At 42.1% G+C, this 144,179-nt stretch overlaps 2 non-coding genes and 2 pseudogenes across 2 annotated transcripts; 1 reads left to right on the top strand and 3 right to left on the bottom strand.

Moving 5' to 3' along the window:
• The first annotated feature begins 43,362 nt into the window (after nt 1-43,362).
• LOC100138563 (mitochondrial-processing peptidase subunit beta-like) lies at nt 43,363-114,577 on the top strand (annotated as a pseudogene).
• Nucleotides 81,050-81,121, bottom strand: TRNAY-GUA (transfer RNA tyrosine (anticodon GUA)). Its single transcript has one exon. It is a non-coding gene; the product is annotated as a tRNA-Tyr (tRNA).
• On the bottom strand, nt 105,823-105,914 carry LOC112447176 (uncharacterized; annotated as a pseudogene).
• Nucleotides 114,578-142,018: 27,441 nt separating the features above from the next.
• On the bottom strand, nt 142,019-142,125 carry LOC112447210 (U6 spliceosomal RNA). Its single transcript, XR_003035312.1, has one exon. It is a non-coding gene; the product is annotated as a U6 spliceosomal RNA (small nuclear RNA).
• Between the last annotated feature and the right edge of the window lie 2,054 nt (nt 142,126-144,179).

Here is a 144,179-nt window from a genome sequence, read left to right on the forward strand (position 1 = left end):
GTAGTTTGAGCATTCTTTGGCATTGCCTTTCTTTGGGATTGGAACTGACTTTTTCTGGTCCTGTGGCCACTGCTGAGTTTTCCAAATTTGCTGGCATATTGAGTGCAGCACTTTCACAGCATCATCTTTCAGGATTTGGAATAGCTCAACTGGAATTCCATCACCTCCACTAGCTTTGTTCATAGTGGTGCTTTCTAAGGCCCACTTGACTTCACATTCCAGGATGTCTGGCTCTAGATGAGTGATCACACCATCGTGATTATCTGTGTCATGAAGATCTTTTTTGTACAGTTCTTCTGTGTATTCTTGCCACCTCTTCTTAATGTCGTCTGGTTCTCTTAGATCCATTTCTGTCCTTTATTGTGCCCATCTTTGCATGAAATGTTCCCTTGGTATCTCTAATTTTCTTTAAGAGATCTCTGCTGCTGCTACCGATAAGTCGCTTCAGTCATGTCCCAGCAGGCTCCCTCGTCCCTGGGATTCTCCAGGCAAGAACATTGGAGTGGGTTGCCATTTCCTTCTCCAATGCATGAAAGTGAAAAGTGAAAGTGAAGTCACTCAGTCGTGTCCGACTCTTAGCAACCCCATGGACTGCAGCCTACCAGGCTCCTCTGTCCATGGGATTTTCCAGGCAAGAGTACTGGAGTGGGGTGCCATTGCCTTCTCCCTAAGAGATCTCTAGTCTTCCCCATTCTGTTGTTTTCCTCTATTTCTTTGCACTGGTTGCTGAGGAAGGCTTTCTTATCTCTTCTTGCTATTCTTTGGAACTCTGCATTCAGATGCTTATATCTTTCCTTTTCTCCTTTGCTTTTCACTTCTCTTCTTTTCACAGCTATTTGTAAGGCCTCCCCAGACATACATTTTACTTTTTTGCATTTCTTTCCCATGGGGATGGTCTTGATCCCTGTCTCCTATACAATGTCATGAACCTCTGTCCATAGTTCATCAGGCACTCTATCTATCAGATCTAGTCTCTTAAATCTATTTCTCACTTCCACTGTATAATCATAAGGAATTTGATTTAGGTCATGCCTGAATGGTCTAGTGGTTTTCCCTACTTTCTTCAATTTAAGTCTGAACTTGGCAATAAGGAGTTCATTATCTGAACCACAGTCAGCTCCCAGTCTTGTTTTTGCTGACTGTATAGAGCTTCTCCATGTTCTACTACTTCTATCTACTACTTCTACAGCTTCTCCATCTATCTACTACTATCTCCATCTATCTACTACTTCTACAGCTTCTCCATCTATCTACTAATGTGGGCAGGAATCCCTTAGAAGAAATGGAGTAGCCATCATGGTCAAAAAAAGAGTCTGAAATGCAGTACTTGGATGCAATCTAAAAAATGACAGAATGATCTCTGTTTGTTTCCAAGGCAAACCATTCAGTATCACGGTAATTCAAGCCTATGCCCCAACCAGTAACTCTGAAGAAGCTGAGGTTGAATGGTTCTATGAAGACTTACAAGACCTTTTAGAACTAACATCCAAAAAAGATGTCCTTTTCATTATCAGATCAGATCAGTCGCTCAGTCGTGTCTGACTCTTTGCGACCCCATGAATCGCAGCACACCAGGACTCCCTGTCCATCACCAACTCCCGGAGTTCACTCAGACTCACGTCCATCGAGTCAGTGATGCCATCCAGCCATCTCATCCTCCGTCATCCCCTTCTCCTCCTGCCCCCAATCCCTCCCAGCATCAGAGTCTTTTCTAATGAGTCAACTCTTCGCATGAGGTGGCCAAAGTACTGGAGTTTCAGCTTTAGCATCATTCCTTCCAAAGAAATCCCAGGGCTGATCTCCTTCAGAATGGACTGGTTGGATCTCCTTGCAGTCCAAGGGACTCTCAAGAGTCTTCTCCAACACCACAGTTCAAAAGCATCAATTCTTTGGTGCTCAGCCTTCTTCACAGTCCAACTCTCACATCCATACATGACCACAGGAAAAACCATAGCCTTGACTAGACGGACCTTTGTTGGCAAAGTAATGTCTCTGCTTTTGAATATGCTGTCTAGGTTGGTCATAACTTTCCTTCCAAGGAGTAAGTGTCTTTTAATTTCATGGCTGCAATCACCATCTGCAGTGATTTTGGAGCCCAGAAAAATAAAGTCTGACACTGTTTCCACTGTTGCCCCATCTATTTCCCATGAAGTGATGGAACCGGATGCCATGATCTTCGTTTTCTGAATGTTGAACTTTAGGCCAACTTTTTCACTCTCCACTTTCACTTTCATCAAGAGGCTTTTTAGTTCCTCTTCACTTTCTGCCATAAGGGTGGTGTCATCTGCATATATGAGGTTATTGATATTTCTCCCGGCAATCTTGATTCCAGCTTGTGTTTCTAGGGGACTGGAACGCAAAAGTAGGAAGTCAAGAAACACCTGGGGTAACAGGCAAATTTGGCCTTGGAATACGGAATGAAGCAGGGCAAAGGCTAATAGAGTTTTGCCAAGAGAACGCACTGGTCATAGCAAACACCCTCTTCCGACAACACAAGAGCAGACTCTACGCATGGACATCACCAGATGGTCAACACGGAAATCAGATTGATTATTAGTCATGAAAGTGAAAGTGAAGTAGCTCAGTCGTGTCCAACTCTTTGGCACCCCGTGGACTGTAGCCCACCAGGCTCCTCCGTCCATGGGATTCTCCAGGCAAGGTACTGGAGTAGGTTGCCATTTCCTTCCCCAGGGGAATCTTCCTGACCCAGGGATCGAACCCAGGTCTCCCGCATTGCAGGCAGACGCTTTAATCAGATTGATTATTAGCCATTAGGGAAATGCAAATCAAACCTAAAAAGACATGAAAGTGTGGCATGTGAATTATCTCTCAGTGAGTCAAATTCACTCAGTCATGTCTAACTCTTTGTGACCCCTTGGTTTGTAGCCCACCAGGCACCTCTGTCCATGGAATTCTCCAAGCAAAAACACTGGAATGGTTTGCCATTGTCTTCTCCAGGTAATCTTCCTGACCCAGGGATCGAACCCAGGTCTCCTGCATTGCAGGCAGGTTTTTACTGTCTGAGCCACCAGGGAAGCCTATCTCTCAGTAAAACTTAATTTTTTTTGAAAGGCAGCCTGAAGGGAAGAGGAAATAAGTAATTCAGTAAATATATAGACACATACACAAGTGCATAAATACAATGGACATATATTTAAAACAAAATGTCCAGATTCCCTTTGGGGAATTGCCAGTGATATTAAGTTATTCTGTAACAAACAACATTTAGGTATCAAAATTCTTAACTACTTAAAAGCTTAAAAATGAAAAGCATTCCATCCACTCCAGTTGCCTATTAAATGGGTAATTAATCCCTGTTTTCAGGCCTCATATATTCCTATGGAAATATTCTTCCAGTGCAACACACCTGGCCTCTCCAAACCCCTGTTCCCAATACAGCAGCAACTTAACTGACTGGTGAATTTAAAAATGAAACTGAGCGTGCTCTCCAGTGCAGCTGGGTCTGCCTCCAGAAAGGCATTTTGGAAGCTCCTTGTGGCAGTCTTTGTTCCTGCAAGGGATCAGAACACAACTTAGAATGGAGGGGAAAGGTGTTAGAGATCCACGTGGTGCACACTGTGGTGGTTTTAAAACATATCTGCAAATTCTTTGGCATTTTTCCCATCTGGAGGTAGAGTCTCTATGCACTTCCCTTTTGAACCTAGCTAAGGACTTTGCTTAATCAATAGAATAAGACAAATGTGGTGAAGCCTGACTTCTGAGGGTGTTTAAAGAAAAAATGCTGCATGGCTTCTGTTAGTTTCTCTGGAACAATCATTTTGGGACTCTTTAGTCACCGCAAAAGAAGTTCAGGAGCCCCGAGGTCACCATATGGAGAGAGCATATGCCACGGGAGGGAGAGACAGTGCTCTAGCCACAGCTGTTGGAGGCTTTCCAGCCCAGGTGCTAGACATGGCAGTGAATGTTTCTGCTCCCCACCACCATTTGACCGCAACCACGTGAGGGACCATGTGACACTCACCTCCATGAGACTAGCAAGTTCCCGTTTATTTGTAAGCAAATAAATGATTGGTATCATTTTAAGGCATAATCATTTTATGATTTAGGGTGGCTTATCAGAGGGGAAAAAAATCCAGAACACATAATATTCTCCACCCCAATCTTTACTAATAATGAAGTTTGATCTCCTCTCTTTTTTTCATTTTTGGCCCCACCATGTGGCATGTGGGATCCCAGTTCTGCCACCGGGGATTGAACCATGCCTTCTGCAGTGATAGCATGGAGTCTTAACCACTGGACTGCTAGGGCAGTTCCTGATCTGCTCTTTTTTTTTTTAATTTTATTTTATTTTTAAACTTTACATAATTGTATTAGTTTTGCCAAATATCAAAATGAATCCTCCACAGGTATACATGTGTTCCCCACCCTGAACCCTCCTCCCTCCTCCCTCCTCATACCATCCCTCTGGGTCGTCCCAGTGCACTAGCCCCAAGCGTCCAGTATCGTGCATCGAACCTGGACTGGCATCTCGTTTCATACATGATGTTTTACATGTTTCAATGCCATTCTCCCAAATCTTCCCACCCTCTCCCTCTCCCATAGAGTCCATAAGACTGTTCTCTAACCTCTCTTTCATTTTGTCAATTGGTTCCAAACTCAGGAGGGAAAATTTATTCAATGGCCTCCTAAAACTCCAACGTTATCAACCCAATATAAGAATTTTTCTTGTCCACTAAGTGGACATGGATGGTGTCTCTGCTTGACTTTAGTGGTCAAAAATGTCTCCCCAAGCAGTCAATTAGAGGGGCTTTTTCTTAGAATGTTATTTCTTAAGTTTTTGAAAAGTCTTTAAAATAGCACTGAACAAGTCTGCTCTATCTTGTGCATATACATCTGTCAAACCTTTCACAGCAGACATTTTTCTCAACGCCTTGCCACTTTTCTTCTTATTAGAGGTTCAAATAGTACAGTGGTCCTCAAACTTGCATGTGTGTCAGAATTGTGTGGAGGGCTCACAACACGGGCTCCTGGATTCCCTCCCCAGAATTTCTGATTCAGTAGGCCTGGGAGGGGCAGAAGAATGTTCATATCTAGCAAGTTCCCAAGTGCTGCTAATGCTGTGATCCAGCACAGATACTCTTTGAGAACCACTGAGCTTGAAGAATCAAATGTATAGAATGGTAGAAAGAGTCCTCATGTTGGCTGTGCCATCTTCTAGTAAAATGCAAAGGTCCCTAATGAGACGAAGGTCCCCATGTGAATAAAGAGGCACACATGGAAGATAATCAGTTTGTAACTCCCATTTATCAAGTGACAATGACCAAGACCATTTCATGAAGGTTGGTCATGAAGCAAGTGTTTTCTTTTGTCTCATTAAAATGCATGGTTTGGTCACAAAGACAGTCCCGGGCTACAAGCACTAGACACTGGTTGGATCCCAAATGCTGCCTGTTAATAATGAGTCCATCTATGAGTCTGGGACTCCAAGATGACTAGTAACATGTTTCATAAGAGAATTATTTGAATTAAGATATGTATTTCCTAAATAAATAAATGAATGAATTCTTAAAAACAAAAAGACAAAGTTCCCCAGTAAAAACCAAGACCTCTGCCTATAATACAGTTGTGAGCATCAACAATGATAATGACAAATAAGTGCTTTGTAAATCGTCTGAGGTTATATAGCCAGGAAATGTGGCTTGAAGAGATTTGCCTGTGGATTTCATCTAAGTGTTAATATCTCTTTTCAAAGTGACATGAGAATCAAATGAAATATGACAACTGAAAGCTGCGGCAGAATCCACTAACCCATTTCCTGTTTGTTTCCTTTATAGGTTCCTGTGCTTTCCAGAAGCCCCTAAAACCCGGAAGTAAAAGCAGAGGGGGTAACATGTGCTGAGTGCTTTCATGTGCACACGAAAGAGGCCATATTCCTGGAAGGGGAGAGCTGATGCCAGTCTAGCTGGGGCCATTATTCTGAGTCTCATTTCATCTGCAAAAAGGGACAACGATAGCCTTAATTTATAAGTTGTGAGGACTGAGTTAATATATGTAAAGCTCTTAGAAACAGACTTGGCATGTATTAATTAATTTTGTTATTGTTGTTACTGTCATTTTCTCCCTTTTAAAAATGAGGATTCGGCTCAGAGAGTTTGAGAAATATACCCCAGATCTCCTGGCTGGAACATCTCTGCAATCCTGCCTCTCAATTAAACAGAGGAATTAGGGCAGGAAAGTCGAAATAAAATGTGTACCCATAAATCTGCCATCATCATTTCTGCCTGGAAAATACATTGCTAATGGATCACAGCACAGTGCTCTGCAGAGTCAAGGCTTCAGGACCTTCCTGCCTCCAGTGCTGTGGTTGATGAGGGCTGCCTGGAAGCCCTTGAGATGTACCTGTTTGACCACACCAGGAGGGGGAAAATTGAACCTGGCACACTTTTAGAGCATTATAAAGTGAGAAGACCAAACCCAACAATGGAATCCTGGAATGAAAGGCTTGGGCTGCTTACCAATAGAACACTATCACCACCTTCCCTCTCCTTTTGGGTTATATTTCCCTGACTCGCAGCCTTCCACATCTTGGGGTGAAGTCAAAGAAAAGAGGGCAATGTCTACTGCCATTCTACTTTTGGTCTAGGCCAAGGGTTTCTTCATCTTTTAAAAAATTAACTTTGTATTTCAGAAGATATGCTTCAGTGACTCAATTTTGTCCGAGGCAACTTCACATTAAATGCTTCCTGATCAGCAGCAGGAACTCCATTAAAACCTAATAAAAAGGGAAACATTTTAAGGATCAAAGAAGATGAAACATTACAGAAACGCCACCATCATAGTCAAAAGTCCAGTAATTCTACACCATGAGTCCCTGATTCTTTACAATGGTGCTAGAAAAATTAATTGTTTAATCATGATGAAGACATGGCTATAAGTAATATTAATTGATATTGCCTTGGGCCTAAATTTTATTCTTCTACCACACTGAGAAGGGGATTATTATGTAGAGTAGTGGATAATCTTCAAAGAGATATTTTCTCATTCTCTGCACCCTCTCTCCAGCATGCACTCATGGGCACTTTCTCTCGCTGTTGCTCCCTAGCTGACTTCACGATTTCTTATTCTAGTTAAGAGCTCAGAACAGAATCAAGTTCTCCTTGAAGGTGAACATGTTTAAAGTTATAGCTAACACATATTCAACTCTTAGATGTTTCAAGCACAGTCTTGTTTATTTAATGTGTTCAGTGCATACTGTTCTAAGCATTTCACAAATATTAACTCATTTAACCCTCATAACAATCCTATCAAATTTTACAGAAGAACAAGTCTAACACAGAAAGGTCAAGTAACTTGCCCAAGGTCACACAGCTGGAAAGTGGCACAACAGCTACCTTAGAAGCAGGTGTGATGATTCAGCCTAGGGAATGTGTAATGTTAGGTGTTTATGGTAAAGCTCTGGCTATCTGTTGATGACCTTCACGCTGAGTATGAACCATACTCACTTGCATGCTTGAACTCACTTAATCCTAAATTAACCCTAAAAGGTAGACTCTAATTTCTTTCCACTTTGCAGTTGTTAAGAACCAAGACAAAAATGGCCAAGTAACTTGCCAGGGCCACACAGCTAATACATGGGATTCAAACCCAGGAGGCAGACCCCAGAGCAGGCACCTGTATCCGGCAGGCTGTACAGGAGAGACTTGTAGCTCTATTCGCACTGTGCTTTGTCTCAGACATAAACCTCCTGTTTTCAAATGAAGCCTTCACCATCACCATTGCTGCGGTCTCATTATGTGGTCTGAGTAAACAGTGTCATTCCGCTATCCACACTTTCACCTCCCCAGTACGACACCCAGCTGCTCTTAACACAGATCTAGACACGTGAGTTAGTCTGACTCCCTGTCTGACATCAGGGTGAAGGTCACATGTGAGAGCCAGAATTTAGTCATACTAACCACCAGGCATTCCTCAACCCATATTACCAACCCTGCTCAAATAGAGTCATTAATGCCAAGAAACAGTCAACTCCATGACTTTTAACCTAAAATCTGCATTTCCCCAGCAATTAAATTTTCTTACTTGCACATCAGGAACGGTCACCATGGCAGAGTCTGGACCAAAGAATGAAACCAAATTTAGTTTTAAATAGAAAGGTGGAGGAAAGGATTGTAATACAAAGGGCAGTGGAAACGTTAGGTTCTCAGCCTTTTAATGCATTTAGCATCTGAGGGACATAGACTTTCCCTGAAGATTTTGGAAACCAAAACACCTGGATTCTAGAGGCTCATGCTAGTGGTTATCTTACAGACATTCCTTCTCTCTCCTCTCTCTCTGTCTCTGTGAAGCAGCACATGGCTATTCATTTCCTGATGGAGAGCTCCTGGGACTTGGTAACAAGATGTTTGCGATGGATGCCCTTTATCTTTGGAATCCCTTCCTTCCTGCACTGGCAGAATCCAAATCTCTTGGCTTTCCACATAGCCTGTTCCAAAGGTTGTCTTTTTAATTGAGCTTCTGCTTAAGAATGCTTAAGGCTCTATGTGTTTTCTTGCTACTTACTGACACCACCATGAAATCCTGTCCGACAGTGCTGGGCCCTCATTTCCCCCCACGACTTTAAAGATACAGCTCAGCACTCATTTAACTAATAACTAACCTCCCTCTTTTAATTTTCTATTAAGAGTGTTTTCTTTTCTCAGACCCTAAGAAAAGGCTTTACGGTGATCAGCTTAGGACTCTTGGGAGTTGAACCTATTTTGAGAGGGAAGCACAGAGAGAAGCCTGTAGTAGTGGATTCCAATGGCTAGGCTAAGCTAAACCCCAGCATCAGATGTGAGTTCCAATCTCTGGATCTTCCAGAACAAATGAGAAGGCATAAATTAATTTTGAAAGATTTTTAATGTTAATGACTTTAAAGTTTTAGTAAAGAGCACTATTTTCCCTAACATTATCTTGCACAAAAGTTGAAATACCTTGCTCTTTGTCCAGAGTTGAGTAACCAAACTGACCTGAGATCATTATTTTTTTAGAAAAAAAATCCTATAAACACAAACTTTCCAAAAGCAACATATTCAGTAACTAAAAGTTTATTTTGTCCACTGAAATCCATTTTATTGTGTGTCCCATTGTCCTAGTAAAACTTGAGTGAGGAAATCAAAATGCATGTTAAAACAGGGGTAGATTTTGCGGATCTGGCTGGCTCTCATTAACTCTTGATTTGTATATTTCCACATGTTGGTCGCTGTCTCCAAAACATCCCTCTGTATCTCCAAGGCCAATTCATTACCAGGACTGGGCTTCATGCTCTAACTGGATTGTCATTATCCTACTCTTTTCTGGCACCTGTCAAAACCCTGAGATGGCTTTTTAAGACGCTAAGGTCACTTTTGGCCATCCAGGCAGAGGCAGGAAGGCCTCCTGGTGTTTGCAGATCAGAGTATTCCCTGAATCTTGGCTTCTGGGCTCCTGCTTCCTGCCTGTTTCCCCTTGAAGGAGTCCCACAGGGCCATGGACGGAGGATGCAGTTTCCACAACTCAGGGGCTATCAAGACTCTGGGTCTTGGTTTTTTTGATGACCTCTGGGCCCCTATCTTGCTGACTTCCCCCCCTCTCCCCTCCCTTCCCATTCAGGTGTTTGAAATGACAAGCTGCTATTTATTTTGCTCCATTTCCCACTTTTAACAGAAACCAGTAGCTGAAGATGTGCCAGGTGGTCCTGTTGATAAACAATGAGTTCTAATACAAGATTTCCTCCTGGAACGCCAGCTTTTTTTTTCTGGCAGATGACCGAGGTGGGAGGAAACTTGGCTCTGTCTTCTAGACATTTTTCCTTTGGCAGCTTGTCTCCATTCCCTACAGAGTGACAGAAGAAGGAGAATGGTACGCTGGCTGTGCAGGAGTTCCTGGGGCTATTTCTGGTGGTGGCTAACAGTCTAACCTTACTCAACTTACTAAATTCCTGAGGTCAGGCCACTTCCCAACTGAGCGTCTGGTCTTAAAGTGGCCCCCATTTGACTCTAGGATTCCCTGGTGATATTCCATCTGCCACAGCTGTGAAAAATCCAACCTTTCGATCTCTTGCACCTTCCATCAAAGTATTTCTTTTCTCTGTTCCTGGACACAGTAAGTGCTCAATAGACCTTTTTGAAAGCTCAGTGAACTCTACTCTCTATTTTCCCAGTTTCACAAATATTCCATTATTGCAGAATTAATGCATCAGCCCAGTAACTGACGTCCTACTTTCTAAGTTCCATGAGTGAGAGGGGAGTGTGCTGGAGGCTGAAGGTCTGATGGAGACCAGTTTGGTCACGTGTGGGCCATGTGGCCTTGGCTAGTTTCTGCAGATGCAAGAAGCATTGATCGAGTGACTGTGGATCAAGGATTGTGCAGGACACAAAGATAAAGAAATGAAATGCATTATGCCCACATGCAAGCAGTCTATAGGGGATGGAGGGCATGAAGCATAGCAGTATTGGCATGATGTGATGGAATTATGTGATTCCAGTGGCATGGAGGTGTAATGAAGGGCCAGTCCAGCTGTTTGTGGGATCGGCAGCCAAGAAAGTCTTCCCAGAGGAAATTGCACTTTGGCTAGGTCCAGAATTATGAATCAACCATTCAAGGAAGGGAAAGAGGCATACTTCTGGCATAGAGAACAGAATATACAAATTCAAAAACAGTCAGAGGCACACAGATGGCCAACAGGCACATAAAAATATGCCCAGCATCACTATTTATTAGAGAAATGCAAATCAAAATGATGAGGTATCACCTCACACCAGTCAGAATGGCAGTCATTTAAAAATTGACAAATAACAAATGCTGGAGAGGGTATAGAGAAAAGGGAATCCTCCTCCACTGTTGATGGGAATATAAATTGGTGCAGCCAGTATGGAAAACTGGTATGCAGATTCCTCAAAAACTATAAATATAATTACTATTTGATCCAGCAATACCGCTCCTGGGCAGTATCCAGACAGAACTATTATTTGAAAAGATGCATGTACCTTAATGTTCACAGCAGCACTATTTACAATAGTCAAGACATGGAAGCAACCTAGATGTCTGCTAACAGATGAATGGATATGACAGAAGAGGTGGTATGTATATGCATTGGAATATTACTCAGCCCTTAAAAACAATGAAATAATGCCATTTGCCAGAACATGGATGAACCTACAGATGATCATACTAAGTGAAGTAAATAAGAAAGAGAAAGAAAAATACCATATGATATTGCTAAAATATGAAATACATGAACTTATTCACAAAACAGGAACAGACTCACAGATGTAGAGAACTGATTTGTGGTTACCAAAAGGGAGGGCTGGAGGAGGAATGGATTGGGAGTTTGAGATTAGCAGATGCAAACTGCTATGTGTATGTATAACTGAATCACTTTGCTGTACACCGGGAACTAAGACAACACTGTAAATCAACTATACTTCAATAAAATCCATTAAAAACAAAATGGTCAGAAGTTATCAACGATGGTTCAAAAAAGCTGGGACAAATGTTGTCATGGCAGAATGGTAGACGATGAGGCCAGAAGGTGAGGCAAGGTGATCTGTGTTTGATTTTCACCCAGAAGATGGCGGGGAGCAAATGAGGGTTTAAAAACAGGAGTAGCATATTCAAAAGCAGAGACATTACTTTGCCAACAAAGGTCCATCTAGTCAAGGCTATGGTTTTTCCAGTGGTCATGTATGGATGTGAGAGTTGGACTGTGAAGAAGGCTGAGTGCCGAAGAATTGATGCTTTTGAACTGTGGTGTTGGAGGAGACTCTTGAGAGTCCCTTGGACTGCAAGGAGATCCAAGCAGTCCATTCTAAAGGAGATCAGCCCTGGGATTTCTTTGGAAGGACTGATGCTAAAGCTGAAACTTCAGTACTTGGCCACCTCATGCGAAGAGTTGACTCATTGGAAAAGACTCTGATGCTGGGAGGGATTGGGGGCAGGAGGAGAAGGGGATGACAGAGGATGAGATGGCTGAATGGCATCACTGACTTGATGGACGTGGGTCTGAGTGAACTCCGGGAGTTGGTGATGGACAGGGAGGCCTGGTGTGCTGCGATTCATGGGGTGGCAAAGAGTCGGACACGACTGAGGGACTGAACTGAACTGAACTGAGCCTGATCAGACATGCATTTTTAAGTGCTCACTCTGACTAAGGAAGAGAAAACAGTTGAGGGAGTTAAAATCCATTTAGTGGCATCTTCTGTGCAGAAGCAGCTGGCAGCCTAAGAGGAAGACTGTGGGGGCCAATATAGGACAGAGGGAATGAAGAGAAGGATGTCTATTTGAGAAGTCTTTAGGAGGTATAATTAATAAAACTTAGTGGCAGCTTAGTTGGGTGAGGGCAGAAGAGAGGATAAGGGATCTTGGAAGACTTTCAGGTTTCTTTCTCAGGCAATTGAATATCCAATGATGACATTCGTATAGCATTTCTTTTCTTTTTTTTTTTTTAAATTGGAGGATAATTACTTTACAGTATTGTGATGGTTTCTGCCATATATCATATAGTGTTTCTTAATAGAGGTGCTAGTGGCATCTTGGACAGGAAGATTCTTTATGTGTGGCATTCCCTTGTGCATTTAAAATTGTTAACATCTTTGGCCCAATCCCCTAAGCTCCAGTAGCATTTCCTAGTTATTTTGACATCTAAAAAGTGACTCCCCACATCCCCTTGAGACCCTGAATACAGAAGGAAGAATGAATTGGGGCTAGTGAGGAGGAATGAGACCAGTTGGGGGCACACTCAGTTTGAGGTAATAATTAAAGCTCCCATGTCTTCACCCAATCATCTCCTTGTGACATCACTTAAAGCCACTCCAACTAGAAAGGTACCTTGAATTGAACCAACTCAAGTCTAATGACTCCTCTGTCACACAATATGCCCTGTATCATTTGGTCCCAGCTCAGCGTAGTGCATAAATGTGGTTTCCAATGTTCACACGGGTGGGAAATTTTGTGAGAAGCCCAAGATCTCTGCAGTCAGGTTACAGAACATGGGGTCTGTGCTGTTTATTCTCCCTGTGCCTCTCTGTATCCATTGTCCACATTCCCCGTCTTCCTCTGTGCTCCTGGAGGCTAAGGTCTGCAAATGCCTAAACTCAGAGTCACGTCTGGCTGCAGCTTGGTTTGGCCAATAGGAGGCACCAGTACAGAGACTGGAAGGCAGAAGAGAGGCCAGGGGTGTGTCTTCTCTTGCTCGCCCTCCCCTGCCTGCTCTGATTCTGGCAGCAGTGGCCCCGGTACTGTGGATGTAGCTCCTGTCAGTCCCCTCTCTTCCATGTCTCAGGCTCCAGTACCACTGTCTCCCCTCTTCCTGCTCTCTCATGTTAGCAGACTAGTTCACATCCTTTTTAATTGCAAATCCATAATTAAAACTTGCAGAAGAGACTGACCACCCCCTTCCTCTCCAGCTCCCACATATAGACATTTAAGGTACTTCATTGGCCACCTTTCATCTACACTTACCTCTGGGTCCTTATAGTCTCCTCTTTAAGGGCATCCGCTAGCTGTGTTGAGAGTTTAGCAAAGAGGCCCCTTTGATGGCTATGCGAGACCCCCGCCTTCCAAAAGACAGATGCCCTGATTGGAGTGATGGCTTACCTGCTCTGAACAGTTTGTCTCTCTAAAACATCGCTGGCCCAAATCAAACTATATAAAAACGTATTCCTATAATTCCAGTGCAGAAGACTTAGTGATCCAGGTAGTATTATCTTAACCTTGATGTTTCTAGATAAAAACAGAAAACAGCATGTTGACCATCCTTGAATTACCATATTAAAACCCTTTAAAAAACTTAACAAGATACGTAAAAGTCCCAAAGAAATAACAGGTTTAGAAGACCTCAGAGGTCACCTTAATTTTCTCATGTTTCTGTAATTCCATTTTGTAAAAAAGTAGGGCATTAATTAATCAGTCTGTGGTAATAGGAGTTATCTAGAGCTTGCCACTCAGAGTGACCTATGGACTAGCAAATCAGCATCTCCCAGGAACTTGTCAGAAATGCAGAATCTCCATCCCCACCTCCCAGACCTGCTGGATCCAACCTGCACATTCAACAGGTTCTCAGGTAATCCCTGGAGAAGGAAATGGCAACCCACTCCAGTGTTCTTGCCTGGAGAATCCCAGGGACGGGGGAGCCTGGTGGGCTGCTGTCTATGGGGTCGCACAGAGTCGGACACTACTGAAGCGACTTAGCAGCAGCAGCAGGAGCAGCAGGTAACCTCCGTGTACATTGAAATTGAAGAAGCACTGATCTAAAAGAGTTCTCAAACTATCTGTGCTGAAGAACTAGAGTGTGGTGTTTTTTTTCCCCCTTTAATCTGTTGTGGATTGATGCATTTGAAAATGCAATGAAATTAAATTATAAGAATAATGAAATAAAAAGGCAGAGACATATAAATATAAAATACAAACCCAAACTTTTATTATTAGATTCTAAAGACATGGAATTACTCAGTCAAATTGCTATGAAAGTCTCTAAATGATGCACACTCACTGTTTCTCTGGATTCCACAACATTGACCGACAACAGGTTCATGGATGGTCAGTACGCAGTGGGCCACACTTTAATGAGCCCTGTTCCGGTTTATTGACATTTTTACAGAAGGGAAAACAGAGGCCCAGACAAACAATGTACTCAAGGTGACACAGCTGAATAATGAAAGACACAGTATTGAATTTTACATCTCCAAAACTCTTCCTGATATACCTTATTAACCCTAGTAAAAATTTTAAATACTTATAGAGCACATGATTAAGGTCAGGTATAATGTTTTACAAGGATTGTCTTGCAGTCACTTCACATACTTGTCATTGAGATTCTGTCAGTGGCCTTATTTTATGGTTGAGGAAACTGAAGTTTAGAGAGGTTAATACCTAGTCCAAGTCTCCTTGGGTAAATAAGTGATGAAGCTGGGGTGTGGACTCAAGCTTAACCATTAAGTAAACATGCTTGTACCAGTCAGAGTTCTCCAGAGAAACAGAACCAAATAGGAGGTGTGCATGTGTGTGTGTTTGTGTGTGTGTGTGTGTGTGCGTGTGTGTATGTGTCTTAAGGAGATTTATTATTAGAAAATGACTCACTCAATTATGCAGGTAGGCAAGTCCCCAGGTCTGCAGGGAGTCAAAGGCTGAAGACCTAGAAGAACCATGTTTAATTCCAGTTTGAGTCTGAGAACCAAGAGAGCCAATGGTGTAGTTCCATTCAAAGGCTGGCAGGCTTGAGACCCTGGAAGAGCCAGTGCTTCAGTTTGAGTCCAAAGGCAGGAAAAAAGCTGATGTTCCATCCAAAGACAGGCAGACAAGAACTCTCTCTTACTCACGGAAGAGTCAGCTTTTCTGTTCTATGCAGGCTTTCAGCTGATTGAATGAGGCCCACTCACCTTAGGGAGAGCAATCTGTTTTACTCAGTCTACCAATTCAAACAGTAATCTTATCTAAAAACATCCTCACAGACACACCCAGAATAACGTTTGACCAAATATTTGGGCAACCTGTGACCCAGCCAAGTTGACACATAATATTAACCATCACAGTGTTTAACCACTACCCCACTTTACCTCCTGTCTCTACTCTGTTCATGAATTATTAATTATGGGGACAAAAGCATCAGTTACACAAATCCCACAGACCTGGGGTTGCAGGCAATCTATTTTACATTAAAATAATATGCTGACCCAAATTCCCTTGGGGTATCTGCAATTAAGCCAAGTTTTCTGCCACTTTATAGCAAGGAACATTTTTCCTCCAATATTCAATAACATAACCCTCATTTCCATTGAGATCTCACCAGAAACACCTTTAACATTCATGTCTGTAGTGACATTCTATTCCTGACAATATATGTATTCTCTAAGACAAGAGCTTTCTCTACAGATCTGCTCACTTCTTTCCGAGTCTTCATCAAAACTGATTTAATGTCTACTTCTACCAACAATCTTCTCAAGATAATTTCTATCACATACCTTAAAATTCTTCCAGCTGCTACTGCTATCCAATTTCAAAACATTTCCACATTTTGAGGCATTTATTATAGCAGCATCCTGCTTTCAGTACCAAAGTCTCTATCAGTCATGGTCCTCCTTTTATTTTAAGGAGCTGGCATATCCAAAATTCATGTGGCCAATGGACTGGAAATCCAAGCAGGAGCTCATGTTGCTATCTTGTCTTGAGTCCAAAATTTGTTGGGTAGGCAAGCAGGCTGGAAACTCTTGTAGGAGGTAAAGCTACAGTCTTGAGGCCAAATTTTTTCGTCTCTGGAAACCTCAGTTTTTGCTCTTAAGGCCTTCGACTGATTAGGTGAGGCCCACTGTGTTATCAGGGCTTCCCCTATGGCTCAGCTGGTAATGAATCCACCTGCAGTGCAGGAGACTGGATTCAATCCCTAAGTCAGAAAGATCCCCCAGAGAAGGGACAGTCCACCCATTCTAGTATTCTGGCCTGGAGAATTCCATGGACTGTATAGTTCATGGAGTCGCAAAGAGTTGGACATGACTGAGTGACTCTCACTTTCACTGTGTTATTAAGTGTGATCACCTTTATTTAAAGTCAGTTGGTTATGGATATTAACAATATCTACAAAGTACCTCTATAACAACACCTGATCATTGTATTTATTTTTTTCCAGAGCATTTAACATCCCCTAACACATTAGATACAGGCTCCCCTTGTGGCTCAGTGGTAAAGAATCCCCCTGCAATGCAGGAGACACAGGAGATATGGGTTTGATCTCTGAGTTGGGAAGATCCCCTGGAGAAGGAAATGGCAACTCACTCCAGTATTCCTGCCTGGGAAATCCCATGGACAGAGGAGTCTGGTAGGCTACCATGGCATTGCAAGAATCCGATACAACTGAACGACTAAACAACAAAAACAAACATATTAGATAATTTATTTATTTATTATGTTATTTACTGTATGCCCCTCTCCTTTGAATTTATAAATGTAAGGAATCTTTTCTGTTTTGTTCACTGATGTGGCTTAAATACCTAGAATAGTGTCCGACATTCAATAAATATGAATTGAATGAATGAATCCAGGTTTTGCCACTTAATAAAAAGCAACAACCAATGGATGAATTATTTAACTTCACTGAACAGTTAAAAGCAAGCAAATGAACAAAAATCTGTCTCTTAAGATTGTCATAGGACTAAAGGAAATAATGTTTGTGAAGTGTCTGGAAAACAGAGAGCATTCGGTAAGTGGCATTGTTGACTGTCGTCTCTTCTTGTTGTTCATTCAACAAATAGGGTGTTAGCAAGTAGGGGCTTACAAAGCCCCTACTGTGCATCAAGTACTGGTCACTGAAGATATCACAGAGTGTAAAAGAGTCCCTGACCTCTTGAGACTTACTTTCTAGTGTGAACAAATGTCCTGCCCTAGATAGCTAGCTTCTACAGTGTTATTCTACAAACCTGTGGCTTGTATTCTACTTCTACAAACCCATGGCTCTATTTCATACTCAGGTTCATGGACAAAGTCATGCCTCAAGGACACGATGGGCATCTGTTTCAAAGTTCAGCACTTCTTCACTGTTGGGTGCTTTGCCACACAGATCTTGCTCCTCTGGGCAGTTGGGATGTATACACTTGGGCTTAACAATGACAGATCTACCCTGAAGGGTCAGGGTAGTTAGTATCACATCTGAAGCTTCCTTGAGAGTAGGCTTGTTTCACATATGACTTAAAAAAAAAAACGGATGAAATATCATTAGGGTGGGATGAAAGAGAACTTTCCAGGTAATTCTAGTCTGAATGATGTTGACTTTATTACAATTACTGCTCTAAGGAAGATGATAATTACAATTAACTACAGGCTGAACAGGCTTTTGATGCTTTCTATAACACCCCACCTACTACAAACACAGGGGCAGATGCAGATGTCTGGTTGTGGGGATGTGGGTGAACCCTGAGGACCTACAGAGCATGGTCAGGCATCCCCACAGCAGGGGTTCTCAACCTCAGCTGCACTTTAGAATCATCTAGAGAGCTTTAAAAATTCTGGATGTTCAGGCTGCAAGTAAATCAGAATCTCTGGGAGTGGGATTCAGGCCTCGGTCCTTTTTAAAGCTTCCTGGAACTCTCAGCATGTGGTTGAGATTTAGACCTACACCCTTCAAGGCTCTAGTTCCTGCTACGACTGCTAAAACTTCAAGAGTACCCAAGTCACCCAGGGATTTGCTAATGGCACAGATTCTGGTTCAGTAGCTCTGGCGCTGAGACTCGACATTTCCAAAAAGTTCCCAAGTAGATGCTGAGGCTGCTAGTCAGCATTTATATTTTCAGTAGCAAGACTCTAGTCAGTTCTGATTCAAAGCAGACCCTGGAGGGTAGTTCTGTAACTAACAGAGGAGCTCGTGTTGACTCTGGAGAGAGTGTGGGATGGTTCCAAAAGTTATAAAGAAATCTAAAGGCCTTCTTAAACTACATCTACTGCCCTGAAGTCCGCAAGCTGGCTTAGTGCTGAAGTAGTGCAAAGTAATGATCAAAAATGTGAAACCTGGAGTTAAACCATATGTGAATTCAAACCCTGGTTCCCCCCATCTCCAGCTGTGCGTGTGTGAGCATGCTAGGTTGAGTCAGTCGTGTCTGACTCTTTGTGACCTTATGGGCCATAGCCAGCCAGGCTCCTCTGTCCAGGGAAGAATACTGGAGTGGGTTGCCATTTCCTCCTCCAGGGGATCTTCCTGACCAAGGGATTGAACCTGCATCTCTTATGTCTCCTGCATCGACAGGTGGGTTCTTTACTACTAGTGCCACTTGGGGAGCCCCCTGCAGCTGTGTGCTGTGCTATGCTTAGTCCCTCACTCCTTGAGACCCCATGGACTGTAGCCTTCCAGGCTCCTCTGTCCATGGGGATTCTCCAGGCAAGAATGCTAGAGTGGGTTGCCATGTCCTCCTCTAGGGCATCTTCCGAACTCAGGGATTGAATTGGGGTCTCTTGCATTACAGCTGGAATCTTTACCAGCTGAGCTACAGACTGTAACAAATCACCTAACATTTCCATGCCTCAATTTCTCCATCTGGAAAATGGGCATGTTAGCAACACCTACCTTATATTCTTGTTATGAAGATTAAATGAATTAATACATATAAGACACCAAGAACAGTGCCTGGAAAATAGTAAGTGCTCATTAACTGTTAGGTGTGTACTTATTAGAGTAGAAAGGTATAGGTTTGGGGATCAAGGCAGACATGAGTTCAAGTCCTAGCTTAGCTACGTAACAATTATGTGACACTAAGGAATTTGTCTCCTCTAAGCCTCAATTTTATCATCTGTATGTGACAGTAATGCCTATTCCATAGACTTGTTGAAAAGGTCAAAATGATATGTGTAAAGCACATGGCACATAGTAGGTCTGAATGTTTGTGCCTCTCAAAATTCGTATGTTGAAATCCTAACCTCTGGTGTGATATATCAGGAAGTGGGGTCTTTGGTCAGAAGAGTGGGGCCCTCGTGGATGGGGTTAGTGCTCTTATAAAAGAGATCCCAGAGAGCTCCCTGGCCCCTTCCACTCTGTGAGGACACAGTGAGAAGTTTTTAACCTGGAAGAGGGCCCTCACTCAACCAGGCTGGTGCTCTGATCTTGGACTTCTGGATTCCAGAACTGAAATAAATAAATATCTGCTGCCCATAAGCCCCCTCAGCCTGCAAAATACTGTTATAACAGCTGAGCAGACTCAGACAGTAGGCATCAGTGAGCAGCGGATGATGGGGAGGGCTCAGGCCTGGATATACTTCATGGTGGGGGCTCCTACTGTGTGACTAACTTTTAGGGTGACCACCTCTCAGGGTCTCCATTTCTGCATCAGTAGAATCGAGATGACAGCAGTGCAGCTAGGAGGAGATCTGAGTACATGTGAAAGTGTTTAATCAACTGCAGAATCAAAAACTGCAAATATAAGGTTGTAATGTGGTAATGGCATTTCTCCCCAAACCTCCACCCCAGAGAGAACAGAAAGTGAGACTCGTGCTCCGGCACCCACCAAACACTTTCCCAAAGTACAGCGTTCAGTAAGTGGGAAATTGACACAGGTAACATCTCACTTGCCGCTTAAGCCTGATGACACTGTGAAAGAAATGTCATCACTCAATAAAAACAAAAACCCCTCTTGCCTTGTTTGTGGGGCAGTTTCTCTCTGACAAAGCTTCTCTCCTATGCTTCTCTCCTTCCCTCTGCAGCTTTTGGTGGTACTCTTAGCAAATACCCCTCCAAACACTACCCAAGTCCATTAAAGAGGGAGGAGGTTGTGTGTTTAATGGGTATTGAAAAGCAAATTGGATAATGCATTCTAGAGGGAACCCCCAGAGGGAGCAAGGTGGCACCCAGTGGTGCCAGGCCACTTGTCTCAGCTAATAAAACCTCCCCCAACAGCCACCCCCTGCGCCCAGCTCCTAAGTGCCATCTGGCACCCACATCTTGAGATCTGCCGCTTCTGTTTGTGCTCCAGACAGCTACAGCTCACTTCCATGTGGCAACATAAGTGTATTGACATTTATCATTGGATTCCACTTTCCCGAACAGAGAGAGACAGGCCTGGCAGGCACGGAGGGCATACTTCGCTGCAGGATCGCGCCCAGCTGCTGACACTGGGGATTACTTCCCTATTCTGTCACCCTTTGGCACAGACACCTCTGCGCGGTGCTAATGACAATCACTGGCTTGTGCTTCAGATAAGGAGGAGAGAGGGTGGTTTGCAAATCTCTACACTCCATGCAAGCTTCTCTTTCTAGGACAAAAGGATGCAACTTTTGTAAATGTAATTCATGTTTCAAGAAACGCCACAAACATGTATATATGTGTGTGTGTGTATGTATACATCAATATCCACATGTATACCCATATATGTGTGTGTATCTCTATTTCTATATATCTACATTTCTATATCTATCTCCATATGTTCCTGTTAAAAATACTGTGGCGTTATTTGAGCATGTATCTGTGCATGTGTCAGCGTGTTCTCATACGCATGTCTGTGTGGATAAACAGCATATAAAAATACAGGTTATTTTCCCACAAACTGCATCCTGATACTGCATTAAGCAACAGACTCAGTTTCCATTGCAGTATTAAGACTCAGGTTTTTGTCCCCACTGAAGGGCTAAAAATCTGCTCAAAAAGCCAAAATGTTTTCCCTTTCCATTTAAACTCATTGTATTCCCGTTTGTGAGAGTCTCAAACGAGCTTTTAGCAAAAACAAACAAACAAACAAACAAACAAAGACAACTTGACCCAACTTTTGGAGCCACTGCAAATGCTACGTAAGCCAGAAAGTTCCCCCAAATCACCTCATTTGTTCAGGTGTTAGCCATTGTTCCTAGTCTTTTTTTTTTTCCCCACCACATACCATTGTTTTGAAAGTGAGCCTGTGGTCAGAACAATGCATCTTCTATAACTGGGATTGTCAAAGAATGAACCTCTCACTGTGTTATCAGGGGCTCTCATTTGCTGTGATCTCATAGTCAAATAATAAGCCTTGGGAGTAGCCAGTGAATCACGCTGCCTTGGTGGCAGTGTGATGACGACAGCTACGACATCTGGAATCTACTAGATAGGAGACCAAGGAGGAAACGTCTGTGGGTGAACAGGAGTTTACTACAGAGAAAGGAAAGAAAAAGACCTTATCACTGGGGAGGAATGGACATGGTTTTCTGTAATGCCTACCGTGTCTCAAAGGATTTAGTCATTCAATAAATATTATCCGAGTTGAATTGAAAGATCTCTATCAACCTGAACAAAGGCAAAGATAGAACTCAAATTTTCATTAAGGATGTACACTTGTATACCTGTGGCGGATTCATTTTGATGCATAGCAAAACCAATACAATATTGTAAAGTTAAAAAATAAAATAAATAATAATAAAATAAAAATTTAAAAAAAAGGATGTACACTTGCAAGGAAGGATAATGAGGCAGAATTGTGTCCAAATATGCTTGACTTTGGATTGAACTTCCTGTCCACAGATATGGAGGATGAGCCGGCAAGAGTCTTCTGTGAAACAGGAAGACAAAGGGTCGAAGAAATTAAGAGCTAGAAGGAAGTCAGATGAGGTGCCTTGAGCCCGGGCTGTGAGTAACTCCCAAGAACAAGGCAGATGGCTCCCACTCCAGGGCTTTTTGGCCTCCCTGTGCTGTTATGTGTCCGCGCCTTCTGGGGATTGAAAAATGGTGGCCAAAACCTTCTTGCCAGAGGTCAGACAGTTCCCTTAAGTAAGAGAAAAAGTCAAATGGAAGCAGTCTCATTCTCACCTTGGAAACAGAAATAAAGGGTCAGAAGACATCTCCACAAGTCATTCAAGGCAAAGACTCTTTAGTGCTAATAGTAAGAGACATGATATGGGGAAATGAACATGATCATATCCCACTGGGAGGAGACTACACTGGTAAGATATTTCTGAAGGACAGCATAACAATAGGTATGAAAAGCCTTCAAATTTTGCATATCCTTTGACCCAGCTAGAGTATAATCGACCCAATTGTAGGATTTTATTCATAGGGAATAAACTATCAGGGCTTTGCACAAAGCTATAACTAAAATAGTATTAATTCTGCTGTCGCTTCTAACAGTAAAAAATAGAAACAATTTAAATTTTCTCTTACAGGGATTGGATGAATAATTAGTACATAGACAAACCAAAATCTTAAGCAGTAATTAAGTTGATGTGTAAAAATGTTAATTAGCAGTGAACTGCCCATGCTATGTAATTCAATTTTTTTTAAGTTATAAAACTACAAATATGGTGTGATCCCATTTTCATACAATGCATGAGTAGAAGTACACACACCTAAATATTGAGGGTGGTTATCTCTAGATGGAGGGATAATGTATGACTCTCATTTTCTTTTTTATATTTGTTTCTAATGTCTGAGTTTTTTAATAAACATGTATTATTTTAATTATGTTTAAAATGAGTAAATGGTAAATCATCTGTTTCTGAAAACTTTGTAGCTGATTGCCTTATTCCTTGGGGTAGAGATGGGGGTTGGGGAGGAGGAGAATAAGTAGAGATCAAAATCATCTTTTAAAATTAGTATTATTGTACATTATAATATTATATATAATATCATATTTTATTTTATTGTATATAATATACCACGTATAATAATGACACCCTTTCTCTTATCTAACACAGTATCCTTTATGGCTTTTGTTTTATTTGCTGCACCTTCTCAGCCTCCTTTGCTGGCTCCTTTTCATTCCCCTTGATCAAGATCTTGTACCATTGGGCTATCCCATGACTCGGTTCTTGGGCCCTTCTTTTTTCCCATCCACACTCACTTTGCTGGTGGTCTCATTCAATCTCATAGTTTTAAATATAATCTCTATGCTAATACCTCTCTAATTTATATCTCCATCCCTGGCTTCCCCTGCCTATCCCTTGCCCCAAGAACTCCAGGCTCATAGATCTCCCTCCCTACTCAGCATCTTTACTTGGATGTCTAGCTTAATAAGTCAAAAAAGCAAGTTCCCTCTCTTAGCTACCAAATCTGCTTTTCCTTAGTCATCACATCAAATAATGGCAACTCCATTCTTCCAATGGCTCAGGACAAAAATTCAGTGTCATCCTCAATTCATCTGTTTCTCTTATATTGTGTATTTAATCCATCAAGAGATTCTGTTTACTCTGCCTTCAAAATGTATTCATGTTCTGTCCAGTTCTTATCCTCTGTGTGGCTGTTACCCTGGTAAAAGCCACTATTATCTCTTGCCTGGATCCTGACTAACTGGTTTGCCTTGCCTACTTTTAGTCTGTTCTTAATTTAGCAGCCAGGGCGATCCTGCTAAACATTCATCAAATCGGGTCATGCCTTTATCAAAATCCTCCCACAGTTCCTCATTCCTTTCCGAGAGTGAGCCAAATCCATTACGACAGCTTAAAGGTCCTGCATGATCAGATTGCCTTCTCTAACCTCATTTCTTTCTTTGCTCCCCCTCTGTGGCAGTTTTAAAACCTGCTCTTCAAATTCTTTGACGCTGTTTTTATTTAGAGGCCAGGGAGCTCTGTCTCTTGCTATTGATCTGGCTTCTGTGACTGCTAGGCATAAGGTTACATGCAGCAGCTTCCATTCACTGCCTTTTGAGTGTATTTAATTCAATGGATCCGGCCACCATGGCTGAGGGAGCCTAGGAGACTGTAGAACGTGCCACATGGAGAGAAACTGAAGACTCCAGCCAGTAGCCCCTCCTGAGCTCTCAGCTGACAGCCAGCACCTACTTGCCAGATATGTGAGTGAGCCTTCTTCAAAGTGGATGCCTCAGCCCTTCACTGATTCTCTCCAGCCAACACCACGGGGGAATGGAGACAAGTTGTCCCCACCAAGTCCTGCTCATGTAAACAAAAAGATGATTGTTGTTGTAGCCATTATGTTTCACAGTGGTTTGTTCTACAGCCTTAGAGATTCTCCCACTGCAGCAGCCTCACCCCTCTATGTTTGCCTCTCTATCCTCTTCGCTGCTCCCTGACCACACAGACATGCTTTTCTCATGGCCTTAGTACTTGCTGTTTCCATCTACATCCCCATATTTACACAAAGGCCTCACTCAGTCTTTCCTGGTAGCTCAGCTGGTAAAGAATCCACCTGCAATACAGGATACCCCAGTTCGATTCCTGGGTAGGGAAGATCCCCTGGAGAAGGGAACAATGGCTACCCTTTCCAGCATTTTTGCCTGGAGAATTCCACAGACTGTATAGTCCATGGGATCACAAAGAGTCGGACACAACTGAGCAACCTTTACTTTCACTTGCTCATCTCCTTTAGGTCTGCAATCACTTGCTATCCTTCCAGTAATAATTTCCCTCCCAAACTGGCAAACCAAACATGCTCTCCCTAGTGTCTTCCCTTTTTCCACTTTATTTTTTCCCTTGGTAATCATCACTGTCTAATCACGGCATCCAGTCTCATCACTTCATGGCAAATAGATGGGGGAACAGTGGAAACAGTGGCTGACTTTATTTTTCTGGGCTCCAAAATCACTGCAGATGGTGATTGCAGCCATGAAATTAAAAGACACTTGCTCCTTGGAAGGGAAGTTATGACCAACCTAGACAGTATATTAAAAAGCAGAGACATTACTTTGCCAACAAAAGTCCATCTAGTCAAGTCTATGGTTTTTCTAGTAGTCATGTATGGATGTGAGAGTTGGACTATAAAGAAAGCTGAGTGCCGAAGAATTGATGATTTTGAACTGTGGTGTTGGAGAAGACTCTTGAGGGTTCCTTGGATTTCAGGGAGATCCAACCAGTCCATCCTAGGGGAGATCAGTCCTGGGTGTTCATTGGAGGGACTGATGTTGAAGCTGAAACTCCAGTACTTTGGCCACCTGATGCGGAGAGCTGACTCATTTGAAAAGACCCTGATCCTGGGAAAGATTAAGGGCAGGAGGAGAAGGGGACGACAGAGGATGAGATGGTTGGATGGCATCACCGACACAATGGACATGGGTTTGGGTGGACTCCAGAAGTTGGTGATGGACAGGGAGGCCTGGCGTGCTGCAGTTCATGGGGTTGCAAAGAGTCGGACACGACTGAGCAACTGAACTGAACTGAATGGACTATATGATTTATTCATTTAGATTGTTTGTTGCACGTCATAGCTTTAAATATCATCTCTATACTGATTACTAGAAGGTGAACTCTGTGGAGATAGGAATCTTTGTCTGTTTCATTCCCTATTGATTCCTATGTGCCTCGAACAGTGTCTCCCACGTAGTCACCTCTCAATATTTGTGGTTCTACTGCAGCCATGTACAAGGATCTGTTTCCTCTGAGATTTGACCATCCTTCTCAAGCTCTCTCCTCTCTGGGGCTCTCTGTTTTCCTTCTCCATGCTCTTCCCCTCCTTGCTAGACAAAAGCAGCAGCTCTGCTCAAGTCTCAGACCATCAGAGACACTGGACAAGCTAGTTCCTGCACTAGAAAGACTTTCTCCTTCCTGGGCACCAGGAACCTTCTCTGTATCAGATCCTGTGTTCATTCCACAGTAGGGATTGATTGCAGACTTTATGCTCAGGTTTCCAAGCCTTGCTCTTGATAGCAAAAATCAGTAAAAACTTCAGCTCTGACAATGAATGAGCCAAGAACAGGTGAATTACATGCTCTAAGAATCTATTGTTTTGTAAGAACTACCCCCAATCTTAGAGGTTTAAACCAACAATCACTTGCTTTATTCATGAGTTTGCAGTTTGAACTGGGCTTGGTAAAGACAGTTTCCCTCTGCTCTATGTGCATCCACTGGAGGCAAATCAATTAGGGGCTGGGAGACCTACTTTCAAGTGTGTAATTTTTTTTTAATTTATAATATTATTGGAGTACAATTGCTTTACAACGTGTGTTACTTTCTGCTGCACAACAGAATGAATCAGCTATATGTACGCATACATCTCCTTCCTCTTGAGCCTCCCTTCCTCCTGTCCCACCCATTTAGGTCATCATGTAGCACCGAACCGAGTTCCCCACACTTTATAGCACTTCCCACTAGCCATCTATTTCACACATGATAGTGTATATATGCCAATCCTAATCTCCCAATTCAGCCCACCCCTCCCTCCCTCCCATGTTCACAGGTCCATTCTTTACATCTGAATCTCTATTTCTGTCCTGCAAATAGGTATATTTGTACCATTTTTCTAGATTCCATATATATGCTTTAATATATGATATTTGTTTTTCTCTTTCTGACTTACTTCACTCCTTCTCCAGCTCAGCAAAATCTGGCTTTCAGACTTTATCTATATTTTGCTTTCAAAAAAATTCTAATTTGAAGCTCAGAACACACTCACTTTTCTCAGACTTCACTGGGACATTTTTGTATAGGAAGGAATGCCATTGGCCCAAAGGCAGAGATCCTCAGGGCAACACAGCTAATAATGATTGAAATATGTATCAGTTTAATTTCACAAATAACTAATATATATTGTATTTGATTCATTCATTAATTTACCTAATATTCTGATTATGAGAACAGGAATTGAACTGACAGTTATATGTCCAGGCCTGAGATACAAGTGCTTTAACAAATATTTAGTAAATGAATGAACAATGATAATCATAGTTAACATCTAGTATAATAGTTAAATTAATTATTATTATTATTTCTTTGCTGGCACTAGTCATAGCATTTTACCTGAACAACTCTAGAAGATATTATTTTTTTTCCTATTCGTATTTTACAGATGGGTAACTGAGGCACAGGGAGGTTAAGAACCTGCTGTGAAATGGCAGAGCTGGGATTCACACTCAGGCAATCAGACATTGATACCCGTCTCTAACCCTTACATATGAACAGGGTGCGATGGGGACTATATAGGAGAAGCATCGTAACCCAACTCTCAGGAGCTGAGTAAGGCTTCCCAGGAGGTAATGTCTAAGCAGACTCCTAAAGGACAAATAGAAATAAGAGTCATGCAAAGAGATTGAGAAAGGGCTTTCTTGGCAGGATTTGCAAGATCACCTCGAGAGAGTGCCAGGCATGGTGCTAGGAATACAAGGAGAAATAAAACATTCTTCTTCATGAAACAATGCGTGGTGGGGGACAGCAGATATGTACACAAGACACCGTGAGGAGGTGGAGGAAGCAGGAATTGAACCTGCTTGAGTAACAAGTTAGTGAGGGCTTCCCAGAGGAGGTGGCATTAGAGTTAAATCTTGGAAATTGTGTAAGAGTTTGTTAAACAAACAAAGAGTTGAAGGGTCATTTCCAATAGAAGGAAAGACATGTGCAGTGAAATGTGAAAGAGCTTTTGGAAGTTAAGCAAATATCAAATAGGGTAGGCAGATCATAGCTTTATTTTTTTAATATTTTCAGAAAATTAGTCTGCAGTGTTGCACAGCTTTGCCTCAAGCTTTCTGAGAGCAGCAAGTTCTGTTTGATGTTGAACCTTTGTTCATGTCTCTGAAATACAGACATATGTATCCTTGTTCTCCAGCCAGGGGTCATATAGGCTCATTGTCTTTGTCATTCACAAGATACCCCTTCATATGGGAGGAGATTGCTAATCTAAGTCTCTTGTCTTCCCAGACTGCAGGGATTTCATTCTCTCCTTGGCCACTTCACTCTATAAGCAAGAAGTTCATACTGAACGCCGGCATGTGTGTGCACAGATGGAGCTAGCCACTGCAGGGAATAGAGGAGAAATCCAAAGTGTTTTTCCTGCCATCTTGAAGCTCCTCACTATTAGCCTGTAAGGTCTGCTTTTCCAACTTCAAATCACAGTGCTACCTTCCATTCAACACTCTCCAATGCCCCTGCATAATGTGGGAGTTTAAGGATGAGTTCACTGAAGTCAGGTGGACACGTCATATGACCTTGGGCAAGTTATTAATCTTTTTGAGCTTTGGAGTCCTCATCTATGAAATGTGATAATATTATTAACCTTATGGGGAATTTGTGAGGATTGAAAGAGTTAATGCATGTGTAGAAATTGACACAATTTTGGAAAGAAGTCCCCGAAAAATACCTTAATGTGGTTTAAGGAGAAAGGGGGAATTTGTAGATTCACATGATTGAAAAAGCCAGAGGGTATGCCAATTACAGGAAGAGCTTGATCCAGGGGCTCAAATGTTGTCACCAGAACTTAATTTTTCTCCATGTCTCTGCTCTCATTTCTTGGCTTTGTTCAAGGCTCCACATAGTATTAAGATGGCAGCCAAGAAACATAGACTCCATTTTCCTATGGGCCAGTCCAACATTCAAATCGAGTCCTGAGTCTGACACTTTTGATCTGAACACATTAAGATGTTCATCTTGAACTGATTACCTGGCTAGGGGATGAGAAATCTAATTGTCTTAAGCTTGACTACTACTTTTCACAGAGACTTTGATCTTCATGATATTCACTGTAATGAGTTTCAACGAGGGACAACATGAAAAGTGAAGCTGCCTACTATTGGCTTGTATCAAGGTCCAGCACTAAGAATGTGGACTCTAAGGCAAGACTGCCTGAATTTGACTGTGGCGCTGGCATTTTCTGGAGAAGGCAATGGCAACTCACTCCAGTGCTCTTGCCTGGTGAATCCCATGGACAGAGGAGCCTGATAGGCTGCAGTCCATGGCGTCGCTAGGAGTCAGACACGACTGAGCGACTTCACTTTCACTTTTCATTTTCATGCATTGGAGAAGGAAATGGCAACCCACTCCAGTGTTCTTGCCTGGAGAATCCCAGGGACGGGGGAGCCTGGTGGGCTGCCGTCTATGGGGTCGCACAGAGTCAAACACAACTGAAGCGACTTAGCAGCAGCTGGCATTTTCTAGCTATGTAACTACATGTGAATTATTTAGTCTCTTTCTGCCTGTTTCCCATCTGATAATTAGGCTTATTGATAGTACTTATCTTATAACATTGCTCATAAAGAATGAAAATAGTTAATATTTGTAAAGTGTTTAGAACAGTGCTTTTTAGTGCATTGTAAGTTCTACCACAATTTTTAATTTTTTAAAAATAAGCTTGTAGTTAACTAAGCTCTCAAATCTCTGTCATGTATGTGGCTGCCAACTCAGTCTCCCCCAATCTAAAAGTGTGCAATAAGGCCTTCCCTGGTGGCTCAGACAGTAAAAGTGTGCAATTGATTTCTTTTTTCCAGTCTAAATGCACGACTTTGCATTTAACCCTATTAAATTTCTTCCCGTGGTGCTGGCTCAGCAGCACTTTATTTCCCTCACTTGCTGCATCCACCCATCCACCCGTCTCTGGGTGCAAGTGCTGATAATGAGAGAGGCGGAAAAGAGAAGGGAAAGCAGTGCCCTGCAGACTAAGCATGCAGCCTGCAATCATCAAGTCCTGCCTGCAACTTAACACTGGAGCCCAACCTAATGTAAGTGGTTCTAATCATTTTAAAATTAGACATAGAGTTAAAAGTTGACAAGCACATAAACTTAATAGCTGATCTCCAGGCAACATTACTATCAAACTGCATTCAAAATAAGTCCAGGAGGTTGTTATCCAAAGCACCTCAGTAAAATGAAACGAGCAGGACAATGGTTGTGACAATTGCAAAATTGCTGAGACCACAGGTGGAATTAAATGTCTGTCCTGTAAATTGAATAGAGACAATTCAGGGAAGCAAGCCATCAAAGATACATCACTTGAATCCTGTTTGGCTACTCTGACATTGAAGAAGGTAAGAAAAAGAATCAACTGGGGGAACCCTAAGATGTGGAACTACAAAAATAAACTTGTCATCCCTGACATCTGTGTTTATAAACGCATTATGTTAAAAGACACAGAGTTCCCTATGGCTTGCAATACCAAGATGGCATCTTGGCTGTTTAAGTTTTTCCCATAGCCCAGTCGTAGGGGCTTTTCTTGCTATCTCTTTGCTTCCAGCTTTTGTTTCAGTCTCTCCATAAAAGTTTGCAAAGAGTTAGTTGGACAGTTTCAAAAACACAGTTTATAACCAACCTGCTTCAAAAAGTGAACCTATACTAATTGTTCTTTAATGAAGAAGTAGTTGGCCCACCACACCACCACTACCCCGCCCTTCCAATCCCAGATGGAGATTTTCTTTATCAATAATCCCAGGGCAGGTTTGAATCAAAGAGGTGACACACGCAGGAGCCAGATGTTTGGAGGGTAAGAAGGGGAGGTAGGTTCACACAATTGTTCTGCCTTCTTGATTTCCGCTGAGGTTCTTTCCTGTGGGCCGTAAGACACAGCAACAGGCTCCGGGCGCATGCGCGGACAGCCCCGCAAGGGTTGCAGTGGGAGTCTGCTCACAGGCTGCCTTCCTGTTCCGGTGCAGCTGGTGTTTGCAGAAGAACGCGATCTGAAGGTTGATTTATTTACCCTGTCCCCCCTCCTTTTTTTTTTTTTTTAATGAATGGACGTAGATGTCTGTTTGTTGAAACAATTAATAAACTCTAGTGTTGTGATTAAAATTTAACAGAAACACATCCTTGGCTGGCAGGTGGAACTCTCTGCACTGACTCTTGCAATGTTCATAATGTAACTCAGAGTGAGATTAGAGGATTTTTGTTGTTGTTGTTCTGTTTTAAAGAAAACAGCTGATCACTTTCTCTTGTGCAAAGCAATAGGCTCTGGTTCCTGCCCCTTCATTTTGTCTTTTTTGTCCGTGGAGACTCCGAAGATGTTGATGGGGGTGTGTGGGGGGGGGGGGGGCGCCTCATCTATGGAGGGAAGGAAATGTGCCTGAAGGTCCGCCTCCTCTTGTGCCAGCTCCTCCTCCCAAGTCTGTTCAAAATCAAAGGTATAGAGTCCTGAGAGACGCAGTCTGATTGCCGTGAAACGAGGAGCTAGGCCAGAGGAAGTAAACTTTTCTCCTTTAAGAAATTTAATCTTTATTTTGAGGGGTAGTTAGAACATGCACACCCATTGATAAAGCTTTAAAGGAGTAGTCAGTGAAAAATAATTAATTTTTTCTTGCACCCTTCCCCCTGCCTTGCCCCAGCTTCCACCCCAGTCCCAGCCATCAGTTCCCTTACCAGAGGTAATCTTTATTAACAGTTTCTAGAGCATTCTTCCAGAGACATCCTATATAGATACAAGCATTCATATATGGATATGCGTCTTAAATACAACAAATAATAACGTTCAATACACATTGTTCTACATCTTGCTTTTTTTCATTTAACAATACATCAAAGGTTTTGTTTTTGTTTGCTTCCCCAAAGTGCTATCGAAGAGAGAAGTCATCCTTCGGTTCAATGATCTGATTCAGGTTCTGGCTCACTATACTGACAACAAAGATACCAAATTAAACTCTACCTCAATCTCAGGTCATGTCAGTCTAGAGAAACAGGGATCTGCTATTTCTGCTAAATATGACTTCAAATAACAAGAAGTTTGGCATGGATAGAAAAGAAGGGGAAGGATGGATTCTGTTTAATATTAATAGGATGCCGTGTGGGACTGACAGTTGAGCAGAAGGACCCTTTGAACTCAGTCCTGCGAAACAAAAACCCATTAGTGCCTCTCCCTGCGTTTGTAAGTAGGACTCAGACTTACTGGTCATAGTTGTGTCATTTTTGCTAGTTAAGGAACTCTAGGGGCAAGATAACATCAGTATTCTGGATACAATACAGTTGACCCGTGAACAGTATGGGGGCTATGGGTACCAACCTCCTATGCAGCTGAAAATCCACGTGCAGGTTTTGACTTACCCAAGGTAACTAGTAATAGCCTACTGTTAACCAGAAGACTTACTGGTAATATAAACAGTCCATTAACACGTATTTTGTATATGTACTGTATAACCTTGCAAGACAACTTCACCCAGTGACTCAGTGGTAAAGAATCCACCTGGATGCAAGAGACTTGCAGAAGACACAGCTTCGATCCCTGGGTCAGGAAGATCCCCTGGAAGAGGAAATGGCAACCCTCTCCAGTACTCCTGCTTGAGAAATCCCATGGACAGAAGAGCCTGGCAGATTGCAGTCCACGGGGTCAAAAAGAGTGGGACTCAACTAAAGCAACAACAACAACAAAAATGTATTATATACAGTGTATTCTTACAATAAAGTAAGTTAGAGAAAAGATGCTATAAAGAGAAACTTAAAACATATTTACAGTACTGTTTTTATCAATAGTGTACATTTATGTCATCTGTTTACAAGATGAATTGTCTGTCAATATCTGCATCAATATTGTCTTATACAAAACACTGTAGATGTTATGTATGCATATTACTAATGCTAGACACCAATGAAAAGATAATGTGAAAAAATTCAGATTTATTTACTGGTATAATGAGTCATGTATTGATAACAAAGAAGAAGCAATATGATTGCTTTATGGTAGTGTGGTGTAATCGATACAATAGCTTCACAGTAGCCTAGCCTGTACACTAATGAATTTATTGTAATAAAAATTTTATGGCATTCAGTATTACAGTGTTGAAAACTGTGACTTTTTTGAAAAACCACTGACTTGTGACGATAGAATGATATGCAGTTTCTCTAATTACAAGAGAGTTGCACTGTACATATGTACATTATATATATGACATGTATGTCATATATGCAATTCTTTGAAAGCAAAGTTATAAAACAGTAAGAAAACTAACACATTAATTTTACATTAAATACCACTCACCTTTTACCTATGTAAGATTAGACTAGTGTATTTTATGCATTCATGACATACCTAACTTTTTCTTAATCATTTCAATATTTCTAGGGTATATGGTTCATCTATGAGTCTTTTCAAATTGTCACAAATCTCCAAAATTTTTTCTAATATATTAATTTAAATAAATCCATGTATAAGTTGACCTGCACAGCTCAAACCAGTGTTGTTTAAGGGTCAGTTGTACAAGGGAGGTGGAGATGGAAACATGTCAGGCTTTGGACTGGAACAGACCTGAATGTTAATACTGGTGGTTATAACAGTTTTTAACTTAAATAAGTTATTGGACCTCTCAGGACCTTCATTTTCCTTTATGTAAAATAGAAACACATATCTTAAAGAGTGGTTGTGAGACGTTGTTAAAAAAAGTCAGGGTCTGTAGGCATCTGCTGTCGCTGTGATAATGCCGCATAACAAACAATCCCAGATTTTCCACGACTTACAGCGATGGTCATCCATTTCACACACATGGTTCTCTTCCGGTGATTTGGCTGTCGTCAGCGGTACTTGCCTGAACTTGGCTGGACTCAGCTCTGGGTCAAGTTCAGGTTGGCTCAATATGTCTTGGTTTCAGGTCAAAAAGCAACAATTACTGGGGGATATGTTCCTCTCATGGTGGAAGAAGGAGCCTCAAGAAAGCTGGCAGAAACTCACCAGTCCTCTTTCAGGCTCAGCTTGTAACTGGCACATTCTTACTTCTGCCCATGTTATATTGGTCAAAACATAATATGACTGAAGCCAAAGTCAATGGAGTAGGAAGAATACAGTACCCATAGTGAACCTCAGGGAAGGAAGAATTGCAGACAAAATGTATAGGCACACAGTGAAAGTGTTAGTCACTCAGTGGTGTCTGACTCTGTGACCCCATGAACTGTAGCCCACCAGGTTCCTCTGTCCAGGGAATTCTCCAGGCAAGAATACTGGAGTGGGGTGCCATTTCCCACTCCAGGGGATCTTCCCAACCCAGGTCTCCCACACTGTAGGCAGATTCTTTACCATCTGAGCCACTCCAGGGAAGTTATTGTTCTTCTTATTATATATTATATTATCATAATATAACTATTATATCAATTTATTAGCACACTGAGGAAGCAAATCTAGATAAAAAGGCAGATGTTAAATTTCACTATCAACATTAGCATATTACTGTCATATGTTATATAATAACATATTTGTTATTATTATATACCTTTCACATACAGAAGGCATAAGACACTGCACTAAATTTATAATACTTCTAAAAAACACCCTAAAAAGCAATGTTTTGAAAACATTTAATGTTTTTCAACTTTAAAAAGGCAATCTGTTTGTTATCATCTCATCGATATACCTAATCAGCACTGAAAACATTTAATATTTTTAAACTTTAACAAGGCAATCAGTTTGTTATCTTGTCATCTATATACCTAATCAGCACTGGTGTAGAATCTGAAAAAGACTGTTCCCTCTAAGCAGGTGCCACCCCAGGGCTAATAGCATGGCAGTTCAGTTCAGTTGCTCAGTTGTATGCAACCCCATGAATTACAGCACACCATGCCTCCCTGTCCATCACCAACTCCCAGAGTTCACTCAGACTCACGTTCATCGAGTCAGTGATGCCATCCAGCCATCTCATCCTCTGTCGTCCCCTTCTGCTCCTGCCCCCAATCCCTCCCACCATCAGAGTCTTTTCCAACTCTTCGCATGAGGTGGCCAAAGTACTGGAGTTTCAGCTTTAGCATCATTCCTTCCAAAGAACACCCAGGACTGATCTCCTTTAGAATGGACTGGTTGGATCTCCTTGCAGTCCAAGGGACTCTCAAGAGTCTTCTCCAACACCACAGTTCAGAAGCATCAATTCTTCAGCATTCAGCTTTCCTCACAGTCCAACTCTCACATCCATACATGAGCACTGGAAAAACCATAGCCGTGACTAGACGAACCTTTGTTGGCAAAGTAATGTCTCTGCTTTTCAATATGCTATCTAGGTTGGTCATAACTTTCCTTCCAGGAGTAAGCGTCTTTTAATATCATGGCTGCAATCATTATCTGCAGTGATTTTGGAGCCCCAAAATATAAAGTCTGACACTGTTTCCACTATTTCCCATCTATTTCCCATGAAGTGATGGGACCGGATGCCATGATCTTCGTTTTCTGAATGTTGAGCTTTAAGCCAACTTTTTCACTCTCCTCTTTCACTTTCATCAAGAGGCTCTTTAGTTCCTCTTGACTTTCTGCCATAAGAGTGGTGTCATCTGCATATCTGAGGTTATTGATATTTCTCCCAACAATCTTGATTCCAGCTTGTGCTTCTTCTAGCCCAGCATTTCTCATGATGTACTCTGCATAGAAGTTAAATAAGCAGGGTGACAATATACAGCCTTGATGTACTCCTTTTCCTATTTGGAACCAGTCTGTTGTTCCATGTCCAGTTCTAACTGGTGCTTCCTGACCTGCATATAGGTTTCTCAAGAGGCCAGTCAGGTGGTCTGGTATTCCCATCTCTTTCAGAATTTTCCGCAGTTTATTGTGATCCACACAGTCAAAGGCTTTGGCATAGTCAAGAAAGCAGAAATAGATGTTTTTCTGGAACTCTCTTGCTTTTTCCATGATCCACCAGATGTTGGCAATTTGATCTCTGATTCCTCTGCCTTTTCTAAAACCAGCTTGAACATCTGGAAGTTCACGGTTCATGTATTGCTGAAGCCTGGCTTGGAGAATTTTGAGCATTACTTTACTAGCATGTGAGATGAGTGCAATTGTGTGGTAGTTTGAGCATTCTTTAGCATTGCCTTTCTTTGGGATTGGAATGAAAACTGACCTTTTCCAGTCCTGTGGCCACTGCTGAGTTTTCCAAATTTGCTGGCATATTGAGTGCAGCACTTTCACAGCATCATTGTTCAGGATTTGAAATAGCTCCACTGGAATTCCATCACCTCCACTAGCTTTGTTCATAGTGATGCTTCCTAAGGCCCACTTGACTTCACATTCCAGGATGTCTGGCTCTAGGTCAGTGATCACACCATCGTGATTATCTTGGTCATGAAGATCTTTTTTGTGCAGTTCTTCTGTGTATTCTTGCCACCTCTTCTTAATATCTTCTGCTTCTGTTAGGTCCATATCATTTCTGTCCTTTTTTGAGCCCATCTTTGTATGAAATGTTGCCTTGGTATCTCTGATTTTCTTGAAGAGATCTCTAGTCTTTCCCATTCTGTTGTTTTCCTCTATTTCTTTGCATTGATCACTGAGGAAGGCTTTCTTATCTCTTCTTGCTATTCTTTGGAACTCTGCATTCAGATGCTTATATCTTTCCTTTTCTCCTTTGCTTTTCACTTCTCTTCTTTTCACAGCTATTTGTAAGGCCTCCCCAGACAACCATTTTGGTTTTTTGCATTTCTTTTCCACGGGGATGGTCTTGATCCCTGTCTCCTGTAGAATGTCACGAACCTCTGTCCATAGTCCATCAGGCACTCTATCTATCAGATCTAGTCCCTTAAATCTATTTCTCACTTCCACTCTGTAATCATAAGGGATTTGATTTACATCATACTTGAATGGTCTAGTGGTTTTCCTTATTTTCTTCAATTTAAGTCTCAATTTGGCAATAAGGAGTTTATGATCTGAGCCACAGTCAGCTCCCGGTCTTGTTTTTGCTGACTGTATAGAGCTTCTCCATCTTTGGCTGCAAAGAATATAATCAATCTGATTTCGGTGTTGATCATCTGGTGATGTCCATGTGTAGAGCCTTCTCTTGTGTTGTAGGAAGAGGGTGTTTGCTATGACCAGTGCGTTCTCTTGGCAAAACTCTATTAGCCTTTGCCCTGCTTCATTCCGTATTCCAAGGCCAAATTTGCCTGTTACTCCAGGTGTTTCTTGACAACCTACTTTTGCATTCCAGTCCCTATAATGAAAAGAACATCTTTTTGGGGTGTTAGTTCTAAAAGGTCTTGTAGGTCTTCATAGAACCATTCAACTTCAGCTTCTTCAGTGTTACTGGTTGGGGCATAGACTTGGATTATTGTGATATTGAATGGTTTGCCTTGGAAACGAACAGAGATCATTCAGTCGTTTTTGAGATTGCATCCAAGTACTGCATTTTGGACTCTTTTGTTGACCATGATGGCTACTCCACTTCTCTAAGGGATTCCTGCCCGCAGTAGTAGATATAATGGTCATCTGAGTTAAATTCACCCAATCCAGTCCATTTTAGTTCGTTGATTCCTAGAATGTCGACGTTCACTCTTGCCATCTCCTGTTTGACCACTTTCAATTTGCCTTGATTCATGGACCTAACATTCCAGGTTCGTATGCGATATTCCTCTTTACAGCAGAAGACCTTGCTTCTATCACCAGTCACATCCACAACTGGGTATTGTTTTGCTGTGGCTCCATTCCTTCATTCTTTCTGGAGTTATTTCTCCACTGAATTCCAGTAGCATATTTGGCACCTACTGACCTGGGGAGTTCCTATTTCAGTGTCCTATCATTTTGCCTTTTCATACTGTTCATGGGCTTCTCAAGGCAAGAATACTGAAGTGGTTTGCCATTCCCTTCTCCAGTGGACCACATTCTGTCAGACCTCTCCACCATGACCTGCCCGTCTTGGGTGGCCCCACATGGCATGGCTTAGTTTCATTGAGTTAGATCAGGCTGTGGTCCATGTGATTAGATTGACTAGTTTTCTGTGATTATAGTTTCAGTGTGTCTGCCCTCTGATGCCCTCTCGCAACACTTACCATCTTACTTGGGTTTCTCTTACATGGCAAGTGCCTAACAAAAATAACTCCTTGCCTGAAGCAGACGTGGCTCTGCTGGAAAACATAGGAGTTGGCACCTTGGTGAGCTGACCAAGCACTGAACAGGAGCTGCCCCCTCAGCAGCATGCTGTGCAGTGCACGACCTGTGTGCCATATACAGTGATGCTGCTCCCGAGAGGGGAAGGCGGCCCAGGAGTCTCATCCCGCATGGGTTCTGGCTCATTGCCACCAATGCCAGAAGCAGTTTCCTTGGAGCTTTGATTCACAGCCTACTTTCCACGTTCCAAAGTATGGACTGGAAAGTTGGAGCTTTGAGAACACCATGACATTCATTTCCCAGAACTCCTGAAACTTTTCATGTCTGAACCCACACCCAGGTGATGTGGGAACTTGCAGGCAGCTCTAAGTCCTGGGAGCTAGGATCACAGAGAAACGCACAGACTTACACGACTTAATTTCTTTCATCCTGACTGACAGGATAAGGACAGAAGGAAGAGGAGAGAAATCTAAAGGAGCTTTACTGGCGCTGACATTCTAAGCTTGCCAGAGATAAGCAGCTAGTGGGGAGTAGGGGGGTGGGGTAGGAGGCTGCAGACATGGTGGGGCTGGGGGGAGAGCTTGAGAGGGGCACCCAGGGTCAGGTGGGCGGGGGAGACCCTTATTCTACACAGTACAACCAATGTGAGGAGAAAAGATGTGGAATTCAGTCCTAAATTGCTTATTTGGAAAATAATTAGTAAGTGGTTAGTGGACAGTGGTTCCACTGAATGGAATATTAATTTTCCCCAAAGTTATTTAGAACCTAGTCATGGAGAGGAGAGGAAGAAGGTGGGAGGGGAGAAACAGAGACAGAGAGAGGAGAGATAGAGACAGAGGGAGAAGACACAGGGAGAGAGACAGAGAGAAGGGATAGGAATGGAAGCGAGAGAAGACAGAAACCAAGGGCTTTGCCCACCGTCCCGCCCCCACCCCAGAACCTGTGTGCAGCTCAGGGTCTGGCACAATAATAATGAAGGTGTGAGAGTGAGAAGAGGTGAGGTGACATCGGTCTCTATGATGCTACTGAAAGCATTGCCCAGAGATCAGACTGGAACATCTAAACTTCCCACTGACTTGTTGGCTCTCTTGTTTGGAGAACTTCCATATATGCTCTTTAGCATAACTCGTCCATCCTTGCCCTACTTCCTTCATTGTCCTTCTAGACTTTGCTCTTCCTTCCACTTCCCCTCCTGCAGACAGAACAAAGGAAAGCATCTCTGGCTCCCTGCCTTGAAGACGGTCTCTTTGGTTTTCCTGTTTCCTCTCTTGTGAGAGGCTGTCAGGCACTTCCTCTGAGGTTTATCTGCAGTCTGATCTGTCAGTCTTTGAGATGGTCTCTCTCTTGGTCTCTCCCTGCAGCGACACCACGAGGCCCCCCTCAGTAAGGTCTGAGGAGCAGCCGCTCACCTGGCGATCTTAGCTGCCGGGCTATTCTCTCCTGCGCTGTGGAGACTGAAGCTCCTGAAGAAGGAAGGGGGTAGAAGGATGCTGCCTGGTGAATGCTGCTTGGATACCAGCAAGAATTGAAGCTTGGCTTCTTTTCACCCTTTAAAATGTGGATGGGCTCACGTCTTACCTGCCTGCTATGCTCAGGAATGACTCTCACCACTGGACAGCCCCGTCTTTTACCTGAACCCGTTCCAGATCCATCCAGAGCCCAGCTGCCGGCACAGGGATTCAGCATTCCGAGCATGGCATGTTTATTTCGAAACAGTCATGAGGCTTGATTTGATGTAGTGAAAGAAATTAGTGCTTGCTGAATACAGCTCAATTATTACTGCATTAATTCATACAGATTAGCAGCTGACATTGGCTGGGAGGCAAGAATTCGGACATTTCAGTAAGTTTGGCTGAAGAGAGCTGCCTCTCCACGGCTGCTGAACACCCCTCCTTAGCCCCAACGTGCAGATGATGACTCCGTGTCTAGAATGACTTTCACATCCGGGGTGCATGATGTCATTTTAATGTTAGCTGGAAACGGGCAAATTAAAACATGGTTGAGAGATGCCCCAAAATCAGTCATCAAACTGACACCCTTAGAGACCTGCTTTCTCCCAAGCCTATCATCAAATGACTCTTCAAAGTTGGAAGAAACTGGAACATGCTACCAAGGAGATGTAGCAAGATTCCTTCCTGTGCATCATCAACCTTGGTATGTGAATCTGTACCTTGTGTAAGCAGTTAGGTGTCTCAGCTGCAGGTAACAACGGCGAACACATAAAGGATGATTTGCTTGCTGTATACTCCTCTCCAAAATAATATGTTGAAACCAGGACTCCTAATACCTCAGAATGTGGCTTTATTTGGAGATAGGACCTTTATAGATGTGATTAAATTAAAAGGGATCCTGGGGACTTCCCTGGTGGTCCAGTGGTTAAAACTTCACCTTCTAATGCATGGGGTTGGTTCGATCCCTGGTCAGGGATCTGAGGTCCCATATGCCTCGTGGCCAAAAAGCCAAAACAGTAAACAAGAGCAATATTTTTACAAATTCAATACTTGAAAAATGGTCCACATCAAAGAAAAAAAGAATCTTAGAAAAAAACAAAGGAATCCCTCCGAATGGGCCCTTGTGTTAATTCAGCATTCTCCAGGGAAACAGAACCAATAGGATACACAGAGAGAGAAAGAGAGAGAGAGAGAGATTCATTACAGGAAATTGGCTTGCGTGGTTATTTTGTTGTTGTTCAGTCACTAAGTCCTGTCTGACTCTTTGAGACCCCATAGACTGCAGCACACCAGGCTTCCCTGTCCTTCACTATCTCCCAGAGTTTGCTCAAACTCATGTCCATTGAGTCAATGATGTCATCCAACAATCTCATCCTCTGTAGCCCCCTTATCCTCCTGCCTTCAATCTTTCCCAGCATCAAGGTCTTCTCCAATGAGTTGACTTTTCTCATCAGGTGGTCAAAGTACTGGAGCTTCAGTATCAGTCCTTCTAATGAATATTCAGGGTTGATTTCCTTTAGGATGGACTGGTTGGAACTCCTTGCAGTCCAAGGGACTCTCAAGAGTCTTTTCCAGCACCACAGTGCGATGCATGGTTATGCAAGCTGGCAAGTCCCATGATCAGCAAGACTGTGTCAGCAGGCTGAAGGCACTGGAGAGCAGATGGTTTAGTTTCCACCTGATCTGATGACCTGGGAACTGGGAGAGCTGAAGGGGTTGCTGCTGCTGCTGCTAAGTCGCTTTAGTCGTGTCCGACTCTGTACGACCCCATAGACGGCAGCCCACTAGGCTCCCCCGTCCCTGGGATTCTCCAGGCAAGAACACTGGAGTGGGTTGCCGTTTCCTTCTCCAATGCATGAAAGTGAAAAGCGAAAGTGAAGTCGCTCAGTCAGGTCCGACTCAGCGACCCCATGGACTGCAGCCTACCAGGCTCCTCCATCCATGGGATTTTTCAGGCAAGAGTACTGGAGTGGGGTGCCATTGCCTTCTCCGAGCTGAAGGGGTAAGTGCATCCAATTGCTGGCAGGCTTGAGGCTCAGGAAGAGCTGATGTTTTGGTTAGGAAAAAAGTGAGCCCTAGTTCAAAGAAGGCATAGACAGGAGAAATTCTTTCTTACTCGGGGAAAGGTCAGCCGTTTGGGGTTCTGTGTTTATTCCTGCTGGTCAAGTTCCCAAACAAACTCAATTTCATGTTGTACTTACTACCTCAAAGCCCTCTCACCATTCATTCATTCATGTATGCACAAAAGATTATTCTAAATACTTGGCATGTGTTGTCTCATTTAACCATTGGATTTGGGAGGGGGGGCACCCAGGAAGCCCTTGTTTTTATATAACAACAATCCCATTAAGTGAATTTTCCCCCAATTATAGACAAAAAAGCTGATGCTCAGAGCCTCAAGTGAGCAGTGCACTTTGCACTAATACTCCCCTCTTCCTGCAATCCTCTTCCTCCTTCCTTGGATCTTGGTTCAAATGTCACCTCCTCCAAGAAGCCTCCCTTGACCATTCGTTCTTAAAGAGCTAGCACTCTGAATCACTCTTGCACTTCATTCCATTTTTTCACAGCCCCTATCACTCTTTGAAATTATATTTTTAATTTATGTGTCTCAAGTTTATTGTCTGTCTTCCTCCATTAGAATGAGTAAGTTCTGTGAGGTTGAGAAAGGTCACCTCCTCTAAGTTGGGCCAGTCTGAATCTTTGGCTCTTAAAAGGATTCTTGGTGCATAGTAAGCCATCAATTAGTGTTCTTTGGATGAAATCATGGATACACCCAGAGTCACACAGCTGGTAAGTCACAGAGTTGAGATTTCAACCTAGACATGCCTTTCTCTAAAATCTAGGATTTATGCCTTTTCTAGACTTCACACTATCCATCTTGCTTGAAACTTTGTTATTTACTTTTCTGTCTCTCCTTCACGGTTTCTGAGAGTAATGCGACCACATCCTCTCATAGCTCCTATTAGGACATGGCCTCGCTCTCCAGACACTCCGCCCGTTTGCTGAGATGACTACATTTCCATGACAACATCAGAGGAGGAAGAAGGGCTCAGAGGCCCTGTGTGCTTTTCCTCCCCTTAGCATCACAGAATAAGAAGAGGTCCTCCTCAGCTCGCTTCAGGCCAGAAGTGTCATCTGCAGCCTTGGGAGGAGTCACAGCCCCGGTGCTGACAGCCTCCCCCGGGTGACACGCATGCAGGGCAGAGGCTTCAGCCCAGGCCCCATTTCAGGAGTAAGCACTGGCCAAGTTGCTTAGAAGATGTTAGACCTTCTGGCAAGGAAACTTGCTTGGCCCCTGTTCTCAGGGGCAGGATTCTTCTTGGCCAGTGACAGCCTGGGTGATTCAGAGGGTAGCCAGCCATCTTCTTACTCCTGGAGTGAACACAGTGCAGGAAAAGCCTTCCCACCCGAGCCTGCCTTGGTTTTTTCCATTTTCCCCTGAGCAGGAAAAAAAAAAAAGAACAATGGAAACTCCCCATTTGTGCCGGTGGAGAGAGAGAGCTATGAATGAAACCCTTCTTTAGTGCTCACAAATCATTCACTCTGCCGTCATCAGAAAACCCAGAGGAGTAAAGAAGGCAGACTCGGCTCCTGTGGCCACCCTGAAGCCAAGGGGCCTCCGGAGCAACAGAGAGGATGTGCTCGCCTCTTCTTCCATGGAACCAGCCCCAGCCATGAAAGCCAAGCAGCCTCTGCTCCACTACGCACGCTGTTTTGCACAGGGATTTGGAAGCAGTACTCCACTTTCCTGGACTGATAGAGCAGGCAGCTGCCTGACATGTATGGTTTGACAGCAGCTAGACATGACTTCCTTCCTCAAAATAGCTCCCTATGCCTGAATTTCCCCCATTAACATAATACCCTTGAGTCTCACAGAATTGTCCTTTAAGAGAACCGTGACAACAATGCAAACTCCCCTAGAAGGCCAATTGTCCACTCGACAGGGGTCAGCAAACTTTTTCTGAAAATGACCAGATGGTAGATATTTTAGGTTATGTGGACCACATGGTCTCCACTGCAACTGCAATATTAACTTCTGCAGAGGTAGTCCCATAGCAGCCCCAGATGGCATGTGAGTGAATGGGCATGGCTGTGTTCCAAGAAACTCCACCAAGCCTGTGGCAGGCTGGACTGGGCCCATTGCACATGACCCATCAGCCCTGCGCAAGGCTGTAAGTCAGTGACCTTACCATCTCTCTACCCCCAGAGCCTCTCACATGAGGCATGCAGAATGAAGAGATGCTGCAATGCTGTTTGTTGAAGTAGTTACCAGCTAACAACAGTCCAAGGGAGGCTGTTTGATAGCCAGCATTTCCAGAAGGAGCCTTGATATAGCAGGGAATATTCAGAGGGCTGAGAATTGAGGAGGGTAGGGCTCTAAAATGAAATTTGCCAACTTAGCAATTTTAACTAAACAGATCTGTTGGTTATAGTCATAAATCTCCAGATTCCATACCTGGATGAGAGCATCACGGATCATGGTCCCCATCTGGGGACGAGCAGAAAGGAAAGATTGGGAGCAAAGGAATCAAATAAGAAACCCTGGGCACAGTCACTCTTTCCAACTTTGGCATTTTTGTTATATTCCTGCCTCAGGAATGATGTTTGCTTTTGTCATTCCAGACAATGAGCCAGAGTCCTGTTGTTCTGGCTTAGGTGAACCATAAAGCCCTTTGGAAACAGCTTAGTTCTTCTGTAAGCCAGGACTGCAAGGCAGCGTGCCACTGTCCTTCTTTCCTCCCTCTCTGCAGTTGCATCACTGTGGCAGTCACAGCACCCAAGATCAGTCTATTGACCTCTTTCAAGATGGCAGAAGTGATGACTGTGAAGGTGAGAAATGATTTCAGTAAAGGATAATTGCTGTCGTTTTCACTTGGCTGCTTTTTGGACTACCATATCGGTTTGGTAGAGCACAGAGCACTAAAGCCTGAGTTGTGTGTGCTCATTGCAGTTCCAGACTTTCAGGGACCTTGTGTCTGTCAGGATAGGTAAGGTTTGGCCGCAGTAACTTCAAAATTTCAGTTTCTTCACACAACCCACGTTTATTTCTCATGTTACATGTCCAACGTGGTTGTCAGGCAGGCTCTCATTAGTCGTTCAAGGACCCAGATACTCTTGGCTTCACCATCACATGTGTCTTCTTGATCATCTCATCAGGGGAAAGGGCATGGCATATTATGCCCCAGATTCTAAAGCCTCTGCCCAGAAGTGTCATAATCTGTCACATTTCATTGACTGAACAAGTCACATGCTACATGGAACTTCTAAGAGGGGGGTTAAGTGCAATCCTACCATATGCCTGGAAGGATGACACAGTAGTGAGTTAGCCTAATGACTACCAGAGGACCTGAATAAAGGGTTGAGGCATCAGCTTGCATGAGGAATCAAATATCCTCAGGGAAAGACACTTAGCTAGAAGCTGAGTACTGGTTCAGCTTCGGGAACAGGAGTTAATATGAATATTCCAGAGGCAGCACAGGAGAACAACGCTCATTAAGGAAAGGCAATTGCTGAAGGCCAAGTTGAAGTTGAAGCCTGAGGACTGAAGCAGGTATTAAAGAGAACTGAGGCTCCACAGTGGGAGAATCGTCAGACTGCCTTCTTCCAGGAAGAAGCAGCCTTTAAAAGAAAAAAAGGCTGAGATAAATGCAATGTGGATATCACTAGATTCAGTATAAAACCAAGGGTTAAGCACAGCAGTAGCTCTGAGAGTGGGTAAAACTACTGACGTGGAAAAGAGTTGACATATTCTGATGCAGAAGGAAATGGAGCGGTGAGGAAGATGCTGGTATGTCTGCCCCATCCTGGTTTCCAAGTGAAGCCCTCCAGGCACTACAGTAGCCCTAGGGCCCAAGGTAAAACGAACCAGGCCTGGGAGCCAGGCTAGCACAGTTGCGTAGATCGAGCACTGCACGTCTTGAGCTGCTGCCAGCCACACTGTGATTTATGTGAATGCAGTGCCCAGGAGCTGACAGTGAGCAAAGTGAAGAATCCTGAGTGATAGCCCTGTCTCCACACCCTATAAAAGGCAAGATTTAGACCCCCGCTCTTCACTTCCCACAGCTCCTGCCCGCTTCAGCGTCATTTCCTGTTTCTGGCCTTGCCCTCACCCTTTGACTCTGACAGCAGAGCTAGCTGTTCTGGTTTCAATGGTCAGGGTTTACCAGTGCTTCCCTTACTTGTTCCCCAGAAGTGAGGTCACAGAGGGTGAATTCAAGGTCATGCAAAGTATGTCAGCCTAGAGCGAAGTAGAGGAAGTCCGCTGTTTGCAAGCATGTGGACATCCCCAAATCAGGAGAGGCAAGGATGAGCCTGGAATTCCCATGAGCAGAGGACGCAAGGAATTAGGTTTTTTGTTTCTGTTATTGTCAGTCTCCTGGTTCACTGAGGATGGTGTGCAAGATAACAGAGGTATCTTCAGTGCCTACACAGTGCTCAGTATAAAGCAGGTCCTCATTAAATGTTGGTGGGAAAAAAATCATGAATACATATATTTAAAGAAAATTCAACCTTCTTCTTTCCATAGTCATAAGAATGAAGGGAATTTGACCACAAAACAAGCTACTGAAATGTGAAAAAGTCAACCAACTAAAGTAGAAGGAGAGAAGGTGGGTTTTTTTTTTTCTCCTGTAGGAAAGCAAGGTACCATCTAGAACCGAATTGATGCTTGGGGATGGTGTCTTCTAGATAAACACTCACTTGTGAATTGGTCCTTACAATTTCAGTCCTAAGATGTTCAGGGGTGGAGTGAGTTTCAGTTCTTTAAATGCTTGTAAAAACACCAAGCAGGGTTAGTGTCTGGTATTAGCACAAAACATTGAAGGTATTATCACCTTGAAAACTAGCACCAAACATCAACAGTGTTGCCATAACAATATTGAACAAATAGAAAATTGCTTTAGTCCTTGGTCATTTTGAGGGAAAGCAATGTATTTACATACTTCTCCTTAGAGAAGCACAAATATAGGTGACAATTGAACGTGCATGGGTGTGGAATAACCATTTTTCATGAAATCATGATGCTCAGCAAAATAAATACTGAGACTGAAGCCAAGTCAATCTTAGGCAAACATTTGCCTCTGAATGCACGTGTGACCTCCCCTCCCATTGTCCTTCCCCATTTTACTTTCTGACACAGACATGTGTCTCTGTCAAGTTTTCTGGTGAAAACTTGACTCACATCAATAACGGTGAAAACTCAGCTCAGCATCAACAAGGCTCTGGCTTCATAAATATCTGTCCTCAAATAAACAGAAAATCTCATTTAGAAACAAAAAAAGAAAGTAGGGAAGATGGTAAAGGACAGGACAGAGGGTGAAATCTGACTTGATTTATTGGACGCTATTATCCAACAGCTTATTCTCTGCCAACATGTGTACTGGCCATCAAAAAACCCATGCTTAACGAAGATTTTCATCAACGCATTTGCTTAATGCCTTATTTACATGCATAGAATTCCACATAGCATTGCTTCTGACCAAGGGACTCAGGTCTTAGAGAAAAAGATGTTGCATGGGGTTCACACCATGAAATTCCCTGGGCTCACCACATATCAGGGGCTTCCCTTGTGGCTCAAGTGGTAAAGAATCTGCCTGCAATGCGGGAGACCTAGGTTCAATCCCTGGGTTGAGAAGATCCCCTGGAGAAGGGAAAGGCTACTCACTCCAGTATTCTGGCCTAGAGAATTTCAGGGATTATATAGTCCATGGGGTCACAAAGAGTCAGACACGACTCGACATTCACCATGTACCCCATCACCCAGGAGCAGCTGGCCTTGTAGAAGGCAGAATGGGCTGTGGAAGACTCAGTTACAGCCCAATTTGGGAGAATCACCTGAAGGTCAGAGTTCTAATTAATAGGATGCCACATATGCTTTGCGGAGAAGGCAATGGCAACCCACTCCAGTACTCTTGCCTGGAAAATCCCATGGATGGAGGAGCCTGGTAGGCTGCAGTCCATGGGGTCGCTGAAGGTGGGACAAGACTGAGCGACTTCACTTTCACTTTTCACTTTCATGCATTGGAGAAGGAAATGGCAACCCACTCCAGTGTTCTTGCCTGGAGAATCCCAGGGATGGGGAACCTGGTGGGCTGCCGTCTATGGGGTCGTACAGAGTCGGACACGACTGAAGTGACTTAGCTGCAGCAGCACATATGCTTTGAATCAGTTGCCAATACATTTCTCCCAAAGCCATAGGTCCAGGATCAAGGGTAAAAGTGGGAGTGGCTTTTCTCACTATGTCACCGAATATCCAGTCACAGCATATTTGCTTTCCGTGCCTGCAACTCTGGGCTCTTCTGTCTCTGAGGTCCAATTTCATACGGAGAAAAGCTTCCATCAGGTGACATGGAACTGCTGCACTGATGTGAAAGCCATGACTGCCAACTGGTGCTCCCCTTCCTGCTGAACTTGCTAGGGGAGAAGGGGTTTCTGTACTGGTGGATCCTCATTATGTACTGAGGGACATCAGTTTCCTATTATACAAGACCGTTCTCTAGAACTAAGGGATTCTCCAGGGTATTACATAGTACATCAGCTAGAATCTGATTTTGGAAGTGGCTGTTTTATGTACGTGCATGCTAAGTAGCTTCAGTTGTGTCTGACTCTTTGCAACCCTATGGACTGTAGCCCACCAGGCTCCTCTGTCCATGGGATTCTTTAGGTCAGAATACTGGAGTGAGTTGCCATTTCCTTCTCCAGGGGATCTTCCTGACCCAGGGATCCAATCTGCATCTCTTATGTTTCCTACAGTGTCAGACAAGTCCTTTCCTTCTAGCGCCACCTGGGAAGTCCCTATTACATAGTTCATGCTAAGTTGCTTTAGTCGTGTCCAACTCTTTGCAACACTATGGACTGTAGCCTACCAGGTTCCTCTGTCCATGGGATTCTCCAGGCAAGAATACTAGAGTGGGTTGCCATTCCCTTCTCCAGGGGCTTCCCAACCCAGGGATCAAACCTGGGTGTCTTACATCTCCTGCATTGGCAGGCAGGTTCTTTACCACTAGTGACACTTGGGAAAACCCATTACATAGTACACCCATGTCCATACTAAAAGGTAATGAACATGATATCATCTACAGCCAAACCAAGAAGCTATCATTTTTGTATGGAACTTTAAACATGTAGGAAAAGTGTGTACCTTAGCTGAATAGCCAAGGGAGTGATCCACGCTCCAAAACTACCTTTCTATGTCCCTTGGACTGCAAGGAGATCCAACCAGTCCATTCTGAAGGAGATCAGCCCTGGGATTTCTTTGGAAGGAATGATGCTAAAGCTGAAACTCCAGTACTTTGGCTACCTCATGCGAAGAGTTGACTCATTGGAAAAGACTCTGATGCTGGGAGAGATTGGGGGCAGGAGGAGAAGGGGATGACAGAGGATGAGATGGCTGGATGGCATCACTGACTTGATGGACGTGAGTCTGGGTGAACTCCGGGAGTTGGTGATGGACAGGGAGGCCTGGTGTGCTGCGATTCATGGGGTGTCAAAGAGTCGGACACGACTGAGTCACTGAACTGAACTGAACTGAACTGATGTTCTGCTCAGTGATGTGAGGACTGACCCCTCTCTTTGAACAGTTGGCTCCTGGTTGTGCTCTGCCTGTAGGGGGCACTAGCGAGATACCAAAAGGCTGGAATTGGGGTAGGGTGGAGACCTGCTGCTCTTAGGAACTTTGCCTCACAGGGACCCTTCACCTTGGCATTGACGAGGTCCATCCAGTGTCAGAGTTGCTTAAAGCAGCTTCCTTTCACCCTCTTAGGAGTACAGGCATAACCAAGTCCCTTCCCTGGAGCATCTAGGTTTTGATAATCCCACTTCCTCCTCTGTTTCCTCAACCCCAAGAGCAGTTGCTACTCTCACCGGTAATGATGTTGATTACCTCGGTTGTCCCCTTTTTGCTCCCTCAGCCCTCTCACACCTGTGTGATCAATTCTCCATCTTCAATTCTTTCTGTTGAAATTTCAAATGTGGTTTTTGTTTTCCTGCATAGACCCTGACTGATATCCAGCCTTAGAATGACGTTCAAGATTAGGCGGCATTTCAGTTATTATCCATTTTTTCAGAAAGATTCATTGGAACACTCAATCACAAAAAAGGGGGGGGGTTAAGTAATTTAATATGGAATTAGTATTTTTCAAGACTACTATCCAAATAGGAATGGGGAGATTCCTGTGAATTCCTGCTGGAAAACAAATTCATTTTATTAAAAGGTTTTCCTCTTTGTGTTTGGAGATTAAAGAAATGATAGAATTTATAATTCCATTAAACAAACAATTTCACTTATTTTTGATAAATTGCACTACGTGTGGTTTAATTACTGTGTCCAGAATAGCATTTCACATCTGTGGCCCCAAAAGCTGTTATTGCTGTGGACCTGCGGGACAAAGAAATAGAGCCCTCCTGTGGCCAATTTAAGTACTACAACCCCTTGCAGTTCAACGTTGATAGTATTAACATCTTGATCTTTCGTATTAACATTTCTGATCTTTGAACAGAAAAATATCATACAAATCCTGCCCTGCATTTCTAAGAAACAGAATAGAAGCTTACTATGCATAGAAATAATACCTGTGTTTCTTGGCACTACACAAATATAAAACATAAACTGTGTAATCAAGGCCATATTAAATGCCCAATTTTTGAAGGCGTAAGTAGAGGGAGTGAGAACAGGTCTGGGAACAAAAGAGCTACTTAGACCCTGTACGTGGCAGAGGTCTTAACACAAACACAGTGATTTACTTCGAAATTGGTTATACACACAAGTAAGTCTCCTGGGCACCACAGAGAAGAAAACTCAATAAATGCTGCAAGAGTTTTTGATGTGCAGATGCAATGAAATATGTACATTATTATCTTTTGTGGCAGAGACAAGGGAGCCCAGTGAAGAGGAGTGGTAGAGACCTCTCAGGGCAAGCCGGAGAGAGATGGAACATGGAAGGGGGGAGCATTTATGCTTTGCAGTTGGATGGCACTGGGTTTTAATGGCATTTTAGCACATCTCTTGCCTGGAAAATCCCATGGATGGAGGAGCCTGGTGGGCTGCAGCCCATGGTGTCGCAAAGAGTTGGACACAACTGAGTGACTTCACTTTCACTTTTCACTTTCATGCGTTGAAGGAAATGGCCACCCACTCCAGTGTTCTTGCCTGGAGAATCCCAGGGACAGGGGAGCCTGGTGGGCTGCCGTCTATGGGGTCGCACAGAGTCGGACACGACTGACGCGACTTAGCAGCAGCAGCAGCAGCAGCTGTGTGACTTAGGGCAAGTTGTCCAACCTCTCTGATTCTCAGTTTCCCATCTGTAAAGTGGATGTAACAATATCTGCTTCAAGACAATGTATAGTGTCATGGGGCAGGGAATATGTTTCTGAGCCAAGCTCCCAGGCTTGAAATCCTGACCCTGCCACTTATAGTGTGACTTTAGGCAAGTTATTTAACCTCTCTGTGCCTAATCTATAAAACAGGACGAAGTAGTACTGACCTTGCAGGGTTTTTTGAAGATTAAATGACTCAATATACACAAAACACTTAGATCAGGCATCGTGGATGAATTTTCCAGTGTTACTACTATTTAAAGTACCTTAGGATGCCTTCCACATGTTAAAAAGTAAGTGTTAGCCTTATTATTTGCTGTAAGTCATCATGGACAATTTACTTGTTATCTATTCCTTATCTGCTTCTTTCTCTATTAAGTAGAGTCAAGTGAAATTGCCATTTTTATAGGTGAAGAATACTTGAATGCAATATTTTCTTGGTTTGATGGAATACAGACCAGCGCTTATCACCAGGTCACACTCAGGGTTATTGGCAAGAGCTTAAGATGAAGGAATAAAGTAGGGCTTTCTGTCCACATTTATGCCACTGAGCCCAGAAGCCCCTTCCCTGCCTGTGATGACAAATCCCTTGAGCAGAATTAGTGGGGCTTTGTCCCCCCGCCCCCCCCAGTTCCTCTGCTAGTGCAGGAAAGGAGGAGAAGGAAGTGATGATTGGGGTATCTGTACCAATCTTACAGTCTGGCAAGGAAAACAGAATCCACCCCAGGTAGTTTTTATAGAGGGTACTTAATATGGAGAACTAGTTACAAAGGTGTCAGAAAAGTTTAAAAGCCACATAGGAGACATTGAAGCAACCCAGAGATGAGCAACAGTGGGGAGTAGCTACCACTTTGACTGCTGGAGGGGAAAAGGGCAAAGGGGGCATCAGAGCCAGAGCAGGGCCCCTGGCAAGAGAGGGAGCCATGAAGAGCTGCCCGGCCACTCCTAGAGCTGCCCCCACAAGCAGAGAGGGGGAGGGAGGTCTCTCTTCCTTCTGCTCCCTGGTCTCTGGCCAGTGCCTCCCTTGGGCTGAGCTCGTCCTTCTCTGTTGGCAATGGGGCATGGGGTTTGCAGGCATTAGCTCCTTGAATACAGAGAAGAGCAGGGTAAAAGAGAAATGGACTTGCCAGCAAAGAGGCAAATGCCTGTCTGGAGAAGCAGAAGTTGAAAGGAAGAAGGGGAAAGACTGGAAGGTGGCGGCAGCAGAACATAAAGTCCAGCCTCCTGTTTCTGGCGCTTCAGCATCTTCTCAATCCAGTGGAGGTAGAATCCAGACACTTTGCTACTTTAGCCAGGCCCTTTCAAATAAAAACTGCAGGAACCACCAGAATCCGTCTCAGGTGACTTGATAAGATGGGGAGGGGTACAGGCAACTGGGCAGGAGCCTTCTGGTTGACTTATGACCTCCAGGCAGAGAGGTTTAAAGACCTGCACTGCATATTCTTGGCCTCCACCCTTTTCTCCTGATGCCAAGTCCAGCGGCCAGGGAAACAGACTTCAGGAGGAGAAGCCTCACCTTGGAAGTTGTCTCCTCTAAAAGTACAGAAATCAGACAACAGGATGCGATGTGGGTAGCCTGGATTGAATACTAGAACAGAAAGGGGCACTCATGGAGAAACTGGGTAAAGTCTTTATTTAGTCAATAGGATTGTTAATTTCTTAGTTTTGACAAATGTACTATGAGTGGGCTTCCCAGGGGCGCTAGAAATAAAGAACCCGCCTGCTAATGCAGGAGACATAAGAGACATGGATTCCATCCCTGGGCCAGGAAGAGCCCCTGGAGGAGGACATGGCAACCCACTCCAGTATTCTTGCCTGGAGAATCCCATGGACAGAGGAGCCTGGCAGGATACAATCATAGGGTCGCAAAGAGTCGGACCTGGCTGAAGCCACTTAGCACACATGTACATGCTATGAATATGTTAGATATTAACACATTATGGACTGGGCAGGGTCGGGGGGAGGGGTTAGCAGAAACTAATACCTGCGTCTGGCAATTTGTTATGTAAGTAAACGTTGAAGTGTCCCCAGTCGGTAATGTTCTGGAAACAAAAGATGTATTTATAATATGTAACGTTGGGTACTATTTTCTCTTCTGTAGATCTAAATTTATTTTAAAAGAAAGCCCACAAGATTTCTGTGACCTCCTCCAGAAAGGCTTCTTCCTTTAGCTTCAGTGGGCAGCTTCAGCTGACACAGCACCACTGAAGCACCACCAAGGAGAAGATGCTTCCCCCACAAACCCACAAAACACCAGTAAACACATTCAGGAGAGTGTCAGGAAGCTCATATCCAGAAAGACTTCTGCAGGATTTTTCATACTAGTAAAAAGCATGAATGCATAACAGTATCCTAAGTACAAGGAGCACGGTTAACTCGTGTTGTGACCACAGCCACGCTGTCATTCTCATTGATGGGGTTTGTGTTATACCCCCTTTGGTTAAGCCAATGAACTGGGTGATGTTCAAACTTAATGGACAAAGTTCATGCTCCAAGTGTGTGTTAGTCAGTGGTGTTCAACTCTTTGCAACCCCGTGGACTGTAGCCTGCCAGACTCTTCTGTCCATGGGACTCTCCAGGCAAGAATACTGGAGTGAGTTGCCATTCCCTTCTCCATTCATGCTCTAAAGAAGTTCTTAACCCAAGTCCAGTCATGGTACTGGGTTATCTACAAATGAATTGACCTTGTATAGACACATTCATCTTTTAAAGTCACTTGAATAACTTTTAGAAAAAGCAGAGCATAGCTATACACACATACATACACACATGACCAGTTTAGGAAGCAATCTGACTCAGTAGCACAGAAGTGTGAATTGATTTTTTTTTTTCCAGCTTTTTTCCCATTGTCTTCTATCAAAGTCCCCATTTTCCCACTGGGTGGTGGCTCCCTTTAAGGCATCTCAGTCCAATCCTATAACTTTTAATTCACTTTTGGTAATTATAACAGTCTCATTCTAGTTACCAAGACTTAGTTCTGTTCATTTTAAATTTTCAATGTTGTATATTTAATTCAAAGTGGCCCCTCCCAACATAGGTGGCTGCGGCTAGTTCTGATGGGGTCTTTCCCCCTCTGTCCTCTTTCTGATAGTTACTCCTCTGACATTGATCTGAGGGTGGGGACTGGGGAAAGTCTCCCTTTGGGACTGGTTATGATAAAATATATTTAGCCTCTTTCCTGTAAACTCCTGGCCACTAATCTATCTTGTAAACTGTATACTCCATTGTGGTTGCAGATGGAAACTCTAACAGTATCTAATAAAGAGACACTTGATTCCATTGACTTCTGATCCATGAGTACTAGCCCCAAATCTGCATCCCCCTGATAGAATGTACTTCTTTGGTCATCCCTCTGGCACTTCCTGGCAAGCCTGGGGCCCTGGATCTGATACACAGTCTGCAGCCCTAATCCACAGGCTCAGTACATCTTCTGGGCCCCTCAGAGACCAGCCAGGAGTGGTCTTTGGTCCTTCGTCTCTGTGTGGCTGTGCTCTGCTCAGGTCAGGTGTACTAGGTCAGGAAGCTTTGGCACTGCTAACCAGGACAGTGAAGGTCACCGCTTCTTACAGAACTCACAATTCTGTAATTAATTTGGGGGGTTTCTATCTCTGATCTTTGCAGACAAGATCCAGCCATGCTCATCCTCATCCCCCTGCCCCCCAGAAGAAGGCAGAGATGAGGAAATGGCCTCTCTGTCTTGTGTACCACCTCGACCTCCAGCTTCCATCTCGCAACAGTATAGGACCTAACTCTGATTAGCACTGCTTGCCCCTGGAACTACAGACTGTAATACCAAGAATGATCTCTTATTGGTGCACTGGGACGACCCAGAGGGAGGGTATGGGGAGGGAGGAGGGAGGAGGGCTCACGATGGGGAACACAGGTATACCTGTAGCGGATTCATTTCGATATTTGGCAAAACTAATACAATATTGTAAAGTTTAAAAATCAAAAAAAACAAAACAAAAAACTTGGCCCTAGAAAATTTGGAGGTTTCTCACACCGTGAGACCATCTTCCCTGTGTGTAAGGTCCAGAGCAGAACAAGAGCTCAGTTACAACCTCCCCGCAGACCCCTGGGCACATACACATAAATACATTCCTACTGGAAGCAGCTGCCCAGTCCAGAGGACTCACCTCTACGGCTCCAAGGACGTATCCTTTGAGATGCACAGTGGATGCTATAGATCTGTCCCACCTTGACATTCCTTTGAACTTTGTGAATTATTTTTTACTCTTTTAACACAGTACTGGCAGGGGACTTGAGAGGCAAAAATTATCAGGGACTGTTTCAAAGCTCCATCCATACAAAATCTGGAGGATGGGGGAGGTGCCTCCCCGTGGACCACTCTTCGAGGGAGAGCTGTCCATATCAAAGGAGCAAGTACTTGGCCAAACTTACCTCAAACCACAACTTCACACTGGCTGGCTGGAGTGTCCCCACAGGACTTACTTCCCTCCTGTCTCTATTCAAAGGCCACTTGTACTGATGATTTAACAATGAATATCTCCCTGCTGCGTGCTTCTGAGCTTAGACGGTGTTGAAAGGGCATCGCTGCCCACTTCTTTCCCTTTGTATTGCTCTTCCGAGGGATGTAACCAGGATGGAGAAACGGGAGTCAAGAGGTAGAAGGGTTCTCTCTAAGTAAATGTTTACAGCACTGCCTACATTTTGCTTTTAGAAGCATCGGCTGATGGCCTACTAAATGCCAAGTGTAAAGTAGGTACTGAGAGATGAAGATGAGGGAGGCATGGTCCCTGAGTTCCCAGTGCTCAGAGGCTGGCAGGGGAGACAGCCAACTGTAAGTGCGAGGGTGACGTGTCTCCAGGGTCAAGGGGAGGGATTCATCTGTTCTGGGTGCCAAGGTAAGGTTACAGAGACGGAGTGACCCAGGAGCTGGGTCTAGAAGGGTAAGAAGCTGAGGGTGGAGGTGGAGGGAGGCAGCAGCTAAACAAGGTCAGAGCTTGTGGCCTGCCTAGTGCTGGGCCTCTCAGCGGTGCCAGAGCCCCGAGTGCAGGCTTTGAGGGTGGTTTCCCTGGTAACCACACGGCAGTAGATCCTGAAGGATACCCCTGCTGCCTTGCGTCCAGGAGTGTGATAAAAACAGAATTGCCCGCAGCAAGTCTTTGGTGGTAGTATTTTCACTAAGCACTTTCTCATATGCCATGGAGTCCGCTAAGCAGGCTACATGCTGCAAACCTCACTGAATCTTTACAACCACCCTGCGAGCTGGTATGATGCGCCTATACCCTATTTTGCAGAGGAGGAGATAGGTTTAGCAGTATCAATAATTCTTTTGAAAAAGCACATAGCAAATAAGCAACAGAGCCAGGTTTTGAGCTCGGGTGACTATGACTCCAAATCTCCTATTCTTAACCCCCTCTCCTTCCTAAGAGGAACTTAGGAATCTCCTTCCTAAGATTCAGAATGTTCACAATGGAGTCCCTCCATGTGCTGGGTTCAGGGTATTTAATACAGACCATGAGAGCCAGGGCTTGCCCTCGAGGAGTGTGCACCCTATGGAATGAAAAACAGGTGAGCAGCCAATCGCAGCCCACAGTGGCAAGAGCTACGATATGTACCTACAGCCTTAAAAAGTAAAAAGATGGGGCAGCCACCCAGCAGAGAGCTCCAGTGATGAGTCCATGTGTGTGATTTATCTCAGTTTTAGAGTCCAAATGGTACTTTAGTGTCTCCAGTTCCGTTCAGTTGCTCAGTCGTGTCTGACCCTTTGCAACCCCATGGACTGCAGCACCCAGGGATCGAACCCAAGTCTCTTTCATTGTAGGCATATTCTTTACCAGCTGAGCCACAAGGAAAGCCCTTAGTGACTCCAGGACTCCGACTAATCAGGATCAGGTAATTTTACCCAATATTACACGAGGGATTAATCACCTTAGGCTTGGATAAGGAGTGTCTCTCCTAAGAAATAGGAAGATTAAAGTTTTTAATTTGGGAGAATAACAGGAACTTATCACACATTGGCAAGAGGTCTCCAGGAAGGAGATGTGGATTCCCTTAAGGGAGAGCTCCCACTTTGCCAGGCTCCCCCATTTCTATTCCTCTTGTAGTTTGCTACTCTGGTCCCTGCTGTAAATGACTTTTAAAAGACAGTCAGGGCTAATGTTCATTGCAGCACTGTTTATAATAGCCAGGACATGGAAGCAACCTAGATGTCCATCAGCAGATGAATGGATAAGAAAGCTGTGGTACATATACACAATGGAGTATTACTCAGCCATTAAAAAGAATACATTTGAATCAGTTCTAATGAGGTGGATGAAACTGGAGCCTATTATACAGAGTGAAGTAAGCCAGAAAGAAAAACACCAATACAGTATGCTAACGCATATATATGGAATTTAGAAAGATGGTAACGATAACCCTGTATGCGAGACAGCAAAAGAGACACAGATGTATAGAACAGTCTTTTGGACTCTGTGGGAGAGGGAGAGGGTTGGATGATTTGGGAGAATGGCATTGAAACACGTATAATATCATATATGAAATGAATTGCCGGTCCAGGTTCAATGCGGGATACAGGATGCTTGGGGCTGGTGCACTGGGATGACCCAGAGGCATGGTATGAGGAGGGAGGTGGGAGGGGGGTTCAGGATGGGGAGCACGTGTATACCTGTGGTGGATTCATGTTGATGTATGGCAAAACCAATACAGTATTGTAAAGTAATTAGCATCTAATTAAAATAAATAAATTTATATTTAAAAAATAAAGACAGTGAGGGCTGATTAAGACTGTAGTATAAGAGAAAAACAGTTATGTTCCACCTTGTAAAGTTAACTAGACAGAGCAGGGAATCTGATATTGAAAGGCAGATGTAGCCTGTCATCAGAGCTTCATTCACCTTTAAATTCAAGATTTTGCCCTCAAATCAGGATTTTTATTATCTTGTCAAGATCTTACCTAGAGCTGTTAGTTTTGTTTGGTTCAGCTATTTTAGGATAGAATGCTTTACTGAGCTTTATTGAGTGCAGAAGAAAGGTGAGAGTTACAAGAAAAAAAGCCTCACTCTTGAATCTTAGAAAACCTCATTCATTCAACAGATTCAGAATGTTCATAATGGAGTCCCTCCATGTGCTGGGTTCAGGGTATACAATAGAGACCATGAGACCCAGTGCTTGCCCTCGAGGAGTGTGCACCCTATGGAATGAAAAACAGTTGAGCAGCCAATCGCAGCCCACAGTGACAAGAGCTATGATATGTACATATAGTCTTAAAAAGTAAAAAGATGGGGCAGCCACCCAGCAGAGAATGAAGTTGAAGAAAAGTCATAGAAGGCTGCTTGGAAGTGGTGAAATCTGAGTCTTGAAAGATCAATCTTCAGGAGCATTTAACTCATGTTTTAAAGTCAAATCCTCACTTAAAACCAATAAACCAAATCATGAGGTCGTGCACTCACTGGACAATAAAAACGTATGCAATATTGACAGCCCACCATCCGTATTGTGGGAAAATTCACTTCCAAAGCAAAGATGAAAAGGAACAATCAATACAGCAGAACACACAATAAAATCTACCCTCATTCTAGCTGATGAACAAAGCTTAAAATTAGTGATCTTTTCTAGGACAGCAGTAATTTCAAAGTTAGACGCTAGGTGGTGATCTTAGCACAGTTTGCTGTCCTTGACATTGCCTGGAGAGAGCCAGTTAGGGAAGGTTCACCCTTTCTAGGAAAAACAAAACTCTGAATACAGCCATCATGAAAGTGAGTTGATTGAAGGGGATAATAGCTTTCATGGTATCTTTTCCCTATAACAAACAATATATATCTTCGGTTTACAGCAAATGTTTTCTTGTAGACAGTCACATCTACAGTGATGAGGACCAGTGGAAGGACACTCTCCCAGGTCCCTTCAGCCCAGTTGTTTTATAAAGGTAGCGATGCCTTTGGACAATGGAGTCGGGAGTTCATATTCAAGAGTCTCCCCAAGCAACCTTAACCTTGCACTCAACTTCATAGTCTCTAAGGAGAGGCTTGCAACCTGGAAGAAGTTGTTAAAAAAAGTCAACACCCAAATCACTAGATCTGAGCCTTGGTACAGAATGCCTGCCTCCCTCTCTGTTAATAGAAGAATGCTATACTAGAGGATTAGAGGTACTATGGAAAGCACGTTAAGCTCCTTGAATTAAAGGAATTATGAGAATACCAGATGTTAGCAATAAGTCTCAAAGATGACAAAGATAAGGGGAAACCTTAACTCTTAGAGCCATAAAATAGCAAGAAGTTGATACCACAGGCAAAAAAGAAAAATGAAGGAAATAGTTACAACTGAAAGTATTTTAGGTAAACAGGTAAATTATGGGGGAGAGGAATGTAGATTTCATTTATTATATGCAAAAGGAGTGGAAAAAATTTTTGAGATTGAACACCAGAAGTCAGCAAGACACTAGGCAGAGAATAAAAAAGGAAAAAAATGATTTATTGTTGATAATATTGTAAGCAAGCAGGTTATTTATATCTGGTTTCCAAGCGCTGACCTAAGAACTTGACCCATGCTAAGGGTTCACTGGTCTATGAGGAAAAGAGGAAAGAAGGACACTGTAAAAATATTTCAAGAAGTTAAACATGTTAAATTCTTTAAAATTTGCTTTTATCCTTAGATTAGATTTCTACCCTTCTAAAATTGAAGAAAAGCCTTCCTTCTGTGAAGTGGTCACCATAGAGCTGTTTGTGGGTCATTTTGCTGTTTTGTTGTGAGTCCTGACACCTCCAATCCGTGGCACCATTGTGTGGGTCCTGAAATGTGTTTTTTGGAGACTGACGCTGGTGTAAGGAATCCAGAAGTCTGAAAACTACAGAATCAACAACCCATTTAAGAGAGCAATAGTCAGCCAGGTGTTAATCACTTACTCATTCAACAAGTTTTTGCTGAACCCCTCCCGTGGGCCAGGCCCTCGTGTTGGGTCATGGGTGGTGATCCATGAGCCAGACGAGACCCCATCCATCTCTGACACCCATCGTGCAGGGGTGGGTGAGGCGTGAAGAGTCTGGTGGGAGGTGTCATATTTAGGATGGTGGCCTTTTAGTCAAGTAGTTGCACAGGGAAGAATTTTTAACATCTTACATAAAATTGAGCACTGTATTTCATTAAAGCTAGCTGGGAGTATTTCTTTCCTGTAACAGTAGGGTAAGTGAATGTTACTAGGGAGTTACTTAAGAAGTATCTCCATCTCCACTCTGAGAGTTGCCATGCTCTCTCTCCAATTCTGCCTGCTCCCTATGCAGAGTATGCCGTAAAGGAATCCGACTGAAGACAGAGGCCCAGAGGTTCTCAAACTGAGTATCCATATCTATCCTGAAAAGGTAGACTAGGTAGGTATGGGCATGGACAAGATATTTCTCACCATGTCATGGCAAAAAGCAAAGTCTGTTTAAGGGATCCACGGTTACTCCCTTTCTGATATGTACAGGCGTCCCTTAAGGGCATTTTGAGACTCTTGGGAACATTGACTTATATTTGGAATTGATCCCAGCTACAGTCTGGGTCTCCAGTCCTCAATGGTCAAGTCAGCAGGAGAATTTTCGATGGAGGAGATTGAAAGCGCCTGATAGTGAGTACGCTGGTTTCCATGGTGACATGCTGAGTACTTACTGCTCCTTAAAGACCAGCAACATGAATAATTTAAATTATTTATTAAGGACTGCCTAGCCTAGAATATAGGGATCTGGGTTAAGAAAAAATTTAAAGCCTCTGCTTCTAGAACAAAAGTGATAAATAAAGATACCTAAAAGGAGGCTTAAAAGTAGTATTTAGAAGTGGTTTCCTTTATAGAAAAGTCAAAACATACAGAGATTGGCTATAAACATTTACATATCAGAGAATTGTTTCAATGCATTACCTTAAGCTTTACAAGGTTTTCAGGCCCTTTAGGGAAACGTTTCAGTTCAGGTACAACCTTACAAATTATTTTACTACCGCTTAGTTCCCTTAACTATGCACCTGTGGGTCTTACTTTACATTTTTAGTTCACTTGGAATTATTATATCTGCAGTATACCCCTCAGCCCAAATATATCTGGCCAGTTTGGGCCCCTTCAAACCAGTGTGGCTGCCAGCACCATGGGTGGTGGATGGTGAGTGCCCTCTCCATTGCACGGCATCTGCAGACTTGGTCCAGAGGTGTCTTTCCTGTATTTCTCGACACTCTGGCTTGATCTCATAGGTTCACTTTGCACATATCTTTATTCCCAACTGTGAAGAAACCACGATGCTTCAGGCACATGACTAGGTAAACAGAATTCCCACCCTGCTCATCCACCTCTGGCCACCTGGTCTCTGCACTGCTCTTCTGGCTGGGCTTTTCCATGGATAGAAGAAATGTGTGCTCAGTCATGTCTGACTCTCAGCGGCCCCATGAACTGTAGCCCGCCAGGCTCCTCTGTCCATGGAATTTTCCAAGTAAGAATACTGGAATGGGTTGCCATTCCCTTCTCCAGGGGCTCTTCCTGACCCGAGGACTGAACCCACATCTATTGCATCTCATGCATTGGCAAGCAGATTTTTACCATCTGCATCACCTGGGAAGCCCATGGATAGATCTCCCGCAAATACCCCTCTTTCAATGATCTCTCCAACAGGCAATTTTCTTGAGGCCAGCCTTGTATGATAAGGCCTTGGATCACCCTCTTTGAGGACCACCCTTGAGACAGCCTCACCAGACACCAACTGGCTCAGCAGGAGGGCCTGGATCAGAGTCACCTTCCCCTTTCATTGCTTCCTGACTCCCTCCCTCCCTCCCTTCTTTTGTAAATTCCACATTAGATCTCAAATCCAAATCCTCAGCTCATGATGTCTCATCACCATCTATCTATGCAAGGCTTGTTTCCATACCTTTCTGGTATGTACAAAATTATGTATTTCCTGTGGAAAAAAAAATACTGTTGTCTCCTATGCAGGTATTTTCAATGTACACAAAGTTGTGTACACAAATTCAACGTACATGCATATTTGTGTATTCAACGTACACAAATCGTATTGCACTGTACACCTCAGTCTGTTTCTCGCTTTTTCTCTCAGCATTCTGATTCAAAGTTCTCTTTATGTTGCTAATCATATATAAAGCCTTGGCTAACCGCTGCTTACTCCCTAGAGAATATCCACTACAAGGGCTTCTCCATTCTCTTAGTGAGGGACCCCAGATGGCCTCTACCTGAAGGTGAGAAACAGCGAACATCTTCATATACATCCCCTTAAGGACCTTTGTCAGCAGGATGACAGGCTTTCCCAGCAGGATGGCTCAGTCATCAGATATACTAGCCTTAACTTGACCAAACAGAGCAGGCGGCTAGCCGACCTGACCATGCCAGTCTACAGGGCCACCAGCAGGGAATAAAGATCTTTACATCCCCACCTCTCCACAACACTCAGTGTGAGATCATGCGGGATCTGATTTGAGTAAAGTGAGAGATTTTGTTTTAATTTCCATTTTTTTGGAAACCTCAGTGACTCTACCACCTCATCACAGACTGGATATCATTTTATGCTTTTTCTTCTTTATATAGCAAGTGTTTTTTCCCTTTGATTGAGTTTTTTTTTTAATCTTCATTTATTTATTTTGGCTATTCTTGGGTCTTAGTTGCAGCTCTCAAGATCTTCATTGCAATATGTGGACTTCTTAGTTGCAATATACAGGATCTAGCTTCCCAACCAGGGATCCAATGTGGGTCCCTTGCATTGGGAGCACTAAGTCTTACCCACTGGACTATCAGTAAAGTCCCTGACTGAATTTCTATTAGAATTAACAAATTCCCTACCTGTTCTCCATCTCTTACCTTGGTCCATGGTTATTTTCATTGAACAGAAAAACTTATTCTTGGGGCAGTCAAATCCATCCATGGTTTGGTTTGTACTCATAGCTTGTATTTTGGGGATTTTGTTTAAGAATTTTATTCCCATTTCAGAGTCACAAAAATGTTCTCTGATGTATCTTCTATTAACTTTCTGTTTTGCCCTTCTTATATTTAGGTGTTAAACTAGCTAGAGTCCATACATGTATATGGTGTTAGACAGGAATGCAGCTCTGTCTCAGAGCCTCAAGTTGTGTTTCATTGGTCTATTTGTACTTTTATCAGATGTTTGCTGTTTTTATAACTATGACTTTGTGGTAAAGCGATCCTTCATTTCCCCACACTTTGCTCTTCTTTTTCAAAGTTGACTTGGTTACTCACGAATCCTTAAACTTCCTTATCAAATTTACATTGAATTATTGGATTTCTAAAAGGAAAATCTAGCTGGGATTTCATTGGGATCTCATTGAATTTATAGTTTTCTTTGCTGAGAATTGACATCTTTATTATAATAAGTTATCCCACTCAAGGGTATGGAACAACTATTCATTTACTCTTGTCATATTTATATATCTTAATAGAGTTTCATATTTTTTCCACTGAGACTCTAAGTATATGTTTCTGCATCAAATTGTTTCAGTAACTATTGCTTAATAGTATTTCCAAATTTCTAGTAAGTCTAGTTTCCTCTTGTTATCTTATTTTTTTCTCTTAAGAATGTTCCAAGCTAGTCCTTTTTTTTTTTTTAACTTATGTATTTAACACTCTCACTTCACTTTGGGGCTTCCCTGTTGGCTCAAACAATAAAGAATCTGCCTGCAATGCAGGATACCCAGATTCAATCCCTGGGTCAGGAAGATCCCCTGGAGAAGGGAATGGCAACGCATTCCAGTATTCTTGCCTGGAGAATCCCTTGAACAGAGGAACCTGGCAGAATACAGTCCATGGGACTGCAAAGAGTCGGACACAACTGAGCGACTAACACTTTCACTGTACACATTTATTTTTACAGCTTGATGAATATTCTGTAAGATGTATATTACATACTCGTATACCAGAGAGATCACTAAATGTTCTTTGATAAACTAATCCCTAGGTATTTTACCATTTTTGTTTTTGTTTTAAAGTGTATCCTAGTTTCTAAAATATTTTTAATAAATAGTTGCTACTGCTGTAGAGAAATGCTACTGATTTTTTTAAGTTGTATCTGACAACCGTCTTGAAATTTTATTCATTCTAATAGATGGTTGATTATTCTAATAGTTTTCTATTAATATATAGATGATCTTGTCTATAGCAAATGACAATTATTTTGTTTCCCTCCAAATCCTTTGGCCTTTGATTCGATTTCTTTCCTTACAGTGCACTGCCCAGGACCTCCAATATTAAGTTAAGCAATAATAGTGAGACTGAGCATCCTGTGTTGTTCCTTGTCTTAGAAGGAATTCCTCTAGAATTTCTCTATCAAGCATAGTGTTTTCTGTAGATACTTAGCATATGACCTTTATAAAATCAAGATATTTCCTTCCAGATCTGATTTTCTAAGAATTTTTATTTTTAAGCATACATAATTATTAAATTTTACTGGCTTCTGCTGCAATAATTGTATAGGTTTTCTCCTATAGTCTATTGATGTGGTAAGTTACACTGATTGATTTTTCTGATTTTGAATCATCCTTGCTTTCCTGGAGACAAAACTTTCTTAATAGTGTCTTATCATTGTCATAATATAGATGATGATAACATAGTTATATTGGCCTCACTAATATTTTTAAAGATTTTTTTCAAAGAAGCTTTGGGTTCACAGCAAAACTGAGCAGAAAATACAGAATGTTTTCCACATACTCTCACCTCCACACATGCATAGCCTCCCCCACCATCAACATCGCCGACCAGAGTGGGACATTTGCTGATGTACCACACTAATGAACATAAACTGACAGATCTTAATCACTCAAGGTTCATCATTTACATTCTGGTTCAACCTTGGCATTGTACATTCTATGGATTTGGAGAAATGTATAATGATATGTATCTGTCATTATAGTATCATACGGAGAATATTTATTGTCCTAAAAATCTTCAGTGCTCTGCCTGTTTATCTCCCTTACCCCACTATAGCCTCTGGCAACCACTGATCCTTTTACTGTCTCACAGTTTTGCCTTTTCTGGAAATGTTGTAGAGTCAGGATCATATAGTACGGAAACTTCTCAGACTGGCATCTTTTAGTTAGCGATACACATTTAACAGAGAGATGGAGCCAAAGCAAAAACAGCACCCAGTTGTGGATGCGACCGGTGATGGAAGTAAAGTCCAATGCTGTAAAGAGCAATATTGCATAGGAACCTGGAATGTTAGGTCCATGAACCAAGGTAAATTGGAAGTGGTTGAACGGGAGATGGCAAGAGTGAACATTGACATTTTAGGAATCAGTGAACTAAAATGGACTGGATGGGTGAATTTAACTTGGACAGCCATTATATCTACTACTATGGACAAGAAATGGAGTAGCCCTCATATTCAACAAAAGAGTCCAAAATGCAGTATTTGGGTGCATCTCAAAAACAACAGAATTATTTCTGTTTGTATCAAAGGCAAACCATTCAATATCAAATCCAATATGCCCCAACCAGTAATGCTGAAGAAGCTGAAGTTGAACGGTTCTATGAAGATCTATAAGAACTTCCAGAACTAACACTCAAAAAAGATGTCATTTTCATTATAGGGGACTGGAATGCAAAAGTATGAAGTCAAGATATACCTGGAATAAAAGGCAAATTTGGCCTTAGAGTACATAAGGAAGCAGGTCAAAGGCTAAGAGAGTTTTGCCAAGAGATCGCACTGGTCATAGCAAACACCCTATTCCAACAACACAAGAGAAGACTCCTCACATGGACATCACTAGATGGTCAATACTGAAATCAGATTGATTATGTTTGCAGCCAAAGATGGACAAGTTCTGTGCAGTCAGCAAAAACAAGACTGGAAGCTGACTGTAGCTCAGATTATGAACTCCTTATTGCCAAATTCAGACTTAAAGAAAGTAGGGAAAACCACTAGACCATTCAGGTATGACATAAATCAAATCCCTTATGATTATACAGTGGAAGTGAGAAATATATTCAAGGGAATAGATCTTACAGACAAAGTGCCTGAAGAACTATGGATGGAGGTTTGTGACACTGTACAGGAGGCAGGGATCAAGAAATCCCTAAGAAAAAGAAATGCAAATATGCAAAATGTATGTGTGAGGAGGCCTTACAAATAGCTGAGAAAAGAAGAGAAGCTAAAGGCAAAGGAAGAAAGGAGAGATATACCCATTTGAATGCAGAGTTCCAAAGAATAGCAACGAGAGATAGGAAAGCCTCCCTCAGTGATCAGTGCAAAGAAATAGAGGAAAACAATAGAATGGGAAAGACTAGAGATCTCTTCAAGAAAATTAGAGATACCAAGGGAACATTTCATACAAAGATGGGCACAATAAAGGACAGAAATTGTACAAACCTAACAGAAGCAGAATATATTAAGAAGAGGTGGCAAGAATACACAGAAGAACTATACAAAAAAATCTTGATGACCCAGATAGTCATGATGGTGTGATCACTCACCTAGAGACAGACATCCTGGAATGCAAAGTCAAGTGGGCCTTAGGAAGCATCACTACCAACAAAACTAGTGGAGGCGATGGAATTCCAGCTGAGCTATTCCAAATCCTGAAAGATGATGCTGTGAAAGTGCTGCACTCAATATGCCAGCAAATTTGGAAAACTCAGCAGTGGCCACAGGACTGGAAAAGGTCAGTTCTCATTCCAATCCCAAAGAAAGGCAATGCCAAAGAATGTTCAAACTACCTCACAATTGCACTCATCTCACACACTAGCAAAATAATGCTCAAAATCCTCCAAGCCAGGCTTTATCAGTACATTAACTGTGAACTTCCAGATGTTCAAGCTGGATTTTGAAAAGTCAGAGGAACCAGAGATCAAATTGCCAACATCTGTTGGCTCATCAAAAAAGCAAGAGAGTTCCCGAAGAACATCTACTTTCGCTTTATTGACTATGCCAAAGCCTTTGACTGTGTGGATCACAGCAAACTGTGGAAAGTTCTGGAAGAAATGGGAATACCAGACCACTTGACCTGCCTCCTGAGAAATATGTATGCAGGTCAAGAAGCAACAGTTAGAATTGGACATAGAACAATAGACTGGTTCCAAATCGGGAAAGGAATGTGTCAAGGCTGTATATTGTCACCCTGCTTATTTAACTTATATGCAGAGTACATCATGTGAAATGCCGGGCTGGAGGAAGCACAAGCTGGAATCAAGACTGCCAGGAGAAATATCAATAACCTCAGATATGCAGATGACACCACCCTTCTGGCAGAAAGGGAAGAACTAAAGAGCCTCTTGATGAAAGTGAAAGAGGAGAGTGAAAAAGCTGGCTTAAAACTCAACGTTTAGAAAACGAAGATCATGGCATCTGGTCCCATCACTTTATGGCAAATAGATGGGGAAATAATGGAAACAGTGACAGACTTTATTTTGGGTGGCTCCAAAATCACTGCAGATGGTGACTGCAGCCATGAAATTAAAAGATGCTTGCTCCTTGGAAGAAAAGCTATGACCAACCTAGAAAGCATGGTAAAAAGCAGAGACATCACTTTACTGACAAAGGTCTGTATAGTCAAAGCTATGGTTTTTCCAGTAGTCATGTACAGATGTGAGAGTTGAACCATAAAGAAGCACACAGAGGTCTGTGTTTTTTAGCTTCTCTAGGACTTCACTTTCACTTTTCACTTTCATGCATTGGAGAAGGAAATGGCAACCCACTCCTGTGTTCTTGCCTGGAGAATCCCAGGGACAGGGGAGCCTGGTGGGCTGCCGTCAATGGGGTCACACAGAGTTGGACACGACTGAAGCGACTTAGCAGCAGCAGCAGCAGCAGTACTGAAGTACTAGAGTGCTGAAGTGCTGAAGAATTGATGCTTTTGAACTGTGGTTCTGGAGAGTCCCTTGGACAGTAAGGAGATCAAATCAGTCTATCCTAAACGAAATCAACCATGAATATTCATTGGAAGGACTGATGCTGAAGCTAAAATTCCAATACTTTGGCCACCTTATACAAAGAACTGACTCATTTGAAAAGATCCCAATGCTGGGAAAGATTGAGGGCAGGAGGAGGAGAAGGGGATGACAGAGGATGAGATGGCTGGATGGCACACCAACTCAATGGACATGAGTCTGAGTTGGCTCTGGGAGTTGGTGATGGACAGGGAAGCCTGGTGTGCTGCAGTCCATGGGGTCACAAAGAGTCAGACATGACTGAGTGACTGAACTGACTGACACATTTACCACATGCCTCCATGTCTTTTCATGGCTCAATAGTTTCTTTCTTAGTGTTAAATAATATTCCATTTTCTGGATGTATCAAAGTTTATTTATTCATTTATATTTTGAAGGACATTTTGGCTATTTCTAAGTTTTGACCATTGTGAATGAAGTTGCTAAAAAAAGTCTTTGTGCAGATCTTCATGTTAACATAAGTTTTCAACTCCTTTTGGTGAATATCCAAAAGTACAAACTTTTGGGTAAGAGTATATTTAGTTTGTAAGAAAGCACGAAGCTATTTTCTACGGTGGCCGTAGTATTTCACATGTTCACCAGCTACAAATGAGAGCTCCTATTGCTACACATATTCACCAGTATTTGATGTTGTCCGTGTCCTAGACTTTGGCCATTCTAATAGGAACATAGTGAAAATATCTTTTTTAACAAAGGAAATAACACTATAACATTACTCACCTACTGAAAATGTTCTACTGTTTTCCAATCACAATTACATCCCAGCTCCTTATCACAGTCTGTTAGGAAAGTGACTATATAATTTATCTATTGAAACTAGGCACTTTTGAGGCTCTACGTGTAACAATGCCACGATAACCTCATATCTAACCCTTTCTCTGATCCCTCAGCTCCAGCTACATTGGCCATGTTGCTGTTTTCAATAGTTCCCACATTAAGGCTTTTGTACCAGCAAAAAGTCAATAAGGATGCATGAAATGTTTATGTGGCCAACATTATATCTGGGGATTTGGTGAACAAAACAAAGTTTCTATTTTCATTGAGTTCACATTCTAGAAGGTCCTTCCATCTAAAAGACTCTTTCCCTAGATTCCCACATGGTTTGCCCACTCGTATCACTCAGGCTTTTGCTCAAATGTCCTTGAAAAGGTCTCCCCTGGATAGCCCATCTACAATAGACTGCTCCTACCACCCTGTCAATTGCCATTCTCTGCTCCTAACATTATTTTTCATCAGTACTTGAAATTTTACTAGTCATTTGTTTGTCTTCTTATAGTCTCCCTTAGAATAAAAGGCCAGGGTTTCTGGCCTCAGTCACTGCTGTATCCCTAATCCTGGAACACTACCTGAATCATCAATCAATTATTATCTATTTACTAAATAAATAATGAACAGTTCGCTGTGGACATTTAGTATAGATAAACCTTTCCCTTTGGGAAGATTTAATTATGTTTTTCAAGAATGTTTAATAACACTGAATTTCTGAGAGATGTCTGAAGAGAGGATCCCTATCACAACCATTTCTCTTAAAAAAAAAACAAACACTTTCTCATGTCTCCTGTCTCTGCAATAAACACTGGACTACAAGGAGACTCCACCAATATTACTGAGCTCTCTTAGTATCACGAAGACCCAGACTAAGAGCACATGCATGAAAGAGTTCATGAGTCCTTCTTCTGAGGTTTCCCATGGCAGATTCATCCACCAGTTTCCCTTTCGAAAACGCTGCACTTTTGAAACTGCACATCAAGCATACTTCAGCAACTTCGATGCTGAAGTCTGTGCTGCAAAGGCTTATCAGGGGTGTTTCCCCCTGTGGCGCAAGTTCAGCTGGCTGGAGTTTTTTCAGGTTCTTGCCTATGTGCTTCCAAAAGTTCTCTGTAGATAAGCATGTGAGTGAGAATGAGCTGTAATTATAAATTAATGAAAACAATTTTCTGTCGAACTTATGGATATTGTTCTCATGAAGATTGTCTGGCTAATCAAATGTTTTTCCTTCATTCTGCCAAGTTCCTCAGAAATTTAATTAAAAGTGGCTTTGACTGTGTGTATCCAAGGGAAACCAATTCCTGGTTTTAACGAAGGAAGAAATGAATACTTAAAGCAGGCTGCTATTATGGAGCAGGAGAGCACAAGTAGGGTTTTGAACTGGCTTGCATGCCAAACAGAGCTGATGACTTAAAGAATTTGTAGAGAGAGATATTTCTTTGGAGAAGAGAATATCATGGAAACATTTCATTCAGTGTGACTTTCTAAGAGGCACGTGTCATGTACTTCTTGGAAAGTAATTCCTTTCAACCTTACAGTCATTCTGCTTTAAACATACAGTTATCTCAGTTTCAGTTATAATGCTTCTTGAATTTTGTATGTTTCAATCCAGTATTACCTGATTCCCTGTGCTGTCCCTCGTCTATTTTCCTAGACTGCAGTCTTATCTCTGTAGTTAGAATGCAGCTGGTGTTCAAATTCGACTTGAACAGGTGAAATTTTTCAATTAGCTGCATGAAACTGGCCAAGACACTGAATCTCCCTGTGGCTCAGTTTGTTTCACCATAAATGGAGCTAGCATTACCTTCTTGTTGGGTTGCTGTGAAGAATAGATGTGATCCTATGTGGGAATATTTGTGAACTACAATCTGGTGTGAACCAAGCCAGGACCAAGGTGAAGCAACTGAGGGGAAAACTGAGGGGGAACTCCCCAAAACTCAGCAATCAAAATAAATATTTAAATACTGCATTTTTTAAAAAGTCAGATTTACTACCAAAAAAACTCCATGAGGAGCAAAATATCAAAAACATTGACCCTCAGTGTGAAAATGTGAGCACTGTAATCACCTGCGTGGTAGAGGTATAAAGGAAAGATATGGATCAAAGACTCGATTAACAGTCTTTGCCATGTCACACTTTTTTTAAGATTGTCCTTTGCTTTCAGCAACTGGTTTCAGAGCTGGGCTGCTTGTGCCTTCTCACTGTCGGGTCAGCTGGAAGCTATTCTCAACATGCTATTTGCTTGAACTCTTGATTTCTTTTTCTTGCAGGTAACAGGGTTGCCTGACGTCTCTTTCCTTCTTCAAGTTCCTCTGTTGTCCTGCGAGTGGTGCTCTGGTTCTTTGAAAAAGTCTTTTAGTTTAAGATTTGCTGTTCTTTAATCACAGCATCACCAACTCGATGGACATGAGATTGAGCAAGCTCAGGAGGTTGGTGATGGACAGGGAAGCCTTGCATGCTGCAGTCCATGGGGTTGCAAAGAGTTGGACAAGACTGAGCAACTGAACTGAAACCTTGGTTTACTTCCTTAGACTCCTGAGTCAAAGACTGGCTTTTTCTGGGCTCTCGAGGTGATGTAATGATGTCAAAAGAAACACTTGCTTTACAGTACACTCTCAGGTGAGTTTTCACACAGATTTGCATTCAGTGGTCCAGCCAGGTGCCAAGTCTGGGCATACAACCCTCAGATTTTGTGGAAACACTAAGACAACTCATGTTTAAATATGGACAACATGAAACAAGTTTAGAAGTTCAGCACATGTCCCTGACACACAGAACTTTCTCCAATTCTCTCTTTCTATGCAAGCATGGAGTATTCATTGATCTATTGTTATCATCATCAGGTCCCTATTTCCACCCCCAAATTCTTATTTATTTCTTATGTACCATGTCCTAGCTGCTGTGCATACATGATCTCATCCAGTTCTTACAACATCCTTTGGGGATAAGAATTGTCAACTCATTTCTGGATGGGGAAGCACAGTTGTAGGCTAATACAGCTAGTAATAACAGGTTCATGCATTTATTCAACAAATATTTACAAAGTTCTTACCATGACTGAGGCTCTGTGTGACTATCCTTGGAGGCTAAGACAGACTGCAGCTGAGTTAAGCAGGAAGGGGTTTATATAAAGATATTGAGTAGCTCACAGAATCCTGGAGACACATGGCTATGCCAACAGGGACAAACCCTAAAGTCATTTCACAGACCCAATCTGTTAAGGAAATTGTCACCATTGACTGCACCATCATGGGCACTGGAAAATGCCAGCAGCACATCACCACTGCTGGGCTTCAGCCTCCACCAGAGAGCATCGTTGATATCCTTGCTGCTCTGCATCATTAGCTTTTCATTTGGAAAAACACAGTCACATGTCCAAACCCTAACAGTGAAGATGCCTGGGAACATGAATGCCTAGGAACTTCTGTTGTGGGATGTGGGTTGAGTCTTTAACAAACACTCAATTCCCAAAACATGGAAAGGGATTTCAGAGGCTGGTACAGCCAAAATTATGACAAGTGATCACTACATGGAGTCCTTGCCCAGCAGGCATTTGCACACACATGGGTGAGAGGATACACACAAGTGACTGTGGTGTGTAAGATGTGCCACCAAAGTGACGAGGACAAGGACTGCGCCTTGGAGGGAGATGGAGGAATCCAATTCTGGCTAGAGATGACAGGATCACACTTCTGCTGGGTCTTTTTTGAAAAATTTTTATTGAAACATAGCTGATTAAAATGTTGTGTCAGTTTCAGGTAGAAGCAAAATGAGTCATGTATACTCTTTGCTGTGCTTAGTTGCTCAGTCGTGTCCGACTCTTTGTGACCTCTTGGACTGTAGCCTGCCAAGCTCCTCCATCCATGGAATTCTCCAGACCAGAATACTGGAGTGGGTTGCCATGCCCTCCTCCAGGGGATCTTCCCAACCCAGGGGTCAAACCCAAGTCTCCCGCATTGCAGGCAGATTCTTTACCATCTGAGCCACCAGGGAAGCCCAAGAATCCTGGAGTGGGTAGCCTATCTCTTCTCCAGAGGAACTTCCTGACTCAGAAATCAAACCAGGGTCTCCTGCATTGCAGGTGGATTCTTTACCAGCCGAGCTAGCCAGGAAGCCCATATTTATACATATACATATATAAATATTCTATACATTTTTAGTTTCTTTTCAATTATAGATTACAAGATATAGAGTATAGTTCCCTGAGTTATACAGTAGGTTCTCATTGGTTTTCTACTTCATGTATAGCAATATGTATATTTTAATCCTGAACTTTTCGCATTTATCCCTTTCCCCCCTTCCCCTTTGGTAACCATGAGTTTGTGTTCTATGTCTGTGAGTCTATTTCTGTTTTGTAAATAAGTTCTTTTGCATTTTCTGGATCTTAAAGAGTGGTAGAATTTGGAGAGATAACAACGGTGACAGGGTCAAATAGGAAAAACCATTAAAGAATGAGACACCCAGGCAAACAGGTCCAAAGTGTGTTGGCAGTGAGGAGTCCTCATATCGTGCTGAGTAGCAGAAGAGAACAGAAGGTTTACTGCAGAGATGTGGACATGAGATTATAAATCCTGCTCAAGGCGATGGCTATGGTGAAGGGAAATAAAAAATAATTCAAAAGTGAAAAATGAACTCAGGATGCTTCTTGTGAAATAAGCATCAACTGAGCTTACTTCTCTTTTTAGCATTTGTCCTGGTTGTAATTCATTATTTGTGTCTATGATGATTTGAGGAACATCTGTCTCCTCTGTTGGATGGGAGCCTTCATGAGGGAGAGACCTTGTCTGCTCTTTCTCCCCGTCTTATACTCAGGGCCTTGCCCAGTGCCAGTTGCACAGGAGGAGCTCAGGAGATATTTTCTGAGAGGAAGACAGGTTATAAGCAGATTGATACATAATTAGATGGAGAATAGGAAATAGAGATGTCAAAGATGATTCTGAGGTTTTGGTCATAGCAAAGTCTCATAGACATGTTGAATTTGAGGTTCAAAAGGGATATCTGCAGGGAATATTTTCAACTGATTTTTGGAGATGAGGGAAAAGTGATTCGTAACCTACCAGACTTAGGCAGGTAAGTCTGTTTTGTACACTGTACATACATATAATATGTTCAGCGGCTAACACAGCACAAGCATGCGCTGCAGTGATGAAATTCCATGTGCACTGGCTTTGGGACAAAAAATGATGTTTAAGTCCATTATTTCACACCATCTGTGCCCCTGTTCCTGGCTCAGATGGTAAAGAATCCGCCTGCAAAGCAGGAGACCCAGGTTGGATCCCTGGATCAGGAAGATCCCCTGGAGATGGGAATGGCAACCCATTCCAGTATTCTTGCCTGGAGAATTCCATGGACAAGTGATCACTACATGGCATCCTTGCCCTGCCAGAGAAATCTGTCAGGCTACAGTCCATGGGGTCGCAAAGAGTCAGACATGACTGAGCAACCAAGCAAGCATGCACATGCCCCTGTTCCTACGTTCCCCGGACTGATAGAGAGTCAGGACAGCACTGTGTGGTCTGAGCGGAGAGGCGTATCTCCCCTGATGAGCTTCATCCAGCTGCCCGCCCTCCCACATTTGGAGTGTGACACGGAATAAGAGCGGACATCTGGTCCAGGTTAGGAGAAGAGCCTACGTCAAAGACACAGCGCTCAAGCCCCACCAGGATATGTGTGAGAGTGCTCCTCCGACTTATGCCATAACTCATATCAAGAGTGGATGAATTTTTCTTAGTGAGTCTCTCAGTGTGGATGTCTTGTTTTTCAGTCTTGCTCCTCTGGGGTCAAGTGACCCAAGCAGGGTTTGGTGGCTAATAGGAGGGCAGGATTTAAAGAATTACACAAATACTGGAGGCTTTCCACCTAGCTCCCTGGGTAACAGCAGTGAGGTGATGGGAAATATTTTACAAATTAAGTTGCTTTAGCCAGAAAAGGGAGCAGAACTATTGCTTCCTCACGATTAACTTTCTCTTCCAACACTAAGAAAAGTGAATGTTGTATGTCTTCTGTGTCTTCCTGAGCTCAGTTAGAGATAGCAACTGAATCTGGATTGCAAGGATCTCAGAAGAAACCAAATTATCCAGGCTAGCAAAGCGGGGACATGTATGAAGAAGGGAAAACCAGGGAGTAGACATTTGTGGCTTTGTGCTTCCCAGCAACCTTGATTTGGGTAGCAGAACCCACACCTCACCTGAGAGACAATGACCCCACTCCGGCCCCAGTCTGGCCTGCAGAGACTATTGCACCCTTGGGCAGAGAGGTTAGTTTAGGGATTGACACATTCCTTACCAAGTCAGTCAGGAAAAATCCTGGGGGTGTAAATACAGTCATTCGTGAGTAGTTTCAGATACATATGGATCCAGCCTCTTTACACAATTATATCAAAAGGGGATGGGAATTTTCTTTGGAAAATGAATCTACCTAACAGCTTGTTGTTTACACTTTATGATACTCTTAAACACAAGTATCATGCATTGAATATTTGTGCTTCACACATGAAATCTTTAAACACATTTATTGAAATGATTCATCTTTAGCTTTGTCAAGGCAGGGGCAATGGGCCCCCGAAAATGGATTGGATGTGATGAAAAACTGCTGCTCAGAGAAACTCTGCATCCTACCGAAGATTTCACTTCATAGGTATATCCTGAAATATATAACTTTATGGAAGTGCTGAAGCCTTCCATGAGACAAATCCTTCAAAATTAAAAGCAAAAAGCTTTGCTTCCTGAGGAAAGGGTATTTTTTTTCCCCTAGTGGATAAAAGCATCTGTGTAAATGACCACAGTTCTTCCCAGGTGGTGCTAGTGGTAAATAACCTGCCTTCTAACACAGGGGAGACACAGGTTCGATCCCTGGGTCAGGAAGATCCCCTGGAGAAGAGCATGGCAACCCACTCCAATATTCTTGCCTGGGGAATTCCACAGGCAGAGGAGTCTGGTAGGCTACAGTCGATAGGGTGGCAGAGTCAACATAACTGAAGTGACTCAGCATGCACACCAATGACCACATTTCTTTCTTTGCTTTGGCCGTCAGGGAGCTCTGAAGCAAATTTACTGCTCAATTATTGAACTTGATAAGATTTTTTGAGTTCCCTCATCTTCACTCTGCATTTGTTATAATTTACATTTCTCTGGCCCTGTTACTCAATTTTAGGCCTATATTTTATTATATATATTCTCCCCTATATTATTTGTTGAATAAGGTACAAGATAAGCCAGTTCTGGCTCAAATAATACAATAGTTTTTTCAAAGCCTATGGATGTCTGAGACAACAGAAGTGAGTGTCTAGAACAAGGGACTATTAGCTTGACTCTTACAAGGTGGAATGCTTTGTTTCCCTAAAACGTAACTCCAGATCTGGAGATGGTACTGGTGGTGAGTGTTCTTTGTTGGGCTTCTGCTCTGATCAGTAATGAATTACTTAACTTTGACAGGTTCTCTTTTCTAATAGTGCATTAGCATTGCTCACTGCAAAATTCCATTTGGATTCGTGGGTGAATGTTTGAAATCATTCTGAATACAAAAAATTCAGAGTTGTTTCTTAGTTGCAATGTCTTTGTGAAAGGTGAGTGCACTTAACACCTTTCTGTTCTATAAAAACATTTCCCTTAAGAGTCTGCCGAAGTCACAGGAAAAATAGGTAGAGCTGTGCTACCAGCAAAAAGGAGCCCAAACTGGACATCTGAATATGACTTGGAGACACCAAACGAGGGACATAGAAAGAGGGGGTGGGCATAACCTAGGACTTGCAAGGGGCACGGGACCATCAAGATTTCCAGGAGAAATTACGGAAACATCTGCAAGGTCAGGGCAGGAAGTCCAGGGCTGCTACTCAGAGAGGGAAGTGCCTTCCCTGAGACTGTTTGAGCAGAGCTGAAATAACCAGGCCAGAGGGGTTGATGGAAGCCCCGGGAGTAAACTCCAAGAATGACCAACAGTCCATCAACTCAAATTCAAGTGCTTCAGACACAAAGGGAGGACCGTTTGGGACATTTGACCATTTGGGACATTTAGGACCCAGTGAACTGCGTTAGTCTGGCACACACGTAGCTCAACGTTAATTGCGTTACAATAAAGAATCTGTGTTCTGAGACTTCCCTGCTGATCCAGTGGATAAGACTCTGCACTTCCGCTGCAGGGGGCCAGGGTTTGACCCCTGGTCAGGGAAGTTCCACATGCTGCATAGTGTGGCAAAGAGAAAAGAATCTGTGTTCAGAAAAGTTTCTTGATTGCCTTTGCCTCTGTTCCGATCATGGCACTGTGAAGGGCTAATGAAAGAATAAAGCAAACAGAGTTGATTGCAGAGTTATAATCAAAGAGTTGGGAAACTTTGCAATTTTGGTGCTTGGAAAATACAAAGTCTACAAGACCTCAGCTGAATAACAGATAATTGGCCAGGAAAATGCATCCAAGAGGGGCTTGGAGTGTTTTGGGTATGAAAAGAATGTCTCCCTCTTGCTCCAGGGGGGTGTGGTGAGGTAGGACGGGAGTGGGGGTTGGAATACTGGGGACTCACTTCAAGTCCTGCCAATTTGGCAAGAAACCGCCTGCTTCACTGGGTTGGCTCAGCCACCCATTATTTCACACCATCCCCCCAAGGGAGATCACTTTCAGCCTGACCCTTAAGCATCTCCAACCTTTGTGACCCTCACTCTCTACATCAGTCCAGCATTGTTCAGCCTGACAGATGACCCGGCCTCCTCCTGGTTTTCTTTAAATAATAGGAGAACATTTGCTCTCTGGAAATACCAGGTTGCATCCAAATTTAAAAAAGAAAAATAGGAGAGGAAAGCATTCAAACAAAACTCTTGGAATGGGGCTCCTGCGGTAACATACCGAATAAAGGAAAACAGGAAAGCAATTGCAATATTAAAAATAGATGACTTCCTGCATGTAAATTCTTCGCTGACCTTGTTGATTGGAGTGTGGTCACTGTTTGCTGGCCTGCCATCTCTTGACTCCATGAGAATTCGTATCAACAGACATTTCTCAGGGTTCAGTAACACCTGCCCCCGTTTTAAAAACATTGGTTTGTACATCTGCCTGTGGGCATCAAACCTTTTCCCCTGATGTTCAGTGCCTATCAGAGACTGATTTCTTATCTTTTGTCTCATTCTTACATGTCAAAGGAGAACTGATGAATATGAGGTACCTCAGAGGACCCTGGAGGGGAGATGTTACTTGTGCATAACCTCATGCACTTTGATGACATCAGTGTCCACTGCCAACAAAGCATGAAAGTAATGGCCATAAAGCACAAAACCATGTGCCTGAATAAATAAATAAATAAATAAATAAATTAGTGTATTCTAAGACAGATGTGTAGAAAAAGGGAAAAGGAAAGTAGGGTAAGAAGGATGAAGCAGGTGGGTGGTGTTAAATAAGACAGAGAGGACCTCAGTAAGAAGATAATAGATAAGCGGAGACTCCATGGGAGGTAGGTGTCTTGAGGAAGCATCCAAGCTGACAAGCAGCCAAAGCAAAGGTAGGATCATTATGCTTGGTGAACAGTAAGATTCGTTTCCCTCTCTTCCAATTCCAGGGAGGCCCCAGACAAGACAGTTACTGTCCGTAGGCAGCAGAGGGAATGGCTTTGAAGCTGCGGGAGCAGTGATGAAAATGGTTTCATCACAAGCAGTTCTGTGGAATTGGGGTGTGCAGGGGTGAAAAGGCAAGGTCGGAGGTTTAAAAAGGGAGCACGTTCCAAGGTTCCACTCCCTGAGTGGAGAATCAGGGCTGGAATCTCAAGGGCACACCCAAAACAAGTCAGCAGGAGACAGGAGCGTCGTTGTGCTGATTCCCCACACAGTTACAAGCGTGGCCTGGTAGGTGCCTTCTGAAACACTTGTGGAATTTGGCCCTGGATCACAGAATTTTAGGATTGTTCCTCCCCAGCTGTGTTTGTCCCCTAATCCCCTTCTTTGTGTTGCCTTAGTCACTGGGGTTCTCTTAACCATTTTCTGTTTAGGGCCACTCTTGAAATTAGATCTCACCAAGGGATGATCCATACCCTAGGACTGCCCTCTCCTCTCTTACAGTAATCAGAAAGCCTGGGGAGTAGGGATTCACACACACAGTTAAAGAGGCATGGGAGTGGCCAGGGCCTGAGAACTCAGGTATTTTTTTTTTTAAATAAAAAGCCTTGATTTTTCTCTCATAGCCATTAGAGTTCTAGGATGAAGGGGGAAGAAAGAGATGGAGCTAGAAGCTTGTGTATTTAAAACCTTCCTAGTTTCGCAAGGTTCTTGGGAGAAAGTCCACACCCCTCAACAGCCTTTATGCTTCTAGAGTCTATCTCTCAAAGTCCTCCTTCTTGCCAGCTGAACACCCGGGCACTTCTCTGAGGGGCCCCGCTTCCTACTGCCTTCAGGTGTATGTACCTGCTGTCCTGGAATTTTCTTTCAGCCCCACCTTAGCCTGGCTAAAGCCCATTCATCCTTCAAGTCCCAGCTAATCTGTCCTTGCCCAAGGAAAGATCTCCTAACCCCCTAACTGGATTGGGCCACTGCCCTTTGAGAACTTGGCATGGTTCATAGTAAGTGCTCAGTAAATATTTACGCTTTATAAATGTAGTTGATGAATGAATGAATGAGCACATGAACAGAAAAATAAGTTAAAGTCAATGGATATTTTCTTTAAAAACTGAGAACTAGGTGGACAAAAGTCCCGGCCACAAAGGAAAGAGAAGAGAATAAAAGAAAATAAATTCTTTAAGGTCTGAAGTGCTTTTGCTTAAGGCAATTTTCAGGCCAGGTCAACCAGGTCAGTCGCCAGAAAAAGCAATGGGGATTCGTTCTAGGACATTCATCTTCAGGCTTAGTGTTGAAAGTAACATTGTTCGCCTTGTTCACTGAGACTGAAAATGAGCTGAACCGCCCCAGGCAGAGGGGGCAGAAGGGCACAGCCAGGAAAGCTAAGCACGTCCAGTGTTGAGGGGTGAAGAAATGACATTACAAGAACATAATTTTAATTCTTGCCCTGTTTTGATCCAGTGTGGATGACCTTGGGCAAGTCACTTAACTTTTGGAATTACACTCTGATTGTCCAAAAAAGAATAAATACACTTGGGGACATTGGGAGAAAAAAAGAGATATTAGCCAAGTGTGTGTATGACCACAATAGTGGTGTTATTAATGATCACCGATGCTATCCCCAGCTGTTCTCCAGTATGATTTTATTAGTCCCACTGCTGTTTCCTGATTCGCTTCCATTCAGGAAGCTTTGAAATAATGGTTAGCAGAGGGGCACGTTGCAAAAATAAAAATTCTCACTCTTTTAACTTTTCCATCCACTTTAATCCCAATGCCCATCCTTCCTCTCTCCCCAGCTTCAGCTGGAGTCCTGCCATTCCTGTGATCAATCACGCTTGGGGGAGAATCTTACTCATGTGGTGGGGAGCCGGGGGTTGGGGGGGGGGCGCGTTAGGACGGTCGGGGCGGAGGGAGTTCTGGTCCAGCATGACTGTTGAGTGTGATGTCCTTTTGTGGTGCCCTCGAAAACAGAAGTGAGGAAACAGGCCGTCATTTATCATGTGGCTTTGTAATACATGCTGATAATGCAAAACAGCCAGGCCGCTCCTGAGGTCGGTCCAACCAAGTACCAAGAGTCAGCTGAGGGGGGCCAAGTCGGAAAGGGAGGTTCCCGGTGGGACGTGCCCTTTGGCCAGGGATCTCCCTGCAGTCACAGCTTCCCACTTGCTGCTGGAGACTGCCATTTGTCCTCTGGAGAGACCACAGCCACCTGCCTTCTGTACACTGCCAGTGTGGGGCGTCTTGGGGAAGCTGAAAACTTCCCCATTTCAGCCGCTCACAGCCCCGTCCTCCCCAAGCCTGGAATGCTATTGGATGCAGGTGCTAGACAGTGGGGCTTTTGGTGTGGCAGTGGTTGCTGGCCCTTGAACCAATCACTGTAGCCGAGGAGAAGCAGCATTCTGATTGGCTAAGCCTAGGTCACCTGCCCACTCTTGGGTGTGAGGCAACCTCAGTTATACCCACACCACAGTGAACCTTGTTTCCAGGATGAATGACAAAGGAAGTGTGATGGAATCACTGGGATTACTTCTCCGATTTCTCCGAATTTCCTCTAACCTCTCAACCCAGCACACCAGTTAGCACCATGCCTTTGCCCAAAGGAGGCTTCCATCAATATGTCTTCTGGCAAAAAAAAAAAAAAAAATCCACTTGAATCCACAAATGAACACATGATAAAAGCCACGCAAACGCAAAAGACCATGGAAGCACTTTTTAAAAAGGGACCTTTTCCCCACCAGGTACCCACCTAAGAAAACACCAAGCCAAGAGAATGACATTACTAAAACAGAATAGTCAGTTCCAGCCTCTCCAAGCCCTCAGCCACACTCTGCTTTGGACCTTTGCTGCTCTTCTCAGTGTCACAAAGGCTCCACGTAGCTAAGTCAGGGCCTCCTTTCTCAGGCCTCATCTGATTTTCCCCATCAGCAGCAATTGACTCAGTTGATAACATTCTTCTCCTTGAAACCCTTTCTTGCTCTGGTTTCTAAGACATCACACTCACTGTTCTCTTCCCACCTTACAAGCCTTCCTTCTTGGATTCTTTTGCTGGTTCTCCCTGCCCTCCCACCCTCCCTGCTTCTGAATGTTCAGTGCCCAGGGATCAGTGCTTGGAGCTCTTCTTTCCCCCTAAGTAAATAAGTAAGTAAGTGTTAGTCGCTTAGTCGTGCACGACTCTTTGCGACCCCATGGACTGCAGCCCACCAGGCTCTTCTGTCCATGAGATTTTCCAGGCAAGGATACTGTAATGGGTTGCCATTTCCTTCTCCATGGTATCTTCCCAATCCAGGGATCGAACCCGGGTCTCCTGCACTACAGGCAGATGCTTTACCGACTAAGCTACAAGGGAAGCCCTGTTTCCCCTTGGATGATCTCATCTAATTTATGGCTTTAATACCATCCATGTGCTATGATCCAGTGTGTGTGTGTCTAGGCTAAACCCCTTTCCTGTGCCCCAGATCTTATATCTGTCTTCATTCACAGCTGATATTTTTACTTGGATGTTTACTAGAACTCACCAGCCTATCCCATCTATGACTAAGCCCTTGATAGCTCACCTTTCACTGCTATCAAAAAGAAAACAGTTCCTCCCATAATCTAGTCACTCAGGCATATCCACCATGCTGTTCCTGACTCTTCTCTTTCTCTTCCTCCATATTTTTCCAAAAGATAATTCTATATGCTCCACCTTAAAATATATTCAAAACTGAATACCCTCTCTCCTGCTGCCACCCTATTCCTAACAGGTCTTCCTGCTTCTGCTGTTGTCTCCAATCTCAAGTTCATCCTCATGGCTTATTCTCAACACATGAGCCACACCGATTCCACTGAAATTTTAACAGATCTTGTCAATCCTCTGCTCATAGAATACAGTGGGCTCAGAGTAAAAGCTAAATCCTTGTTGTGACCTATGTGGGCCATGTGATCTATTTCTCACTTACCTCACACACTTTGTGTGAGTGCTAAGTCACTCAGTCATGTCCAACTCTTTGTGACCCAATGGACTGTAGCCTGCCAGGCTTCTCTGTCCATGGGATTCTCTAGGCAAGGATACTAGAGTGGCTTGCCATGCCCTCCTCCAGGGGATTTCTCGACCCAGGGATTGAATCTGCATCTCTTATGTCTCCTGCATTGGGTGGGCGGATTCTTTACCATTAGTGCCACTTGGGAAGGCCACCTCACTCACTTTCAGTTCAGTTCAGTCCAGTCGCTTAGTTGTGTCCAATTCTTTGTGACCCCATGGACTGCAGCACGCCAGGCCTCCCTGTCCATCACCAACTCCCGGAGTTTACTCAAACTCATGCCCATTGAGTCGGTGATGCCATCCAACCATCTCATTCTCTGTCATCCCCTTCTCCCACCTTCATTCTTTCCCAGTATCAGGGTCTTTTCAAATGAGTCAGTTCTTCACATCAGGTGGCCAAAGTTTTGGAGTTTCAGCTTCAACATCAGTCCTTCCAGTGAATATTCAGGACTGATTTCCTTTAGGATGGACTGGTTGGATCTCCTTGCAGTCCAAGGCACTCTCAAGAGTCTTCCCCCAACACCACAGTGTTGAAGTGTTATCGCTCACTTTACCTCCTGTTAATCACATCCTTTCTCCTTCCACTTCTTTTCTCATATATTCCAGGCATGCCTCCACCCCAGGGCCTTTGAACTTGCTCTTTCCTCCCCCACAGAAGCACTTCCTCCAAATATCCACATGGTTTCATCCTCAACTCCCTCAAATATTTACTCAAGTCACCTTCTTAGACAAGTTTTCCTTGGAAATTCTGTCCAAAATTCAGTACTCTAATTTTTCCTGTCTCCCTCTCCTTTTTATTTTTATCCTTTCCTTTTATCATTAGCTAACATTCATATATATTATATATATACATATAGCATATGTTGGAGAAGGCAATGGCAGCCCACTCCAGTACTCTTGCCTGGAAAATCCCATGGCTGGAGGAGCCTGGTAGGCTGCAGTCCATGGGGTCACTAAGAGTCGGACATGACTGAGCGACTTCACTTTCACTTTTCTCTTTCATGCATTGGAGAAGGAAATGGCAACTCACTCCAGTGTTCTTGCCTGGAGAATCCCAGGGACGGTAGCCTGGTGGGCTTCTGTCTGTGGGCTTCTGTCTATGGGATCGCACAGAGTCGGACACGACTGAAGTGACTTAGCAGCAACAGCAGCATATGTTATATATATAACATTTACTATAGTCAATAGACGGAGAAGGCAATGGCACCCACTCCAGTACTCCTGCCTGGAAAATCCCATGGATAGAGAAGCCTGGAAGGCTGCAGTCCATGGGGTCACTGAGGGTCAGACACGACTGAACGACTTGACTTTCAATTTTCACTTTCATGCATTGGAGAAGGAAACAGCAACCCACTCCAGTGTTCTTGCCTGAAGAATCCCAGGGACGGGGGAGCCTGGTGGGCAGCCATCTATGGGGTCACACAGAGTTGGACACGACTGAAGTGACTTAGCATAGCATAGCATAGCATAGTCAATAGAATGGACTTTCCCGTAAGGTCTGTTGAATGGGGATTCTTAGTAAGAATTCTTACTAAGATTCTTTTAAATCTGTGCCATTGTCCAGAAACTTAGTGCACAAATGTGCACATTTATGTGATTCATTCTTTTTCAAAAATTGAGCTATAATTGATATATAATATTAGTTTTAAGTATACAAAACATAATGAGTTGATATTTGTACACACTGCAAAATGATCAACACTATAAATCTAGTTAACATCCATCACCTTACATTGTTAAAAATAATTTTTTTCTTGCAATGAGAACTTTTAAAATCTGTCTTTTAAAAGTTTCAGATATGCAATATATTCAAAATATTCACACATTTTCTTTACTTATTTCATCCTGTGCATTATATTTTCTCCTTCTAGATTGTTAGCTCTGTGAGGATAAGACTATTTTTCTTTTAATCATTAATATCTTCTTGGGACCTGAAATAGTGTCTTTACATACAAAAGGAAAGTAAACAAAAGAGCATAATTGTATAACTGAAATCTGAGACCCTTGAAAGTCAAGCTCTATATTTGAGCTTAACTTCTAACTAAATTCAGTCATTAGGCAAGATAGGATTCCAAGTCTTGAGGTCCATTTTTGGTCTACAGGAAGCCAGGAAGATTTTCTACTTATGTGGTTTACTAGCCTTAAAGTTTCCAATAGCTTCTCATTGTCTTCAGGGATCAAGTTCATTCCACCATCATCTGTACCTTTTCAAGTTTATCTCCTATGTCAGCACATTTGTTTTCCCAGCCAAACTAGTCTGTCCACTATTTTCCCAAACTGCCTTGAGTTTATTTTCTTCCATATTCTTTCTCTTTCCTTTCTGTTATCCGAAACATCCTTCACATCTCCTCTACTCATCTATGCAAACCCACCTCACTCTTCATGATCCCTTTCTTTCCCCACCTGATGAAATCCAATGGGTCTTTCAGCTCACATTATGCCTCCTTTAGAAGGTCTTCCCTGAACTTTCCAGATGGAATGAAACGCTCCCTATCTAGTAAGTTTATAGTACCTTTCCCCAACATTATTCAGCTCTTTGTACAGTGCCAACATGGAGTAGTAAAGTGAGGATCCACAGCACAGAGTCTAGAGCTTAAGTGTATTGATTCAAATACTATAATTCAAATACTATGATTAAATATGCTATAAACAATTTCACTGATTTTTTTCTGCAAACCCAGTGTATAACCATAATGCCAGTGTGACACTGAGTTGAATTCAACACCTATTTATTGAATGAATGCACAGTGAGAAACAGAAAGATGAATTCAAGGTCCTTCCCTGAACCACTATCTACAGAACCACTGTCTGTTCAGGAAGATCAATGTATACACAGCTAACTTCCCATTATTTACTATATCCTACATACAATATGGAGAAGGCAATGGCACCCCACTCCGGTACTCTTGCCTGGAAAATCCCATGGATGGAGGAGCCTGGAAGGCCGCAGTCCATGGGGTCGCTGAGGGTCAGACACGACTGAGCGACTTCACTTTCACTTTTCATTTTCATGCATTGGAGAAGGAAATGGCAACCCACCCAGTGTTCTTGCCTGGAGAATCCCAGGGACGGGGGAGCCTGGTGGGCTGCCGTCTGTGGGGTCACACAGAGTGGGACATGACTGAAGCGACTTAGCAGCAGCAGCAGCACATACAATATGGTTCTTTTATTTCTTTCTTAAAGTTTCAGCTTTCCTCAGTCTCTCACTCATACCTACTTTATAATTTTGAATCCAGGATAAATTCATAGTTGAACCAGTTTATTGTTTCTTTTTTATAATTTCAAATATTTATTTCTTTAAAATGGAGAGAATTAAGAATATTTGAGAAGTAATTTAAAGATATAATCCTTTAGAAATCTTGCAATATTTCCACAACTAGAACAATCTTTTTAAAGCCTTATTTCACTGATTTAACTTCCAAACTTCATTTAATATTTAATGATTACATAATGTACTAACAAGGCACTTTGCATATTAGATATATTAAAAAAACTAATGACTCTTGGTAGTGTTGATGGTTAGAAGAAAATTTTCAAAGGTATATTTTTTGTTTCAATGTGGGAACATGTAAGTTGTAATCTATTAGTGTCTGCTTAATGAAATTGTTTTTGAAACCCTGCCTGTTAACCTTTAACCTTGAAGCTCGTGCATAGTTTCCTTATTCATTAAATGACTAACTCACCGACCAGAAATATTTATGAGCTCTTGGCTCAGCCTGAACCTTTCTGGCCTAGACTAGAGACTGAGGAAGTTTCCAGAATGATCTCTGCAGCCTTCTCCTGAGACATATCTCTGGCTGCCCCATTTATTGTCCCTTTCCTAGTCATACCACATGCCAAGCTCCCACCTCAATCTGCTCCCTTTTCCAGTAGGCACATTTGTATCTGGTATTATTGTGGTGGCTTTTTTACTTTGCAGTTACTTTTATAGATGTTTAATCAGGTGCGCCAGTGAAAAGATGCAAAGTGAAGAGTAGGCGTTTCTAAATATTTCTTCAGAAAGCAAATTCAGCAATATTCCATCTCGTGTCTTGTTTTCCCCCAGAGGCAGCAGCGGAGACACTGATTCCTTGAAGGTGAAGCCTGGAGCCACAGCTTAACACCCATGAAATTGTTTTTCATGCCTATTATTGTTCTCACCCTCCACTCTGGATAAACAGGCTCAGAAGTGGTGTATATGTCAAGTTGTTTTCCTTCTGAAAGATGATCCTTAAAGTCACTTCAGAAAACAGAAGGATAATTCTAGAGATAAAAAAGGAAACCACGATTATATTTAAAACCTCTCAGTAAGCTAAAATGCTATTCACAGAACTGTAAAATAATCTTCCATAGTTCCTAACTTTCAAGTAATTTAGAACAACAGGACTCAAGTAATTTAGAACAACAGGACTTATAAGAAAAGATGCCTTATGAGAGTAATATCTTGGGTTATTTTCTTGAAGGTAGTTGAGAGGAAAAAACTACTGCATAGGCTGATATGGGCCTACTTCAGGCTATAAAACAGTGAGCATCTAACTCTTGAAAGGAGTAAAGAATTAACAAACAGTGGCATGGGGGAGAACAGCTGTGGTAGTGGCTCATTTTCTTGAAAAAACCAAAAAGGCTGGTCAAGAGAGAATGGTCTTTCAAGATTGCTTTGGAAATCCTCTAACACAGAAGCTTCACCTTGAAGATACCTCTGCAATCCAAGGTCAGGGACGGTGGGTCAGCTTTTCCAAATGTACTCAATGCCCCAGGTCCCAGGCTAACAATGACAAAGGGAAGGAGATGCTTAGTTTAAGAATCTAGAATAAAACATGCTAAAATTCATCTCAGGAAGTTTGGAAGATTACTTTTCCCATGGTGGCCATACCCAAGCCAGGATCACAAGTATGTTTATGGACAGAGCCCAGTCTTGTATCAGGTCCAAGTATCCCCTACTTTTCAAGAGTTCACTTTACTCCACCTGGCTGTTATGAAAGATTTACATCGGTACCTGTTTTATCTAACCAAAAGAAATCTGAAGAGGTTTTTGCTATCACACAAAAAGACAAAAAATGAAAATAGCATTTACTGTTGGCCTTACAGCAACCGTTACGGAGGAAGTATGCACCTGAGCAGAGGGAGGGGTACCACCAAACTCCATCCTGGCAACTACACTCAGCATCAGCCTCCACACCCTTGAAGTGTGTCTGTGAGCGTCTGTGCTTCATCTTCATTTATTTTGTGCTTCTGTTAGCAAGACATGCCCTCAGGTAATTGCTTCTTCACTTTAGGCCATTTCAGCTTAGGAAAGGTTTCATAGGAACCTCTAATTTCAGATAGCAGAGGGATATTTGAATATTTCAATAAAATGGCTGGACCATTTAGACAACTTGAGGAATCCACATGATTCCCCAGGCGAAGGACTACGGTCTATGAAGTAAAGACACATGTAGGGCCACAAAAGAGACACAGATGTAAAGAACAGACATTTGGACTCTGTGGGAGAAGGCGAGGGTGGGATGATTTGAGAGAATAGCATTGAAACATGTATCTTACCATATATAAAATAGATGACCAGTGCAAGTTTGATGCATGAAGCAGGACATCCAAAACCAGGGCTCTGGGACAACGCAGAGGGATATGGTGGGGAGGGAGGTTGGAGAGGGCTTCAGGATGGTGGGAGGGTGGACACATGTATACCCATGGCTGATTCATGTCAATGTATGGCAAAAAAATCACAATATTATAAAGCAATTATCCTCCAATTAAAATAAATTGATTTGTTTAAAAAAATCAAGGACTGTAGTGGGTAAATAAAATAGCAATTTGTGATCACAAACCTCAAGGAGATAAATGAGGCAGTTGAGGCCTTCATGGGCAGACAGAGAAGCAGAAGCAGCAGTCTCTCCATTCATGGGGTTCAAACAAAGAAAACTGTGTTAGACAAGATTGAACTATAAGAGAATTCGGCTGCAGTTTCCGCGGGCCACATAAATAGGAGGAGGTGGGGAGTATTTTTGTTGAAGAATGGTTTTCTGGAACTTCATCAAAGTGAAAGAAGACCCTATCTAGTTAGTCAGAACCTATCAGAGACACACCTTGAAAGCTTAAAACCAACATGCAGTAAAATGAGGGTCAGGTTCTCAGACCTCAATGAAAGGTATTGGTACAAAGGTGCTCTTTACTGAAAAAAAGTCTTTGGCTGAGATGCTGACATTAAAGCATAAAAGCACTACTCATCAATTAAAACAAAGATAGGGAAAACTAGCTGTGTCAAATGTCTTTGTATTACCTTATTTTACCTCAAGAGTATGTGAAGTTATAAGAAAAGAGAGGCTCAGTGAAGCAAAGCAGTTTTACCAATGTATTCTAGCTAGTAAGTTACTACCCAAAATTTAAATCTAGAATTGAAAGTTTCTAGAGTCCCTGCTACTTCCATAAGCTGCTGCCTCCATATGCGGCCCTGGGCTCTGCGAGAATGAAAGAAGTAAAAGGCCAATAATGCTTTGAAGAGGAAAGTCGGAGGCTTTTCTGTTACTGAATAATAAGGTAACCCCTGAGGGATGAATGGATAAAGCATTCTGCATACAGGGGCTAATGAGAGAAAGTTAATATGTCAGCTTTTGCTGGCTCCAAAGTCCCCATCGACTGAACATCAGGATCCTACTTCCTCTTCACTTGAGATTCTTCCCCCTTTAGAATCTCTAGGAAACCCCGGAGTGTTTTGGGAACAGCAGACTAAAGCTACCCTTCAGTAACACTGCTGTTCTTTCTCGGATCCCTGTTGCTTATTCACGTCCCTCGGGGTTTTACCTGCAGCACTGCCATCTCTCAGACATCTCCCCGAAGTTAATGGTCGCCTGACACTGCTTCTCTCCTCGTCTCTACTCTAGTTACCCATAAACCCAAACGCCCGAGTTCTGGGCCTATATATCCAAATGCCTGAGTTCTGGGCCTATATACTCAAATGCCTGAAATCTGGGCCTATGTATCCAAATGCCCGAGTTCTGGGCCTATATACTCAAATGCCTGAGTTCTGGGCCTATATACCCAAATGCCCGAGTTCTGGGTCCGTATATCTAAATGCCTTTCAGACATCTCAACAGAATATTCCCAAGATATCTCAAACACAACACATGCAAAATAAGTTGCCTTCTTCTCCAAAAGTCTTTTCCTCTTGTCAGTTGAATTTTTACGAATAAAGGACGCCAGGACCCACAGTGATAGTGATTCAAGTCAGAAAACTGGCATCATCCTACCTGTTTTCTTCAAGCAGACACCAAGTCCCTCATTTTTACCTTCCTGACAACAGTTCATATTTCCTCTCCATTCTCCGAAGGGTGGGGGGGTAAACCAAATGCTCTTGGGCTACACCCACTTTTCTATTCACACCTTTGCAAGCCTCATCTTCTTTATTTCCTTCCTTGTTTCCTACCAGGATCACCCTTCTTAAATGCATATGGTATCAAGTTACCACATCCCTACAATGCAAAGACCTAAGTTTGATGCTAAAGTCCCTTCATGATTTGCTGCCTACTTATTCAACCAAATCTGGCCCATTTACATGTTCTTAAATCTATGACTCCCAAACAGCATGGGAAGACTATACCGGGGCTCAGGATGTAGATTGTGAATAGTAGAGTTCTACTTACTAAGAATAAGAAAGTTAGATTATGCATACTTGATATGTCGAAGAAGAAACAAAGGGTGGCTTGCTATTTGAAATAAGCAACACTGTGGAGGACAAAAAATACTGAACTTGAGCCACTCCCTTTCTATGTTTTTAGAGGTTGTTTTTGGAGTATAGTTGATTTACGATGTTGTGTTAGTTTTAGTTGTATAGCAAAGTGAATCAGTTATACATATACATATATTCACTCTTTTTAAAGATTCTTTTCCCATATACAGCTACTCTTTTAATCAAAGCTGTTCTTCTGGTGTTCCATCCTCCAACTAATTAAAGAGCAATCAAAGCAAATAGGTTTGGAATTAAAATAACTTCATTGAGAATGTATAGCCTGAGTATAATTTGAGTAAGAAAGATGACTGAATGAATGCCAGTTGAGGCTGAAAACAAGACTGATGGTTTAAGAAAGAACCATTGGAGACTTAGAAAAAGATGAAAATTATTAACACTGAAAGATAAAAACAGCCTATTGCAGAGTCTGGGAGAAATTTTTCCTAACTGTAAGGCAAATGGAAGTGTACTGAGAAAACACAATGAGAGCCTGGTCATGCTTTCCCTCATGAAACAGAGCAGCCCTAGCAACCTGAGAAGAGTCCTAAGACACACAGAGTTCTTTCTCTTGCTTAAAGACACGCAGTCTGTCTAAGCAGAACTTCACATGTGGGTTGCTGTCTTTTGAGATAGAGAACTCTTTCTTACCTTGCTCTATTCCCAAGTTTCTGGCCCTACTTGTAGACTATTAACTTCCTTAAGACAAGATGGTGTGTGCGTGTGTGTGTGTGTATGTGTGTGGTAAATGCTTCCATATGAGGCTGGTTCATCATACGTAGAATAGCGAATAGAGTGGTAAAGATGTAAGTGAAAAACAAAATGGTCCATGCTAAGAAAGAATTCTGGTTCTTTTAAAAAGAAGAAGAAGAGGGGAGAAAGGAAAACATTTTTATAGCACTTGCTATTCTAGGCATTAATCCAAGTGCTTTTTATGTATTACTTGATGTTTAAAACAATCCTGTATTCGTATAAACTGTGCTGTGGTAAAATGAAACAGATAATCCCCAAATCTTCATAGTTAGCATAACCTACGTTTATTTGTTGTTTATGCAAAGTTGGTTTTGAGTAAATAGGGATTGTCCTCCACTTGGTAGCTCAAAGATTCCTACTCCTTCTATCTTGTGATACTACGTAAGGGTGCCCTGGTAGAGGAAGAGGGGATGCAAAGGCAAACCAGCTCCTACCTGCCCCAGCCTGGCAGTGACTCATGACACTTCCACTCCCAAGCCATTGGCCAGAATTGGTCCCATGGCCTCAATCACAGCAAAGACACCTGGGAAATGTCAAGGAGCTCCTGGATATCCTAGTGAGCACTAGCTGTCTTGTTCACAACACTTGTGAGAAAGGTAATAGCATAATCCCTGTGATGAGAAATTGAAACAAAGAAAAAATAATTTACCCAAATCCACATTGTTAGTAAGTGATAGACTTGCGATTTTAACCAGACAATCTGATTCCAGAATTTGTGCTTTTAAAGATTATATTATGTAGTTGATCCTTGAACAACATGGCTTTGAATTGCATGGGTCCATTTATATATGCAGATTTTTTTTCCAGTAAAAATGTGCCTCAGTATTACATGATTCATGGTTACTGAGGGCTGACTGTAAAGGGACATGTGGATTTTCGACTGCACAGGGTTGGACACCCCAACCCTTGCATTGTTTAAGGGACAACTGTATTGCCTTTCAAAAGTAATAGAGGTGCCAGTGATTTTATTAATGATTTGTAACAGAGAAAACTGGGGATGGAGACAGAAAATTCTCTCTTGGAACCCCAGAGCCAGGTTACACTAGCCCCAGCTGGATACAGAGGATTAGGAAATGAATGTGCAATCACTGTTCTGTAAACCTGAGAAGGACCCAACCAGAAGGCTAGTGATCAACAAGGACAACTGAGAGAAATCTCTGTATCCCACTTAGTGACACACACCTAGTCCAGATACATCTCTCTCTAACTGAGCAGCATGGAAAATATCAACTCAAGACTTACAGGAAAAGTATTGAAAATCCAAGATAAAGGGAATAGGAGATTGACAATACGGGAGTCTATTCTCTAGAGCAAGGTGGCAAAACGTTTTTGTAAAGATCCAGATGGTGAAGTTTTTTAGGTGTTATAGATCATACTGTTTCTGTCACAATTACGTAACTTGACAGAAGGGCACAAAGCAGGCGTGGTGTTCATCACTCAGTTATGCCTGATTCTTTGAGACCCCGTGGGCCCCACCAGGCTCCTCTGTCCATGGAATTCTCCAGGCAAGAATACTGAAGTGGGTTGCCATGCCCTCCTCCAGGGGATCTTCCAGGCCCGTGGATGGACCCAGGTCTCCTGCATTGCAGGCAGATTCTTTACCATCTGAGCCACCAGGGAAGCCCAAATCTTCCATAGGCAATACATAAATACAAAGCAATCAATAGAGAAATACAAAGCAGCATAGGCAGCACATAAATAAAGAGGTATGGCTGTGTCCTGATAAAACTCTGTTTACCAAAACAGATGACTAGATTGGTCCATGGACTATAGTTTGCCGACCCAACACTTGCTCTAAAAATGAGGAAATTACCAAATAGAACAGATCATTACACATCTGAAAAATAATTGGGTAGGAATCCAAAATCTATAAATCCAAACGGTGATGGAATCGTTTATCAACAAACAAGTGACAAATATTTTTAACAAGCTATTGTTAAAAGAGATTCAGTTTATATAATTCTGATAAAAGTCCGAATAGGTATAATTTAACTCAAAATTAATTTGTGGTAGAAAGTTATATAGTGTCCGACAGTGGACAGTAGCCCACCAGTCTCCTCTGTCCATGGAATTCTCCAGGCAAGAATACTGGAGTAGGTAGCCATTCCCTTCTCCAGGGGATCTTCCCAACCCAGGGATCAAACCCAGGTCTCCTGCATTACAGGTGGATTCTTTACCGTCTGAGCCACCAGGGAAGCCCATGTGTACTGTACATATATATAATATATACATGCCTGTTATGTTAAGTGAAGTAAGTCAGACGGAGGATGACAAATATTGTTTGATATTGCTTATATATGGAATTTAAAAAGTCAAATAGATTAGAATAGTGACTGCCAGGGGTGATGGTTAGGTTAAATGGGGAAATTTTGGTTAAAGGATATAAACTTTTTTTATACAATGAAAAAGTTCTGGGGATGTAATGTACAGCATGACTACAATTAACAACCCTATGTTACATACTTGAAGTTGCTAAGACAGTAGAGCTTAGATATAGTCACCACAAAAAATGATAGTTTTGTGAGATAGATGTGCTAATAATTTCACTGTGACATTCGTTTCACAATATATGTGTATCAAATCATTACATTGTACACCTTAAACTAACAGTATTATGTGTCAGTAATACCTCAATTAAGTTGGAAAAATATATACATTCATACATATGAGCCAATTTTATAAACATTTATTTAAAACTTCATAAGATAATGAGATGGCTGGATGGCATCACTGACTCGATGGACGTGAGTCTGGGTGAACTCCGGGAGTTGGTGATGGACAGGGAGGCCTGGCATGCTGCGATTCATGGGGTCGCAAAGAGTCGGACACGACTGAGCGACTGATCTGATCTGATCTGAAGATAAAAACAGGATAAATACATAAAATGTCAATAGTGAGTTCAGATGTAAGAATATAGGAGGCTGCGTCTTTTTTTGTATTATTTGGGGTTTTCTACATAAATATTTCATAATCAGAAAATTTTTTTTTAAAATACAAAATACAGGGGCTTTTGAATCAGAACTGACATGGATTCTCTACTACTCACTAGCTGGTGATCTTGGACATATCATATCTTTGATCCCCAATATTCTTATTTGCAAAAAGTGAATATGATCACATTTACTTCACATGATTTCTTGAAGGATTAAATGAGTGTGTGTGTGTGTGTGTGTGTGTGTGTGTGTGTGTGCACAGAGAAAGAGAGAGAAAGGAGGGAAGCTGACTACTGTGGCAAAGAGATTTCTGTGAATAGTGGGTAATGAACACTTTTCCTAGTCAGGGTTCAGTAGAATGTAAAACAGTTTCTGTCAGGAGTTGAGACAGAACTGGAATGCAGAAAGAAAGGACTATGCTTTCTTTTCTGAACTTGGAGCTGAAAGAACAAGCTTCTCTTAGAGGGAAGCCGGCAAAGAGGTCCCAGGGATTAGGAAGAGGGCCAAAGTGGGCTGGACACAACAGGAAGCTCGGACAGCAAGCATGTCCCTGCCCGATGCATGGATGCAGCTTGACGGGAAGGTGGTGGCTCCATTCCTGACCTTACCCCTGATAATCTGCTCCTTAAAAACTCCACAAGCTGCAGAACTCTAGGACAAAGCCCAGGATTTCAGTAGAATCACTTTGGGAGGAGATGGAGAAGACTGGGAGAAGGAAACAAAGAAGATCAAAGAGAAGCTGGGAAGAAGGGATTTGTCTCTCACAGCAGTGTCCTTGGAGCAGAGGACCCTCCACACGGCTCAGGAATCTCCCGTAGATGACTGAGTCCCATACAAGACACCGCAGAGGCACCAACAGCAGTTAGGCAAATGGTTCCTCAAATATGCCTGCACCTCCAAGTGCCACACGAGTTGTATCTTCATACCAGGAGCACTTTCCAAATGCTCCATCTCTCGTCTCCTTTGAACATTCCTGCCCTACCCTACATCCCACTAAGCGCACAGGGGCAGGTCCACGCACGTGCACACACGTCTGTCTTTTGGCTGACTCCCTATTTACATCTCTATTTCTCAGCATTGGCATCCCTATCCCTGATGTCCAGGAGGGTTAGCTGTGGCTTCTAGAACCCTATGCTGAAACCAGCATGGCGCTCACTGCTCTACAGTGGCATTGCCTTGCTTTTCTCACCCACTGGACTGCAGTACACAAACTGAGGACAGAGAACATGGTTCCCTAGGCTCCCACCTGGCACACTAATGTAGTTGGACTCCTCTTCCAGTCACTTCAGCACAGCTCCTTCACCACCATACCCAACATAACTCCCCTAGGTGCTTTAAGACCTAATGCCCAGCATGCAAAGTGGTCTCAGAAATCCTAGACTGGGAAGCAAAGAGGAGCTGCAGGCAGTAGACATAATGAGGAATGATGGGCCCAGGCTATGGTAACAGAGAGCCTGCAAAACTGCTGTATAATTTCAATCTACCCCACTTTCCGCAGTCCTCCCCATTATTCCACATTTCCTGCAATGTTATTTCCCAAAGCCTGGGCAGAGATGAGTGTATAAAATCTGTTTACCAACTTGGACACTTTTGCTCTTCATACCATCTTGAGTGTAAATCTGTAGCTTCCCTCTTCTTGGCAATAAGTTGGCAACCCATTCTTGTCAAAACTATGGAGATCATGCCCTTATTAGTAAGGAAATCAGAACAACTTCTGTTTATTGAGTGCTTACTCTAAGTCATGTCCTATGCTAAATTTTACATACATTATTTCACTTATTCCTCACAAAAAATATTTGAGATGAACATTATTGTCCCAATTTTGTGGATAAAGAAATTCTAATGGAGTTTGAGTAACATGCCTAAGGTTACACATTTACAAAGTATTCCAGTCAGAATGTGAAACAAGCCTTTCTGGCCTGTCCAAAGTGTACTGCCAAGAATTACAGATATAAGGGACTCACTAGAGATCACTCAACAAAAGTTCAGTTAGAAAAGACCCCAATATCAAATTAAATGCCGAACTCTGATGGTAAGTGACTTATCTAAAAGACCAAGGGTCAGTTTGAACTACTGATAAGTAGGCAGCATTTAAGAGACTTCGATTACAGAGGTAGCAATCACAGACCTCAGAAGTATGTTGGAAGATGACCCCAATTAACACCACTGGGCATACTCGGTTTAGATGTAATATCATGTAACTGGTACAACATCCTTAAAGTTCCAGGTTCTGTTTTCCAGGGTCATTGATGACAGTTTTGTTTTCAGAATAAACAGGTAGAGTGGGATAAAGATTCCCAGTGGATAGTTAGTCTTTAGCAGTGTCTATGACCCACATTTTAAGCCCTAGAAATAAACACGGAACACTTGCCAAAAGCCTGTCCATCATGTCATTTTAGACAAAGATAAACCCAATTAAGTGTAACCAACAATGTGAAGAAAGTTGTTGAGTATAGGAGAATTCCTCATCCTAAAAAAAAAAAAAAAAGCAGCAAGACAAATTTACTTTTCTAGGGGGGTTAAGAATACCTGAAGGTAATGGGATTAACTCTGACATCTGTGCTTAGATTTGAACTCTTGGTGGAAGAAAAGCTTATAGCTTAATTTTGCAAGACCCAGCAAGGAAGCTTTGTTGGCCAGTAGGGAAATGGAATCTAAAAAAATTGGATTAGCGCTCCTGATATAAAGACTTATGTGATCAAGAGGAGCATGCAATTATAAGCAGTTGTACTAGACAAGTCTTTTCCTGTGTGATGCTTCAATTTTAGAAAAGACCACAAGCTGGGTAACCAAACCATGACTGATCTATCCCATCCAGCAAGTGAGCCGGTCCTGTACTGAGACAACTTTGCACCTGGTAACTAGAAAGACTAAATCCTTCTTAAAGACAACCGTTTTGAGTTCTAATGTTCCTCTTTTTAGAAAAAGGAAAAAGTCAGCTCCTGGAAAAAGAAGGACTGCTCCTTCACTTGAAGTTCCTACCTCTACTTCACTACCCATTTTCGTCAGGAACCATCTTCCATTTTCCATCCCAAACTACACATGAGCCAGTCTCCAGGGTGACACCCTTCCCAATGGTCTCATAACTCCAGTCATATAACTCATGATCCAGTCATTTCTGAGCCTTCTTATATGAGAATGTGAAATGTAAACTCTTTGTCTTATTTTTGTAGGTCAGTGTCTAGCATAGTGTCATATACATGGCAAGTTCTCAAGAAAAGTTTCTTTAAATCATCTTTTCCCCAATAAAATGTTTTTAAAAAAGAAAGAAGGATTTCTTGAATGAATCCACAAATGAGTAAAAAAAAGTAAGTAAATGGTTAACCCTCAGGTCCTCTGAAGGCCTGTTCTGGGGAGATGTGCCTGGGTGATCTTTCAGAACATTTTCACTCATTCTGTATCCTTCAGATGAATTGCTTAACGTTGTTGAGGTTCAATCTTCTTACTTATAAAATGAAAGCAAGGCTACTAATTTCATTAGGTTATTGTGAAGCTCAAAATAAGTAATTCATGCTTGGTGCCTATCCATAACCCAGACACTGTCCCTCCTTACTTTACGTTCAGTGTATCTTCTACTGAAAGAAGTTATCTAGTGTTGCACTGGGGCAGCAGTCATGCTGTAATGGGGTAAAATGGTAACTTGGCCCTAATAGCTCAAGTGTTTGAGTCTGATGTGTTTAGAGGATTTTTATCTGGTGGTGGGGGTAGGGGAATGATGAGGACTATATTAGTTTCTCGATATAGCTTTCCTTACAACAGAAACCTTGTAAATTAGAGTACCTGGGGCTTCCCTGGTGGCTCAGAGGGTAGAGCGTTTGCCTGCAATGCGGGAGACCCGGGTTTGACCCCTGGGTCGGGAAGAGCCCCTAGAGAAGGAAATGGCAACCCATTCCAGTATCCTTGCCTGGAGAATCCCAGGGACGGAGGAGCCTGGTAGACTACAGTCCACAGGTCACAAAGAGTCGGACACGACTGAGCAACTTCACTAAGAATAGTGCTCAAATTTCTACTTCCCAAAACATTAAAGAATAAATATCACAAGGGATCTCCTTGGCTCACAACATCTAAAATGCATGGATAAAAGATGTAAAAATGGTTATCTGAGCTGTCAGGAAAATGATGGAAATCATCAGAGGTTAAAAATGCAAGAAAGCACAAATCTTTGGAGGTAACCAACCATCCTGAAGCAATGGGTCCCTGTGATCATTAACTTATCACTGGTGGCCTAGAGTCTTTATTTTAATTGACATCAAGCAGGGTTGGGAATACAATGCCTAGAAATTGAACCAGATGAAGATAGAAGAAGATCCATCTTAAGTAGTTTAGGACACAGAAGTTGACATTTTTTTTTCCCAAGGTATTTTATTTTATTTTTTTAATTTTATTTTATTTTTAAACTTTACAATATTGTATTAGTTTTGCCAAATATCAAAATGAATCTGCCACAGGTATACATGTGCTCCCCATCCTGAACCCTCCTCCCTCCTCCCTCCCCATACCATCCCTCTGTGTCGTCCCAGTACACCAGCCCCAAGCATCCAGTATCATGCATCGAACCTGGACTGGCGACTCGTTTCATACATGATATTATACATGTTTCAATGCTATTCTCCCAAATCTTCCCACCCTCTCCCTCTCCAGCAGAGTCCATAAGACTGTTCTATGTATCAGTGTCTCTTTTGCTGTCTCGTATACAGGGTTATTGTTACCATCTTTCTAAATTCCATATATATGCATTAGTATACTGTATTGGTGTTTTTCTTTCTGGCTTACTTCACTCTGTATAATAGGATCCAGTTTCATCCACCTCATTAGAACTGCTTTAAATGTATTCTTTTTAATGGCTGAGTAATACTCCATTGTGTATATGTACCATAGCTTTCTTATCCATTCATCTGCTGATGGGCATCTAGGTTGCTTCCATGTCCTGGCTATTATAAACAGTGCTGCGATGAACATTGGGGTACATGTGTCTCTTTCCCTTCTGGTTTCCTCAGTGTGTGTGCCCAGCAGTGGGATTGCTGGATCATAAGGCAGTTCTATTTCCAGGTTTTTAAGGAATCTCCACACTGTTCTCCATAGTGGCTGTACTAGTTTGCATTCCCACCAACAGTGTAAGAGGGTTCCCTTTTCTCCACACCCTCTCCAGCATTTATTGCTTGTAGACTTTTGGATCGCAGCCATTCTGACTGGTGTGAAATGGTACCTCATAGTGGTTTTGATTTGCATTTCTCTGATAATGAGAGATGTTGAGCATCTTTTCATGTGTTTGTTAGCCATCTGTATGTCTTCTTTGGAGAAATGTCTATTTAGTTCTTTGGCCCATTTTTTGATTGGTTCATTTATTTTTCTGGAGTTGAGCTGTAGGAGTTGCTTGTATATTTTTGAGATTAGAAGTTGACATTTTTAATGCAAATGTAAACCAAAGGAAGAAAACCTAACCACAAAAGAAAACAATAAAGAAATGTTCTTATCTCAAGCTCATCACTGGATAGAGTCTATCTTGAAAATTGCTGTTCACAAGTGGTCTTCATGATGGTTTAGAGCCAGAAACTAGAATTGTGATCCCACAATATTCAGCTTTGGAATTTAACTTAAAGTGATTCAAGATTCATAACAAGTTCCTGGATAAATATTCTTAAATCAAGACCTCAAATAGTTTCCTCAAGTAATTACAAACTAACTGAAATATAAAAATTATAAAAACACAAGAGGGATAAATTTTTTAAGTAAAAAAAAAACTGCAAGAGGAAACAAGTCTTTGGAACGAGAATGAGTAACAAGAACAAGATCAATAACAAATGGCAAGATTATAGCTACAAGACTAGATGATATTGGAATTCTAAATTAAGAAATATAAAATATGTAGACTTATTCTCTTAATAAAGAAATGAGAATATTTGAAGTATAACAAGATATCAGAAATTACAGAATTTGACCAAGTGGATCTTACAAAAGAATCAAATAAAACTCCTGGGTAAAAAGAAACACACATAGTAAATGAAACTAGAAAAACTAAGTAGATGTACACCATTAGATACAATGGAAAAGAGTATTAATGAACTGGAAGAGAGAACTGAAGAGCTACTCAGTATTCAGCAGAGAGGAAAAGAGATTGAAAAAATAAAACAGAAGTTAAAAGACATTGAGAAGAGATGGTAGCAGTGGATGTCTAAGTCATGCTGATGCCCATGGTGTGGTAGTGGTGGTGGGGTTTCATTGAGAGGGTCCTGATCAGATGGGCCAGTGGGTTGTCGTTATAACTCAGAGACAACAGATTGAGAAATATACAAACCACTGTACAAGTTGCTCTGAATGTTCCTGAAACATAAGTAACATGTTTGGAAAATGAACTCAGAGTGGTCTCTGGAAACTCTGGATTGTCATATGCACCATTCGTCTCTGGATTAATGTTGGAATTTGATATGAAAATAAGAATAATGGAACAGCTCATTCTCTGGAACATTCAAACTTCAAGGTCACCAAAAAGAAAATGAAAAAAAAGCTGCTCATTTCAAAGCCTATACCTCCAGAAAGCAGATGATATATTATGCCAAAGACCTCTCTAAAGATTTGTCAAGATCCATAGAAATTCTTGCTGATGTAGCACAAAACAGTACATTGGGGAAGCAGAGACCGAATATGAGCACAGAGTAATCCTTGGAGAGATGCATGAAGTGATATGCAATTTACAAAGAGTTGTTTTTTATTATCTTCATGCCACAGCATATCAAAATTCTGCACTTGGATGGATATTTGGGGACCAACTGAAAATATCAAATCTGTAAATTATTAAGACCTTGTGTATACAAACACTGGAGAAGGCAATGGCACCCCACTCCAGTACTCTTGCCTGGAAAATCCCATAGACGGAGGAGCCTGGTAGGCTGCGGTCCATGGGGTCGCTAAGAGTCAGACACGACTGAGTATACAAACGCACATTATAAGGGTACAAGAATAGTTCTCACTATGACTGGAGGAATCTCCTATGATGGAAAGCTTAAGTTAGCAAAGTTTCATTTTGGTGACTTTTTGTGCCCACACAAAGGAAAAAGAACAGCTCTGCCTCCCTGTTAATTCATAGGAAATGAGATTTGTTTGATGGACGACAAGTTGCCTTTGATACACCTTGCAAGAGATGTTGAAGTTGTTGGTTACAAACATCAAAGGTACAATCTCTCTTACAGTTGCAAACATACTCATGGGCAACTCGGATTGTCATTTCAGAGGGTTGAATTTATCTAGTATGCCAGCCCATCTCATCTGTCATGACAACCTCTGCCATAGCTTCTAGTCTTTCCACGCTTCTCACACAGATACAGGGTCGTGGGGAATCTGTATGAATTGTCAATCTGACGTTGTTGCAGACATGCTACATGTCATTCAAACAGAATAGATGTGACTCTGTATAAGTCTCACTGAAAGTAAAGTTGCACAAAAAATTCTTCTAAAACACATTTTTTGTAGCTCTATGGTTCAACTCCACGAAGATACCGGTAGGCAAATATTATATTATAAAAGAATTCCCAGTATCCCTGAGCTTGGAAGCAGGAACTGATGCTGCAGATATTGAGACAATTCAAAAAACCCCTAATTTTATAGGGGTTCAGTTACTGCTGCTATTGGTTCTGTTGAGTAAGATTTTAACTGGATTAGTAGTACCATGTTAATTTTGTGATTAAAATGCTCTCAGTCAAAATATTTTGAACACACTTATTAATAAAACTAATAGCTAAAAGTTCAAAGCAAATAAAGAAGGTGTGATACATATATAGGCTTATGAAATACTACTCAGCTGTAAAAAAAAATTTTTTTTGCCATTTTCAACAACATGGATGGACTTGGAACACACATTACACCAATGCCAGTCTCCTAGTTTTGACCTTATTCCATAGTTGCTGCTGCTGCTGCTGCTAAGTCGCTTCAGTCGTGTCCGACTCTGTATGACCCCATAGATGGAAGCCCACTAGGCTCCCCCGTCCCTGGGATTCTCCAGGCAAGAACACTGGAGTGGGTTGCCATTTCCTTCTCCAATATTCCATAGTTATGTAAGATGTAATCATTGTGGGAACCTGAGTGAAGTGTACATAGAACCTCTCTACTATTTTTTGCAACTACCTATGAGTTTATAATTTTTCAAAATAACAACCTATTTTTTAGCCAAGCCCTTATTTTGCCAAGTTTTTGGCAGCAAGGATGAACAAAACAGGGCTTTATACCATACTTCCCTGCAGTAACTTTATAATCCTTTTGGGCGAATAGGTAAGATGAAAATATATTAAAGATAGAAATAACAGGAAAATGGTTGTAGTCATATGAGTAATGCTAGGGTCACAAAGTCCAACAATTTCAAGACTTCAGTACTGAGTCTTTGAAATAACAATCCAAAGTGCCAACTGTTGAGAAATTAGCCTTGTTTCGGTGTCAAATTCATGCCGTTAAGGTGGACAGTACAGTAGGGTATATCCAATATTAGACCAAAAGGGCTTACCCCAGAACAGCCTTCAGTTTTCTGTTTGGAAAATCATCTAAAATAGATCTTGCCACATACATCATTCATGTGCTAAGTGGCACGCCTTTTCCATAACTGATCACCACTTGCCCACCCAGGCCACATGCCAACCTGAGTAATAGGGTGGAACCCTGGGCACAGGTCCTGGTTACTAGGCCAGCTGCCCATGTTCTGGGAGGACCTCCAGGGGCACAAAGATTATGCGGACCCTCCCTGACATAGAGCAATCCATCACTTCTTGAGTGACCCTTCTCCTCTTGTATTAGTGAGACCCACCTTACCAAGGTCTGCTTTCCTTGGCACTGAGCCATTAGAGATTGTTGTTCTTTATTCACCCATTTCTTTTCTTAAGAAATGGAAAGCAATTTGTTATGTAATATTCTGTGCCTACAATGGGATATGTATTATATATAAAGCCACTGGCCAACAGAGGATTCCTAACATGAATGATATAATTGACTCTGGCTGTGTCCTTGTCCCAAATTTTTCCCACCTTCCTGCCTGTCCCACAGACATAACCAGTTTCCTGAATTTTGTGTTTATCATCTCTTGCCTTTTAAAAATAGTAGACTACAAGGTAGGTATCCCCAAACAATCGTGCTTGCCTCTCTTTGTGTTTTGCTATGAATAATGTAGATTGTGCTCCTTTCTATTGATAGTATTATACATATACACAAGAGTTTCCACACTTAGGCCATAGAAATGTAATCTGTACTTATTTTAGATAGTGTCAAGTTGTTTTCCTAAGAAATTGTACTATTTTATAGCTCAACAGTAGTAAATAAGATTCAATTTTTCCACACCCTCACCAACACTTTGTATTACCAGATTTTATCATTTTTTGGTTAATCTAGTGGGTGTGAAATGATATCTCATTATGATTTTAATTTGCATTTCTCTGATTACTCATTTCTTTTTTGCTCACCTAGTGGATGAACCCAGGTGGCAATAGTGGTAAAAACCTATGTGCTAATATAGGAGACACAAGGGAGACGGGTTCAATCCCTAGATCAGGAAGATCCCCTGGAGAAGGAAATGGCAACCCACTCCAGTGTTCTTGCCTGGAGAATCTCATGGACAGAGGAGCCTGGCTGGCTACAGTCCATAGGGTCACACAGAGTCGGACATAACTGAACGATTTAGCATGCACGCATGTACAGTGGATGTAAAATGATATCTCATTATGATTTTAATTTGCATTTCCCTGATTACTAAGGAAGTTAAGAATCTTTTGGAAATTCCCTGGTGGCTTAATGATTAGGATTCTGCATTTGTACTGCTGAGGGCCCAGGTCCCATCCCTGGTCAGAGAAATAAGATTCCCACAAGCCTCGAGGTGCAACCAAAAACAAAAACAAAAACATAGGATCTTTTAATATCTTGAACAGTTATCATCTATATTTCTTTTTGTGAATTACTTTATCAAGTCTTTTTGGATTTCAATAGGTTGCAGCCATTCTTTATATACTCTTCATCCTAGTTCTTTGTCAGATATGATTTCAGGATTTTCTTCCAAGTTTGTGGCTTATCTTTTTACTCTCTTTATGATATTTTCAGCAAGCAGAAGTTATTAATTTTAGTGAAGTGAGATTGAATCATTTTTTTCCTTTTTGGTTTGTGCTCTTTGTGTCTTTCAATTCCATAGAGAAAGAGGAATTCACTGTGAAAGGGAAAACTTTAAATCTTTTAGAAGAAAATACAGGAGAACACTTTTATAACCTTTGGGTACAGAAGGATTTCTTAAACGAGACCCCAAAACTGTTAATCATAAACCACTGCTATGTTAACAAACATTTTTAGAGATTGTTAGGATAAGTCAGGAGGATAAGTTGAGCTCTAGCTGCTGTCGTTTTAATCATTTTCCCTGGAGGAATACATTGCTCTGAGCTGCCACTGAAGGGGCAGTTTCAGAACAATAGGCTGTCAGCCCAGCCAGGGCCACTGCCTCTGTCCTAATTCCCATCCTTCTGCCCCCACGGCCACCACCTTCCCAGAAGGGAGGCACAAGGACCCACAGCAGTTTCTTCACCTTTAATTCTTCTTTGTTACCAGTGCTGATGGGGGTCTGTTTCCGCTAATCTTAACTGTGGCAAAATGCTCCAGGATGTCTATTCTTCTGGTTACATATGGAATTTCCTGGATTTCAGTTGATTGCTTGGGATGGGGGCTGATTAGATGCAGCTATTTCCAGGCATCCTTGCCTTTTCTTTCCTGAAAAACCATTGTGTTAGCAACATATTTTTAGGTGGGGCTACATTATTCACATACATTTTCTTTTCTTTTTCATCATACAATTTCAAACTAAATCCCCTCCCCCAACACACACACACAAAATGCCAGCATCGAGTGTTACTTTCAACAGTTCTGTTCTTTGTAATACTATTTGGGTAATCCTTATAATATTTTTAACATTTTATCATTTTAAAGCCCATTTTTTTTCCCTCTCCAATCTCATGAGCTTCCCTCCCCTTCCCACTCCTTTCTCATATGCCTATTTATGGATCATTATCCCCTTTTCCATCAACATCGTCTCAGCTTAGTCCTTGGAGGGGACTCGGTTGATGTGAGGCTCTCTCATGATGAATAGGATTTTTTTCACCCTTTGTAAAGTGCTGGCTTCCACTAAGGGCAGCTAATTTCTTTGTAGCTACTCGGAGTAAGTAGGTTAGGTTACCAGTACTGCTGCTTATCTCATTCTAAAGTCAATGATCCAATTCACATGATCACCACCTATAAATGTGGGGAAACTATTACACAGAAGCCCTAGTAATTGATTAGTAGGTATTTCCTGAAATGAATTATTTACGAGACAATGCTTTGATTCCCAGAGTATTTCTGAGGCAATTAAGACCTCGTCAGTTGCTTATTTTTTGACTGTTGGATGATGGTCATTTTTTTCTTGGTGTAATATGTGAAATGGAGACTCATTTTCTCAGTGTTCCAGCCGCTGGCTCTTTCTCATTTCTTTGTCCTGTGTTTCTGTCTGAAATCTTCTCAGGTACATGCTTGTGAAACTGTTGATCTTGAGTTTCCATCTGTCTTGGTTTGGATTGCACTGAAACGTCATGGGTTGTTTTGATCATTGAAGAAAATTGTAGTCAAGATCTGCATCCTTCTTTCTGCCTTGCCTTCTCAGGTTCAGCCAGTCATGTCAGAGGGAAAGTGAAGGGGATTTGTGGTCTCTGCTCCTGAGACCTGGATACTCTTGGGGTATGCCCACAGAGAATGGCTGCTCTGCATCTTGCAAGGCTGCTTGAGGCTGGAATTCTTGATTTTCTATGCCTACAGTATTTATGACTTTGTATGCCCCAGGCACTAAATTGCAGACTGTGCCTTAAAATCTGTGGGACAGGAAGTCAGATAATAATTTCTGTCTTACACCAAGCACTTTCTGTGAACAAGGTTTTCATGCTGTGAGCTTGACTTACAGCGTCTTATTTAATCTTAGAAACACTGTGTGTCCTAGATGTGATCATCCATATAAGAAACCCAAGGCTGGGAGAGGTTGGGTGTATTTTCCAGGTCATTCAACTAAAGAGTGAAGAAATTCAATTCAAACATAGATTTACCTAACTTCATAAGGTGCGTTTAACCACTACCCTGTCCTGCCTCCCTCTTAGAGAAAATAAATGATAGGCCAGAAATACATGAAGTGGCGTGAAAGTCGCTCAGTCGTGTCTGACTCTTTGTGACCCATGGACTGTACAGTCTATGGAATTCTCCAGGCCAGAATACTGGAGTGGGTAGCCTTTCCTTTCTACAAGGGATCTTCCCAACCCAGGGATCGAACCCAGGTTTTCTGCATTGCAGGCTGAATCTTTTACCAGCTGGGCCACAAGCGAAGCCCAAGAATACTGGAGTGGGTAGCCTATCCCTTCTCCAGTGGATCTTCCCAACCCAGGAACCAAACCAGGGTCTTCTGCATTGCAGGCGGATTCTTTGCCAACTGAGCTAATACATGAAATAATACCAGAAATACATGGTACTAACTAAAAGGAAGTTACAGAAAGGTGAATTCATGGTAAACTGGAGTAGTTAAGGGTTATAGAGCAGAAGGAAGGGGTCCATAGAGAGCCTCTGACCCCATGTTTCTCAAACTCTTCTAAGTTGTTAAAAAAAAGTAACATTTAAAAAACATGGAATGTTTTGTGAGTTTCTACAGGGGCCATGCTAATTTTCTTTGATTCTTTCCAATTTTAGTCTATGTACTACCAGTGAGTACTCTTAAGTTTTTAACTTACAACCCACAACATGACATGTATTTTACATTCAGTTCAGTTCAGTCGCTCAGTCACGTCTGACTCTTGGTGATCCCATGCACTGCAGCACGCGAGGCTTCCCTGTCCATCACCAACTCCTGGGGCTTACTCAAACTCATGTGCATAGAGTCGGTGATGCCATCCAGCCATCTCATCCTCTGTCATTCCCTTCTCTTCCTGCCTTCAATTTTCCCAGCATCAGGGTCTTTCAGATCAGATCAGATCAGATCAGTCACTCAGTCGTGTCCGACTCTTTGCGACCCCATGAATCGCAGCACGCCAGGCCTCCCTGTCCATCACCAACTCCCGGAGTTCACCCAGACTCACATCCATCGAGTCAGTGATGCCATCCAGCCATCTCATCCTCTGTCATCCCCTTCTCCTCCTGCCCCCAGTCCCTCCCAGCATCAGAGTCTTTTCCAATGAGTCAACTCTGTGCATGAGGTAGCCAAAGTACTGGAGTTTTCAGCTTTAGCATCATTCCTTCCAAAGAAATCCCAGGGCTGATCTCCTTCAGAATGGACTGGTTGGATCTCCTTGCAGTCCAAGGGACTCTCAAGAGTCTTCTCCAACACCACAGTTCAAAAGCATCAATTCTTGGGCGCTCAGCCTTCTTCACAGTCCAACTCTCACATCACATCAGGGTCTTTGTGACCCAGTAGATGCATATATTTATAACTGAGACAAAATTTTACTTCAATATTGGCCCCAATTCTATGCAGTGTACCCCACTTTTCTTTGTTTTACATCTTTTTAAGAATTTTAAAAATGTGGACCATTTTAAAAATCTTCATTGGATTTGTTACAATATTGCTTCTATTTTATGTTTTTAATTTTTTGGCCCCAAGGTATGTGGGATCTTAGTTCCTTGACCAGAGATGGAACCCACATCCCATGCGTTGAAAGGCAAAGTCTCAACTACTGGACCTTCAGGGAAGTCCCTATATCATTCTTGAAAAATAATTCTGGTCCTAAATAGATTCTGTGACCTACAAATCCTGATCTAAAAACTTCAACAGATGGGAGACATCAAAGCCTGGATATGCATTGAGTCCTCAGCATAGAGTCTTGCAAATATTAAAGCCAAATATCTTTATTTCTTTGTATGACCCAGCACACTCATGTAGCACCTCAGTGGCAGACCTGGGATAGAAGCCAGATTTCCTGATTCCCAGTCCAGGCTTTTTGAGTCAAAGAAAGCTTGTCAAAAGGGAGAGACTCTCCCGTGGCAGAGTTTCTTCACAGGCACAGGGAGAAGTGGGAGGAAACGGCAGTAGTGGGACACTGACACAGCCCCCACAACGGCCCTAGTCCAAGGTAACAGAGTGTTCAAACAGAATTAATTCCAGAGCCCATGCTCCTTCTGTGGTTTTCTCTCTTGTTTGCTCAGTAAAATAACCTGGGAGCCCTTCAGCAATACCAATGCCCAGGTGATACTCGGATCAATTAAATGCAATTATTTAGGGACAGAGATTGCCTTAAACCTTCCCCAGGTGATTTTACTAGATAGCTACCACCTCAGTGCAGTGTAGAAGGTATCCTTTAAAACCCTTCCTGTTTATCCTTCAAGCCTCAACACAAATGCCCCTCTCCAGGCCCACAGAGTCCTGACTCAAATTCACAATCAAAGTGACTGCCTTTCCTTAACTGTATTCATCCAGCTCTCACAGATCCTTTCATCCAGTTTGTCTCCCCTGCAACATGGTGCCCGGATTGGGTCCCAAGCTTATGCCTGACTCATCTTTGTATCTAAGTGTATAATAAAAATTTACAGAATGCCCTTTGCTCAGAAGGCTTTTCTTCCCCAAACCATCCACATCTCAGAAATTTACTCTGATCCAGCTCCAACTCCTACTGAGGGTGATGAACAGTCTCCCCAGGATCCGTTCTACCAAGGACAAAAAGGGCACTCTTGTGAGGAACGGCAAAATCCTGACCAGTGAAAACAACAGTCGTCAAATGCAGTGAGACTGAGGCATCCCTCCCCGAATGGCCGAGCTTCCTCTCCCACACATTCCCCGCCAGTCATCTCCTCCAGGTTTTCAGATTTCTGACAAGGCAGTGTGGTCCAGTGGCAAGAACCCTGGACAGGAAGTGGGGAAGAACGGCCTTCCTGTCCTGATCATGACCGTTAGTGTATCCTGCTGTAGGGCCTCACTTTTCCGTTTTATTAGCTAGGAATGACAGCGTTCCAAACTCAATTGTCACCCTGTGCCCCTTTCCCCTTGGGGATTATATAAGAACGCTTATATATGAAAACAAGCTTTGTTCAGGTCCTTGAGCTTTTCTGAGGACTGTGTTGTATAAATATGAGATACCTTTTGTTATTGTTTGTAGCCCAGGGGATTTGCGGAAAGAAGTTGAGAGCCAGCGATGCTCATTTTTATAGGCAGAAAATAGCTGCTGGAAAAACAATCTGGGGGCAGAGCACAGTGTTCTTATCGAGCAGACAGAATTATCTTTCCCAGGCAGCCACGAACACAAAACACCTGGTGTACACGTTTCCTGCCCCTTCACATATTTTAAAGAAAGAGACCTTTACCCTGATCTGTCAAGCAGTGATCTTCATGAACTTCTGTCCACAGACCTCGACAGCTATCTTGGCCTGCCGCTGTGGAGTTAAATGGTAAACATAGCTGATCATCACTCGTAGGGCATCTTCTCCACATGTCACTCAGATCTTATCAGGTCCACACATGCATTTCTTCTTCCTAAAAATACAGGCCTTGGATGGGCTAAGAGTCAGGGGCATCCTGACATATCCACCAAACACCGAGTTGGGTGCTGTTGAGAAGATGGGAAACTTGAAGACTTGATCCTGACCCAGCCATAGATTAAAATCTTTGGAGAGAAAACAAAATAAATCCACTAAAAACATTTAGAGAACTGTACAAATCTATTTATAAGATTCACTCCCTACATTAAAGACTCAGGTGTTTAAAGACAGTAGAAATCAGTGTGGGAAAGCTCCATGGAGGATGGGGATGCAGTATACACAGAAGGTGCTTGATGGTATCAGTTAAGTGAATGAAGGAAAATGGAAACGGGATTTGAAGGACAAAAAGCATTTGAAATGATTCGAATGTTGTAGCGTTTAATATTGTCCTGGAGGTCTCTGAAATGGTAGTGCTGTGTACTAAGTCACTTCAGTAGTGTCTGACTCTTTGCAAGCCAATGGACTGTAACCTGCCAGACTCCTCTGTCCATGGGATTCTCCAGGCAAGAATACTGGAATGGGTTACCATGCTCTCCTCCAGGGGATCTTCCTGACCCAGGGATCTAACCTGCGTCTCTTACATTTCCTACAATGGCAGGCAGGTTCTTTACCACAAGCATCACCTGGGAAGTCCTTGAAATGATGGAGGAAGGAGGAAATAGCTGTGTTGGGAAAGCCAGAGCTTAAGGATTGACTTTGGAGGGAAGCAGGCTGACCTGGGTATGCCACTCACCAACTGTGTGATTCTGAGCAAGTCAGCAAGACTTCCTGATTCTCAGCAAGTCTTAGAGCACTCTAAGCTCTACTTCCCTGGTCCATTATAAGTCAGCACTCACAATACCTCAATCATAATTTTGGAGAAGAATTAAATAGATTAGTGAAGGCAAAGTTCTTAACCCAATGCCAGCCATATAGTAACTATTCAGTGTTTATATATTATTATTGTTTCTATTAGTACTAGCAAAAATATAAACCAAGGCAGGAATTGCTCAGTCTGAAAATAGGTTTTCTCCATAATAAAATAATTAAAATACTTGATATTAAGTCATATTTATGTATAATAAATTTGAGCAGCCAGAACCTGCCCATTGCATCATTGTGAGGGAAAGAAAATGTCTATTTATACCTCTCTCAAGCTCTGATTTCCTGCTTCTTTCCCCATCCCTACTACCCCTGTATCCCCATGGTCCCACTGAGCACCCAAAATCTCTCCTCTTTGCCCTCTCGTCCCCCCAGTCCCCACCTTCTTCCCCAACCTGGTGAGAGACTGGTGAGTCCTAAGGATGGATCTACAACTGTAACCTTTCAGGCAATGATGACAGACTAAGGGGTCTGGGGACCAAGATTCTCTTAAATACTTTTTGATCCTATCAAGTCATATATGGACAGCTAATCACCTCGAACACAAGAAGCTCTGAGCAGGAGAATTTCAAGTTCCTTTATAGATCAAATTTTCAAGAGTGAAAACTTAAGAATTCTTTCAGGCAGAGACATAGATTCGACCACCAGTGTCATAGCTAAGCCATGACATCACAGATCATTAGGGCGTTGGTAGCTGCACACAGGGGCCTGCTGCAGGCCTCTGCTGGTCAAGCTGTGATCTCTCACACCTCTCCCTGCCCAGTGGTTGACAGTCGTGCTCCTACTGGAATGGTCTTGGCCTCACTCCTAGGTTCACAGGTCCGTCTTGACTTCAAATTATTCCGTCGATGAGTCATGTCCAGCTCTTTGTGACCCTATGGGCTGCAGCATGCCAGGTTTCCCTGTCCTTCACTATCTCCCGGAGCTTGCTCAAACTCACGTCCACTGTGTTGGTGATGCCATTCAACCATCTCATCCCAAACTTCTTAGCCTATCAGATAATGGTCTTTACATTCATCCCTTCCTTATTCTCCACCTTCTCCTTAACTCCTGCCATGATAAACTTCTCCCCAGTGCCCTGAAATACCACATCCTTTAGGTCATTGTTCTTTGATCTGAACACCTTCCCTAACCTTCACCTGGTCAACCCTTGCTCACTCTACCAGAAGCAGCTTCAGTATCATTTCCAAAGTAAAAACTATCATCTCTTCTCCAGCCTTTGGACACTACAATTCTTTGTTCTGGGTTGTTTAGACTCCAGAAGTTTGGTATATAGTAATATGTTCAAGAACTATTTCTTGAATGAGTTCAGACTTCAATAATAGCATTTGTTATGATGTGTGGTAATTGTCCTACTTAACTTGGTTTATTCATCAGGCCATGAGTTTCTCAAAAGGATGAGGTGAAGGGAAATTGTGTCCTTTATATTTGTATTCTAGGATTCTAGGACGTGACTCATAAGGCTTTAAGTTGAATTCTGACAAATTAAAATTTTCTAATATTTTTTTAATTTTATTTTATTTTTTAACTTTACAGTATTTTATTGGTTTTGCCATATATCAACATGAATCTGCCACAGGTATACACGTGTTCTAATATGTTTTTTGCAAAACTAATATTTTTTTATTATTGTGAATTCTTTCTTTCATGATTAGCTTGCCCTTCTCTGTTAAATGTTGAGTTGAGGAAAAGGATAGGGAGATGTCTCCAAAATACAGCTCAGAATATGAACAGCAGGAAAGCAGGTGAAACTGTCTTAGGTTAGAGTCTCTGAAATTGAAGGCTGAGTCTCGTGCAAGTGCTCTCAGGGACACTTTGGAGGCAAAGTTAAGTGAGACGTGGCTTCTGCTGTGGTCCAGCCTTAGCCCAATGCCATGGGAAGCTCTGGGACAAGGGACAAGGATGGCCTCACAGAATTATCCCACCCAGAGGCAAAGGAGCTGGGATTTTATACCCTTGAATTTGTAGTTGGCTGCAACCACCCCTGGACACCTCCCAGGCATTTCTGGGTAGAGGAGCTCCTGTGGACAAAGAGCGAGTCTTCAGGGAAGGATCAAGCTGCAAGCCATTGGTCACCAGCTCACAGCAGCAAAGTGACAAGAGAGCTGGCCTGGGAAAGGACCTGGAAAGCACAACGAAAGCTTCTACCATACCCCTAAAACAAAAGATGATGAAAGGATTTACCCCTAGAAAGGATTATGCAAACCTTTATTTAAAGCCTATCTCCTCTTATTTCATTAACAAGTCTATCTGGACCAGTTGCTCACTTCTTAATAGATGAGAAATTGCAAGAGAGTAGGGAGTGCAGAGACTCTTAAAGGTAAGTGCACTTGTAGAACACAAAAAGAAGCAGGAATTCCAAACAGCCTAGCAGTCTGGAACTTTGTAGTATAGAGCCCTAGAGGGTTATAAATTCAAGTCTAAAAATATGGAGATTTACAGCGATACCCTAAGTCAATGAGAAAGGTTAGCAAACTGCATTTTGCATCCTATGTTTAAAAACACAGGATGTGGAGAAGGAAATGGCAACCCACTCCAGTATTCTTGCCTGGAGAACCCCAGGGACAGAGGAGCCTAGTGGGCTGCTGTCTATGGGGTCGCACAGAGTCAGACACGACTGAAACAACTTAGCAGCAGCAGCAGCCTGGACCCAGGTGATCTGTTGGATTGATGCCTTTTTGTTTTTATTTCTGCTGTCAAAACCAAGCAACACCAAATTAATGACAAAAACGGAAGAATGAAAGGTGATTCAACTCTTCTTGATTTTTTTTTCCTCCACTCGCCAAGAGAAAATGATGGTTAGAGAATTTTAATCTTACTTGACACCTTGCCTGGGTGTTAGTTATTCTTTTTTTTTTTAATATAAATTTATTTATTTTAATTGGAGGCTAATTACTTTACAATGTTATATTGGTTTTGCCATATATTGACATGAATCCACCACAGGTGTACATGTGTTCCCCGTCCTGAACCCGTTAGTTATTCTTAAATGCTCACTCTCCATGAGGAAGCCCCTAGGCCTTCCTCATCTTAGAAGGTAGCTCCAGCTGCCAGCCGAGTGCAAGGAAGCTGGTACAGCCATGACCTTCCTCCTCTGTGCACCCCCCAGCCAAGACTGTTTCTGCAGTGCTTTCAGCTGGGGTGGGAGCCCGCTGCTCCCCGCACGCTTGCCTCCCCACTCTCCCCACATCTCCAAGTGCTCTTGCCACCTATGGCTGATATGTCACAGAAGAAAGCGATGCACTGACTGGGACACAACTGGAAAACATGTGACAAAGAAAGCAGAAAGGACTTGGACTACATGAGGTCAGAATTTTACACCTGTTTGTACAACTTAGGTCTTGGTGGGAAAAGCAGAAAATTAAAAAAAAAATGCTTCAAGAAGCTTAAAATAAATAAATAAAAACACAGGATGATGTGCCAAGTAGCTTTAAAATATTTTGTTCAAAATTTGGAAGCTTATAGAATACAAATAATTACATAGTCATTTTATTTTTGCGGATTATCTCCTTTGCTGCCAGTCCTTCAATAAGTGAGGTGTCACTGAACTACGCCTCGGAAAAAATCTGACCTCCAGGAGCCTGTTGAAACTCCTTGGAAAGTAGCATAACTTCAGACTTGTTTGAACGTTCTGATGGTTCTGATGCCACCTGGCACATGTGATTACATAATCAGAGCTGATAGAAACCTCCAATCACCACATACACACAATCTGGCATAGAGCGAGTTCTAGCTTGGCATCAGACATGTGGGGTTCAAGTTCCTCCACTGTCATTACATCTGTGTAATCCTAAACAAGTCATTTGTCTTCTCTGAATCTCAGTGTCTTTGTCTGTAAAGGGGGCATAATCATATTTATCATATTAAGACTTGTTATGTCACATATTACACCAGTGTATTATATGTACTATGTTACTATATTTATTATATTAACAATATTTTTTCATCATGTCTCAGCAGCCTGCTATGCAACACAAATGAGATAATGAGAAATTGTTCATAAGAGGTGTGAAATAATTAAAATGAAAGAGTATTTGGAAAAGTAAACACTTTCATTCCTTTATTCTTTCTGATGCAATTTTTGACAGTTTACATAAACCTATAAAACTGATGCAGTAGACATGAATGCCATCTCCCATAGATTTACTCTGCCCAAGTGCTCTACCGCCTGTCTTCCTAGGCTGCCCTCCTGGTGGCCAGCCTGTCCCCACATTTCTTGCTCTGGTTTCAGAATGAATGCCTTTGGAGAATGGGCTTTCTCAGGAAGAACATTGCACAATCAGAAAAGGCTGATCTGCCAAGTCTGTAACATTTTTTTTCCTGGAGCCTTTTCAGGAATGTGTCACAGGAGGTGGGGGAGATGGGCCATGGAACAGAGAGTACTAGGCACCAGCCACCAGGTAATAAAATGTCCGAGCATTCCTTTTCAGAATCTAATGAAGACATCAATCTTCATTAAGTCAAAGGGTCTGGGGTCCACAGCAGTGAGATTCACTAAAGCTGCTTCAAAAAGCAGGAGGAACAATGACCAAAATGCAGGCCAGAAAGCAGGAGGCAGTGAATTCTAGAACTCGATGATGTCTTTTTTCAACAAGGGTTGAATTTGCCAATAGCTATAGCAATTTTCACTAAATATGAGCTTAGTGTTGTGCCGGAGTTGGCTTGCCCCAAGAGAGCCAGTTTCTCAAGGTTCTTCCCAACCCCATGCTCAGTGATATCATATCGGTAGCTTGTCACTGACCAAGGTGGCAGTATTTACACCATGGAAACCAGCAGGTGCCATCAATAGGGTCCCTCACACCCCACCCAGAGAGCCAGCCTACCAGTACATCACTGCTTAAGTTTGTCTCCAAATGTCAACAAGATGTGTGGAATCCTGAAATAGCTTTCAGAAGAGCAGTGCTGTTCTTGAATTTCCGTGTGAACCACTGAGGGGAAAAGGTCTGTGTATATAAATATCAGAATTTTTTTGCTTTCGGATTCCGAATCACCTTCCTCATATAACCTCTCTTTTCCTTCAGGCTGAACATGGAGAATGGCTACTACTGAACTGAGAAAAACCTGAGTCACTGCAACATCCTTGGCATTGTCCATTTGATTGTTTTTTCCCACAAGTGTTTCCCAGGCTTTAGCTTCTGCTAGTACAGAGGACCCCCTACGGACAGCAATTATCCCATGGGGAGTACACTCTCATTACCGGATCCTGCAGAAAAAGGAGGGGCAAGATGCTGCTCTCTGCTTGGAGGAAGTTTGTGAAACAGATTGGATCCAACTGAAAGTGTCCAACCCTAGTGGTGTGCTGTGCTTAGTCGCTCAGTCGTGTCTGACTCCTTATGACTCCATGAACCGTAGCCCATCAGGTTCCTCTGTCCATGGCAGTTCTCTGGGCAAGAATACTGGAATGGGTTGCCATGCCTCCTCCAGGGGATCTTCCCAACCCAGGGATTAAACCCAGGTCTCCCAAATTGCAGGCAGATTCTTTACCATCTGAGCCACCAGGGAAGTCCTAGAATACTGGAGTGGGTAGCCTATACCTTCTCCAGGGGAATTTCCCAACCCAGGAATCAACCGGGGTCTCCTGCATTGCAGGCGGATTCTTTACCAGCTAGGCTACCAGTGAAGCCTGGCCAACCTTAGTTGGAGAACATAATTTTCTTTTTCTTTTCTTTTTTTTTGGTCACATGACCTGGCTTGTAGAATCTTAGTTCCCAAACCAGAAATTGAACCTGTGCCCTCAGCAGTGAAAATGCAGAGCCCTAACCACTGGACCATAGGGAATTCTCCCTTCTTTCTTTCCATACCAAACGGTAGGACTAATGGAGAATTAAGGGGAATAAAAATACAAACATGCACAATATCCACTTCCACAGACCTGTCTCTCTGACATCTTTGTGGCTGTAGCTGGTGATCTGCATCACTGTTCCTCATAACTTACCTAGAGGTTGAAAGGAAAAGGGGTGGGGAAAAATGAGCATTTCTAGAGCACTAACTGGCTATCAGGTACTACAGTGTCTTAACCTAGTTGCCACAGCAACTGTGCAAGAAAGGTACTATTACTTCCATTTTTTCAGAGAAGGAAAGATAAGAATTACCTAATGTTATCAAGGCACAGAAGCAGGAATTTGAATATTGGTCTCTGACTTCAGATTTTGGGCTCTTTTCACCATTTCTACTACTTTATTGACCCATGGGAAAAACAAAGCCCAACTGCGGAGCTAGTTCTGGAGACTTGGTGCGGGCTGTCTGCCTCCCCGGGGCTGGCCTTCCACAAGGATACACGCTGAATTGCCCAGTGGGAGAAAGCCAGCAGCCTTTCAGGTACAGGGAGTGCAGTTTCTCATTGCAGCTGCAGTTTTGAGACAAACCCCAAGTCTTTGCTGTCATGTTCACTAAAGATGTAAAGCAGGACAAGAGCATGGGAATCAAAGACAATCCTGGGCAAAGTTTTGAAGAATTTTTTGTTTTCAAGCTGTTCTGTCCTATAGCCTAAGTAGCCAACTCCTCCCAATTTAGCCTCAAATTATCACCTATGTTCTTCAAAGAAAGAAAGAGAAGAATGTTCTTTCCAGTAATTTTACACTAGGAGAAATACATGATGGTCTTACCTACAGACTTCACATCAGCAATTGTTCATCATTTCGTGTCATATCCTAGGCTAAGGAATGTGACACACTCCCTTTGGTTTCCTGGGATACACCCTAACAAAGGACTTGTCTTTCCAGGTTTCAGTGATAAAGATGTTATGGATATTCATAACTTAAATTCATAGAGTATGCCAACTCACAACTCAGTGAAGTTAGTAGGTTTTTTTTTAGATTTTAGTTGAAGTGGTGAAGAGATATTGTATTGATTTATGCTTGCTACATCTTTACACATTCAAAGATAATCATTTATGCTTCCTCTAAATCTTCTTTTTGCCTGGGCAATGACTTCTTTAATAGACTTTTTATATTTTTTATTATGTAAATAATAGATATTCAAAGGTCAAATAATAAAAATTCTAATGTAAAATGATATAAAATAAGGTGTTGGTTTAATTATTAAAGTGAACACTTTAACAAGAAATTATACCTTGGGAATTTAATCTTGGCACCCCAATTATTAATATAAAATTTTATATACAATTTTATATAAAGTATTTAAAAATTTTTTATTGTGATATCCTAAAGTCTGGACTTCCCTGGTGACTCAAATGGTAAAAAATCTGCCTACAATGCAGGAGATGTGGGTTCAATCCCTGGGTCGGGAAGAGTCCCTGGAGAAGGAAACGGTTACCCACTCCAATATTCCTGACTGGAAAATTCTGAGGACAGAGAAGCCTGGTGGGCTACAGTTTATGGGGTCACAAGGAGTCAGACACGGCTGAGCAACTAACAATTTTTCACAAAGTCTAGCAAGAAAAGAAAGAGAGAGAGAGAGAATGTGTACATGTATTATGTTATGAATATGCTGTTGAGGAGAAGGAAATGGCAACCCACTCCAGTATTCTTGCCCGGAGAATCCCGTGGACAGAGGAGCCTGGTGGGCTGCTGTCCAAAGGATCGGACACAGTTAGACACGACTGAAGCGACTTAGCATGCATGCATGCACTGGAGAAGGAAATGGCAACCCACTCCAGTATTCTTGCCTGGAGAATCTCAGGGACAGAGGAGCCTGGTGGGCTGCCATCTATGGGGTCACACAGAGTCGGACACAACTGAAATGACTTAGCAGCAGCAGCACGCTCAGTTGAAAGTGTCTTTATGATCTGCAGATGGAAATGTATGCAGTGGATATTCAGGTTTGGAACTTAGGAAGTTTTGGGCTATAAGTATAGTTTTGAAATTTATCAGTATATAGATTGCAATTCAGAGAAGGCAATGGCACCCCACTCCAGTACTCCTGCCTGGAAAATCCCACGGAAAGAGGAGCCTGGTAGGCTGCAGTCCATGGAATCGCTGAGAGTCGGACACGACTGAGCGACTTCACTTTAACTTTTCACTTTCATGCATTGGAGAAGGAAATGGCAACTCACTCCAGTGTTCTTGCCTGGAGAATCCCAGGGACGGGGGAGCCTGGTGGGCTGCCGTCTATGGGGTCACACAGAGTCAGACACGACTGAAGTGACTTAGCAGCAGCAGATAGCAATTGGAGCCATAAGAATGGAAAAGATCATCCAGTAAAAGTACATAGAGTAAGAAGAGGATAAAGTCTAGAACTGAACCCAGAAAATCCTCTACATTTGAAACCTACATTCAGATGTCTAAAGCCATCCAAATACTTCCACCATCTCCAGGCTGACTCCAATGGGATTCTGTCTTCTTTTACCTGTCAGGTAAATTTTAAACCAGAAAAGAAGCTTCACTGACATTTCAGATCATGTTGGATTTTTTTCCACACCAATTTGAAAGCTGCATTGTGGGAGAATTGACATTTTAAGAAATGGCACGGGAGAACTCACATTTGAAGTCAGGATGTAGGAGCAGTCAACAGATACAAACCCAAAGATGACTCAGTTATTAGAATTATCATAGCAGGACTTTTAATCAACTATTGTAATATGTTAAATAAATTGTATTAAAATATGGATATAATAGGTAAAGAGATGAAGTATTTTAGGAGAACAATTTAAACAATAAAAAATTGAAAATATAAAACTGAAAAATATAGTATCTATGACACTGGTGCTTAAGAATAGCATTTAAATACTGTGGAGGAAAGGATCAGTGAATGGGAAGAAAGCACAATAGCAATTACTGAAATAGGAGGAAAGAGAGAAAAAGATAGAAAAATGAATAGATTATCAATAAGCATGGAATAAAATCAAGTTTCTAATGTACATGCAACCTTTTTAAACAGTCACTCCCCATTCTTTCCTCTCCTCACCCCCTGGAAACTGTGCCTTCTTTATTTTTTATTTTGTTATTTTTTGGCCACACTAAATGGCATGTGGAACTTCCCTAACCAGGGATTGAACCTGAGTCCTCTGCAGTGGAAGCATGGAGTCTTAACCACTGGACCAGCAGGGAAGTCCATATCCATGTAATTTGAGTATGAGGGGGAGACAAATAAGCAGGCAGAAAAAATACTTTAAGAAATAATAACTGAAACTCTCCAAATCTGATGGAAACATGAACCCATGAATCCAAGATATTCAACAAGCCCCATGCAAGATAAATATAGAGAAAACTCCTCCTAAATATATGATGCCCAAACTGGTGAAACATAAACAGAAAGAGAACATTTTAAAAGCAACCAGAAAAATAAGATATACATACCAGGAACAATGATATGAATGATAGCTGATTTCTCATCAGAAACTATACAAGACAAAAAACATCTTAGAAGACAATGCAATATCATCTTAAAAGGAAATAAAACTGTCACCATTGAATTCTATATCCAACTAAAAGATTCTTCAAAAACGAAGGTAAAGTAGGGACATTTTCAGATGAAAGAGGGCGGACAGAATTTGTTGCAAGTAAATTTATACTATTCAATACATTATATGCTAAAGAAAAAAATCTCAGACTAAAAAGAAATTTATCAGATAGCAACTTGGATATACAGAAAGTAAAAAATGATGAGGAAAGGTAATGAGCTCCCAGTTTCCTGTCCAACATGTAAGAAACTTTAAGAAGTCACTACTCTGTCCTAACAGTGAAAAGCTGAACAAACTGGAAAATCAACAATTCTCAGACTTCTCTGTCGGAGAAATGAGGTCAGAGGTCAAACTGTTGCCCTTCAAATTGAAGAAACAAGTGAATACAGAGAGCCACAACTTATTGCAGCAGAAACTTACAAGTAGACACTTCTGTGGGAACCACTGCCTGGGCAGAAAAACCTCAACTGTAATTGACAAATTGCTGCAGGCTGAGTGTGGACAACTCCAAGAATTCTCAATGAATGGTAAAATTTGAAACTAAAAATGCCTACAAGGCAAGAAAGGCATCTATTTGGTTTTTAAGACAAAATAACTCAAAGAAGCACAGAAAGCCAGTTATTGAAAAAATCCCCCAACAAATTTTAACCACAGTCCCTGTCTTCAGCTTGGACTAGAAAACAGTAAACTACAGACAAAGCAAAACCTGCTCTTTTGAAGAAATCTTATTTAAAGAACAGAAAAGAGGAAAATAAAATAGTCTTTGAAATGTGGCAGCTGGTTTTTAGAGAGCCCTGGAAGCTTGCCTTAATCATTCTGGTGAAATGGAATACATGTGGTCATTGGAAGATGGCCGTATTGTTTCTTGTCAGTAATGATCTTCATATGAAGGGAGGATGCTGGCCTGGGCACCATTTGATGTCACTTAGGCAATCTGAGATATCAAGGTCAAGGAGCCTCAAGTCTTCCATTCCATATCTTCACTGAATCTCCCCCATATAAGTTTCTTGTTACTGGATGATGAGTGAATGATGGACTCATCATGGACTGATGGACCCAGCATGGTTGGGCAGCTCTCACAAAATATTCCTGTTTCTGAAATCCTGCACAAACATAAACATGTTGACTGAGCCAGCTGCTGTTATGCTTCCATCAGGTGATCAAGACCATCTCAGAAGATTCTTTTGAAAGTGGTGCCCATTTTCTTCAAATACCTGATTATTTACTTATCACCCTCCAAGATTAAATGTTTGTAAATCTAACAAAATATATACAAGATCTACATAAGGAAAACTACAAAAGTCTGATTAAATCAAAGAACTGAATAAATGGAGAGATATTCTGTATTCATTAATAGGAAAACAGCATTATCAAGATGTCAATTCTTCCCAGCTTGATCTACAGACTCAGTGCAATCCCAATCAAAATCCTAGCACATTACTTAATAGATATCGGCAGACAAACTGATTCTAAAGTTTACATAGAGAGGTAGAAGAACTAGAATAGCCAATACAATACTAAAAGAGAAGAAAAAAGTTGGAGGATTGATACTACACAGCTTTAAGACTTACAACAGTAATCTTGTGTAATGTTGACAAAAGAAAATACATAAAAGGATTCAACTGAGAGCCTAGAAATAGCTTTCCACAGATATAGTCAACTGTTCTTTAACAGAGGAGAAAAAGCCATCAGTACAGTCAGTTCAGTTAAGTCGCTCAGTCATGTCCGACTCTTTGCAACCCCATGAATCGCAGCACGCCAGGCCTCCCTGTCCATCACCAACTCCCAGAGTTCACTCAAACTCACATCGATAGAGTCAGTGATGTGATCCAGCCATCTCATCCTCTGTCATCCCCTTCTCCTCCTGCCCCTGATCCCTCCCAGCATCAGGGACTTCTCCAATGAGTCAACACTTCCCATGAGGTGGCCAAAGTATTGGAGTTTCAGCTTCAGTATCAGTCCTTCCAATGAACACCCAGGACTGATCTCCTTTAGGATGGACTGGTTGGATCTCCTTGCAGTCCAAGGGACTCTCAAGAGTCTTCTCCAGCACCACAGTTCAAAAGCATCAATTCTTCGGCGTTCAGCTTTCTTCACAGTCCAACTCTCACATCCATACATGACTACTGGAAAAACCATAGCCTTGACTAGACAGACCTTTGTTGGCAAAGTAATGTCTCTGCTTTTGAATACGCTATCTAAGTTGATCATAACTTTCCTTCCAAGGAGTAACCATCTTTTAATTTCATGGCTGCAATCACCATCTGCAGTGATTTTGGAGCCCCAAAAAGATAGTGTGACACTGCTTCCACTGTTTCGCCTTCTATTTCCCATGAAGTGATGGGACAAGATGCCATGATCTTACTTTTCTGAATGTTGAGCTTTAAGCTGACTTTTTCACTCTCCACTTTCACTTTCATCAAGAGGCTTTTGAGTTCCTCTTCACTTTCTGCCATAAGGGTGGTGTCATCTGCATATCTGAGGTTATTGATATTTCTCCTGGCAATCTTGATGCCAGCTTGTGCTTCCTCCAGCCCAGCATTTCTCATGATGTGCTTGGCATATAAGTTAAATAAGCAGGGTGACAATATACAGCCTTGACGTACTCCTTTTCCTATTTGGAACCAGTCTGTTGTTCCATGTCCAGTTCTAACTGTTGCTTCCTGACCTGCATATAGGTTTCTCAAGAGGCAGGTCAGGTGGTCTGGTATTCCCATCTCTTTCAGAATTTTCCACAGTTGATTGTGATCCACACAGTCAAAGGCTTTGGCATAGTCAATAAAGCAGAAATAGATGTTTTTCTGGAACTCTCTTGCTTTTTCTATGATCCAGCAGATGTTGGCAATGTGATCTCTGGTTCCTCTGCCTTTTCTAAAACCAGCTTGAACATCAGGAAGTTCACAGTTCACATATAGCTGAAGCCCGGCTTGGAGAACTTTGAGCATTACTAGTGTGTGAGATGAGTGCAATTGTGTGGTAGTTTGAGCATTCTTTGGCATTGCCTTTCTTTGGGATTGGAATGAAAACTGACCTTTTCCAGTCCTGTGGCCACTGCTGAGTTTTCCAAATTTGCTGGCATATTGAGTGCAGCACTTTCACAGCATCATCGTTCAGGATTTGGAATAGCTCCACTGGAATTCCATCACCTCCACTAGCTTTGTTCGTAGTAATGCTTTCTAAGCCCACTTGACTTCACATTCCAGGATGTCTGGCTCTAGGTGAGTGATCATAGAACCGTTCAATTTTAGCTTTTTCAGTGCTACTGGTTGGGGCATAGGGTTGGATCACCGTGATATTGAAGGGTTTGCCCTGGAAATGAACAGAAATGGTTCTGTCGTTTTTAAGATTGCATCCAAGTACTGCATTTCAGACTTTTTTTGACCATGATGGCTACTCCATTTCTTTTAAGGGATTCCTGCCCGCAGTAGTAGATATAATGGTCATCTGAGTTAAATTCACCCATTCCAGTCCATTTTAGTTTGCTGATTTCTAGAATGTCGATGTTCACTCTTGCCATCTCCTGTTTGACCACTTCCAATTTGCCTCGATTCATGGAACTAACATTCCAGGTTCCTATGCAACATTGCTCTTTACAGCACTGGACCTTGCTTCTATCACCAGTTACATCCACAACTGGGTATTGTTCCTGCTTTGGCTCTATCCCTTCATTCTTTCTGGAGTTATTTCTCCACTGATCTGCAGTAGCATATTGGGCACCTACTGACCTGGGGAGTTCCTCTTTCAGTGTCCTATAATTTTGCCTTTTCATACTGTTCATGGGGTTCTCAAGGCAAGAATACTGAAGTGGTTTGCCATTCCCTTCTCCAGTGGACCACTTTCAATACAATGCAGCAAAGATAGTCTTTTCACGAAATGGTATGGGAACAACTGGACATCCACATGCAAAAAAAATAAAGCTACACACAGACATTATACCCTTCACAAAAATTATTTCCAAAAGGTCACAGACCTAAGTGTAAGATGCAAAACTCTAAAACTCCTAGATTCTAACATAGGAGAAAATTGAGATTACCCTGAGTATAGAAATGACTTTTTACATATAACTCAGAGTCATGATCCACAAAAGAAACTGATACTCTGGCTTCATTAAAATTATAAACTTCTTCTCTGTGAAAGACAATATTAAGAGCATGAGAAGACAGTCCACAGACTGAGAGAAAATATTTGCAAAAGATACAACTGATAAAAGACTGTTATTCAATATATACAAAGAGCTCTTGAAACTTAACAATAAGGAAAAAATGATTAAAAAATGGATCAACTACCTCACCAAAAATGATGTACAAATAAGGTGGCAAATAAGCATAAGAAAAGATGCTCCATAGACTATGTCATCAGGGAGATGCAAATTAAAACATCAGTAAGGTATGGATCACAATAAACTGTGGAAAATTCTGAAAGAGATGGGAATACCAGACCACCTGACCTGCCTCTTGAGAAACCTATATGCAGATCAGGAAGCAACAGTTAGAATTGGACATGGAACAACAGACTGATTCCAAATAGGAAAAGGAGTACATCAAGGCTGTATATTGTCACCCTGCTTATTTTACTTATATGCAGAGTACATCATGAGAAACGCTGGGCTGGAAGAAGCACAAGCTGGAATCAAGATTGCCAGGAGAAATATCAATAATCTCAGATGTGCAGATGACACCACCCTTAGGGCAGAAAGTGAAGAGGAACTAAAGCGCCTCTTGATGAAAGTGAAAGAGGAGAGTGAAAAAGTTGGCTTCAAGCTCAACATTCAGAAAAGTAAGATCATGGCATCTGGTCTCATCACTTCATGGGAAATAGATGGGGAAACAGTGTCAAACTTTATTTTTTGGGCTCCAAAATCACTGCAGGTGATTGCAGCCATGAAATTAAAAGACGCTTACTCCTTGGAAGGAAAGTTATGACCAACCTAGATAGCATATTCAAAAGCAGAGACATTACTTTGCCAACAAAGGTTCGTCTAGTCAAGGCTATGGTTTTTCCAGTGGTCATGTATGGATGTGAGAGTTAGACTGTGAAGAAAGCTGAGCACCAAAGAATTGATGCTTTTGAACTGTGGTGCTGGAGAAGACTCTTGAGAGTCCTTTGGACTGCAAGGAGATCCAACCAGTCCATTCTGAAGGAGATCAGTCCTGGGTGTTCATTGGAAGGACTGATGCTGAAGCTGAAACTCCAATACTTTGGCCACATGATGCGAAGTGTTGACTCATTGGAAAAGTCCCTGATGCTGGGAAGGATTGGGGGCAGGAGGAGAAGGGGATGACAGAGGATGAGATGGCTGGATGGCATCACCGACTCGATGGACATGAGTTTGAGTAAACTCTGGGAGATGGTGATGGACAGGGAGGCCTGGTGTGCTGCAGTTCATGGGGTCGCAAAGAGTCGGACAACACTGAGCGACTAAAGTGAAGTGAAGTGAAGGTATTACCACAGCTATGAGAATGACCACAATCTGAAACACTGACACCACCAAATACTGGCAAGGGTGTGGAGTAACTGGAACTCATACACATTTCGTAGGAATTCAAAAATAGTGCAATCATTTTGGAAGATGGTTTGCCAGTGTTTCACAAAGGTAAACATACTCATAAAATCCAGCAATCATACTCCTTGGTATTTATCCAAAAGAGGTGAAAACTCTTGGCTCACAAAAACTTGCACACAGATGTTATATCTGTTTGAAATAACCTTATTCATCATTGCTTAAACTTGGAAACAACCAAGGTGTCCTTCAGTAGGCGTATGGACAGATAAACTATGGCACATCCAGGCAATGGAATATTATTCAGTACTAAGAAGAAATGAGCTACCAAACTGTGAAAGGACACGAGAGAACCTTGAATGTGTATTAGCAAGTGAAAATGTACATTACTAAGTGAAAGCCTGGGAAGACTACGTACTGTGTGGTTCCAACTCTACAACATTCTGGAAATAGCAAAACTGTGGTGACAGATCAGTGGTCGCCGGGAGGAGGACATAAAGGATGAAGAGGCAAAGCTCACAGGAATGTTAGGGCAGTTAGAATACTCTGTATGATATTATAATGATGAGTACACGTCATTATACCTTTGTCCAAACCCCTAGAATATACAATATCCAGAATGAACCCTGAAGACTTTGGGTGATTATGTGCCAATGTAGATTCATCCCTTGGTAAAAGATGAAACATTTGGTTGAATGATGTTGGTAGTGGGGAAGGCTATGCATGTGTAGGTGCAGAGGGTATGAGGGAAATCTCTGTACCTTCCTCTTAATTATGGTGTGAACCTAAAACTTCTCTAAAAAAATCAAGTCTGGGGTTTCCCTGGTGGTCCGGTAGTTAAGAATTTGCTACTAATGCAGGGAAAATGGCTTCAATCCCTGGTCCAGGAGGATCCCACAGGCTGCAAGGGAGCTAAGGCCATGCAGCCCAACTACTGAGCCCATAAGCTGCAACTACTGAAGCCTATGTGTCTTACAGCCTGTGCTCTACAAGAGAAGCCACTGCAATGAGACGCCAACAAACCACAGTGAAGAGTAGCCTCCATTCGTGCAACTAGAGAAAGCCCACAAGTAGCAACGAAGACCCAACGCAGCCATAAATTAATTAATTAATTAAATAAAATTGAATACATACATACATTGAAAAAATAAAGTCTTTTAAAAAGTCTTCAGAGAGTCATAGGGGCTCACAACTCGCAAAAACTCCCACACTTTTGTGAGTTTTACTTCTAAGAGTTTTACCAGGTCTTTACAGGAAACAGTAGAGAAATCTCTCAGTGCTTCTAGCAGAAAACTAGAAAAGAACCATTTTGAAATATGCTAGAGCATTCTGTTCTTCTTAGCAAGACCTGTACTCTAGAGAAACTATTCTATCAAAGCCCAACTTCCTAGGGTTCTATCAGAGCCTAAACTCACTGGAGAAAGGGAAATACCCAACTTTAGCCCCCACCAGGCATTCTGTCCTACTGAAGGACAGAATGGTGGGGAATAAAATTGAGAAGAACTGATGAAAGTCACTGTCCAGGACACAGGTCACCAAAAGACTGAGGCCTAATCATAGGATTAGTGAACATTCTCCCTCTCCCCAAACTTTACTATCATATTACTAAAGGCATATTTACTGCAGTTCCTTTATACACTACATGATGTCCACCTTTCAACAAAAAAGTATAAGGCATGCTAGAGGGCAAGAAAAATACAATTTGAAGAGATGAAACAAGCATCAGATCCAGAGCCAGAGATGACAGGAATTCTGGAATCATCAGACCAGGAATTTTTAAAACCATGATCAACATGCTAAGGCTTTATGGGGAAAGTAGATGACATGCAAGAACACATGTATGACTTAAGCAGAAAGATAAGAAGTCTTAATACTAGTTGAAACAAAATGTTAAAGACTAAAAATTCTGTAACAGAAATGAAGAATGCTTTTTGATGTCACTAGTGGACTGATCATGGCTGAGGAAAGAATCTCTAAGCTTGAGGATATGGTGTTAAAAACTTCCAAAAGAGAGAAGAAAACAAAAAGGCTGAAAAAACAGAGCTACCATGTTCATGGATTGGAAGAATCAATATAGTGAAAATGAGTATACTACCCAAAGCAATTTATAGATTCAATGCAATCCCTATCAAGCTACCAACGGTATTCTTCACAGAGCTAGAACAAATAATTTCACAATTTGTATGGAAATACAAAAAACCTCGAATAGCCAAAGCTATCTTGAGAAAGAAGAATGGAACTGGAGGAATCAACCTACCTGACTTCAGGCTCTATTACAAAGCCACAGTTATCAAGACAGTATGGTACTGGCACAAAGACAGAAATATAGATCAATGGAACAAAATAGAAAGCCCAGAGATAAATCCACGCACATATGGACACCTTATCTTTGACAAAGGAGGCAAGAATATACAATGGATTAAAGACAATCTCTTTAACAAGTGGTGCTGGGAAATCTGGTCAACCACTTGTAAAAGAATGAAACTAGAACACTTTCTAACACCTTACACAAAAATAAACTCAAAATGGATTAAAGGTCTCAATGTAAGACCAGAAACTATAAAACTCCTAGAGGAGAACATAGGCAAAACACTCTCCGACATACATCACAGCAGGATCCTCTATGACCCACCTCCCAGAATATTGGAAATAAAAGCAAAAATAAACAAATGGGACCTAATTAAACTTAAAAGCTTCTGCACAACAAAGGAAACTATTAGCAAGGTGAAAAGGCAGCCTTCAGAATGGGAGAAAATAATAGCAAATGAAGCAACGGACAAACAACTAATCTCAAAAATATACAAGCAACTCCTGCAGCTCAACTCCAGAAAAATAAATGACCCTATCAAAAAATGGGCCAAAGAACTAAATAGACATTTCTCCAAAGAACACATACAGATGGCTAACAAACACATGAAAAGATGCTCAACATCACTCATTATCAGAGAAATGCAAATCAAAACCACTATGAGGTACCATTTCACGCCAGTCAGAATGGCTGCAATCCAAAAGTCTACAAGCAATAAATGCTGGAGAGGGTGTGGAGAAAAGGGAACTCTCTTACACTGATGGTGGGAATGCAAACTAGTACAGCCACTATGGAGAACAGTGTGGAGATTCCTTAAAAAACTGGAAATAGAACTGCCTTATGACCCAGCAATCCCACTGCTGGGCATACACACTGAGGAAACCAGAAGGGAAAGAGACACATGTACTCCAATGTTCATTGCAGCACTGTTTATAATAGCCAGGACATGGAAGCAACCTAGATGCCCATCAGCAGATGAATGGACAATAAAGCAGTGGTACATATACACAATGGAGTATTACTCAGCCATTAAAAAGAATACATTTGAATCAGTTCTAATGAGATGGATGAAACTGGAACCTATTACACAGAGTGAAGTAAGCCAGAAAGAAAAACACCAATACAGTATACTAACGCATATATATGGAATTTAGAAAGATGGTAACAATAACCCTGTGTACGAGACAGCAAAAGAGACACCGATGTATAGATCAGTCTTATGGACTCTGTGGGAGAGGGAGAGGGTGGGGAGATTTGGGAGAATAGCATTGAAACATGTATAATATCATGTATGAAACGAGTCGCCAGTCCAGGTTCAATGCACGGTACTGGATGCTTGGGGCTGGTGCACTGGGACGACACAGAGGGATGGTATGGGGAGGGAGGAGGGAGGAGGGTTCAGGATGGGGAACGCGGGTATACCTGTGGCGGATTCATTTCGATATTTGGCAAAACTAATACAATATTGTAAAGTTTAAAAATAAAATAAAATAAAATAAAAAATAGGAAAAAAAAAAAAACCTCAGCTCAAAAAAACAAAACAAAACAGAGCAGAGTATCCAAAAATAAGCATAACTACCAAAGGTGTTACAAACACATAATGGGAATCTTGGAAGGAGAAGACAGGAAAAGAAGAAATATTTAAAGCAATAAGGGCTCAGAATTTCCCCAAATTAACATTAGACATGAAAGCACAGATCTAGGAATCTCAGAGAACACTAAGCAGGATAAATGAAAAATAAACACAGAAACAAGAAAAGACACACCTGGGTATATCATATTCAAATTTAAGAAAACCAAGCATAAAGAAAAATTCTTAAAAGAAACAGTTATGTATAGAGGAGCAAAGATAACAATTACATCCAACTTCTCTACAGAAACCATGTAAGCAAGAAGAGAATAGGGTGAAATATTTAAAATGTTAATAGAAAAAACTTCCAACTTAGAATTCTGTATTCTGTGAAGTTATCCTTCAAAAGTGAAGGAGAAATAAAGACTTTCTCAGAAAAACAGAAACTGAGGGAATTTGTTGTCAGTAGACCTGCCTTGCAAGAAAATGTTCAGAAGTTTTTTAGAGAAGGGAATTGATTTTGATTAAAAACTCAGATTTGCAAAAAGAAAGAAAGAGCACCAGATAATAAATAAAAGTAAAATAAAAACATCTATTTTTCTTATTATTAGTTTATATAACAGTTCATTCAAAATAATAATAGCAATAATATGTTCAGTTATGAATGTTTGTACATATATAAGCATATATATACAAGCATACATATATACATATGTTTGTGAGTATTCATTATGAAAAAAGCTCAATTTTTTTTTAAGTGTTAGTTGCTTAGTCACATCTGACTCTTTGTGACCCCATGGACTGTAGCCCGACAGGCTCCTCTGTCCTTGGAATTCTCCAGGCAAGAATACTGGAGTGGACAGCCATTCCCTTCTCCAGGGGATCTTCCCAATCCAAGGATTGAACCCAGGTCTCCTTCATTGCAGAAGGATTCTTTATTGTCCGAGCCACCAAGGGAAGCCCATACATAGGTTTATGTATGCTTATATATAAATTAAATGAGTGACACCAGTGATATAAGGAATACAAGGCAGGAATTAAGAACATTCTGTTATTATACATATCAAAAGGCCAGAAGAATAGTAAAAAGCACCCAAATAATCCAAGAAAAAACATGTAAGCAAGAACAAGGAAATAAACAATCAGAACAAGTTGAAAACAAACATAAGATGGTAAGCGTAAACCCACTGGTGTGAGTTTTAACACATGGTTGCAAATTCTCTGATGTCCACTCCCTTGAATGTTGAAGTCAGTCTTTCCTCCCTTGAATCTGGGTAGGCTTATAAGCACTTTCATCAATGTGACTTCTGAGGCTAGGTCATAAGATGTCACACAACTTTGGCCTTGATCCCTGAAAACACTCACTTTTGAAACCCTGAACCAGTACGTAAAAATTTTAACCACCTTGAAGCTGACATACTAAATCTGTGGCTTAGCCATAAAATGGAATGCTACTCAGTAATATAAACCACTGATGAACCACTAATAAACAAAAAAATATGATGGAAACTTAAAAATATTTTGCCGAATGGAAAAAGCCTCACACAAGACTAACTACTGCATGACTCTTATAGTTATAGGGAAAACTAATCTATGATAGAAAAAATGAGAACTATGGTTGACTTTGGTGGGTGGGAGTCAGCAGAGATTGACTGGGAAGGGCAAGAAACAACTTCCTGAACCTGAAGGTACTGTTCAAAAGAGGTTTGGGTATTACAAGTTTATGAATTATCAAAATCAGCATATATACTTAAGATAAATTAAGATTTGTTCTGTGCATTTATATCAAAACAAAAGGCTGCAAACAAATACCGAACTCTCCTTAACGTTACGCATACTGAAATATTTATAGGGGAAAAAAAACTGATGTCTGCATTTGCAATGCAATAAAGAAAAGATGCATTCATGGATGGATAGAGGGAGAAACAGATGAACAGATACGTGAAAAAGCAAATTTAGTTCAATGTTAGTAGTAGACTCTAGGTGGAAGGTGTCCAAGTGTCTACTGTCAATTTTATCAACTATACTATAATTTGAAATTTTCACGTTGAAATATTGGAAAATTCCCCCCACCCCAAAAAGAAGAGAAATTTTTTTTTTAGAAAAAGGGGAGCGGGACTGGAAGGCAGGGAATGGGTAATTAGGGAGTTTCTCCTTCTCCTTAGAAGATTGTTACTTCTGCAGAAGAAACTGCTTCTATAAAAACTGATTATACAAAGATCCCAGTAGAATGGAGCCCTACAGGATATCTATATTAAGTGGGTTTCAAATCCTTCCAGAATAGGTCGGAAATGCCCAGGTTCCTGAAGTTGTAGGAGATTTCCTTGCCTGAATTTGCCATGGCTCCTTCATGGCTGGTGGCCTGCTTGGGATTGAGCTAGGGATCCCCAAATGCAGCAAGCATTGCTTCCAAAGGTGCTTAGACTGAGATCTGTTGAAAGGACAAGGTCTCCAGATGGACATCTCAAAGGATCCATTATTCTAGTACAAAGAATATTGCCTATATGGCCCAAAAAAAGATACAAGGGGGAAAAAATCCACTGTGCTATCAACTCCAGGAAGGCAGAATCCAATTTTCTTGCTCACCATTTTATCTCCAGCATTTTAGTACAGTGTCCAGCACAAAGTAAAAACATATTAATTAATGAAGTAAGTGATGTTCCATCCTATTGAAAATCTTGGAGTAAATTTCAAAATAAATGATCCACACATTTCAACTGCCCTCTTTACCCAGCATCAGTGGAAACAACTTCCAGCAAGAAGTATAAAGTATAGAATTGATAAAGTATAGAATTATGTATCTTTGTCAAAATGGTTAATATGTTTTTCTAGCGAGAGAACAAACAAAATGACAATTACTACTGTTACTCTATTTATTAAGCAGGTACTATAAAGCTAGGGAATATGTTAAGCACCTTACCTTGTTACCAATACTTGCAATAATCCTAAAAGGTAACTGTGGGATGAGAAAACCAGTGCTTAGCTAATTTACCAAACGATACACTTCGAGTAAGACCCAAAGCATTCGAATGTATGCTGCCTGACTCCAAAGTTTATTTACAACACATCACAGTGTAAGGTATACATGCTGTATACCGAATGACACATAAATAAATGTAGATTATCATCTAGTTAGGTTGCTTTTCACCATGTGCATATATGGAGAATCTACTCTTGGCAAACACCTACCGTAGAACATGGGTGTGTGTGTGTGTGTGTGTATGTGTGTGTGTGTGTGTGTGTGTGCAGTGACTGCCTAAACAATTAAAAGAAGGAAGGAAGCACATCCTCCCTGGCCTTTGGCCTCTCCCTTCCTCACCCTCTAGTAAATATAAATCTGTCCAAACCAGAAAGCTTTTCCTAACTCTAGTAGAAATAGTTGCCCTAGCATTATTATTCTCCACCCAACACAGTTTTTTAAGTTTTTTTTTTAATATCTTTTCTCATGAAAGGATGCTCCTGGGGGGTTGTTGTTTCCTCATGCCCTCAGTGGACACTCTAGAGCTCTGTTCCTCTCTCCAGTGAAGATCTGTTTGAACACTGAACAAGAATATCACACATACGGGCACATAGGAACCATCAGCCTGGGGAAGAAACTCATACTGCAGAGAATCAAGACGTACTTAAATTTTGTCTTCAGTGAAATCGACCACTCCTGGTCGGGGGTCACAAAGAGTCAAACACAACTGAGTGACTAACACACACACACAACATAGAAAGTAATGTACGAAAGAAGGAATTGAAAACAGAAACGAATGCATAAAGCAGTCAACAAAAAGTTGATAATGTTATTAAATCTAACTAAGAATAATCTTAAGCAGATGCAAATGAGAAATGATACTTACGATTGGTTCTTATAGTCAAAGGCTGTTTATATAAAGTCCCAAGACAGACAAACCAAAATTATGCTGTTTTGGAACATGTACATACTTATTAAAACTGTAAAAAATGAGAAATTTTTAAGAATCATTTTTATTGTAGTATAGCTGCCTCACAGTGTTGTGTTAGTTTCAGGTGTACAGCAAAGTGAATCCGTTATATATATACATATACCTACTTTTTTTAGATTCTTTTTCCATAGAGGTCATTACAGAGTATTGAGTAGAGTTCTCTGTGCTATACAGGAGGTCCTTACTAGTTATCTGTTTTGTATATAGTAGTGTGTATATATGCTTCAAAACTACATGAACCATGAACTTCCAGATGTTCAAGCTGGTTTTAGAAAAGGCAGAGGAACCAAAGATCAAATTGCCAACATCCATCAGATCATCAGAAAAGCAAGAGAGTTCCAAAAGAACATCTACTTCTGCTTTATTGACTATGCCAAAGCTTTTGACTATGTGGATCACAACAAACTGTGGAAAATTCTGAAAGAGATGGGAATACCAGACCACCTGACCTGCCTCTTGAGAAATCTGTATGCAGGTCAAGAAGCAACAGTTAGAAGTGGACATGAAACAACAGATTGGTTCCAAATAGGAAAAGGAGTACATCAAGGCTGTATATTGTCAACCTGCTTATTTAACTTATATGCAGAGTACATCTTGAGAAATGTTGGGCTGGATGAAGCACAAGCTGGAATCAAGATTGCTGGGAGAAATATCAATAACCTCAGATATGCAGATGATGCATATGCACTTTCACCCTTATGGCAGAAAGTGAAGAGGAACTAAAGAGCCTTTTGATGAAGGTGAAAGAGGAGAGTGAAAAAGTTGGTTTAAAACTCAACATTCAGAAAACTAAAGATCATGCCATCTGGTCCCATCACTTCATGGGAAATAGATGGAGAAACAATGGAAACAGGGACACACTTCATTTTTGGGGCTCTAAAAATCACTGCAGATGGTGACTGCAGCCATGCAATTAAAAGACGCTTGCCCCTTGGAAGAAAATTTATGACCAACCTAGACAGTATATTTAAAAACAGAGACATTACTTTACTAACAAAGTCTGTCTAGTCAAAGCTATGGTTTTTTCAGTAGTCATCTACGGATGTGAGAGTTGGACTATAAAGAAAGCTGAGCGCTAAAGAATTGATGCTTTTGAATTGTGGTGTTGAAGAATACATTTGAGAGTCCTTTGGATTGCAAGGAGGTCCAACCAGTCAATCCTAAAGGAATATTCACTGGAAGGACTGATGCTGAAGCTGAAATTCCAATACTTTGGCCACTTGATGTGAAGAACTGACTCATTTGAAAAGACCCTGATGCTGGGAAAGATTGGAGGTGGGAGGAGAAGGGGAGGACAGAGGATGAGATGGTTGGATGGCATCACCAACTCAATGGACATGAGTTTGAGTAAGCTCTAGGTGTTGGTAATGGACAGGGAAGCCTGGTGTGCTGTAGTTCATGAGGTTGCAAAGAGCTGAAAGGGCTGAGCAACTGAACTGACTCATTGAGTGTGTATATATCAATCCCAATCTTCCAGTTTATCCCTCCTCACCCTTACATCCTGGTAACAATAAGTTTGTTTTCTGCATCTGTAACTCTAAGAGATTTTTTTGTCACTAAAACTTGATAGTGACTAACTCTGATGACGAAGCAGGGGGACTTGATTTGGGAGGGTTGTGAAATGGTTTCTAGAACACTGGTTTAATTCAATTTCTTGAATTAGCTCATTGTTCTCAGAAGCGAATCTCTTGGGTATCAAGATGGATATTGACACTGTAATTATTATTTTAACTGTACATATAAATCCTTTCTACTATTCTTAATTATGATTTATCTCATGTTAAAATACTAATTTTAGAAAATTTAAGTTCTAGTTAATATGAAGATGGAAACTGGGACAGTATAAAATTAGTGCATTCTAAATTTCTATGTTATTTAAGAAGAAATTAGAGATATGGATAAAGTTTTGCTTTGTTCAAAACAGGTAGATTTTCTTACAGAACATTGTTTTTAAATATGGCTTTTACATAAAAAACATTTTAATGTTTCCTAATTTTAAAAATAATATTATAAGCAGTGTACAATAAAGCTCAGGTAGGATATATAGCCGGAGAAGGTGATGGCACCCCACTCCAGTACTCTTGCCTGGAAAATCCCATGGATGGAGGAGCCCTGTAGGCGGCAGTCCATGGGGTCGCTCAGAGTCAGACACGACTGAGCGACTTCACTTTCACTTTTCACCTTCATGCATTGGAGAAGGAAATGGCAACCCACTCCAGTATTCTTGCCTGGAGAATCCCAGGGACAGGGGAGCCTGGTGGGCTGCGGTCTATGGGGTCGCACAGAGTCAGACACGACTGAAGCAACTTAGCAGCAGCAGCAAGATATATAGCTTTTTCAATGCTTTAAAATCTGATGAGATTTTACATTTGTAAAATTAGCTTATTTTGCATATTTCATAATATAATTTATATTATATTCTGGAAAATTTATTTCCTCCAAAAGAGATTAAATCATTAAGGGCTGACTATTCATTATGAATAAAGTTTCATATTTTGAAAAAATAAGTGAATCGAAGTGTAGTGGCTCAGTTATGTCCAACTCTGTGACCTCATGGACTGTAGCCCACCAGATTCCTCTGTCCATGGAATTCTTCTGGCAAGAATACTGGAGTGGGTAGCCATTCCCTTCTCCAGTGGATCTTCTCAAGCCAGGGGTTGAACTCAGGTCTCCTGCATTGCAGGCAGGTTCTTCACACTATAAGTTAAACTTTTATAAGTCTCCTGCTATGGGAATCAGAATACCTCAGCTTTCTGTTTGATCTTAGGGAAGTTACTTTAACTCTCTAGATGCTAGTTTTTCACATGTGAAAAGTAAAAGACGATCTCCAGAATGATTCCAGTAATGTGTTTCTAAAGCATTTAGTTGTTTCCGAAAGTTTACTGTTATAAAGGAGGCTGCCAGTAACATCTTTGTGCAAATAACCTTCTACTTTTGTTTAGTTCAGATTAATTCCTCAGTATAAATCCCCAGGAACAGGATTAGTAGATATAAATATGTTTAAAGCTTTTGATACAACAGACCAGATATATTCTCTAAGTTGCTTTCCTAAGGCATTATACCACTCATCAGTTCAGTTCAGTTCAGTTGCTCAGTTGTGTCCGACTCTTTGCGACCCCATGAATCGAAGCACGCCAAGCCTCCCTGTCCATCACCAACTCCCGGAGTTTACCCAAACCCATGTCCATTGAGTCAGTGATGCCATCCAGCCATCTCATCCTCTGTCGTCCCCTTCTCCTCCCGCCCCCCCCAATCCCTCCCAGCATCAGAGTTTTTTCCAATGAGTCAACTCTTCGCATGAGGTGGCCAAAGTACTGGAGTTTCAGCTTTACCATCAGTCCTTCCAATGAACACCCAGGACTGATCTCCTTCAGAATGGACTGGTTGGATCTCCTTGCAGTCCAAGGGACTCTCAAGAGTCTTCTCCAACACCACAGTTCAAAAGCATCAATTCTTCGGCGCTCAGCCTTCTTCACAGTCCAACTCTCACATCCATACATGACCACTGGAAAAACCATAGCCTTGACTAGACGAACCTTTGTTGGCAAAGTAATGTCTCTGCTTTTGAGTATGCTATCTAGGTTGGTCATGACTTTCCTTCCAAGGAGTAAGCGTCTTTTAATTTCATGGCTGCAGTCACCATCTGCAGTGATTTTGGAGCCCAGAAAAATAAAGTCTGACACTGCTTCCACTGTTTCCCCATCTATTTCCCATGAAGTGATGGGACCAGATGCCATGATCTTCGTTTTCTGAATGTTGAGCTTTAAGCCAACTTTTTCACTCTCTTCTTTCACTTTCATTAAGAGGCTCTTTAGCTCCTCTTCACTTTCTACCTAAGGATGGTGTCATCTTTATATCTGAGGTTATTGATATTTCTCCCGGAAATCTTGATTCCTGCTTGTGCTTCTTCCAGACCAGCATTTCTCATGATGTACTCTGCATATAAGTTAAATTAGCAGGGTGACAATATAAAGCCTTGACGAACTCCTTTTCCTATTTGGAACTAGTCTGTTGTTCCACGTCCAGTTCTAACTGTTGCCTCCTGACCTGCATATAGGTTTCTCAAGAGGCAGGTCAGGTGGTCTGTTGGCATAGTCAATAAAGCAGAAATAGATGTTTTTCTGAAACTCTCTTGCTTTTTCCATGATCCAGCGGATGTTGACAATTTGATTTCTGGTTCCTCTGCCTTTTCTAAATCCAGCTTGAACATCTGGAAGTTCATGGTTCACGTATTGCTAAAGCCTGGCTTGGAGAATATTGAGCATTACTTTACTAGAGTGTGAGATGAGTGCAATTGTGCGGTAGTTTGACCGTTCTTTGGCATTGCCTTTCTTTGGGATTGAAAGAATGGAAAAGATTGGGAATGAAAACTGACCTTTTCCAGTCCTATGGCCACTGCTGAGTTTTTCAAATTTGCTGGCATATTGAGTGCAGTACTTTCACAGCATCATCTTTCAGGATTTGAAACAGCTCCACTGGAATTCCATCACCTCCACTAGCTTTGTTTGTAGTGATGCTTTCTAAGGCCCACTTTAATTCACATTCCAGGATGTCTGGCTCATAGCAGTTGATAAACTGGCAGTAGTTAATAAAGGCTTTAAAAATGTTCTTAATCTTAAGTCTACCACTCCACTTCTAGGAATAGATGTCTAAGAGAAAGAAAAGACAGTTATGTTTATCAAACTAATATTTATAATTTTTAAAACATGAGAAAAAACAAAGGTCAAAAACAGAATACTGGATTTTATACATTTAACAATGGAAGACTGTGACTATCAAAAATCAAGATTTAGAAGAGTATTTACTAACATGGGGAAATGTTCACAGTATATATTTAGTGAAAAAGCAGACTTACAAATGCCATGCATATTATTATACAATTATATACTTACATATCTATGATGACATACATGCTGCTGCTGCTGCTAAGTCACTTCAGTCGTGTCCGACTCTGTGCGACCCCATAGATGGCAGCCCACCAGGCTCCCCCGTCCCTGGGATTCTCCAGGCAAGAACACTGGAGTGGGTTGCCATTTCCTTCTCCAATGCATGAAAGTGAAAAGTCAAAGTGAAGTCACTCAGTCGTGTCCGACTCCTAGCGACCCCATGGACTGCAGCCCACCAGGCCCCTCTGTCCATGAGATTTGAGTACTGGAAAATCCCATGAACAGAGGGGCCTGGTGGGCTGCAGTCCACGGGGTTGCTAGGAATCGGACACAACTGAGTGACTTCACTTTCACTTTTCATGATATCTAAAATATATATACACATATAGACATAAAATAAATATGTTTTGTGTTACTATTTGGTTTCTAATCATATATATTCTAAATATACACATATGTGCTAAATATATATAACCTATATTTAAAATGTGTATCTATGTGTTTAGTCGCTCAGTTGTGTCCAACACTGTGACCCCATGGACTGCAGCCTGCCAGGCTTCTCTGACCATGAGATTTTCCAGGCAAGAATACTGGAGTGGGTTGCCATTTCCTTCTTCAGGGGATCTTCCCAACCCAGGGATTGAACCTGCATCTCCTGTGTCTCCTGCATTGCCATCAGGGAAGCTCATATTTAAAACATATGATTAAAACCAAATTATAATAATGTTATTAGGTAGAGAGTAATGTGATTTTAATTTCCTAAATTTTAAAAATTTTGTGTAAAGAACATATATTAGTTTTGTGACTTGAAGAAAAGAAAAAGCAGTAAGGAACTTCCGTGTTGGCCCAGTGGTTAAGAATCTGCCTTCTAATGCAGGGGATGCTGGTTCGATTCCTGGTCGGGGAATTAAGATCCCACATGCTCAGGGCAACTAAGCCCATATGCTGAAACAAAGACCCAGTGTAGCCAAATAAATAAATAAGTATTTTTCAAAGCAGTAAAATGTAAAATAAAACCAAACAAGTCATTCCAGTTCACCTCATCATTCACAGTGAATGGTCTCCTTCATCCAGACTATTTTTCTTCATAAGAGTTTATTCAGGCACATGGTTTTGTGCTTTATGGCAAAGCCATGGGTGTTGGCCATCTTACTTTTGGTTCCCAGGGCTTCTTGATAGATCTAAGGATAATCCCATTCTCCTTACCAGTGACTGACTCAGAAATGGCTAACTCTGACAAATGAGCCATCAAGTGAAGTCCAAAGTGTGAGTAGCAATCATTTGCTTGCCTCTGAGAGAGAGCCCAAGGAGAAGATGGTTTCTCCTTCACTTTCTCTCACTGTGGTCTAGACCAACCACAGCCATCTTGCAGATCTTTGCAACTGCTGCCGAAGATCAGAAACCAGAGAGATGGAAATAACCAGGGTATCAGGTGGCAGCGCAGAGTTGCTGAAGTTTTACATCCAGTCTTACTGTTATGTGAGCTAATACATTTTATTATTGTTTAAATCAGTGTTTCATAACTTTCACTGTGTAACAGAATCTCTAGGGAGTTTAGAAACTACCGATCCCCAGGTTATTCCAAGGTTAAGTCAAGGTCTTCAGGGGCAAACTCATCTGAGTCAGGGTTTTCTGTTCATTACACCTAAAAGCATTTTGATGGATGAAGACACCTCTGCAGACACCTCCATTGCTATTTTCCTTAAACCTTCAAGTCAGGGATTTGTTTTGGGGTTTTCTCACATCAGTTCCTCCCGGGCTGAGCTTTTTGCCTCTAAAGTGCACCATGATCAACGTCTATTTCTTGCAGATCTACCAAACCCATCCAACGCCTGTTCCATGTGACTTTGCATATTTGTAACACATTAAGGATCAAGGATGTGGATGAATCTACTCAGGCATTCCATAAAAGTGTTTATTTTATGTTTTCAAAAAATATTTCGTGAAGACTGGGCTTCCCAGTTGGCACTAGCAGTAAAGAACCTGCCTGCCAATGCAGGAGATGTAAAAGATGCAGTTTTGATCCCTGGATGGGGAAGATCCCATGGAGGAGGGCATGGCAACCCATTCCAGTACTCTTGCCTGGAGAATCCCATGGACAGAGGAGCCTGGTGAGCCACAGCCCACGGGGTCACAAAGAGTCAGGCACAACTAAAACAACTTTGAAGCCGCTCAGTTGTGTCTGACTCTTAGTGACCCCAGGGACTGTAGCCTTCCAGGCTCCTCCATCCATGGGATTTTCCAGGCAAGAGTACTGGAGTGGGTTGCCAGTGCCTTCTCCATTTAACACAGTAGTTATATGATATTTTACTAAATGTTGAGTGTAACTATCAAGTGAATATGATATTTGAATATCTTATGTTTTTGGTTGGTACACTGTAGAAGGTATAGGATGCTAGAATCTTCATATATTCTATTTTTATAAATTGCCAGTAAGCTTCAAAAATACTTTTCATGAAAGTACATTCATAAAATCACTGTTAGCAAGGAAACTGTTATAAATAGTACCTGCTTAAAAGAATTCAACAAGGTCTTAAAGATGAAGTCTCTCAGAGCATCGATGCTCAACGCAAACCATCAAAAGCACGATGTCTGAACAGTTGGTGGGTTCAATGGAGGGGGTATGTATCATGACATACATAGTGAGAAAAAAAATCAGAGAGCCATAAATAAGAATGACAACTTTCAAACTGACCCACTACTCTACTTAACCAGGGCCTAGAAAGCAAACTGGTCTCAGGAGGGCCAACCCTGCACCTTCCAGGGACTAACCCTTCATAGAGATGGCTGTACAATTAACACAAGCTGTGGGCTGCCAATGGGCTTCCCAGATGGTGCAGAGGTAAAGAATCTGCCTGCCAATGCAGAAGACACCGGAGACGTGGGTTTGATTCCTGGCTTGGGAAGATCCCCTGGACTAGGAAATGGCAACCCACTCCAGAATTCTCGCCTGTAGAATTCCATGGACAGAGGAACCCGACAGGCTACAGTCCATGGGGTCAAAGCGTGGGACACAACTGAGCATGCGTAACTGAGCACACAAGAATGCCTGTGGGCTGCCAATAAAGCATAGTGAGCTTGCCCCACAAGATGGCAGGACCCCTGTGGGAACCCAGTCCGACCCACCACGCTACCGATGGTGTTCATGCCATTAAACAGCAAGTTAATAATTGTAGTGGTTTATCTCAACACTCCCTGCTGCTTTTAGTGCTTAACTCAAATGTGATGTTCATTAGCTTTTGCTGGGAGCAAGAGGCAGAGCATTATCAGAAAATGTAAAGATCACTTTGCGATTATTATTTCGCCCTAGGGCAAGGCTACCCTAAGTGCCCCCACACGGCTCCTGGTGGGATGTTATCTCCTGAAGGCTCTGGAAATGAGTACAACGGCATTTAGATTTCCATCCATGCCTGCCCTACTCCACCTCCACACACTCTTTTTTAAAAAATTAATACTGGACTTACTTAAGTCGCACAAAGTGCCAATTGATAAGATATGGAATAAGCAGTGTTTTTGTTTCAGCGTAGCCTGGCTGACCTGGTCACTCTACTCCAGTCCCACCTGGTTCTTGCTGACCACAAAGCCACTTACTTTCTTGTCATCCTAAATCTCTTGCACAAACTCCTGTCATCTGGTGCACTAAATGCTCAAGGCAGCCATACTGTCTTACTCTGTGCATTTTACATACAGTGCAAAGTTTGAGGGAAACCATGGGTTAAGAACCCCAGCAGCTTGTGAAGGTCAGTAGTGAGCTGAGACTTTTAATAAAGTGCCTGGTGGAAGACTCTCTCGTCATTTAAGAGAGATTGACAAAGCTTCCACTTAGAGTGAATCAGTCTCTAGGAATCTCCCATCACGAGTTGGTGGACAGAAGATCCAGCCAGCATCTTAAAGAGAGCAGTGACTTCATTAAGCCATCACATCACAACCTGCTTTGGCAAGGAATGAGCATTGGATTCTTAGATCAGACATCATCAGTATTCAAATATTTTTGATTGGAAGCTGCATAGAGGAGGCCAGAAGAGAAAGAGAATGTCACTTCAGAAATTGACATCTGCCACCCAGCCAACCCTTAAACATCTTATCCTGCCCAGGCACACAAACTCCGGGGAGCCCAACAGTTGGAGTGCTAGTTAGCTAATTCAAAGGAAAGAGGCTTTCCTAGGTTCTGCTTAAATATCCAAAATCTTAACTTGTAATGATTTCCCCAGCATCCCACCTGAAAAACAGGTTATTTGCCAAAAAAAAAAAACAAAACTGTAGCTATAAAATATGAAGATACTCATAGAAATAATTACCAGTGTTTTCACTGATTGCTTTGTTCTTACAACATCTTAAAAAGTTCCCAGACAATGTAAAGTTAACTATGACTTTTTTTTTTGAGCCCCAAATGAGTTTCTGAATGTCAGGCTAAATCAGACTGACAAAGCAAGGGGGTGGAGAAGAGCATATTGTTATGGGCTCTATAACATATTTTTTAAATTTTATTTATTTTAATTGGAGGCTAATTCCAATATTGTAGTGGTTTTTGCCATACATTCACATGAGTCAGCCATGGGTGTACATGTGTTCCCCATCCTGAAACCCCCTCCCACCTCCCTCCCCATCCCACCCCTCAGGGTCATCCCAGTGCACCAGCCCTGAGCACCTGGTCTCATGTATCAAACCTGGACTGGTAATCTATTTCATATATGATAATATACATGTTTCAATGCTATTCTCTCAAATCATCCCACCCTTGCCTTCTCCCACAGAGTCCAAACGTCTGTTCTATACATCTGTGTCTCTTTTGCTGTCTCGCATATAGGGTCATCATTACCATCTTTCTAAATTCCATATATATGCATTAATATACTGTATTGGTGTTTTTCTTTCTGCCTTACTTCACTCTGTATAATAGGCTCCAGTTTCATCCAAAAATATGGAACACTTCATGAATTTGCATGTCATCCTTGTGCAGGGGCCATACTAATCTTCTCTGTATCATTCCAATTTTAGTATATGTGCTGCCGAAGCCAGCACTCTACAACATATTTTTGTAATACATCTTATTTTGGGTTGATCTTGATACCAACTGGAGTCTGAGGAATGGCAAATTTCTCCACAAGCCTAGTGGAAGATGTTTCTAATGGGTCCTAAACTATTTACTGTGAGTTTCAGCATTTGAATCAGCTTCTGGGATTAAAACCTAAACCCACTATTTCTTCCTAACTGTACAGTTTTGTACAAATCAGTGAACCTGCCAAAACTTCTATTTCCTCATCTGTGAACTGGTGATAATATCAGTACCTGGCTCATGGGCTTGTTATGAAAACTATATTTTTATAAACTGCTTTGTACCCAGCCTAGCACAGACTAAGTTCCTAATAATTTATTGATTAATATTGTTTCTGTTATTTCTATGAAATCAATGGAGGTTATGAGGAGGTGCCATTGGTACTTGAGGGGAGGGCCATTTAGTAGCTACTTGCCCAGAAATGAGACTTTGAATCTCCTTCTGACGGATGCAGCTTTATTTTATTTCTTTAGCAGAAGGGAACTTTTTTTTTTTTTAACATTTATTTTTATATATTTATTTGACTGTGCCAGGTCTTAGTTGAAATACATGAACCCTTAGTTGCAGCACACAGGATCTAGTTCCCTAACCAGGATGGATTCTGGGCCCCCTGAATTGGGAGCATGGAATCTAGCCATTGGACCACCAAGAAGTGCCCAGATTCAGCTTTAATGGCCTTGCCAGGCATCCACAGCTGGCCATTCTGGAGGGCACTCGACCTTCACCAAGGTCACCGGGCAACCTAATGCCACAGTGCCAAAGCCTGTGTTAGCAGGAGACACTGAGCGAGCTGGCTGCCACATGGAACAGTGATGGGACTTAAAAGCCTCTCTCAGAGATGACTCTCACCCTGCCAATAGAAGGGAGACAAATTGGTCCTTGGTGGCTGTGGCTCCCCCAGGTCCTTCCTCCTCAGGGGCTTCATGGTTGCAGAAACTGCAGAAAGCTCAGCCTCTTGATCCATTATCTGTCACCATTCTAATGATCTGGCAGGGAAAAATACCTGCCCTCAGTCCCCCTGGGACAGACTCACATTCATTTATGAGCCAGCAGAGCACCCCTTCCTCACAACTTAATATGTTTAACAGCTAATTGCATCTGTGTAGGGATTACACTTTACATTGTGCAGCTTTATGGAAACAAACCCCGGGCTTCCTCAGATTCCCCTAAACAGCTCCTTATCTTGGAGAGTGAGATCCTTATCAGGGCCATATGTTAGAGGGCCTGGGCTGCTTCCAAATGACCCCAAGAGAGTCTGGGGCCTCATCAGGCTGCAGGCGCCGGAATAGAGTCGCAACCTGAACCAGCTCAGAGCCCCAAGCCAAGGGAGGAGCGTCTTCCCTGCCTTCTGCCCTCCATAAACCTGTCGAAGGCCACTCAGGGCTGGGGTGGCCCACATCAGCTCCTCTCCCCAGGTGATTTCCTGTGCTGTCAAAGCCTGGGGGATTCATGAGCACCTCATGCAAAATCACAGTAAAGCCTCTGCCTGTTCCCGGGGTGCTGTGGAAGCACTAACACATGGCTTTTTAACTCACTTAGGAGCTAATCCCTCTAACCCGTGAGGAAACCAGTTAACACTAATGGCTTCCTTTTGCCAAGATGGCAAGGTGGGCTCCAGCCAGAGAACCAACTTGTTTCACACACAGTTATCACAAGTCTCGGGAGATTCCTGGCCTTGGCAGACACTAAAAACACTCCTTCCCCTGGGTTATAACAATTCAGTGAGAGACCTTGTCTTAAGGAACTCCTGGGGGAGGGAGGTCGGCAGAGCGCAAAGAGCAGGAAATGTCTCCCAGTGAGAGGAGCCTGGAGCCAGAGGGGCCCTGCTGGAGTTTTCCAGCCTGTGACTCATGTGGCTACTTCCCTACTTGACCTGGCCTGGACTCCTGCTCCTCGGCCACTGTGTCTCAGCGCCTCTTCCTGTCTCCATTCCGCCCAGGCCCCTGAACAAAGCAGAAGTCTGGAATCCACAGCAAGGACTGAAGTGTTGTGTATATAGTTGGGTGTCATCTGTGGAAGC

Source organism: Bos taurus, chromosome 6 (genome assembly GCF_002263795.3).
Source record: "Bos taurus isolate L1 Dominette 01449 registration number 42190680 breed Hereford chromosome 6, ARS-UCD2.0, whole genome shotgun sequence".
NCBI lineage: Eukaryota > Metazoa > Chordata > Mammalia > Artiodactyla > Bovidae > Bos > Bos taurus.